The 139,837-nt window shown below is 39.1% G+C and overlaps 2 protein-coding genes across 4 annotated transcripts; both read right to left on the bottom strand.

Annotated features, from left to right (window-relative positions):
- Positions 1-1,787: 1,787 nt before the first annotated feature.
- LOC121322384 (villin-1-like) lies at positions 1,788-31,520 on the bottom strand. 3 transcript variants are annotated; one of them, XM_041262250.1, is made up of 21 exons: positions 31,351-31,520; positions 26,761-26,968; positions 21,255-21,351; positions 19,051-19,125; positions 17,954-18,150; positions 16,976-17,084; positions 16,631-16,741; positions 15,879-16,081; positions 14,833-14,911; positions 14,354-14,452; positions 13,387-13,540; positions 12,861-12,961; positions 11,825-11,962; positions 9,446-9,604; positions 7,408-7,587; positions 6,835-6,980; positions 6,083-6,227; positions 5,529-5,717; positions 5,230-5,298; positions 4,427-4,555; positions 1,788-3,007 (listed from the first exon to the last, which is right to left on the bottom strand). In XM_041262250.1, exons 3-21 carry the CDS (start codon positions 21,327-21,329, stop codon positions 2,894-2,896), a joined length of 2,472 nt encoding a protein of 823 aa, XP_041118184.1. In that variant the 5' UTR covers positions 21,330-21,351; positions 26,761-26,968; positions 31,351-31,520; the 3' UTR covers positions 1,788-2,893. The 3 variants fall into 3 exon arrangements, with proteins under 3 accessions (XP_041118184.1, XP_041118183.1, XP_041118185.1); XM_041262249.1 differs by lacking the exon at positions 31,351-31,520 and adding an exon at positions 28,540-28,666; XM_041262251.1 differs by lacking the exon at positions 31,351-31,520 and adding an exon at positions 28,287-28,506.
- A 14,830-nt stretch (positions 31,521-46,350) lies between these two features.
- Positions 46,351-121,546, bottom strand: LOC121321410 (integrin beta-2-like). The gene is made up of 16 exons (XM_041260339.1): positions 121,497-121,546; positions 108,006-108,066; positions 106,677-106,765; positions 104,764-104,956; positions 94,387-94,557; positions 93,707-93,948; positions 93,240-93,395; positions 92,114-92,209; positions 78,771-78,860; positions 77,894-78,031; positions 60,435-60,619; positions 58,977-59,215; positions 58,598-58,817; positions 56,559-56,767; positions 47,952-48,118; positions 46,351-47,339 (listed from the first exon to the last, which is right to left on the bottom strand). The coding sequence occupies exons 2-16, from the start codon at positions 108,061-108,063 to the stop codon at positions 47,268-47,270; spliced, it is 2,325 nt and encodes a 774-aa protein (XP_041116273.1). The 5' UTR covers positions 108,064-108,066; positions 121,497-121,546; the 3' UTR covers positions 46,351-47,267.
- Between the last annotated feature and the right edge of the window lie 18,291 nt (positions 121,547-139,837).

Here is a 139,837-nt window from a genome sequence, read left to right on the forward strand (position 1 = left end):
TATATATCCAGTTAACACCACATAGACCCCATGTTTATAAATATCTTGGTATCCAAAATACATATAAAAAATGTTTGTATTTATTTATTTCATGTGCATCTACCAATGCAGAATGACTAGACGGGATACCTGTCTTGCCATAACAAATATCCAACTCAGTCATTCTACATTGTTAGTAAATGGGTTGTCTTGGTAATTAAATTCTGCCTATTTTTTAAGTGGGGATTATTATATGTTCGGGCAATAAATATCCCAACCTCAGTCCCTTTTCATTCCTACTGAATGGATTTTGTGGTACCATAACTCTTGTAAGATGGCTAGCTCATTTAAATCATATTTGAAAAACAGACATTATTGATTTACTAGAATCAATATATTTGCTAAGCAAGGGTGACACACTCCCATCCTTACTATAATCAGCAGTAGTGGTCCAGCACTTCCAAAAACACACAAATCAATCCCTTCTCTTATAGCTCTGTGTCAAAAGAGATATGTAAAACATGCCTTTCCTAATATATATATATACCTAATGGTGGATCTATAAAATAAAGTGTTACCTGGTATTTATAGATAATGAGGAGAGAAATTGTTTTTAGAAGACTAGAAAATATAGCTTTAATAAAAGTAGTTGAAATGTAATAGACCCAGGAAACACGTACTGTATTAAATTTTTTAATCTGTTGCACATTTACTTATTTTATAAGAAGCAAAGACAATACATACAATATAATAGATTAACCCATTACCTCTTACAATTGATATCACTAATACAAAAAACAGAAATATCATCACCTTAATAAAAAAGGCACAATACAATTATCAAGAATATATTAATATGTCTCTGAAACTAAAGCTATATTTTTCTAATGATTTAAAACTACAGGCACTTCGGACTGATAAAGGATTGCAGTTCATTACTGATCAAGAAAAAAAAAACTATTGATTATTGCTGTTTCTATATATTTACAGCAACATTGATGATATTGATACACTGTGCTGTCACAGTAATTTCATAATTGCATGCACTGTAGCTATTATGGTATATCATAGATTATTATTCAAATACATGCAGTACAGCCCTTATATAAAAGTTTACCACAGTAAATTTGTAAGTTATTTTTATTTTTTTCTCCATGCTTTTTCCATGGTAATACTATGCATTTGCCATAGTTTACCATGGTTTGCCATGTTTTTAAATATGCTTTACCATACCTCTCTGGGCTTTACAATGCTAACCTATGCTTTACATTGCTTATTACACATTGCTATGCTTTTGCTGTGGGAAACTGTTATAAAAAAGAATTCAACCAAACTGAAAACATTGAACATAATTATTCTATTGAGCATTCCAGAGCTAGCTTCCAATCAACGCTTTATACTGTATATTTCATTCAACCTATGGGTAGCATTAGAATGGACTAAAAACCATAGTTTCAGTTGGGACTACCCTGTTTTTAATCGATTTCAGTTAAATTTAAACATGTTTGCCTGTATTTTTTTTATTTCATAAATCTATTACTTCAATTCTTCATGAACTGAAAACATTTTCAAATGTGATAGAACTTGGCACTAGCTTTATGACAGATTCCAAACTTCGTAAAATCAGTTAGTAAATGAATTTCTATATAAAATCAGTTACAGGGGCTAATAGAAGAACAAAAATGTGCTGGACTAGCAAGTGTGATAAATAACGCTCTAAAAAGAACCAGCAATGGAGAATGAGAGAGCACACATATTTTTGTGTTAATCAAGGTCACTTTAACAATTAATTTGAATAGATTATACTGTTTGTTAGATTAACTGTTATATGCAAACACTAGATGACATTGAAATTCATCCCTTTTACCTCTAATTGCACTAGCAACGTTATAACTGGGCCTTCTTTTTTTTAATTAGAACACAGCATATTTTAGTTGCTCTTGTTTCCTAGTACCTAATCACATTATGAATTTCAGTTCTGCTTTAAGAACAAAAGAATGGCCATTTGGTTAATGCTCGTCTGGTTCCTAGTAGCTGATTCATCTCAAAACAAATCAGTTCTTAAAGGATTCCATTATTTAGCATCAACAACAAGGCTAGGCAACCCATCCTATACCCTCACCACTGTCTCCTACCCTATCCTAGTTGTATATCCACTGAATTCACAACAGTGTCCTCTGGTACTGGTTTCTGTGCTGTATTTAAACCATTAGTTACAGGTTAACTTTGCCAACTCCTTTTAAGATTTTAAAGATGTCAATTAAGCCCCCCTAACCTGAATAAATGAGTTTCCTTTATTTCATTTACTCCAAAGGACCTGTATAACTAGAACCGACAGCACAAGAAATGATTAGATACCAAGACTCTACAGTGCTGTACGTACAGTACACTGAAACAGCAAGCAAACTCCTGTTCAGGAACACATTTCACACTGAATTGAGAGCTGTAATAACTAATTAGTAAAAAAGGAGTGTTCAATTCTGAGTTGTCTATTCAGCTGGCTGTGTTTAAAATGATTGTAGCGCTTATAAATGATTGTGACAGGTTACCCCTTTTTTGTTTTGAGAGTCTTTTGGTTCTTTCTTGGTTGGTTCTACTTTAATTCAGGATATTTCAAATACAAATTAAAAGTTAGTTTCTGATCAATATTCCAACGGTCCAACTCAATTAGCTGAAACACACGGGAAATAACTGAGTACCAGGAAGCACAGTCTTTTTTAACTATATTGTTGTAAAACAAAGGGGCAAAAGACTTCCATCACAATAAAGGGGGACCAAGGATATGGTTTCTAAAGGAAATCTTCCTATTCCCTACGGAGGCACTCTCTAACAGAACAATAGAGCTGGCATGGTATTGGCCTTTTAAAGACATCTGCCCTTGAATTGCAAAGACATATCTATTTATATATATTTTCTAGAAAAGGCCCTTTTCTTTCTTCAGGTTCTGTTGTTTCCAGAGAGGCAGGGAGCAGAACGAAGGATGGGACATTCCGAAAATTTCAGCAAAGTCTTCATTTGAAAGGTGTTCCTGCAAAAAAAAAAAAAAAAAAGGAAACACTCGTCATGCTTGTGACACATGTAGAAATGGCTGTTGTAGTAAAACAGACATTCACAAATAATTGGTTTCGTTTAATAATAAAACTAATGTGTGCTCCCCTGGTGGTCAATTAACAGAACTTCCTTGCATGGTCACCAGGATTAATATGAATCCCATTGAACAGCAGCTGTAGCCACTTCAAGCTTTACTGTGATGTAATTAACCACAAGTTCAGTGTTGGAAGTTACGTTTAAAAAAGAATCCATTTCAGTTACAAGTTACTTTAAACAAAATGTAACTAGCTTCTGTGACAAATAGTTACTTCTCAGGCACAATTTACATTTTACAGAGATCCTTTTTTTTCAGTTTGGTCAGGCTGCAGCTCGAAATATGCTTTGAAGATTCAGCTGTCTAACCTATTTGTTCCCTCCTCTGACACCACTTTCTAGCAAGATGGTAGAAAAAGCGTATTCGTGTGGCATGCAACATTTGACTTGCACCATTAAAGAGCTTTCTCATTTGCATGTTAAGCATTAGCCATAGTCTTTATTATAAAATGTCATGTCTTTTTTCACGTAAAATATACTGCGTTACCACATTTAGTTGACTGTCTGAAAAAGGACCCATTACAGTGACAAGTTACAGAAAAATGTCATCAGATTTCAGAAATGCGTTACATGTAATGAGTTACTCCAGGCAATGCATAAGTTTAATTAGACAAGCCTAATGGCCACAGGCTACTGCATAACCAATTAAGTTCATAGTAAATTTCAATGGGAATCTTTTCTGAAGGACTGGGCACATTCAGTTACAGACTAGGCTAACCTATTTACCCTCACGTTCCACACCCCACAGTAATATAACAAAGTCAGTGACTACTGATCTTCTATAGTTTTATAGCAACTAAATATTATTTTTGTAATTCTAGCCAGTTTGTAAGAAAGCTTGTTCACTAATATTTAAAGCCCATGTGATTAAATAATATAATCTTTTCAAAAAAGGAATGAATGCGTTGTTTTGTTCAATTACGTTTTCATGATTTTCACCATGAATATCCACTTAAGTCAGTGTTTTTCAACCTTTTTTCTCTCAAGTACCAGTGCTTTCAGCAGGGACCATCAGGTGTACCAGTAGCTATGAGCAATCTTAAGAGGCTATTGTAAAACAGAGACCTACTCCACTACAACAGGTTCTCTCGCAATGTCCCTAAAGATGTGACAGTTTCATTAATGATTTCATCAGTTTCACTAGTTTAATCCAGAAGGGTCGATGTCCGGCTGACACCACCCATTACATGTATTTGATAGCCAGTGTAGAATATAAAATACCCCCCTATATTGTCTAGCAGTGCAGGCTCAGAGAGTAGCACAGTGGCTATCCGGTGGCACTGCTTATCCCAAAGCCCTTTACCTCCTTCCTGGAAGGGTCTGCTCCTTCAGGAAGCTCCTCGGCCTGGCGGTTGACCAGCTGCTCAGCAGGGAAGATTGGCAAGGGGCCCAGCTGCACTGCCAGGGTGTCCTTTTTAGAATTATTCAGGTTCTGGGAACAAAATAGATTTAAAGTGTTATAGAACCATACTTGATTCTCTGTGTTAGATATTGGAATTTTTTTTTTTTTTTTAAATATCAAAATCTTCTATACAGGCCTTTAAAGTAATTGTAGCTAAGAACATAGTTCTGTACATTTTTGCCAGAATTAACATCCATCATTATATAGGTCTCCAATAGGTCCCACACATTTTAAGAAACATGTATTTTCATTTTTAAATATCTGGTACTACTCTAGGATAAATAAATCTGTAAGACATGCTTTTAGACTGTCTTGCACTTCTTGGGTCATTGTCCCCACCCCTTCACTGGCTTCTATCCTGCTAATAAAAGCAGTAACAGAATTCCTGGAAGGACAGGCAAGAAAAGTAGGAATTTTCATTAACCTTGTGTAGTACCAGATGTCATGTTTTAAAATTAAAATATATGTTTGCTATAAAAATGATTTTCTTTCAAAACTGCACACCAATGTAGCCAATGTAAGTGCAAAATGGGTAAGATTTATGGAATTATTTTGTTAGCTATAATGACTTTAACTTCTGTTACGGTCTAATAGCCTGCAGTGAGAAGACAAGCAGAAGACACCTTGTAGAAATAACATTTAACCTCCCCCTCTTATCCAGTGGGACAGGAATTCTCACAAGATAGCTACTGAGGCTCACATACCGCTTTGATTTCCACAATGGCACTGGCATCCCCCAGCTCCGCCTTCAACTCCTCATAGGATTTCCCGTCCTGAAATAAAAATTAAAAGGAGGTCAGATTGCCTGGGTATTGCTTCATAAAGTTATTTTGTGTTTCTCAGTATTGAACTGGGTGGAGGGGTCCCTGTAGACAAACAGGTCAATTTCATTGGTCAAAGGTGACTGAACTGAATAAGTGCATTTTTTTGTTACCAGGCAGCACTGTCTTATTGACCATGAACAGTGCTAACATGATAGTTGCATTATTTCAGTGTTACTTACACTCCACCTGTGGGGATCCCAGGTCAGGAACCAGCCAGTGAACGTAGGGGGCTCGAAGCCCTGCTTGACCAGGATGATGGGAGTTCCGGTGTCTCGGCCTCCTGGGTGAGTTCTCAGGTACTCCTGTGCTGTAGTCACAGCCTCCTTCCTCTCTGTCTCATTGGCCCCTTTGCCCAACCACAGGAACACCTGGATGAGGTACAGCACAGGAAGACATCCGCGTAGTTGATTCAGAAATGCCAGTACATTAACCCATTATCATTTTTTCACAATCAAACTATTACTGTAGGTTAGTTTAAAATATTTTTTCCAAGTGATTCACAATTGCACATAAGGGTCAGAAGTGCTTTGCTGTGCTTTTTTTTTGCCTTTTTTTGCTAGCTGTGCTTAGAGAGAAGACGTGTTTGAGAGCTCTACAGAGGTCACATGTGATGACTGCTAACAATAAACTATAAAGTGAATATAAACAAGAACAACCATACAATAGTTCCACCCCATGCTGCTTTGAATTTCCCAATGTGCTGTTGTCTTGATGCTATTTGTTCTTTGCTGACCTGGTCCCAAGTGTCAAGCAGCATCACGTCATCTTCATCCAGGTCATCCTGATTAAAGTCTGTTATCTCTGTGGCAACAAACCTCCCTGTCTGATTGGAGCACTCAAAGAGGCGGGGAGTGATGTCGAGCTGCTCCTCTTGAAGCCTTGATGGTGGAAGTTACAAATGAGAAGCTTTGAAACCACATCCTTAGTCCGGTACATTCAATTAAATTTGATATCTGTGCAGATGCTGGATTTTGTTGAAAAAGCCCCTTCATTTAAAATAAATAACAAAACTAAAGATATGCAATATATATATATATATATATATATATATATATATATATATATATATATATATATATATATATATATTATATATATTTTTATTTTATTTTTTATTTTAACTATTTTATTCCCCAATTTAGAATGTCCAGTTTGTTCCCTCACAGAAGCAACAGGAGAACTGAATGTTAATGGGTGTCCTTCAGTCCCACAGCCAAGCCTATCCCCTGCCTTCCACCCATAAGCTGTAGAGCAGATGTCGGAGTACTACCGGCCTCCAGAGGCAAGGAGTAGTTCTGCAGGTGTCCTCGAGCTCACTGGGCTCCTGGTCAGTATGTATGTTTTGCCTACCTAACCCTTGGAAGTGCAAGTATAGCTGTTATAATCCACCATGGATTACATGGATTACAACAGTTCCCAGTATTATGTTATATATTTTTTAGAATTAAGAATGAATTAGTATATGTATGTATTTTAAATAAATACCTTTTATTGTTGGCGTACTGAGCTTTTCCACCCAAGGTTACCCAGAAATCTGCAGTCTCTTGGCCTTCAGCAATAACCACCTTCTCTCTCTTGGAGATGATGTCAGCCACAGATTTTGCAATCTCTCTCTCATCCCCACTGCACCCCTGTAGAACAATAAGGTAATAAGTACAAATGATTTCTGGACTACATCCAGTGAAAGATTTAAAATTGGTCCACAGAACAGTCATACAGGTATGCACATGGGGTGCACTGTTATATTGCTTTAAAACATATCTCATGTGACAAGCTACTGACTTAACATTATTTTGGAGGCGTTCTGCCAGACCCCTCCACATGTTTTCATTAACAAATATAAAATAAAATAAATGTGATCATTTATTTTCCATTATCAATTTGCTTTTCTACCAAGTACCACTCAGAAAAAAAACTTAAAAAGCGGCTGCAGCACGTGCTCGTTAGCATACGATCATTTATGGAAATCATTGCATTGCAGCCAGACTGGGGTGCGCAGTAGCAAACGTCTCTCTCTTACTTAAGTGTTTATTGTTGGTGTGTTGATCTGCTACTTACCTTCCCATACCAGAGGTAGCAACAGGCGTCAGATTTGAGCACAAAGACGTCATTGGAGTTGAGAGAGGAGGCGCGGGCGGGTACCTCGATGGTGCGAGTGTTGTGCTCATTGGTTCCGTGGACATGGAAGAGCCTCACAGCTGGCTCTGGTTTTGTGGGTCCACTCCGCGAGGTACCGCCCTGGGGGAGGTGGGGGTGGGGGTTAGGCGAGGAAGCCAAGGAAATCCATTTCAATATTCTATGCAGGATTTACCCAACCAATCTAAAGGGAAGCCAGTACTTTCTGAATATTTCCACCGAGTGCAGTTTTTGCACAAGTTCAGAGGACTCTATTGAACACTTGTTTTACCAATGTGAGGTAAGATGGCACTTTGGAAAGACCTTTCAAGTTATCTGTCTGACAAGCTTTCCACTCAACTAACCGTTCATATTCATGATGTGATCTTCCACTTCTCCTTCTTTAAAAACAATTTGGATTACTTGATTAACTTTCTAATATTACAGGCTAAGCATCATATCTACAAATGTAAACATAAAAAATAAAGAAGTAGAATATCATATGACAGCTTTATATTTATAAATAAGAACATTTGTAAAACTGTTGAACTGTATTACTGTTTGTAATAATCTGGTTATAGATAGATAGATAGATAGATAGATAGATAGATAGATAGATAGATAAGTAATAAGGCCATACATTTTAATAATAGACTTCAGCCTTGTCAGAGGCTTTACATTTGCATTTATTTGACAATGTATACTTAATTATATGCAGGGGGTCTAGAGATCTCAAAACACTTTTGGTTGATGGTCAAAACCCCAATTAACACACTCTTATATTGGGAATACAGCACAGTAAATACGAAATATGGTACAGTCAGGAAGTGGGTTTCTCTGTGATGTGTTCTGGCATACAGCAGGCAAAAGAAGCACTCTGATTGGCTAAAAGATCATCAGCAGTCTATAACAGATTATAATACACATACACAGTCTGAGATGCTATACATGTACACACAAGCACTCATATTAGTTACAGGCAAACCCCGAAACTGGGCAATCCGTGGTTTGCCCGGGTGATTCGAGAAAGTCTGAAATGAATCGCAAAGATATTTCATTCCGGGTTTTGCCCTGGCAGATCTAGGAGTGCCCAACAATGTCCAGTCAAAGTCCTAAATTAATCTCAAAGATCTTTCATTTTATGATTTTAGGGGACAGAGACAGATCTACGACTGAAGAGCTGGTTTGACCCGTCTACCTGATTAGTATCATTCACCCACTCACTCATCTCATTCATAAAAACTACAAAGGAGGTCAGGTTTCAGAAAACAGGCATATATTTAAAAATGTATTTTTATTGACGACATGACTATATAAAATAATTAATGAGATATATAAGACTAATTTATTTATACAACAAAATCTAGCCATGTATGTACACTCTATCACTCCTCTGAGTACGCTCTCCTACTCTTAGATCGCTTGTGATAAACACTGTCAAACGTGAATCAGCTAATCATTCATGTTCCACCCAGTAACTGCATCCATCTCTCTGATTGAACAGTTCAATACAACTCCTTATTATTATTATTATTATTATTATTATTATTATTAGTTGCTATTACATTACTAATGATACTGTCCTTTTTACATGCAAGTGTCAATGGGGTTTCTCATGTTAATTTTTGTTCCAATGTTGCGGGTTTATTTTGTTCCAAGTATGACGTTGGTATATATATATATATATATATATATATATATATATATATATATATATATATATATATATATATATATCGATTCCTATCCGGTTGTTGCCGATGGTACTACGCAAGTGTCGGTCGGGTTTCTCATGTTAATTCCCGCCAAAGCCCGAAATAAGTCATTTTAATTTTTATTTTGGGCTTTGTCCGTAACATACACACTTCCTATACAAGAGTGGATGGGGAATTAAAAAAACAAAAACAGCCTGATCCAAAGGCAAAAGCCCAGTCAGATTGAAAAAAGAGCCACAAATGAATGAAAAGAAAAGAGAATTTACCTCATAAACCACCATCTTTCCCCTGAAGACAGCCATCAGGTGAGGGGGTTCCTTGCCCATTGGTACTCTGACCTGAACAGGCTGCCCATTGTATTTCTGATCAAGTATCACAGCCTGGAAGGCTGAGGCAGTGATCTCGTCCTGACTGGCGTTGCGACCCTGAAATTCACAACCAGGGATTAGTCAGGTTCTCTAACTAATCTACATTGAAAAATTGCACTTCTTAGTTTTCTATGAAGACCTGCATAACGTTGCATACACTTTGCTCCACTTCTTAGTAATATATTAAAATGAATACTAAACATTTACACATGTTAAATAAAGTACAGATTTCCAACTCATGAAAAGGGTATTTGACAAAAGAAAAATGCTGAAACAATCAATAAAACTTTGAGCGACAAAAGAAAATGTGATGCGTTAAGGTTACGGATTCTGTACCCTGTCTGTGAGATGAGATGAGGTTAAAAGCTCTATATAAACACAAATGCAGAAGAGCCAGTTACTTTCACACATTGTGCAAGGTTTCCAGTTCACAAATTGCCACCGCCCAACACACCAGCTTTATAGTATCACCAGAAACCATTGATAAAATGACAGCTTTATTATGTGCTGTTGGTTGTACTTTATTCCTTACTGTATATGGTTAGCAAACCTTGGGAGATTATCTGAGAATAATTGCAGAGCAGAGTCCAGATTAATGTTAAAAAATGATCATTGTGAGTAACAACCAGACTAAGGGCTCTATGAATTATTGATTTTTCTTTCGTATCTTGACTTTTCATAGGTTTTTGTGACTTCTAGACATACCCGCAATGTATTAAAGTCACTTTCACTCCCATAACTTAATTTCTTTCATGCTGTGGTAGTTTAGTTATGACTCTTCCTATGCAAATGAACGCATCTCATTATAATTCCAAAGTTTCGTGCTTGTCCTTGATGTATTATCATGTTTTCTTGATTTACGACTTCACTTTGTGCCAGTTATTTTACACATGCCTCTCACTGGCGCAGATTCAACTAGCTGTTCATATGTGAAACATCCTGTTTAACCTTGTCAGGGCTTTTAGTTTAAAATAAAGCACCTTAAAAAATGTATTTATTAATAGTCTTTACTAAATAACAGTGGCAATGAATAAATGTTGTTTTGGTTTCTTTTATATTTTCAGGTGCTTTATTTTAAACTTCACTATTGAGTTCTGTAAAGCACCCTTCTCCTGCACCAGAGGATGTGCTTCAGGTGAAGATGAATATGAAGATCTTGGGAACCAAGACGAAATTAATAATGGAAGGGAAACACAGAACCAAATCATTGCAGAGTTCTATAATTAAACATAAACTGAAATACTTTCTGTCAGTAATTAATTGTATAGTGCATAGACAACTGAAACACATCGAAATGTATTTATTTGTATAGCCTACAGTATGCATTGTACTTTTTTCCTTTACACAACTAAAATATACATAGACTCAAACAAAGGTTTTCTGCGATATTCTTAAATTAAAGCACTGAAAGCATAGGGAAGCATGGTTAGGGTACAGACAAGTACAAACATGGTAAACTTTTTGATTTCATTTTGCTGTTGGGTCGTTAATGGGGGATTTTACATAATGCTACAATAAGTACCAGATTTAAAAGTATATACTGTATTACAGTCCACGTATAGTCTCTTTTGGCAAGTGATATTTTCAGAATCATATCATTCTGAATTAAAGTAATTCTGTTGAAAACATAGTACTGTACCATCAAAATGGAAATAGAAGGGTACTTATTTTAAAACACTGTCCTTTCAGATATGTTTTTTTGATATTGTATCTTTTTTATGTTCCATGAAAAATGGACAAGGGTTGGAATAGGCCAAAATGAAATAATCAGATATGCGTCAAACCTGAAGTCAAGATTTTATAATGTTGGGTATTTGAGTGCTGACTGCATTTGTTTCTGTTCACTATATCACTTATTTATCTTTGGAAGTTCTAAATATTGTTATTCGACATTGCAAATCTATTTATAATCTGCAAATTCCGACCTCTCCTGTATAATGAGCAGTCATTTATGCTGTTCGTAAACTTGCAGTGATGTTACAGAAGTTCACGAAAAATAGCTGTTCAGTTGATTGAAAGCAAAAATTCTACGAAGGCTATTTATGAATACAATATTAGTACATAGAGCCCTAGGTTTATAAATGTGTTCTCCTGTGCTCTTACATTGCCCTGCTGAATGACTAAAACATGTTCCCTTAACCCTATAGGGGTTAGAAACTATAGGAGGATACTTATGCATATGGTTTAGTGCAATGTCTGAAAACTGAGAAAGCATTATCAAATAAAGTAAGCGTTATTTTTATTACTTGGAGTTTATAGGGTGACTATAATGCTAACCTGCCAGATGTAAAGAATGTAGTTCTCTTTGTTGTTGACCAGGTACTTGTATAGAATGAGGTAGCAGTCCCCTCCATAAAAATGGCCAAGCCATTTTTTCTCCACAGGGACGGGCTCCAGATTCTCTATCCTCCACACCTGAAACAGAGCCATTAAAAAACAATGTGAAGAGTAGCTGTGCTGCTGTCGGTCTTCACTTTTATTGGTGAAAATAACTCCAAACCAGACTAACGTAAAATAAGCAGTCCTGTAAGTACTGTATGTACGTGACACTTTATATGTTATCATATTCAGAATCTGGAAAACAGCTTCATCAATTGTGATGAACTTATTCCACATAGTGTAAATCAATCATGACACTAACACCTCATTTGCTTACCGAATAACATCTCAAATGACAAGTATACAATTTTCATTAAACTATGTATTGTCATTTGTACTATTAATATCATTCTATACATAGTGTTGACAGACATTTTGGTCATCCACCTCTTCGTTATACTGAAAGCTGTACATTTAAATTTGGTTGGGCACTTGTTTATCAGCAGTTGCATACAGTAGCAGGTTAGCTTCAATTCACTGAAAGAGGTCCAGTAATCAGTAGTACAAGTAACTCTGAATACATTCAGCAGTCAAAAACTAAATAATTCATTTTTGTATCACCTGGTACACATTCTGAAAGATGTCCAGCAGTGGATAAAACCAGTAGTCACTAGCAGATTTGTTATTTTAATAATCAAAAAGAAAATACATCTTTCAGCTAATTAGTCTCTCGCTAGATGATCAAAATCACAATTAACACACTCCCATATTGAGAATCAAGTGTGGTAAAAACACAGTATGATACAGTTGATGTCATAAATTTGGTTTCTATGTGATGTGTTCTAACATATACAGTAGTTGGCTGAAAGATCTATGCCATACATGTACACAGGCTCTCCTATTGGTTATATCAGCTCTCATACACAAGTCTGTCAACATATATACCCTTCAAGACCCTTCCATTAGTGAGGAGTATTACCCAAAGATAATTTACCTCAGTTTCTCCTGTTCCATCATCCACCATCCTATGTTGCGCTGCCACCTCTGGCTTTGCATGCATGGACATTGCGTCAAACTTGACCTGCTCCACTTTAGCTATTATGGAAATCAAATTCACAACAATTAAAGAAATATGTCACAATTAAACAGTGCAGCGAGTCTGCCTCTTCAAACCCGTGTTCAGTGACAGAGGGGAGCCACGAACAGGAGGTGTGATTTCAGAACCATGGTCAGCGACAGGGAGGTGTCAATGCTGGCCAGGACCAGCAGACACTGCTTATAGGAGGAAGGCCTCGGCTGGCACACTGCAGCAAACACTTAGAATGTTAATATAGGCAATTATCACCAATCAAGTCCCTGCTCTTTCAAGCAAACCATGGCTTATTATCCCCAAACAAGACCTGTTCCACGGTGGTGGCACTTTAACTGGAACAAATGGAATAGGAACGTTAGTGTAATTGATTGAATCCATCTGCATTGTTTATTCTATATCTCAGAACGAAAAAAGCTGAGATTCTCACCAATCTTTCCCACACTATGTGTTCGTCCAGTGCCCACTGTTTGCGCCTTCACTGTCCACTTTTGGAAGAGCTGTTTAAAGATAGCAGACTCTGAGCCGTCATTCACAGTTTCCACATTGGTGGAAGATGGATAGCCTTTTGCTTTTTTATAATTCTGTAATATAAAGAGAAAAAAAAGCAATACAAATGTTTTTTTTTGTTTGTTTTTTTATCAAAATACTATAGTAATATAATTATATATATATATAATATATATATATATAATATATATATATATATATAATATATGATATATATATAGATAATATATATATATATATATATAATATATAAATAATAATTACTAATCTAGATGCGACAGATATATCCGTCTCTTTGCCCAGTTTACCAGGGTTTGGACTCACATAGGACATCTATGCACCCATCAACTGAACCATGTAGCTGAATCTTTCACTTATTAATTATAAACATTTTGTGTAAATAATAGTTTTAGGGGAGAATGTGTTGAAGAATGCCATTTATTAGTTACAAAAAAGTTTTAAGAACATGCAATATGAAGTTGAAGAAATTACAAAAAAACATTGCAGAAAGTGGGATGAAAGCATCATTTTTGACCTTACAACTGTAATAAAATTATTCAGTGGAAAATAGAACCTATAGACACTTTGCAACTGCTGTATGTTGCATAAATACGCACATGTCCTGCAGGTATGGTACGTCTACAGTTAATTATTTTTTAAATAATGAAGAAAGTACATTAAAATGAATGCAAACCTTCAATTCCAGGTATACCTGGACAGCACTTCTATTGTTTGTTCTTTAATAATGTTCAAATCATTTGTCCTTTATATTTTCTTTCGGTACAGTGTTAAATTTTGCATTACCGGATCAGACCATTTTTGAATATTTTCAGTGCTAAGATGATTTATTGTCCACTGATTTGAGTCTTCAGCTTCACCTCACTCACCTCTGCCCTAACCAAGGATTCTGACCTCTCCTTCTTGGAAGCGTTCTTCCCTTTCCACATGAATATCTTGATTCCACCCTGGTCTAAGAGGTAGCAGTCCTTTAAAGAGAGTGAACATCACACTCAAACTGGACTCATGGATATCACAATGATTGGAACTTTATCTTACTTTCAAAAAAAATGAATCTACAGCACATTTTTCTAAACTATTGCTTATTGTAATGTTACATTCTTGAAATAAATTTTTAAAAAGCAGAATGCAACACTGGCTGGATATGGAAAAATACGACTAAATATAATATAAGTGACATATATGATCTATCATTGCCATTCAATGAATTATAACACGTTGAGCTTGTGTACTTTCCCTTATTGGGAAGTTTGAGGCTTCACTTTCCAGTCTGCAAATCTATCAAAACCTCTACATCTGTGCAGCTTCTCTGCTGGTTCCTGTTTACCAGTATTCTTGCACTACTCACGTCATGATTCAGAAGGTCCTGCGTTAGAGGACTCACAGCAACTTCCTGCACCACCAGATTCCCGTCTGCGTCAGAAACACTAGAGAATGGTGGGGGTGGAATTAACGTCACACACCTAACGCTATGACTAAAACAATGGTATTTACAGGTTGGGAGTACAATAACGAGAGCACAGAATGTGCTTAAGCCCTTAAAAATGCTTCAGGTATTAAACAGAATAAACACATTTTATTTGAGAGGTGAATCCTTTGCTCACATTATCCAGATAGTCTTATAATGAGCCTGCCAACCATACCTAATGGAGCTTATTACATTCTTCATTTTCGACCAGCATCACAACTGCTCATTCTGATGCTGTGTATCCTGAATGACAGCCACATTTCTCTTGAAATCAGATTTGTGATACTTTTGTCAAACGGATTTTCAGCAGTAACACTCCATTCCGCACTCTTCAGCACTTACTGGAGAACTATGTGTTGGTTGCCATGACATAAAGGACCATAGAACAAGGAGAATCTAATTGAGCATTTAATCATCATTCACACACGAATCAGGAACAAGCCTCAAAAGGACAAACAACCATATAATGGGCATATTTTTAATTATATAAAAAAATGTTCTAACCTGTTTTGCAAATAATAGTTTCCTCTTAATTATGGTTTAATTAAATCAATTTAACATCACTCACTGTTTGCATTCAGTTTGAATTAAAAATAAGCAGCTGCTTTTTTTTTACATCATCAACAAAACAGAATCATAGTCTCAATCAAGTTGCGGGAGAAAAAAGTTAACTTGTTTCACAATCAACACTTTTCCAAGAGTTCAATTGAACGCAGTTGGCTCAAAACAAAGTGAAATCACGTGATCAAAAATAAAATCTGAAGACAAAGAGTCCTGCATATTGGGTATCAAAAGTAGTTTTTTCTTTCCCTTTCCTGTATTTGACCTTTATGTGACAGCATTAAGGCGTGGTGAGGTTCTTTGCCAGTAGTACTTCACAGGTTCAAGTAATTTACAGTTATTCTCTCTGTGATGCAGGTACTCACGAGAAGAGCTTGACAGCTGTTTTCAGCTTGTTGTCTACCACCTCATCTGGGATGGCTGCTTTAATGGCCTTCCTTTCACCAAGAACTTCATTCAGGAGTTTCATCAGCTCCGGGGAGTCTCTCTCGTTCTCCCCATCCACCACTGCCACCTTCGCCCGCCCGCCGCGCTCCCGATCCCGGATATCCTTAGCCAGGTTCATCCCCTACACACACAGGAATGATGAGTGGATGGACACACTCATGATCATGAAGGAAGACCATATGTATACATAGACAGGCACATTGATAGACATAACTATATATCTTGTGAGCTGGCATACACAGATAGACAGGCAGTTCTACAGATGGACACAGTTATAATGGGATGAACAGGCAGGCAGACAGAAGGATGTTGTTGAGGGGTAGAGACAATAAACTGACAGATGAACCTAAAATATTTTATGGACTTCAGGTCAATATTATTGATGTTTTTTTTTATTTTTTATTCCTCTTTGAAAAAGTTGCCTTTTTGCCTCACGATAGGGTACTCCACAGTCAAACTTGAAGACCGCGTGCATAAAATTGACCCCTGGAGTCCCTTGACTGGACAACAAAGTTGAAAACACTGGTATTTCACAAGGAACAGACTCTATACCTCTATGGTTCATGGAGAACAGAGTATCTGCTCACTGTGCTTTACTGCACATTTACCATGGGGCATTGCTATGAAGTTAATTGGAGTTGAAGTTGGTACATGGAGAGAGTTGGGTTACCTTGATTCTCTCCATGCGGTTGCTTTCAGGTCCATTCCACTGAATGATCCCATTCCCCAGGTCGAGCAAGAACACATCGCCCTTATTGAAGCTGTTCCAGCTCACCTCAACCTTCACAGGGAACAGGCCGTGACAACGAGCAATGTTAGACATTTCAATGGACAATTTGCTCATATGGCTTATCTTGCCATATGACAACAGGAAATCAAATGAAAGTTTTAATCCAGTTCAAGTTCAAGGTGACTGAAGAGGGAGTTGTAAGTATAAACGCAATATAAAATATAAGTTTCCAATGCTAACTATAGGCAGTAATGAAAACAAATGGAATGCAAGGCTGCTGCTCACCTCTCCTGCAACCACGTGCTTTTTGCCTTTGACATGCAGCAGGCGCTTGATATTGTAGGTGTTGGTTTCCACATGCTTCATTCCAGAGGCTACCCCACCCTGTTTGTAGCTGCAGAAAGGAAGGAAGACTCGTCACACACAGAATGAGTTTGCATGGTCTCAGAAGAGATCAGGTAAATAAATTAAAATATCAAATGGAAAAGTAGATACCAAATATACCAAACAGATGATAGATCTCAACTGACAATAACATAGTCAAATATTAAAATTAAATAAGTACATGCTTTGATTTAAAATTATTAAAATAATATATCTGTATATAATTGGTTGAAATGAAAACAAATGCTTTTCATTCATTACAGGGGATAATTTATATTTAGGTGTTACCAGCTAAGTAATAATAATATTTTATTACTCCTTACAAATGTGTATCTGCATTATCAAAGTGCACATTGGATCATATGTTAATTAAACAGGCCCGTAGTGAACTCCAGTAATAACTGCCCCCACAGAGACAGACAATTACATCAATCCAAACAATAACGCTTTTAATTTAACAGACTTGCACCATTGTTGATAAGTTTGGAACACTGTGAAAATGCATATAATAGAAAGTTCAGGTGTCTGAAGAATCTGTTCTTGCATGAAAGTGTTAACATGCATTCTTTTATAAGTCCACAAATATCTTCTTTTTTGTAAAACCAAATGCATTCCACTGGCTAATTCAAGGTTAACATGTCTTTTACAGAAAATGAGGTAACTACATTATTATAGAAAAATCCCTAGTTTGAGTCGAGAAGGGGCAAAAAGATATACAGATAATATATAGAACTGGAATTGTATGACTATCCCACTTTTTCAAGTTTACTGCGCATTCTGATTGATTAAGCTTTATATCCAGGTCGACTGTGGATCTGTCTTGAGATTTCTTTATATACAGGAGTGTGTTTTACTACCCCCCCCCCCCCCCCTTCTCACATGATGCCTTGCTTGAAGTATCCCCTGAAGACCTCGCTCTCACTGCCCTGCACCTCCCGGTGCTGTACAGGCACCCCTCCCAGGTGATCGTCTATCTGGGTGGTGTAGATGGCAGCCGCTCCCTGCTCGTCCTGAGAGGAGACTTTGCCCAGCCAGTAGTGAATATCATATGTGAAATTATTGCCAGTTTTGTGAGTCTGTGAGGAGAGAGCATGAGCTTGTTAAACCCAACTGGAGAAGAGTCAAGAAAACACTGAAAAGAAGGAAAGCAAACCTGCACTACAGATCTGCTACCTATCTTACTCCTGTGTAGTATGAATGATTGCATTTAAATATATTTACACTCAATCCCAATCTTCACCTGGGGGTGGGACATTCATAGCCCTTCTTATTTACACAGACCACTCGCCTAATAATTGTTTGGGTATCTCCAAATGGTAACCGCCATTGTGTCTCATTGAATTTTCTACCAGTCTTGGCTGTCCCCATTGCAGATAACAAGGAGTTAAATGAAGAAAAAAAAATACCACCAGTTTATTGATTTATTTATTTTTTTTTAATATAGATTTTGCCAAATAAATGTCCCTCAGCCACTCTTTTGTTGAAACAGAGAAAACAGCAACATGATGGGATCTTATCTGACAGGACAGTAACACTAGCAGAAACTCTGAATCACCTCAAAGTGGTCATCTAAAATGAGTTCCAATACAGAACCAGGAATATTAACAGAAAATACTGCAAATGTTTTAACTGCAGCTTGTTATATTGTGATTGCCAAGAAACTAAGAAGAATACATACTGTGACTGTGGTATGCATTACACAGTAGCTCAATTTCCAGCCATTTAATTCAACAATGAAATTAATGGCCCACAAATAAGAAGGGTGTTTACAGAATGCACATTTCGGAACAAGCATTCACAATATTTATGGTGCAGTGCTCCCTCTTCATAGAGAGGACCTTTATACCACAGAACATGTCATGCCATTACACTAGCACTTGTGTTCTTGTTAACAAACTGATCAGCCTTATATCTATGGCTCCCGACTACAGCCATATGAAGGGGGAGCACTGCATAATGTTTTAAGAAATACCTACTGATAAAAGGATGTAGCTGTCTCCTTCAAAGAAGTTCCCATAGGATTTTGGAGGTACAGGGACCATTGCCATGTCCTGGAACATAAAAATACCTGCTTGGATTGTATGATTAACACTTGCATATACTGGATTACATTTGATTTAAAACCAAAAAACACAACATGTATTAATGTCCCTGTAACAGGGCTAGGAGCCCTGCCATAAAATGTGTATTGTTTATGTATAGTTTATTTATTTTAGAACAGGGCACCCCTCCACCCCTGTGCAGGTGTATTATTATTATATTATTATTATTATATATTATTATTATTATTATTATTATTTATTATTATTTATGTCTGTATAAATGACTGAGTTGCCGTGCGTTTGTTTTATTATTTTTATTTAAATGTGTTCTGGCAGAAACGAGGTCGGCAGCTCATCCTCTACAAGTAATAATTAAAAACCTCATGTAGAAGGTGACCATGACCCTAATTAATTAAGTGATTAACTTGTTTCTAATCGGAAGATGGTCACCTGCATAAAAGCTGGCAGTGCTCTGCAGTCTGGGTGGGTTGTTCAGAGCAGAGAATGGAGCAAGAGAAAGCAAGAAATAAAAAACAAAACAAAATGAAATGAAACGAAAGAAAGTAAATCAAATCTCGGAACAGTGGCCCAGCCGGACCTGGATCTTGTATTCGTAGTACTGTGTTCGTGATTTTTGTTTTTGTTTGAACCTTTTATTTCGCTTGGTTAGCAGAGCCTTGTTTAAATATTTATTTTATTTTTGTTATTTAAATAAATGGCGCAATCCGCATCTGTTGCCCTGCAGTACTGCATTTGTTTTTTGTTCGTGCTTCTGGCTACTCTGTCACAGTACAATGACTCAATTCTCCTTTGTGGGCCGGAAAATTCAAAACAATTGGAGATTGAAGATCTCAACAAAAGACATGTCTGTTCTCACTTCAAGGAAATATTTATAGGTCTATAGTGTAACCAGAAAAGTTTACTATCGTTGTGTGCAAGTTTTCCCTTAACCTGATGTATTTTTGATTATAGTTTGAACATTAATGATAATGCACCACCATACTCTTGCAAAGTAACAGTTTCTCAGATGACCTCTGGCATAACCACCATAGAGTAAAAAAAAAAACAAAAAAAAAAACAAGTTATAATGTAATTTCAACATTATCTTTAGCAATTGTTGCTAGGGGATTCAAAACAACCAGAAATCAACACAGAAAGAAGAAGTATGGATGTTATGCTTGTTCGTGACTGTGATTAAAAAAAATACAAATAAATAAAAATAAACGCAATGTCATGTTGTTTAAAATGAATAGCTGGGTTCAAGGAGTTGGATGATATGATTGAAATTGCTTAACACATGTTTTCATAAATCTTGTTCATATACATGGTCCTGGGGTAAAAATGTTATGTTACAGACACCCCTACTTACATACTGTACAGAAATAGCTGCCACTGTTCAATGTCAAAGGGGCTACCAGGAGGTAAAAACTGTTTTTAAAAGATAAACCAATCTAGCAGTAAGAATACTGGTGTGGTTGGATTGCTAGGGACTTGTATAATAATTTTAATGTTCAAACGGCCGAAAAGAAAGACACCTGAGAAAAGTCGAAACTTGTGCAAAACAAAGGCAAGCAAAACGTTAGTAAACTTTCATATCTGTCAAGCAAAACGTTACTAAACTTTCATATCTGTCAACATTTACTTTAAGAATTGTATTATGTATATATGTGTAAAGTGCCATAGGTTGACATTTGTAGCTGTTGAATACCATTTTTGTATTCCTGTTCTGAATAACAAATACACACATATTTGTATTAGTATTATTTGGATGCATTGTTGAGCCCTCAGCCATTGTATATTTCTGGGTTCTGAAATGTCCTTGCATTGTCAATCTAGTCCATGGACCCTGCAGCTCAGGATGCACAACTACACCCACAGTCCACACAGTACAGGCCTCCTTGGCATGAACACGTAAATGGGAACCTCAGTTTTGTAACAGTAATATTACAAACCACGAAACTGTTGAAATGTAGGTGCTTTACACTTTTGTTACAAATATATTCCTAAATATATATATGTATTTGTAACTGGTCTTTTTTTTAATAGTAGGCCTTATGTAATATTTACTAAAGATCTAACTTATTCCATTCAAGAGGTCCTTGCAGTAATTATGTCACCATCTCAAAACTACCTCTTACCTCTATCCTCCATATCTGCAAGCCGGGGGTGGTCTTGTTGAGTACTTTTGAAACCTTTGTTTTAACTCCTGGCATGTTGTCCCTTTCTGTAATGAACCTGAAAAAAAAAAAAAATAGATCATTAGGTAAGTAATCAAAAATTGACTATTGAGTTTGTCTTAATGAGTTTCCCTGAACAAATCAGCATTTCTAAATGTGTAAATGTCGTTATTATAACAACATAGCTTAAAATAATCACCAATACATTACAGGAGTCATTTATTTATAGATCACTTGTGGATAAGTTACAATGCCTCTTTTTCTCCTTTGGTCAAGTCACCCAATAAGTGTTTCTGGTTTGAATCTAGCTGAAGACCACAACCTATTCAAATACTGGTCTGTAAAGCATTGTGGGTTTGGGCCTTGTGATAACTTTGTCCAAGACTTAGATGGCTTAAGACATCCTCTTGAACACCACAAATTTATATTTTTGTCTAGGACATACGGTACAAATCAGTGCACTGTATTTCATGGTAAAAGAATAGCAAAGTGTAGTAAAGCAAAATAAAAGCACAGAAAAGTAATTGCTAAATGCACAGAATAAGCACGGGATACAGTGACTTTCAGTCTTTAAACACAGAGTAGAATATGTGTATCTGATATTGTTGTTTGTACATATGAGAATGTGTAAGCTCTGAGCCTACAGTATTTCCGAGATATTCTAATATTCTACTCGCTGGTGCTGATACATAATCATTGCCAGGGAGGTTCTTGGCTTGTCCGACTGCCTGTCTTTATGCCATTCTGTAATTGAACAGTAAGAGTAATGGAATAGATACATGTAACTTGGCTAGATCATCCCCAAGTGTCTCTATAAAAATAAGAGCTAATGCCATCTAGTGATCTGCCATTTTGTAGCAAGTTTCCTTTTATTGTGCTGGCAATACACAGCAGTTCTTTATGGTGGTTTTAACTGATAAAAATACTTCAGCTGATATATAACTGTGGCAGAGGGAACTAGAAATGAACAGCCACTCTATGGAAGGGTGTGGTGTTTCACTTAACAAACGGGGTGCCTCATCGGCATCTAATATTTATTTAAAGCACAAGGGAACACTGTTGTACCAACAATGCTCAACGCATAGTGAAAGAACCTTTACACAGAATAACTGAGTAATTGTGATGAGGTAGTACTCAGAATGATTGCAAACATCATAAAATGCTAGGGAGCAATAAGGCAGTAAAAAAGTAACAACGTGGCATTTGGAGCTAGCTTTCCTTAGCCCTTAACTTAGAATGGGTTTTTGTTAAACCTGACTGTAAAAACTAAAGCTTGCAAGTTAACTATGAGCACATAACAAAGGTGTGTACATCTGAGTGACAATCGTCACCTCACTATGACTGACTCTTCCGAGCTTTTAGCAAAAAGTTTATTTACACAGTTCTGCAAGAATAGCGACCACACCGTGAATGAAAGTATTTAAATACCAACATGAAGTTTTCAAATAAACAGTTCAACAATATCCTGAAAATATGCAGAGCTTTGTTTAAAGCTAGTGCTCATTAGGTAGTTTTTTGAGATACATCAGGTCTTTAGCTGGAGGTGACAGTGTGCCATTTATTTTATAAGACTAGTAACATATGAAACACAATGAAATGAAGATGCCCTCTGTTCAAAGTCCATGCTGCGAGCACAGTGAAGTACACCACCTGGATAGACACACACTCAGCTGCCACTCTGTCAGCAGTGCTGTATGTTATATACATACATGTATCATTGTTTAGGACACAGTGATTCAATTACCACTCAAGAAGACTTGATGCTGTACTCTGAAAAAGTCAAAATGACAAATACCATTAACTACAACATTAATAATATGAAGGTGCCCTCTGAAATCATCTGAAATAGCAGAAGTCGATTTTTTAAAACATATATGCTTCCCTCACAGGCCGGATCTAAATACAAAATTTGAGCTATCAGCTTAAGGAAAAAGCAGATCCCAGTGACTGAAGGACAGGCTCCACTACATATACCCAATTAAATATTGTCCTTTAAATGCACAAAACAAATGCAGTGTTGATTCAAATAAGAAATATACCCAATCGGACCGACTACAATTATTGAACATGCTTACAATATCCAACTTGAACATTACTGGAAAGGCATGTGATCTTTAACATTACAATATACCTACTTTTTAGAAACATGCAACAGCTTTGCTCTTGTAGATGCAACTCTTACCACTCCCGCTACACATTATCATTATTGTTATCTGTTTGTTTTCTGCCCTCTTTGAAGTGCCACCTGCTATACTGCTGTTTCAGTACATATTAAAACTTGAATAAGAACCATTACAATAATGACTGCTGTTTGTAAGGTGAGTTGCACACACTCTCTAACCCCTCCCGAGGATACACTTACTGAATATAACTTTGTTATAAAACTGTGACACCTGGTGAGTCTGTGTACTTGCACTTCAATTTAAGTTATTGCTTAATAACAGAAATAAACAATGCCAACACTTAACTTAGGGGCTTGTGAGGAAACATATATTGGTTATTATTCATTGTAGAATAGGAATTGGTTCTTTTCCCTTTTGGAAGAAATTGTGCTAATGACAGTTTGAAGTAGCTTTGTAGCTTTGAGAATCTGGGCCATTGTGTTCTTTTTATTGTAAACTCATTACTTGTTTCCACCTCCTTATATTGTTACAGTTTTAAAATAGAACTCCCCATGACCAGAGGACTTACAGTAGGACAGAGGGTAGAAAACACTTTTGTTACAAGGAGTGGTGAGGGTATGGAATGGGTTGCCTAGCCATGCTGTTGATGTTGGATCGCTGGGTTCCTTTAAGAACCAATTGACAACATTTGTAGATACACCAGCTACTAGGAACCACATGAGCATTGATGAGCTCAATGGCCTTCACACATTCGTACATTTTCTTACGTTCTTGAATGTCATCTTGCCACTCACATACAAGCCAAGGCGGACGAAAGATCAATGGCCGTCCTTTGCTTCTGCTGTCTAACCAAGTGCACAGGCTTTGACACTTGAGACCCAATTACAGTATTGCTTTGTTTCCCTTGAGAAATATGGCTTCTTTCTTCAACTGATGTGTACAAAATAACGGTTCATGACAGAACACTTGTCTACTGTACTGTAAGTTCTGATGAAGTAGAAAATGTTTTAATATATTAATAAGGATAATGAAAAAGCATATTGTTAATCTAGGTTATAGGGGTCAGTAAATGCATTCGCTGGCCCGAATTGCTTTATGAATAATGTCTTAGTTAATTTAGTTTTGGCTCTGTTTTCCTTCTGTGAAATACCTTGGTTACTGTGTTTTATGGTTGTCATATTAGTTCTTTCATGGACCTCATTAGTGATGTAATGATGCCTGGAAAATCAAGTCATACACGCCAGTGTTAATCTGGTAGACCTGCGTTCCTGGCAACCTAAATCCTTTTATGGTTTACTGCTTGTGTTTTAAACAAAGCCTTTCATGTCTGGGTTGTGGAATATTTGAAGTGAATTTATAACTACTTTCATTTTATTTGTAAAAATACCCATCTGTCTCTTCCTAACCATAATGGTACAATCATTTACAATGGGATTCATTTTTTTTTTTATTAGCTATTGCTAAGGATGCAAAGATGTAATTGTGAAATATATATCTTTTCTGATAAGTAACAAAAGGAATTTTTTTTGCTGTTTTACAACTATCCCAGAGAGATTAGCACAGCTACCTTTGGAGTGTCTTTATCTAATTGTAAGTTATCCTTCAACATTTGACCAACTCTTATCTCCAGTAGAGAATCAAACAATGACTTGCTGGTCATCCGTATGCAAGTTGCTTAGCTTGTATTAAACCAGCTGGATCTACTCTTATCTCTGAAGCACGGTTAAGACTGCTGGTTTGTGCTTGGATGGGGTGCCTACATAGGAAATCCGCCGCTATAGAAAGTGGTATTTGTGGCTCATCCAATGAAGCCTGGTGTTGGAGGACCCTGACCTGCCGTCTACTCAGTAGATAATAAAGACTCAGTGACCTCTTTTGAGGTTAATCCAAGTGCCATAGACACATTCCAATAGGTCAATTAACAAGGCTTAGTTTAAACATGGTTAGGACATCCGTTAAAAAAGATGTATCTGAGTGATATCGTTTGGTAATATGTACCTCCATAAGGAGTAATAAATGTGTTTACTTATATATTTTCAATTTTTTATGATCATAGGGTATGTAGTAATACTAACGGTGACACAAGATTTGACTGTAGGGCTTTAAAAAATGATTTTTTTCAGAAAAATCCTTTAAAAATGATAATTGTTTGCATAATTTTTGTGTTATTACCAGAAATAATGTTTTGAAATCTCATTCCAATTTGGTCCTGAATTTGCTAATAACCCAGGGAAATACCCCATAAAGCTTATATGTGCTGAAGCGCTTAATTCAGTTTGTTCTTTTTTTCAGACAACTTGCAACATTTATTTGAACAAAGGAAATTCTAAAACGCTATTTTAGCTTATACAACTTTATAGTTTACTTTTGACTTCATTCTTATCTGTGAGAACATTAACTTCAAAGTACTATGTAAGAAACAACTAGCATTTTCCTTTATTGCTCCACTGTTATCTTATTAGAGATACGTATTTAGCAATTACAACTTTCCGTCCTTTCAGTGACAACCTAGTGCCTTAAAATTGAGTCCTACTGAAGTCCATGCTGCTTTGCATTCTCTGCACGTTGTGGTTGCTTTATCATTACTAAAAAGCTACATCAAGTGGAGTAGGAGTAACCATTTGATAAGTGTGATTTTATCTGTGGCAGGTAGTACTCCAAATAGGAGTGGAGTCAAATCCTTAGAAGAGGAACTATAGAATACAGCCATAGAAACATCTCTTTTGTTACTGTGTAATAAATCTGCACTGCTTGGTACAGTATCTTTTTTTCATATCAAGCTCAGTAAGAGGTGCTAATCTTTTTATTACTACTGTACATGCAGAACTCTGAGTTAAAACATAACTACCATAACAGCTTTTCTTTAACCAATAACACTAATAGCAATATCTATTTTAAAGGAACTTATTTTGTATTGCTATTACCATCACACCAAAGAAGCAGCTTTGAAGTACTGGCAGGCCTTGCTTTTTTAAATGAGTTTTGTTATATCTCTAACTCCATTTTCAGTCTCTTACTTGTATAAAGTATATTTGTTGTGTTGGAGTGTATCCTTTAGTGGTACATAGAAGAGAAGAATGCAATAATTTGTACTGTCTCAGTGTTTTACAAAAAAAAGTGCATTTTTATCTACATTTTGCTGACATACAGGATCACTCCATTCTCCAGCATTTTGATCCTCTTAATCACTAAATGATTAACAGCTTTCTCAAATCAACCCTCCAGCACCATATAGAGCTCAGAATCACCAACAGCACAAATACGCTCCCATACAACACTTAGTATAATTAATAATATATTAGATAACGTTTCTGAATGTTTAAACCAAGAAATGCAACCCTTACCTGGTGTTGATTGGTTAAATGGTGGCCAGTAGATCTGTCTGTGAGAAGGTGCAGCAGGAGGCAGGGAGGGAGCTGCTTACTGCAAAGGTCTTTTTTTTTTTTTACTCTTTACAGAAGATGAACTTTGCCTTGTGCCTTAGCTATAATCCGCTTCTCCGCTTTCCATATATGGCTGCACAGGAGGGATCTGCATACAGGTGTTTGTCATCTGTACAGGCGACAGAGAGATTGTCACGCATCTCACATTGGGCTATACAAATTTAATTACAATTCATAAGGGAAATGCAGGTGACACTGGCTGTCCCATTCTTTTATGTACTGCATACAGATTTTAACCCCGTTTTAAATGTGCTTGTTTTTACATTTACAACTGTATTTTAAAGGTGTAGTGCATGTTATAGTTTGATATATACAGTAATCCATGCGCATCTGACTGTGGTGGGACCAGAGTAAGGGTGCATATGTAAAAAGTCAGTGAAATGAATTATTTTTTAAATACCACTATATACAGCTGTAACAATTACTATATTCACACAATTATTGTTTTGAGATTCAGCTTTTATTAGGGAGCTCCCCTAAATCCCTTGTTTAGAAAGATACACAATATAAATGCGTAGCTGTCTGCTGAATGACAGGCAGGAGATCGAGGCAGAGGTTGAAGTTGATACGCCTCACAGGCGAACAGAATTTATTTACATATCAACACAATGAGCAGCTCACGTGACACTACCAGCAATGGCAGCGCACGCACCACATTCTCAGTTCAATAGTAAACTAATGTTGCTGAAGAGCTTGATCATGGTAGATAAACGGTTAGGGCGGATATGTGAAGGGCAGATATGTGACTATATATATATATATATATATATATATATATATATATATATATATATATATATATATATATATATATATATATATATATACACACACACACACACACACACTGTATGTATATATATTATATATAGATGCAATACTATGAAACTTGCAGACTTTTACACCTACTACTATGCTACTATGAACCATCTAAAACATATTTAGTTATTATGAGATATTATAAATATAAAACAGAAGGCGTATGTTCTGCATACCAGGCACGTCTACAGATGTGCAATGTCTCTAAAACCCTACAGTTCAGTTAATTCCTAGAAACAGCAAATGGTATATATATATATATATATATATATATATATATATATATATTATATATATATATATATATATATATATATAATATATATAATATCCTTCAAGGCATGTTTTGTTCAGGCTGTTTAAAAAGAAATCTATTTTGCAGTTTAGAAAGAAAATGAAAAGTTTTCTCAGTCTTTAAGAGAGGGTTAAAAGTTACTTTTTTCTTTCCAAGGCACTGTGAGATAAGATCATGTTTATAAATAAAAAAAGGTCTTTAATGTTATATAAATAGGGCCATTTATAATCTTTAAAATAAGATTAACTTTGTAACACACTTTACTACTATCAAATATAATTCGACATGCATGTCATTTGTTTAGGAGAATGACCTGAAAAGAAGTACTTTGGCTGAATTGTAAACTTGGTTGCGTTTCTGGAAGGATAATCTGCCCCTAACCAAGCCGTCATCAGCAAGCACATAAAAGCTCTGTGTGTTATTCTTTTTTGTCACTTCTTTTTGTTTCGGCTGCTTAGTCAAGTGCTGGGAAGCCGAAACAGGAGTTGACCGTTGTCCTCAGCCACGGATTTCCTGAGGTTTCCCCCTAAAAAATAAAAATATGTGAGTAGGGGGTTTTTCCTTACCGGAGTGCTGTGCGGTTCGTATTTCGTAGTTCTGCAGGGTGCCAGGTCGAGTTTGAGAGGCTGGGCTCTCTCCCTCGGTGCAGTCATGCTCTGGGGGACGGGCCGTGTCTCAGCTGCTGATTTTCATTAAATTCAATATTTCGGGGATAGATGACAGAGTGCCACTGTGGAGCAGGTTAATTATTTATTATTATTCACTCATAGTTTGGTCGCCTAGTCTTTTGGGGGAGAGGTGGCCACAGCCACTTTCTATCTGCGGCACTGGGATGCTGTAACTGTTCACATTTTTATAGCCGGCCTCATGCTGGTAGCTGTCGGGCACACACGGATGAGACCTCCGGACAATTTTATATCGCTATTGTGGGGTGCGTTAATTATTTATTATTCTCCATTCATGGTTTGGCAGCCTCATCTTTTTGGGAGGAGGTGGCCCATAGCCACTTCCTATCTGCGGCACTGGTATGCATGTAACTGTTTATGTATTTCCAGCCGGCCTCGTGAAGATAGCCTTCCGACACTCATGGACGAGACCTCCGGCCAAATTTATCTTTATCTTTTTTGACTGTGAAAACAGCAGTAAAACAATTAAATACAACTAGCTACTGATTATATTGTGGAAATTTGACATGTTATTTGCTTTTACTTTCACTATGGAAATCATAATCTCAGATGTCAGACTGGGGTTGTTTATTATTAGGCCTGTGCAAACAGGAACGAGAAAGATCTTGCTAAAAGAGAAAGTGAATCTTTCAAGGTTTTTGTGGCTCTAGTAATAGCAAATGTCCCTTAAAAGGTCAGATCTATTCAGAACAAAGACAAAAAAAGGAGCAGATTGCTAAAACAGACCAAATGTGGAGTAAAGCAGCGTGCCTACTGTCTGCAGCCAGTAGCTGGCAAGAAAAAGTGAGGTTGCAACCTAGTCCTGGTTTTAGACTCCTTTAATTAGCATCCTTCCACTCTGCCAGCCTTAATCTTTTGTATGCCTCTGTAAATACTGTGTCTCATGATGACAATACTGACATTTTGTTACATAATCAATAATGAGATACATGACCAACAGCTCTTCCTTGCAAACTGTAGCCCACCAAATGGTGTGGATGCATGCTGCCCCTATTTCATTTAAATTTTGCCTTTGTTGTGTTTCGTCAGTTGAGGGTATGATTTACAGGCAGATCATTACAGGTCTTCAAACACATTTAAAAAGGTATAGATCTTGAAACACAGCTTCAGTGCTGAGCCTGTGGTTTGTGTAATGATTGATGTACAGTGTGAATGGTTTAACCTTCCAGGGCAACAAACATTCAGGAATCTCAGGGGTCACGGGGCTTAACGTTATGCAGCTGATAGGATACAAGGAAATCCCGGGCCCCACCGTGGAATTCTGAGTTAGGTGTAAAATATAGGAAGGATTTAAAAAAAAAAAATTTTAATAGCAGGAACAGGCTGTAAAGTTTGAAACACCTTAGCTCTGTCACAAAGACCTATTTTGATCATTTGGGGCACATTGTACAATTAAGGCCCATGTTAACTAGGAAAGATGGTGAACTGTTATTTCATACTTGTATTGCTTCCTGGAAAGATACCTGTGAAGCGGTTACATTAAATAACCTTGTAATGCTGCTGCCAGAATGCTTGCTTGTACTGGCAGCTACACAAGCAAACTAAGTATCTGCTTCTGCACTCCTGCAGAACAAATTTAAAAGCTATTCTTACTACCTATAAGGTACTTTATGATCTTGGGCCATCTTCTCATCAAAACTTGCTAGCTCCCTATCTTCCAAACAGCTTTCTGAGATAAGCAACTGATCGACTGGTGATTCCAATCCAATCCCCACTGAGATCAGGACAGCCAACACAATTTAATTTTTTTATTCTAGATTGAAGACATATGTTTGCGTGTGTTTTTTGTAGTTGGATCTGATTCTACTATTACTGTGAAGCACTCTGTAATGAAGCATGCAATTCAAGTGTACATTTGTGGTGTATTTGTATGAAAGAGAACAATCCAAAGCAAAAGTAATCTATTTAAAGAGTTTAAAATTCACACCAGATGAGATACTGAAAGAGGCTCATATTGTAGAACTTTGCTAATTTATTTCAAGTTGTAATAATTATGTTATTACAGTAATGGGACACATCAGAATATTTGAACAAACATTTCTTGACATGTATTCGAAGGGTACAATTCATGTCCATGTCTGCCAGAAATGGCGTAAGTGTTAGAAATTAAAAACACGTACAGTATCAGTGTGCACCGATTAATCATCTTGCCAGAATTTGCGCACCAGTTTCTAAAATGGCAGCGAAAAGAGCTCAGCTTGATGTGTGGGGTTAATATATTTAAAGCAGAAGCGCAGCACTGCCGTTGACCCTCATCTTAAAAGTAAACAGACCAGATTAGGATGCACACGCATGGTGATCTCTACCTAAACTGCAGAAAATAAAATGCTAGGTCTACTTTATGTAAAATGCAGAGCAATTTACTGTACACAAGGTGCTACATGATGCTAAAATAATTAAGGTCAGCTTATCTGTGGCTGCAAATAGATTAAAAAAATAAATCAGGTTGTCACTCACCTCTGTGGGATTAGTTGAGTTTAGCTTTGCTGTAACAGAGAATGTTCCCTTGGGAACCTTTCAAATACTGCTTGCCTACCGTTTTGAGTCTGCGCGCTTGGGAAGTTAAACTTAGGATTCAGTCTATTCCTTTTACAGTGGTCAGGTGATGCAGGGCACAGAAAAGGTGGGAATGAAAGTAACCAAGTCTAAAAAGAACAAAACAAATGGTTGTTTCCTTAAAGTTCATCTTACCTGTTGCAGAAGATGTCCTCTAGGCTGTACAAGCAAACCACCAGTCTCTCCACCTTGCTCTGAATAAACTTCAGCCTCTTCACAGCTCTTGCTCGCTCTCAGCAAACATTAACTAGCAAGGCAGCCGTCGCAGCCTAGAGACGGATTACACTCGCTCTGCTGCCTGCTTGTTGTGCCAGCTTAGTCAAAGAATCTCAGTGGAGAGAACCGCTATGTTACATAACGAGAAAGGCATGCATTCGCTGGCTTTTTTATTCAGCTTCATGTTTCTTTTGTGGAAAAGTGGAAGTTGCCAGAAAAATGGCAGTGAAGACTAAAGCACTTTGTCTATACATCAAGGGTAGGTTATGTTACTTAGTTTGTTTGTTTATTCAGAAAAGGTTTAAAACCCAGATGTTAAAAATAGGATAATAAAATAATGTAAATGAAAAGTGTTAAATAAACATTAAATATAAAGTAACAGTATGAGACTATTTAAAATCATTTTTTAACTGAGTTTAAAAACTATCAGTCGTGAAAGTTTCAAGATATGAATCCAGAACTGTTATAAAAATTAAAATAAATCTGTGACTAAATCTTAACCTCTTTCATAGACTGCCAATAGAATATAGCAGAGTAGTATGTGGTATTCCCATTACCTTACCAACAGTATGAAATGTTAACAAATTGCACAATGAAATACCAGCTTGTTTCTTACAGCAGTCGACGCTCCTTCGTGTAACATGCATTCTGTTTCTTATGACTGTAGGAGCCATGAAGTAAGTTCTGTTGTCAGAAATGCAGCCCTATATTGAGAACGTGCAAGACTGAAACTAAATGGAAAGTAAGTTTCTTCAACTCTTTCTGACTCACTGGTCGAATGAGTCAGTCTGTCTGTCCAACAGCAAGCTGGAAAGGAAACCAGGTTGGCACCAAGGCTGCCATGTTTATATATAAACTGTCTGCAGTAAATTGAACAGCACTTGGACGCAGCCTGTTCAAGAAAAATAATATTGTATAAACTATATAAAAAAACTAAAACATTACATTTCAATTTGGTATTAATCCATATTTCACATTTACTACAGTATTAAGCAGCTGTCATGTTCCAACATACTTTTATGCTCTGAGCACACTCTTAAACTCGGGAGACAAGAAGTAAAGACAAGAGCGGTCTTCGAAGGTAGAGGCTTTTGAATACAACCAAAAAGCAACCAGCTTTTTCAGATATTCTCAGAGAATGGACTAAACAGCTTGTGTCAGCAAGTTGAATGATACTTGACTGGGTTCTTGCCTCAACTTTAATAGAACGTTTCCTCAGCTACGTGTGTCAGAAGACTTAATTAAAGCTAAACATTTGGTCTATTTTGGCAGCTCTTATTTTTAAGTGAATAATTTAAAAAGTCCTGGCAACTCCTTTAAAATTAATTGGCCATGATCTCATGTCCTCTACCCTCCTAATCTCTAAAATATAGGAGGTCATCTTCAGACTGATAACATATTTTCTGGTACACAAAGTTCTTATTACTTATTAAAATACAAGTACATATAAGAGAGATGTTTTTACTATATAACACCAGCTTTGTTTAATTATTCCAGCCTTGATCTAAAATACATTTCTTTCTCAACAGTAAAACGTACCTTAGTGTTTTCTCAATAGACTGGTTTCTCTTTATGCATAAATGTGTTTAACAAATCTAGCTTTTCTCTAGACAAAAATATCTCCTGCTTCCTGTAGTCCTTGACAATTTATAAAGAAGAATTTGAGGGGCCCACTAACTGGAGTTTACTTTCAATTAATAAAAAACTCAACTGTAAGCACTTTCCCAAATTCATTGTATTAGATCATACTTCTGTTAGATTCAAGAGACGCTCGGACCAGTATCTCCACAGATAAGACAAGCTTACATTCTAATTTCAAGCAACTAAGCGCTCATTATTTTTATGGATAATATAATGAGGCAGTGAGAATAAGACCATTAATTTTGTTTTCTTGTACCATAAAGTACCTTCCGTTAGTTAATATAAAAGATTATACACAGCAAAGGAACCTTGAATTAGAAACAACATTTAACCAGCAAAATCCCTCTTTGGACACTAAAATTCTCTTATCTTTGAAGGTCTAATGTTGCATCACTCATGCTTCTTGTTAGTAAAATGTAAGTTTATACATAGCCAAGGGCTTTGAATGGGAGACAAAGCAAACCAGCTTTGAGTGTTAAATACTGCTTTACTCAAACAAGCAGAGTAAATCTACTGATAAGGGCTCATAGCCCCATGCATGTGTCGAAGTTTATTAAATCTGGTCACAGCTTTGCATTAAATTGTTTCACTTTTAAACTTAAGTTTTCCTGTAATAAATACTACCGTTTTCTATTACAGTAAAACTTAAATAAGTGCAACACTTCTTTTTTCGTTTCAAATTTAATTTGGTCTAAAGGTTGCTTTTATTTCTTTGCAATACCTAAGAGGCTCCGTATGTGGCTTACAAATGTCTTCCCAATTAAAATGTACTGCTTTTCTGATAAGAACTTTCACGGTGAACACTTTTCTAATTTATGAAATGAAATGCTCACTTCTGCTTTTCTCTCAAGGTTAACATAGGCTTCCGTGCCAGTAGCTCTCAGAAAAGGGAAGTTAGTTCATTTCACAAGTTTTACTGGCTAGCATGACCCCCATTCAACTCCCTTTTTACTCAGACTTACAAAGATTCCATAATAATAATTTCTACTGTTAGACTAGAATAAACATAAAGGAATATAAACTCCTAAGCTAATAGAGTATATAATAACATTATCCTAAACAGTGTGTTTCAAATTTTGTTTACAACATCCAGTTCATGTGAAGCAGCCCAGATTCACATTCCCTGAGATGAGGGTGACAGTCTTTAAAAGCGTGATACCTGAAAAAAAAAAAAAAAAACGTAACCCTTGTTAGCAGGGCTCCCATCTTTGCATTCTCATTCCCATCATCAGTGAGCAAACATCAAAGAAATTAAGCTGGTTCTATCAAAGAGCCATGCATCACTGCCTCATACACCTTTCACTCAAAAAAGGTGCTTGCACCTTATACAAGGGAAGAAAGGTTTTCAGGGTCACACATGACCCAGTACACTTTCCTATGAAGGTAGAAACATATATTAGATAGATGCAGAAGGAGAAGTTATTTGCACACTTGTGTTTATGTGTTGGAAAACAGAGCATTGTGAAAATCTCATGGCTAATTAATATTAAGCAGGCTCTTAAACACACACCAATGCTAGACAAGTCTCAGTTTTATCAAACACTCTGCAACACTACACAAGCAAACAATAAAACTGCTTTAAATTTACAAAAATGTACTTTTATATATATATATATATATATATATATATATATATATATATATATATATATATATATATATATTTTATTTACAATAATAAAAGAAAACAGAAACAAAACAAAGTCTAAGACAACCACCACCATATAGGTACGAGGCTCCCTTGAAAAGGGCCTAAGATGTAGCCAACCCTCTAGTGGAGTACCGGATGGGGCAAGCCAGCACCATCATACGCAGTCGAGACTGTGTCCACAATCCACTGTGATAGATGCTGCTTAGAGAGGGGCTGTCCTAGGCTCCGTGTCTCGTGACAGACAAAGAGCTGGTCAGATTGATGCAGAGCTCTTGTCCTATGCATATAGCATCTCAATACCTGCACTGGGCAGAGGAAATTTAATCTCTCATCCTCCGCAGAAGCAAATGGTGGGGGATGAAAAGACTCCAGTTCCACAGATTGGTTGATGTGGAAGGCTATAATCACCTTGGGGAGGAAAGTGGGGTTGGTGCGCAGCGACACCATACTGCCATCTTCCCAAATATGCATGCAAGAGCTGTGTATAGACAGAGCCTGCAGCTCACTGATCCGCTTAGCAGAGGTGATAGCAAGGAGGAAGGCTGTCTTCATAGACAGATACTTCAGCTCTATGGAGTGTAAGGGCTCAAAAAGGGGCCTTCGTGACAGCCTTTAGTACAATATTAAGGCTCCATTTGGGGAGAACAGTCTTCCTAGGAGGGCTAATCACCGTGAGCCTTTAAGGAAACGGGTAACCAAAAAATGTGCACCTGGAGACATAGACTCTACGGGGGCATTGCAACCAGAGATAGCCACTAAATACACCTTCAAGGTGGAAGGTGATCTTCCAGCATTGAGCAGTTCTTGCAGAAACTGCAAAATGACTGACATAGGGCAAGCAATGGGGTCATGGTTCCCAGCCAGACATCAAGTTTGAAAATGCTTCCACTTACAGCTATACAATGACCTAGTGGAGTCTGCCCTAGCACTCTGCATAGTTTCCACAACTGCATTTGATAGCCCTAGGGCTAGCCAGCGATCCCTTTCAGGTGCCAGACCCATACCTGGAACCTGCCTGGTTCCAGATGCCAAAGAGAGCCTTTCGTCTGACTGAGGAGATTCAAACGAAGTGGAATCTCCCAGGGCTGGCCGTGCAACAGCTGGCACAGGGTCGAAACTATATTCTCCTGGGCCACTTGGGAGTCACTAGGCGAACTGACTTTTTCGAGAAAAGCCGGGAGCAGCGGCATGGGCAGGAAAGCATATAAAATCACTTTGGGCCATTTGTGCGCTAGGACGTCTACGCCGAGTGGACCGCCTAAGCGGTGGAGGGAGTACCACAGGAGTCAATGCATCGTCTCTGCCGAAGCAATGAGATCGATCTGCGCCTTCCCAAACCATTCCCAAATGCGCTCCATCACCTGAGGGTGGAGTTGTTACTCCGACGGATGCGGGCCGCTCCTGGAGAGGAGGTCCGCTGCCCAATTCACTGAGCCGGGAATGTGCATCACCCATAGGGACAGCAAATTCCTTTGAGCCCATATCAGTAGTTTGAAAGCTATGCGATGCAACCCCCAGACCGCTCCCCAACCCAGGTTGGACGTGTCTGTCGTCACCACTTGGCGGTTCAATACTACTCCCATTTGCACACCTTCGCGCAGATGAGAGGGAACCCTCCACCAGTGTAGGGCTGCTGAGCATATGTAAGGCACAGTCAGTCTACGGTGTCTGTCGCATTTGGCATTGAGGTGAAATGCACTGAGCCACTCTTGTAGCGGGCGCATGCGAAGCAAACCCAGCTGAATGGCTGAAATGGCTACGGCCATCAGACCCAGTAGTTTCTGGCACAATCTCAGGGTGACCTTCGATCCCTGTTGAAACAGGGAGAGGCAACCCCGGATAGCTGCAACTCTGTCGTCCTACAGGTATGCGCGTATCGTAGTGGGGTCCAGCCGAAGCCCCACTGCACTGGTGTAAGCCGACTCTTTGCAACATTTATGGTGAGGCCCAGCCTGTCAGAACCATGTGGGCCAGTGCTCCATCTCGCGACTGGGAACAGATCAACCAGTAATCGAGATAGTTTATCACTCTGATACCCTGCAGCCGCAGGGGAGCCAGGATAGCATCCACGCACTTTGAAAACGCACACAGAGCCAGGGAGAGCCGAATGGCAGCACAACAAACTCTTACACGCTTCCTAGAAAGGAAAAGTGCAGGTACTTTCTGTGCTCTGGATGAATGGGAACATAAAAGTATGCGTACCATAAGTCCACGGTGGTGAACCAGTCACCTGGTCGGACAGTATTCGGAACCTCCTTTCTTTTAAAAGCCCGTTCAGGAGCCTCAAGTCTAAGATGGAGACAAAAGCCGGCAACTTTCTTGGTTACCAGAATGTACCTCAAGTAGTAACCCTTTCAGTGGGAGATGGGGTCTACGAGACAAATGGCTCGCTTGCACAGCAATGCAGCCACTTCTTTCTGAAGTACCGAGGCTTGTAGAGGGTCTGACACTAAAGTATTTGTGACGTCTTGCAAGGGAGGAGGTACCAAGCGGAACTGTAGCTCATAGCCGCTTTGCATAGTGACGAGCACCCATGAGTGCCAGTACTGCAGCTGTTGTGCCAAAAATGGGGTCTAAGGCCGTCAGCCGTCAGGGGGACTGGCCGGGCTGATGAGGCTGGGGCTGGGTAGTTTGGAGTGAGTGTTTAGGGCGCTGGCCCTGAAAAAGCCTCCTCTGACGCGGTTTTGTGGACTGACCACAACCTGCGTTCCCTCTGCCTGCCAGTTGGGCTTGGTTACGGAGATGTGGGGACTGGGACTGTTCTAGTGACAGTTCGAGTCTGGGGAGCTCATCAGCGGCTCGACCGACCCCATGCAGACGCATAGGGAGGGAGCAACGCAGCCACCTGATGGGACAGTTTGCGTTCCTGGTGAGACCTTTGCAGTATCTCCTCCACAGCTGGCCCAAAAGTGTGCCCTGGGGATATGGGCGTGTCAAGTAGCGCAGCCTCATCAGCATCAGGGACTGTGGATTGTGTCAGCCACGGCTGTCTACGAACCACCACCAAGCCAGCTAGGCTCCAGTCAAGGGCTCACCCTTTGAGACCAGAGACCTGCAGCAGCGTACTGGACAGGAAACGTAACTCGGAGGCCATTGGCTTAGGGAGCTGGGCTCACGCAGTACACCGTCCAAATATGTACACTTGCCGTATTTGTTAATCAAGTTGCCTGCGCTTTTGCTGCATAAGCTTGCTTCAGATGCATCTCCGTCACCCTACATTGAGGGTTTGGGCACGCTGGAGCTCTAGCCAGACCACTCACTGGCGGGGCCTTAACCAGGGCCGCGATGGTGGAGTCTACTGGGGGAAACCCCACCAGGCCAAGCTTATCCACGCCTTCTAAGGAGGAGAGCGGTGTGGTCTGTTGAAGTAAACTAGGACCCAAAGCCGGGCGACCCCAGGAGCGTACTTCCTCCATAAAATCTCAGAAGGCCAGGAAAATCTGAGGGCGAGGAGCCAGCGCCTGTGCCCGAAAAAAGGACAGGCATGGTTCTGGCACTGGCGTCCAGGGGACCTGCAGAAAGGCTGCAGCGCATCCCATGAGAGCAGAGATTGAGTTGGACAACGGGTTGAAACCGGTCTCTGAGACACTATTGGATCTGGGCTCTTCCTCAGCAAGGGTCTCACCCACTTGCATATCAGAGGAGAAAGAAGCTCTATCCCCAAAGGCCGCTATGGAAAGCATATCCTCCTGTTCCAGCTGAGGCAGTTCTCCCCAATCACCCTGCACTCCCAAAGGGGGGGGGGGGGGGGGGTATGGAAATTGGGGCTGCGGCGGACCCTAGACAGGGGCCTGAGCCGCCGGCACCTGCTTGGTCAAGAGCTCTAGGACTTGTCTCGACTGAGGAGATGGGGAGCGCCTGCGGGAGGCCTGCACAACACCACACGCAGAGGTTATGTTTATCCTCCTGCAGGATAACAGCGTTACAGACCATACCGACATGGGCCTGACTTTGTGCATAGCACCAAAGCACTGCTCGCACTGCGTTAAACACTGGAAGCGTTAACTTAGTGTAAAAATCACTAGTGTTACAGCAGTAATACTGCATTTCGTGCGCCGAGTACCGTGGGCACCTTTTGCACCGCGCCGTACGTTAGGTATATGCTAGGAGAGCAGCAACTACGCAACAAGTGCAACATGCAGCTCATGCAGCTCATGCACTGCTTGTATTGTACACTACGTGCACTGTGTACCGTGGTGCACCATGCGTAATCGCACTACGTGATAGAGGTACTAGCATGTCTACATTTGGTGCAATGTGCGTACCTAGCACTGTGTACACAGAATACTGAGGGCACTAAATGCACCACGTACAGTGTAGCGTTATTGTGCTCTACCGTAGAGGTGCTGGCACCATGTGTTACTACTGTAAGCACCTGAGCACCAAGATAGAGGAGGGAGAGAAGTAACTTCTCTGTACAAGGCCCGACTCACCACAGTGGTGGGCCTGTAGCCAGCAGAACTACTTGACAACAGGGATACGTCAAGGCTTAGCCCCGTGGAGGAGAAAGTGGCTGGAAGGTCACTTGACAGCGGGGATATGGCAAGGCCTAGCCCCGAGGAGGACACGTGTACTCTCAGAAAAAATAGACAATCATTCGCGGATGACTGCACAGACAGTCACTCACATACGACAGACAGATAAAAGAAGCGGCCTATCACGCAGGTGGGGAGGCCACTGAAAGACAGAAAGGCAATAAAGGACTCTGTCTTTTTTAAGTCGTTGATTTAATGCTCTTTTCTATCAATACGCTCAGCTAAACACAGAGGTCTTATCGTACCGTCTTGAGAGGGTAAAAAGAGAAGGATCTTGTGACGGTGACAGTTTCATTCCCTCAGTAGGCAGGACCGAGTGCATCATCACGGGAAGGGGCCTATCGGCAGCTGTGGTATAGAGAGCTCAGTGATACTTACCCGAAGGGCAGGAATATCCCATACCTATCTGGTGGTGGTCGTCTTCGAATTGAAAGGGAACCCATTGTCGGGACCTACCTAACAGGTGTTGATATAATCTACACGCAAGGAAGACTAAGCCTGTTCCCTCATCATCCAAACCAAACCACAATCCAAAGCCATAATATAATACCTCTTTCAGTGTGTTCGTTTCCCAGTAAATCAATAACAAATAATTTCCTCTGTTTACTCTCCCAATCGCAACCCAAACTCCTCAAGTTCTCTCTCGCCCAACACTCATGAACACAGGGCTTTTAAATAGTACTCAATTACATCTTTAACACAATTGACAAGATATAAGATTGATTAATTCATTTGAACTGGAGACATCCCTGACTCCAGTAGTTTCCTCATGGACCTAAAGCCCCCATGAATTCTCTTTGTACTATAGTAAGTATTTATTTTAGATTGTACTTATTTACTTTTTAGTTTTCCTTTATTTAGCAAAGTTCGTATTTATTTGTTTACCATCCAGTTTGTTTATATTGTCTTGTCCACCTTCTATGAGTTTTTATTGACCAACCCCATAAAAAAAATATATAGTTCAAATAGAGAAGGATGGGAGCTGTTTCTTTAGATGTTTAGGTGTGGTTTTATATGGTTCACAAAATGATCATCGAACAATTAGACATAATGTAATAGGACTAATGGAAAACAATATAAAACGATATGAAATGTACATCGACTCAGTGACCCATATTGAAAAAATTAAATTAAGTGACGGCAGTATAGATTCTTGGGCTACAGAGGCAGAAGTTCTGGCAGCTGCAGGCCTACTAAATAGGCCCATACACGTATACACAGACTTAAAGAATAAAGATTGTTTTAAATATAAAGGCACAATAGAAACTATTAAAAATAAGAACGATCCAATTAATCTTTTATACAACAATAACCATTTTTCAGTTATTGTATTTAAAGACACTGAAACCAGAGGAACGTCTGAAAACTGTGCCATCATTAAGAAAGACAATCAAAATACATCTAAAACAGTAAAAATAAACCAGTTTAAAGTAAACAATAAAATACAAAATAGAGAATTAAACAGGACTAGGACAGAGAATTCAAAACAGAAAGATAGGAGACCCAGAAATGGAAATGGTACCAAATACACTAAAGATAAGACAGAAGACACAGTATTTAATTTATCAAGGAAAACTTTAGCCACATCCCAGAAAGCAGTATTGAGTAAAGGACTTAAGTTTATACCGACTAAAAAATACATTGATAAAGATAAACTGGCCACCGAATTAAAGGAGTGGGAGAGACGCATGAGATTAGCAGAATATTTTTTCAACGAAGAGATCTCCGATTCAGAGGGTAATTATGAGCATGGGATTGCTCATAAATCACTCCTCCGGATGGAAGAGACAAGTGGTTAGACATGTATATTGAAGTAGTTAAACAAGAAATTATAGTAGGATTAAAGAAAAAATGTAAACTTAATTTAACCAATATTGAAGAACAAGCTATGACTGAGTTGTTAAATGATGATGATATAAGTATAAGACCGGTAGATAAAGGATTGGGAATAGTAATAATGAACACAGAGGACTATATGAAATCTGTAAAATGTGAATTAAAGAATACGGATACATATGAAGAAGTTAAAAGCAATAGGATCAATAAATCTGTAAAAGAGGTTAAAGACATTGCAGAGAGACTATACAATAATGGCATTATATCAAAAGAATTTAAAAAATACATGCAGCCACATAATGCAAGAGCAGGCCTAGCAAGAGGAAATCCTAAAATGCACAAAGAAAATCATCCTATGCGAATGATAGTCAGCACGATTGATAATCCAACACACTTAATAGCTGAAATAGCAGAAAAACAACTTAGGTCACACATTGAGAAATTACCAAGCTATGTTAAGGATACAACACAATTTTTAAAAAGACTTGAATCACTAAAACACAACCTTCCAGAGAATACAATTTTATTTTGCATGGATGTAAAATCCTTGTATCCAAGTGTCCCTCGTAAAGAAACTTTAGAAGCTTGTCAAAAAGCATTAGATAATAGACTAGATAAATCAATACCAACAGCAGAGGTGCTGAACATGATCAATGTAGTTTTAGAAAACAGTTATTTTACATTTGTTGATAAAAAATTACAAACAAAATGATAGTACAGCAATAGGATCTAAATTGGGAATGCATTTTGCCAGTACATACATGGGGAAATGGGAAGAACAATTACTTAGAAAATCAGAAAAAGAACCTTTAGAATACATTTGGTTTGTAGATTATATTTTTGGGGTTTGGACACATGGAGAAGAATCTCTTTTAAAGTTTAATATAATGGCAAACGAAATACACAGTAATATTAAGGTGGACCTTCGATGGACAAGAAAAGAAATAGAATTATTAGATACCGTAGTAAAACTTGAAGAAGGTTCAATTGAGACTGGCCTGTTCTGTAAACCTACTGACATGCACCAGTATTTACACATGTCCTCTGCACATCCAATACACACTAAAAGGGCAACCCCAAAAGGGCTAGGAAAAAGAATATGAAGAATATGCTCTCAGGAAAGTGACTATGTAAAACAAAGACAGATATTAAAAACAAATTTAAAAAAAAGAGGATACAAAGAAAGAATTATAGAAACAGAGTTAAGAAAAGTGGATAAACTAAAGAGATGATCTACTAGATTATAAAAATAGAGATAAAAAGGTCAAGAGAGTCCCATTAGTAATGACTTACTCTAAACTTTTGCCCAGTATTTCTAAGATCGTTTGGAAACACTTGCGTAGTCTACATAATTCAGAAAAATTGTTGTCAAGTACAAGTAGTTGTCATGCCGAAAAACACCTATAAATACCTCCAATGCTTTGATTCAAACACAGGCTCCCTTGAGAAAGATATGTACAACATATCGAAACGATGGGCAGCTGGCTTTCAATATATATATATATATATATATAATATAATATATATATGATATATAATATATATATATATATAGATATATATATATATATATACGAATGTTTTATATTTTACTTTGTGGTCAGAGTTTGATTTACAGCAGATGGGACTTGGTGCAACAATTTCCCTGATAAAAGCAGCACTTTTAAAAAATTTGTATCCGATGGTTTGTATAATAAGATGTAAATAACATCACATTAAGATTAGCTATACCATTAAATGACTGTAATGTAACTAATAGGAAGGATATTGTTTTGAATCGTACAGCACCTCCCAGTGTTCTACATGTACTGTATACTGGTATATGCAATGATTTTAACTCAGTTACTGTGTCAAAAACTTTTTTTTTATCTTGTATATATCTATTAGTATGTATAATATTCTTATCTATTATTTGTTAATACATTACTTATTTTGTTTTATTTAAACAAACAAAAAATAGAAGAGATGGCATGCACCAAGTTTCAGTGCACACAGCACAGTTGTGAATGTCATTCACTCGCACACTGGTCTTAATTATTCATGATGCCTCATATAATTTTGTACAGGTAAAACTGCACAGCTACTGTGCTCCTGATTTCTTTTCCTTTCTGTAAAGGATAGCAGCATGTCAGACAAATCAGTGTTCATAGCACCCACAGCTTAACTAAACTATATACCAGTAATGGAAACCCAGAGGAGATATTTAAAAGCAAGTTCTTTTGTCCAAATACATGTGTGCTGTTGGCCTTTATGGAGTAGAGCAACTCATAACCATCGATGTGCCTGATTTCAACCTATTGAGCCACCCAAGCCAAAAACATCACATGTTCTTTCTTATTTCTGCCGACGGTGGGATTCCTCTGCCTGCTCCAAAACTTTCCTGCTGCTTGTCAAGACATTGTTAGTAGACTGAACTAAAGTTAGCTCTTATTGTGAAATCTAGGTCAGGATTTCATTTCAGCACTCATTAAAAAGCTGACGCACAGTGCTGGAGTTGTTTCGCTCTCACTGAACTGCAGGAGCACTGTTCTTGAGTGAACAGAATGTTTACATCCTCACCGAAGTGTAGTTTGAGAATAAGCCTCGCATTCAACCACATTGTATGAGGACAGTGCTTACAAGATTTTCATGATCGTCTTTTTTATAGAAATCCATTGGCTTACATGATCCTGCCAGTCAACTCTGCCACCCAATTGATTAATTATATTAAAAGGCCTCCCCCCCATTATTTCTTTCACAAAAATATTATTTTAATGCTGGTTTTACAGCCCATGATTAGCACTAATCTTGGACTACCTTAGTTAACACTGGGTAGTTCAAATTAACTGGGTAAGCCATTGCTAATTGTGGGCTGCGAAACCAGTTCTAAGTGTTTAGACATCGGGCCCGATTCATAGAGCTAGTGTCTGTCCATCCATACCTGAACACAGGTTACCAAACATTTTTACCTGTTGTCCACCTGTTCAGCTGCATTAGGCAATGTGGCCCACAATTAGCACTTCTTAATAAAAATGACAAATTAAAAAAAAAAAATGAACTTGTAAGACTGTAAATAAGTAATCTAAATTGTTGTTTTTTTTTTTCAGTTTTCTTCAGCTGTAGCTTAATAGTTATTATAATCAAACTTTAAAGAAATGAAATACTTTTACTTAATGTCAAACATGCAAGTATATTTTTAACATGTATAACATTTTATACAAACCTTACTTTGTTTTGTTACATTGTGAATTTTATTTACAAAAAACTTACCACTGTAGACAAATTATATACCGTGAAATATGTTAATTGATGCATTTTAATATAGCTTGTTTTATGTAAAAAAAAAAAAAAAAAGATACTGTTAATCACATCTTCCTATTTTTACAATGATACACGGGGAATCCATTATAAATAAAAAATGTGTCATTGATTACGGGCAGGGAACTGTGCGCACAACACGTGCATGCACTCGTGGGTTTGTTGTACGTCCACGAGAAACGCACCGAATTTGAAGAACAGATCAGATAAAAACTTTAATGCGTTCGGTGAATTCCTCTGCATCATCCTCAATAACATGTAAATGAGCGTGCATGTTATACTCTGCGCATTTGTAAATAAAACACAAGCATACAAGTTTGTTAACAATTCTCTTTTTTTATTGTACTGCTTGCATTCAGGTATAGTATTGCATTACAGCATGCCTAAATGTAGGAGAAAAAGCATTTTAAAAATATATTTATATATATTTCACAGTAATTCATATGTACTGCAATACAGATGCATCTGAATAACATATGGATGCAAAAAGCAAACAGTCAAACCTATCAATAAGGAGTGACCTGGAAAATAGATAACATTTTGTGAATTGCCACTCTAACGGTTTATAAATAGTATTTTGCAATACAATTTGGGGGTGGGGGTGCAACTGGAAACCGCACTTATACATCGCCTAGGTCTGGAAATCTGAAACTTTTGGGGTGCAACAAATGAAACAAATAAGCGCCTAAAACCAGTACAGGCTCCTTGTACAGGTCTGACTGTATGTGTCAATATGAATTTCACAGTAGTAGGTTTGATGGTCCAGTGGATAAAGGAAATGGCTTGATCCCAAAAGATTCACAGTTCAAATCCTAGTTTAACCAGTTAGGATAAAAGTGTCTGCTAATTAATGATTATAAAAGTAGATATTTTGTTAGTTAGATGGTTAGGTTAGGTTAGGTTCCCTTAAGACTAATGTGCATATGTGCAGCCATTGTTTTCTTATGCATTAAATGTGCTGTGCCCAATCGCATTACCATTTATTCAAACATGTTATGACAATCTTGGCATGTGTTTAGAAAAGCATGTACATGCCAGTAATCATATTAAACAATAGAGGCACAATATTTTTACATTTATCATCGGAGTTCTGACCAAACTTTGTGTGCCATTTTTTTTACTTTTGGGTTTCTTAAATAATTAGATTACTCTTGTCAAACAAAACAAATAAAGTGTATGTCAATTGTCCTTTGCATGTGGAAACCTTAGTTATTTGGGTTTCCGAAAAAATTAAGAAATGTGACAAACAAGGTTACGAGGAATATATATAAACAATAAGGCACGACAGGGTGTGGGATATACTCTAATATCCACACGCCTCGGGTGCGTTATAAGTCACAAGGCGAAGCTGGGTGGCTTTAACCGCCCAGGGCGTGTGGATATTAGAGTATATCCCACACCCTGTCGTGCCTTACTGCGCTTATGAAATGGATCAACCAACATTACAAAAAAAAAAAAAAAAAAATGATATTTTTATTAAATATCTTTCCACCTCTGCCTGACCTTAGAAAAAAGTCCCTTAAAAAATAAAGAAGTAAAACCAAAAATGCATTAATTAAAATAATTTCAGATGTTGAATTGAACACTGCCTTTGAAAGTGCAGTTTTGATTCATTACACTTCTTGTAATTCTTGGTTTATTCATTACATTTTAAAGACAACCCAAAGTCTTTTTTAAGAGGGACCCAAATCTTTTAGAAAAGCTAAAAGTTTAAGAGAGATTTAAGAAAATATTTATTTTCAAAATGGGATAGGGAAACGTCATAGTTCAGGGAGATCAGAATGGCGAGTTTTGAATTTATTTGAATACTTTTGCTTTTTTTTCACTACTTTAATTAATCATTTGTATCCGATTCAGATTCATTCAATATCTCTTGTACACTTCGTTTTCCCAAAAGTTCAACATTTACATAAATCTCGTCGGTCATGTTTATTGCGATAAATTCCAATATGTCTGCTGTTTTTGTTTTTAAATTCTAGTGTATGGATATCTGCAAGACATTTGCCCGTTTTTGAAAAAAAGTGCTGACCAATGGTGATATGTTGCAATATCAACACCCCCACGCAACCTATATAATTCCAAAACCTAAAATTCCAAAAACATGAGAAAGTCAGACAATCATTTACATAACATTTTAGGACAATTTATTATGTCCAGCTATACTAGTCTAGGTGAACATATTGGATATAATATTGCTCTATCTATAGAGCATGTCAGAGATTTACTTAGCTGCTGCAGCAGTAATACAGGGGAGAAGAGGTCTGTGATATAACAAGTTTACAAACGTACTCTGGTACCACAACTGTTTTAAATCAATAAAACCGAATACATTGTTGCTGTGGGGTTGAATTGACTGTGGATATGCTCTGTCTCAGAAAATGAGGATGTCACTGGAACAGGTACTAACAGACACTGCAAAAAAAATGATATTAAATACTACTTTAGTGGTTGGTTTTTGAAGGTATGTATGAATATAACAGTTTAATATTAGTAATTTGTTTTTCCAAATGTTCTTTGTATCGGATCTTTTAAATGTGTACCACAGCCTCCAAGGTAGTGAAGTAGACTTTCTGTACCTCCTTGATATGTTCACATGGGCATCAGTGAAAATCAACAATACATTAAGAGCCATTGTACTTGGAGCTTTTATCCTGTTATTGTTTGCATAATTTATTCTCCATATAGTGATTATAGATTCTCTGTTTAGTAGCCAATCTGGTTGAGAAGCATCTTCTGAAAGACCATTTGAAGGCACAGGCAAGGTTTACAATTTCTTCAAAAGCTGTTAGCATTAGCGGGTACCAATTTTATAGCACATGTTAACCAAACAAAAAAAGGGGAACAAATTGTTACAGGTGTTACTGTCTGTCATACATTTAGCTTTCGTCGCCTAAGAAGTTGGGGTTCATGATAGTAGTAGTTGCTCCCTTAAAAAGTGGATTATCAGCCTGTTAGGAAAAGAAATTAGAGATAATATTAAATTAAATCTCCAGATGTTTATACTATACTATATACTGATTTTTAAGTTTGTTTCCTTTTTATTTAGAAGATCATATTCCATTGAATGAAGGTAATGCTAAATGTATTATCAAAGGTATAACATTTAAAATAGTCAAAATACACACACTAGTTGATACTGATCTTGCTTTTGTTGTGCAGGAGGTGTCTGCGAGGCACAATGTTTAGGCTATGTGTTGAATTTATGAAGGTTATTGTTATATTTGTATAGCTTCCAAAAACTTGGACTATAGCAAATAATATGGCATTTGAAACTTCTTTAAATTGTAGCTTTGTCATTTGCACCCCTTGACTCAATAAATACTGTTGTGTTTCATACCACAAATAATGTTTGTAATTTTCAGAAGCAATTAATTAATTGTTGATGGTTGGTTGTAAATACTACTTCAAAGTGCTATGGACATACATTTCATGACAATGCCAGCCCAAAATCAATCAATGTACTTCAGATATGTTCTAGAATCTAAATTTAATTCAGATAACCACTTTAGCCACTCACAGAATTACTAACAAACAGTGTGCTTGTATGTAAAGCCACTTACTTGATTCCACTTTGCGTTTGCCTTTTCCTTTTCAAATTTGTGAAACTCCCGACGGTCTTTCAGTAAGGTGAGGAATTTCCAGATTAGCAGGATGACCAAGCCAATGAGAGCTACACCCGCGATTGTACCTGCCACAATGGCAATGATGTTGGGGGGCTCAGGGCATTCTAAAACACAAGTGGTGAATTAGCAAATAGGGCAGTGCATTGGTAGTGTCTTCACAATACAGTTACTAAGTGTGAAACATACAAATTACACAATTATTGTCCCATTTGATAGTGCAAGTGTTTGTAATACAATTTGGTCAAATAAGATTTACAATCTGCTTTGCTTTTATTTCCTGATTAATGTTTTATTTAAAACAAAATGACTGTACAGTCAGTGTAAATAATAATTACACTTACAAAATCTATACCATTGCACACGTTTTGGAAACACATGTTTTAGAAAACAGTATTCAGTTGAAAAAATATCTGATGCCAACAGGCTTAAAGTGAGTTCTGTAATTGGAGATTCATTTTAAATGAAATACTTTATGTGAATATTAATTATAATTCAGGAAATCCGGTAGCTGGTTCAATAACACAAGGACTGCTAAGAAATGTGTACCTTGGCTCCAATGTATGTATAAATGAGTTTTCCATGATACTGTAGGGACGTAAATGAAATGAACTTGGGACTGGTAATGTTTTGGTTTTTTTAGCACTTATAGATGCTTAACCTTGTCTCTGCCACAAGGTGTAATCACGTTATTAGGCTTCCAAGCTGAAGTAACTTAAAAAAAATGGATGGTGAGTAAGTAGATTTAAAAAAATGCACAGAGTACTTTTCTTCAATCAGTTGTTAGGTTTATTGAAATATGCAGGGAGTCTGGTCCCAGGTACAGGACAAACAGAATACTCGTCCTACAATGTTTGCATGACATTAAATACCCTTCTGTATAGATGGTCCACCTCCTCTTTCTCTAACATTTAACCTCGGGAAACTGGTTTTCAGTTGTTACAAAACGTACAACACCATTATCCAATCTGTTACAATTGGTATTATTTAAAGTTGTGTGTGTGTGTGTGTGTGTGTGTGTGTGTGTGTGTGTGTGTGTGTGTGTGTGTGTGTGTGTGTCTGTGTGACGACCTCTGAACTCATTCTAGTGCATTCTTCAGATCCCTGGTGCCCAAAAGGTCCATACATCTGGTTTTTGTCATCTTCTTGAGACCCTTTGATTCCAGTGGCATTATCTCTTTGGATCTCTCTGAGAACCTTTGGGTCCAACACCAGTCCCTGGGAGCCTTTTATCCCCTTTATGCTTTGTATTCCAAAAGTCTTAGAGCCTGGCTGATAACAGCATTGTTATCTTGTTAGCTTGCAGTCAATGCTGGGCAAGAAGCTTGTAGACGCAACGTCTCTATCAATTGTTAGCAGTACATGCAATTTGAACCAAACAGTCTGCTATCTGCAATATTAGTCTCTTTTCAGAAAAGAACACCAGTATAGCTCTGCCAGTCTACATGCTTAGCAAACTGCTAATCAATTCTCGATCCATGTTTTCCAACATAAGCCAAAAGTTAAGATTTTTTTTTTTTTACATTTTTTTTTTTCTTCTTCCCAAAACTTTGAACTACTGCTGCTTCTAAGCTGTGTGACTGATCAGGTTCTGACTTGGCAGTTAACAAGCTGGATACATTGGCTGTCAGATCCTTCAATTGACACCGTGACGCATTTTTCAATAAAACCTTTTGAAATCTTCTTCTTGGGAACCGGTGAAGCCATAGATCTGACACTTGGCATATATCATCAGCATCCAAACCCGCATCAAGTTTGCGAAGCAGAAGTTGCTGTGATATATTTTTATGTCAAAATGGCTGCCACAAATCTTATTGAAATGCGCCCCTAACAACAAACTGCAGCTGTAGTTATCATCCCAGTAACAACGGGATACAAAAATGTGAAAATGGTTTTGTTTTATAAAACAAGATGGCCACCATGTGTACGTTTATGTCTGAAATTTAAAACTGCCTCTGTTGACAAACGGTTTACTTGACTAACTCGAAACTTCACAAGCATCCTCCTTGACACTGTAGCAATACAACTGACTTTTAAAAAACTCACGTTAAACATGGCTGCCTGATGCATTTTTGAAAACTTTCAAAATCTTCTGTGGAACAGTTGAAGTTGTTGATTTTAAACTTGGCACATTGAGAACTAAACACGCAGATGGGTACTGATACTGGGGCTTGGGAGCTGTAAAACTGCCTGGCAGTTCTAGTTATTATTATTATTATTATTATTATTATTATTATTATTATATTATTATTATTATTATTATTATTATTATTATTAACACTAGTATTTGTCTTCACCTATGTTATTTAAAAAATTGTTTGCACTGATTATTATTTTTCGCACTGCAGTTTAAATTGATAAGGACTGACTGCCTTTTGTTTTGGTTTGTTTGTTAGTTTTGGAAACTTGCTACTTATACAGGCCTGGAGAGGTCTGCGGAGAAAATGAATTAACAGAGCAGTTATTACTGAAGTATTGGACTAGGGGTCTGAACTGTTTGAATATTTGCTCAATTAAGTGGACTCTTGCATTACTGCAAATTGAAACTATTGGTCACTTTAGCATAGGTTTATTTCAATTAATTTATTCCCTAATTTTACTGTGTTATTTTAAGTGAGGCTGTGAGGTATTCCAAGATGGGTATAGGGGTTTGCCCTGTGACGTCCCGAGGGGAGGATTGAAATTGGACAGTTTTTGTTTGTTTTCAATTGTGGGAACATGGTGTACTGTCATTTGGTTGCCTACGTCATCCAGATGGTAATTCTCAGTCCATTTATTTTAAATGTTTTTAGCATTACCCTGTTTTTAGAAATGTTTTAGTAACCAAACAACAGTCCTATTTTTCTCTTCTCTCCAATTAATAGGTTAAACATTTGCATTACTTTAAACCACAGACAGACTATAGAAACTTATATTAATAATAAAGTGCATTTATAACAAGAAAATACACAAGACAAATAAGAGAGCCAAAAACATTAAACACACAGTTTACATGTGACAGCCCATCTCTAGTGTGTAAAGAATGGGAGAGAAGGAGAAAACAGAATTAAAATAGCAACTACTAATTTGTGCTGGAGGACCAGCATTATACTTGTAGAGTGTTTGTCCCTGTTTGTTTAGTTGGTGTCAGATTTGTGCTTATGATTTGATTTGGGTTAAACCTTTGTTTTTGTCAAACCTTTGTGTTTTCTGTTTAATAAACCGGCGCAAGCAAGCGCATTCACATTTCACCCTCAGTACTGTGTGTTCTTCCGGGTCACCGCTCAAGCCATCCTGTGACAGCCACTTATTTCAAAGTTGATCCTCACAGGGGGAGACCCCTCTGTGTCACCTATATGTATTTATCCCAGCCCAAAACAGAATTTTAAGCACTACTACTACTTAGTTACCAACTTTCTGAAGCCTAAATCTGGGAGTCATAATTTGCAGAGACTGTAATTCAGTAAGAGTTTCCGCGCTTATACAGTCTGCAGTAACAAGGTGTGAACTCAAAACATGTCGTATAGTAAGAAAACAACCCCACGTGTACTTTTATTTAATATATAAGGCATTCTAAAACAGTGACAACAGTGTAAGGTAGTGCACACAGGCAATACAAATGTGCATTATAAAAACCATATGGGAGATACTGAAATTGAAGAAGGAATCTCTGAAAAAGACCTACAAGTTTACGTTGACTCAGAAATGTCTTCATCTAGACAATGTGGGGAAGCTATAAAAAAAACTTTACAATGCAATAGTAAGACCTCATCTAGAATATTGTGTTCAATTTTGGTCCCCTCGCTACAAAAAGGATATTGCTGCTCTAGAACGAGTGCAAAGAAGAGTGACCAGAATTATTCCGGGTTTAAAAGGTATTACATAAGCACAGTGTTTGCTCCAGGACTTACAGGCTGAGGATCTATGTGGCCCCCTCTCAGATTTTTAGGGGGACATTTTCTTCAGTAAGGAGGTTTATATGTTTGATTCAGCGACGGAAACGGAAGTTGGGGTGGGAAAATTTGTACAGGGGGCACGGGCACAGCTGTATATATAGATGCACGAATCACTCATTCGTGGTTGGGTGGTCAGGGAGAAAGAATGGGAGGAGTGTAAAAATTAAAACTAAGCGCAATTGCTACTCGTGCTGACTTACATTAGCACGATATTTGTGTGTTTATTGTTCACCGCGTTTTGTCTATTTGTTTGGCCAACATGCCGTTTTGTTATGTTCAACTGTTTTATTTGTTTAATTATTAAACTGGCACATCAGCTGTCACTCCTGGCACAAAAATTCAAGCAGCTCAGCTTTGTTTGATGGCTTGTGACCATCCATCTTCCTCTTGATCACATTCTAGAGGTTTTCAATGGGGTTCAGGTCTGAAGATTGGGCTGGCCATGACAGGGTCTTGATATGGTGGTCCTCTATCCACACCTTGATTGACCTGGCTGTGTGGCATAGAGCATTGTCCTGCTGGAAAAACCAATCCTCAGAGTTGGGGAACATTGTCAGAGCAGAAGGAAGCAAGTTTTCTTCCAGGACAACCTTGTACAACAAAGCTGAGCTGCTTGAATTTTTGTGCCAGGAGTGGCATAAAGTCACCCAACATCAATGTGAAAGACTGGTGGAGAGCATGCCAAGATGCATGAAAGCTGTGCTTGAAAATCAGGGTTATTCCACCAAATATTGATTTCTCAACTCTTCCTAAGTTAAAACATTAGTATTGTGTTGGTTAAAAATGAATCTGAACTTATTTTCTTTGCATTATTTGAGGTCTGACAACACTGCATCTTTTTTGTTATTTTGACCAGTTGTCATTTTCTGCAAATAAATGCTCTAAATGACAATATTTTTATTTGGAATTTGGGAGAAATGTTGTCATTAGTTTATAGAATAAAACAAAAATGTTCATTTTACCCAAACACATACCTAGTAAAACCAGAGAAACTGATCATTTTGCAGTGGTCCCTTAATTTTTTCCAGAGCTGTATATATATACATACATACACACACACACACACACACACACACACACACACACACACACACACACATACATTTCATATTGTAGCTAAGATTGTAAATCTCAATATTGATAAATAATGCATATGATGATGTCACTGTTTACATTCCCGACAAGCACCTTGCCGCAATTTAGGCTTCCTTTTGAGCCACATATGTGAACACACTTAGGCCCCCTAAAACCTTAACTGTGAACGGAAATTTGACGGCCCAAGGCCGGCTCACTAAGTGTGAACGGGGTCTATGGTATGGAGAGTAAAGAGATTTGTTGTTATACAGATATTTTCCCTCACTCTGAAGTTCCCTCCCCTGCACAGGGAACATGTCATATGTTTTGTGTTTTTTTTTCTAATGGTTTGTTTTATCCTGAATTTTAAGCCTGGTTAACGAACCGTACCTTTCCTAAATGCACCAAGCACTTTTAAAAAGCCCAATATTGCAGTTCGATAAATATGAATTATATAAATCTTAATTATGATAGAGAGTCTGTAATTGACCGCTTGTATATTTTAACAATGTGTTGCTGCTCCTTTTAACCATGCTGTTCAATAAAAAAACGTTCTCCTTGCTTTTATATGTATCTTTTCTTGATGACATTGTTTCCCGTATTTTAATTCTGTATCAGAATAAAAAGAACCACATCATCTATCTAATATTCTGTTCTTTATTGCACTGAACTGGTATAGTCGCGCTACATATTAAATATATAACCCTGTGTTTTGTAGCCCCTCTGACCTAGCGGGTGTTACATAAGGACAGGAAGGCAGGGGCTTAAGCCAGTCACTTATTCAACTTACGTTATTAGCAAACTTGATAACTGCCATGTTTGCCCACTGTTTTTTCTACCAAAATCAATTTTGGGCCAGAATAAGAACATATGAGTGACAGAGTGGTTCCCCCTCTGTGAGAATCAATTTTGAAAAAAAGTGTCCCAAAGCGATTTGACCAATGAAATAACCCAGTTACTTATTAAATTTGTGTTATATTTGCTGTATACAAATAAGAAGCTGGCCGAATAAGAAGCCAACTTCAGCATCACGTTGAACATTGTCAAAGATATTATAATACCAAGTGCAATAAGAAAGTTCAGCACAATGCAACCAGTTAATTCCAAAAAATATGTAGAATAATAAAAAGAACAGCATTCTTTCTAAACCCGTTTCAAACTTTCTTCATTTCAACTACCGCCCGCAACTCATCCACAGGTAACTCCAACGTGGCAAGGAAATCCATATACTCCCAAAAAACACTGGTGCTTATCCAATTTGCTAATTTTAAATTCTGCACTATTAAAAAATGGATCGCAAAAAAAAAAAAAAAAAAAAAAAAAAAATCTGCTTGTCTCCCCGTGCACACCACCATGACAGTTAAAGTTTTCTCCGCCTCTCTCACTCTCTCGATCTGTGACGCACTGTATTGGTGTCTTACTCTCTTGCTTGCCCCTGCTGCTCACATTTAAATGCAAGCCACTATAAAAAATATAAAGGGACAGAACGTACTGGGCACAATTGTCGATTATCACAAGGTGAATAAACTAAATTGAACAAACTAAACCTACTACTCTGTCTAGTGGTAATATACTGGATACTGAAAAACATTGTACTTGGCAGGAAAATGTTAGTGGATTATCAACCTGTTAACAAAGGAAAAGCATTTAGAGATAACTGTAGCTTTGATAATTCTTGTTTTCTTGAATCACATTGCAATAATTTCACTGAGGCAGGGCAAGAAATGTTTTGTAAGTGTCATAACAAAGGATTATGTTTCTCTTCTCTTTTTTTGGTCCATATTTTTTTATGTTTTGCTTTTATAGAAGCTTAGGTCCCCTCTCTACACACAAAGGCATGGTTTGTCAAAAGTTACTGTGACAGAGAGAGTGAATCCAAGTCATAAATCTCCTTCCTGATCTGTGAGGGCATTGTGTAACATGGACAGTGTTCCAGGACTGGATGGGTTAGCAATTAATTCCAGAGAGTCAAGAACAAGAATTGTTTCTGTCTATTAATTGTCACATTTGTCATTCATAGACGACTAAAATCCGGCACCTGTCACAATCAGCCTGCATCAAAGCCGGACTACACTGCACTACTGTTTCACCACTGCTGTATAATTCACCACTTGCACTAGGAGCACTCACTGTAGGAACTGGTGATTGTGTATGTGTAGAGTGTGTGTTATTATTTCTGGACTGAATCCCATGGGTTTGAACTATGCCATACAGATCATTGTGTTTGGCCAGTTATTTTTTGCAGCACAAATAAAGAGCTGTTTTTCACTGTGAACTGTGTTGGGGTTGTTATTACTGAGCACTGCATCACCTCTACACCTGCGCAGTGCAAAACACTATTGCCACAGTTATATACACTGAACAAAGATATATACGCAACACATAAATTGTTGGTCCCATGTTTCATGAGCTGAAATAAAAGATCCCAGAAATTTTCCATACACACAAAAAGATTATTTCTCTCAAATTTTGTGCACAAATTTGTTTACGTCCCTGTTAGTGAGCATTTCTCCTTTGCCAAGATAATCCATCTATCTGACAGGTGTGGCATATCAAGAAGCTGATTGAACAGCATGATCATTACACAGGTGCACCTTGTGCTGGGGACAATAAAAGGTCACTCTAAAATGTGCAGTTTTGTGGCACAACACAATGTCACAGATGTCTCAGGTTTTGAGGGAGCGTGCAATTGGCATGCTGACTGCAGGAATGTCCACCAGAGCTGTTGCCAGAGAATTGAATGTTCATTTCTCTGCCATAAGCCGCCAACAATGTCGTTTTAGAGAATTTGGCAGTACGTCCAACCAGCCTCACAACCGCAGACCACGTGTAACCACTCCAGCCCAGGACCTCCACATCCAGCCTCACCTGTGGGATAGTCTCAGACCAGCCACCTGGACAGCTGATGAAACTGTGGGTTTGCACAACCGAACAATTTCTGCACAGACTGTCAGAAACCGTCTCAGGGAAGCTCAGCTGCTTGCTTATCGTCCTCACCAGGGTCTTGACCTGACTGTTGTTCTTCCATGGCCTGACATGTCACCCATTGAGCATGTTTGGGATGCTCTGGATCAACGTGTACGACAGCGTGTTACAGTTCCCACCAATATCCAGCAACTTCACACAGCCATTGAAGACGAGTGGGACAACATTCCACAGGCCACAGTCAACAGCCTGATCAACTCTATGCAAAGGAGATGTGTCGCACTGTATGAGGCAAATGGTGGTCACACCAGATACTGACTGGTTTCCTGATCCACGCCCCTACCTTTTTTTTAAGGTATCTGTGACCAACAGATGCTTATCTGTATTCCCAGTCATGTAAAATCCACAGATTAGGGCCTAATGAATTTATTTCAATTGACCGATTTCCTTATATGAATTGTAACTCAGTCAAATCTTAGAAATTGTTGCATGTTGCATTTATATTTTTGTTCAGTGTATTTCATAGTTATACAATAAAGCTGAACAGCAGAGAAACTGAAAAAAATAACGTGCTTTTTGAAGTGCTGTTAATGACAACAATACAGTCACCTACCTCGTTTGCTCCTTATAATAGCTTTATACTGATTCTCTCCATCCAATTCCTCCATGGTGAAGATCATCCAGCAGTTCTCAGAGTCCTTTTCTTTACAGAACTTTCTATTAACTTCCTTGTCCACATTTGTATGTGTGATATGTGAGCATGATTCTGAGCAATTTTTACTGTATGGGCCTCTTTGAAATCCCAGACACTCAATGCATGCCCTAAAACAGAAACAAAAAAAATGGGTAAAAAGAACAAGTATTCCACCTGTCATTCTGCTTTGGTAATAAAAGCAACTGTGGTATATCTCACAGATTAGAAAGCATTTATTATCTCTTAAACCATTCCAAAGGCTGACAATGTAATATTTTCATCTCCTAAATTAAGTCCAGAATAAACAAACTCGTGAAATGGAGAAAAAAAAGACAATAGCACATCAAAGCAAAGAGTACAAGTAAGTGCTTGCACAGGTAAACAAAATAGGATATACACTGGAATTGAACAGTAAAAAAAAAGAGCCAGGGGGGGTTATGTGAAAAATGTAGTAGAGGAGGATAAAGCAATACAAATTGTAAGGTTTTCAAATAACCTGGACTGGCTGCCTTATACCCAAAAGTGCAGATGAACCAATCAAAACACAGAATTCGCCTGCCACTGTGAATGTTCCTGATTAAAGTTTATATGAACCAGCAGACTCAGTGACTTTTAGACAGCCAGGGTTATTCATACACCCAGTATCATACAACAATAAGAACATAAGAACATAAGAAAGTTTACAAACGAGAGGAGACCATTCGGCCCATCTTGCTCGTTTGGTTGTTAGTAGCTTTTTGATCCCAGAATCTCATCAAGCAGCTTCTTGAAAGATCCCAGGGTGTCAGCTTCAACAACATTACTGGGGAGTTGATTCCAGACCCTCACAATTCTCTGTGTAAAAAAGTGCCTCCTATTTTCTGTTCTGAATGCCCCTTTGTCTAATCTCCATTTGTGACCCCTGGTCCTTGTTTCTTTTTTCAGGTTAAAAAAGTCCCTTGGGTCGACACTGTCAATACCTTTTAGAATTTTGAATGCTTGAATTAGGTCGCCACGTAGTCTTCTTTGTTCAAGACTGAACAGATTCAGTTATTTTAGCTTGTCTGCATATGACATGCCTTTTAAGCCCGGAATAATTCTGGTCGCTCTTCTTTGCACTCTTTCTAGAGCAGCAATATCTTTTTTATAGCGAGGTAACCAGAACTGCACACAGTATTGTACAGTTTTAACATTACTTCCCTTGATTTAAATTCAACACTTTTCATAGTGTATCCGAGCATCTTGTTAGCCTTTTTTATAGCTTCCCCACATTGTCTAGATGAAGACATTTCTGAGTCAACAAAAACTCCTAGGTCTTTTTCATAGATTCCTTCTCCAATTTCAGTATCTCCCATATGATATTTATAATGTACATTTTTATTTCCTGCGTGTAGTACCTTACACTTTTCTCTATTAAATGTCATTTGCCATGTGTCTGCCCATAAGTGATCAACTCTGTTACACAACAGTCCCAAAAATATAGGTTTCAAATCCAAAATGACCGACATTTTAATAACAGGAGACACGATAACGTCTGTTACAACACCAAATGAAAAACCTTTGTATTTAATAGACACATTGCTATTGCTGTCAGTGGCCGGACAGTGTGGGGTAGTCATTAAAAAGAACAGAATGCTTTAAGTGCATTATAGAAACCAGGACAAGAGAAATTAAGAGGACACAGGCAGGACAGAGGGTAGGAAACACACAAAGTGATGAGGATATGGACAGAGTTACCTAGCCATGTTACTGATACTGAGTCACTGGGATCCTTTAGGACCTGAGCTAGACCAAGTTTTGGGATTAACTAGCTACTAGGAACCAGACGAGCACTGATGGACTGGATGGTCTCCTCTGGTTTTATACATTTTCTTATGTTCTATGTGCTGTATATAATTTATTTTCAACGGTTGGTTTAGCAAGATATAACAAGAATGCCATTACTTCCTGTAAAATAAACTGTGTAATGACCAGCTTACACATATTTTGGACAAGGCGTTGGGCAGGCTGGGCACTCTTCACAGAAAGGCGGCTGATAGCCAGACTTGCACTTGCACACGTTGCACTCACAGTGGCCCCTCCCACTGCACACACTTCCATTGGAGTTCTTACAGCCCTCAACTGACTTCAAGCACTGGCATGCACTGCCCTGGTGCTGTTCATCGCAGAAACACTTCCCACAGTCACATTTCCCATGTCCTGAAATAAAATTATTCACAATTATTCGCTTAAACTGAATCAATAAAACTGACAATAAATCTTCCTTACAAATACTTACAGTATACTGGGTCATCTATTTAAATTGCTGGTTTTCGGGGGTGTGAGGGTTGGGTTGCTGAATGTGAAAATCTGCCTCACCTCCACAGAGCTTGCCGTTGTTCAGTTCACAGTTCGTGTTGTCACATTCACAGTATTTCCCATAAATCTGTTTTCCGGGTGTTTCACTGGCGTGACACTGGCACACACCACACACACAGTCTCCGAGGTTTGAACAAATGCTGGTGCCATTGTCTCTTCTGCAGCCCTGGGTCAGTTCCTTTTCGGTCTTATCCCCGACACGACACTCACAGTTCTGGCCAACGTGACCCAAGTTACAGCTGTTAGATAAAAGAACAAGCTGGTAAGGCTAGTCTGACACGGGCAGTAAAACAAATCCTGCTCCCTGAGAATATTCCTCATTGTATTGTTTTATAAGTTATACATGGAGTTTCAATCTCTAGTTTGTTTTTTTTCAATAGTTGCGTGCTTTTTATTGAACAGGCTACAGCTTAGCATGAAACAACTGTCAAACTTCCTGTTGAAGGGACCATGAAGCAACCAATTTAAAGTACATAGCTAACAAAATAATTCCATTAAATCTTATGGCTAATTAACATATAGCATGATTTTCATCAAACATACTGAATACATATAGATAACTGCTGTGACAAAAAGACAATGATTCTTGGTGGTAAATCTCTTTCCCGACCTGTGAAGGTGCTAAGTAATGGGAACAGAGTACCCTGGACTAGTTGGCCTGACACTTCATTCTTATGGTTAAAAGGAAGTCGGTCATTTAGAAAGGAGGCAGAGCTTCGTTGCATTAACTCATTTTACCCGGAAGGGAAATGATGTGGCAGCCGCCGAATGGTGGAATGGCTGCAATCATTTACCAAGGAGTCATGTGTGACAGTATAAATAGGGGACTCACTAACGGACATGTGTATGTGTTTTGTGTTTCGTGTGGGGGTCTAAAGAACGGGACTATTATTTCTGGACAAACTCGAGGATTACAAATTAAGTAGTACATCTGCTGTATTACTTAGCATTGTTTGTTGTTTACTGTTTGTTTTGCCTTTTGCACCTGGATTATAATTGCTTGTCTGTTCATTGATCACCTGCACACTGTTAACTACTTTACCACACAGCAAACTGAGAAAAAAATAAAAACAAACTTTAATATTATTTTGATAATAAAACTATTAAGATGTTTGTAGGGTACAGATATATTTAAATGATGACAAATATGCCTAAGTAGGTTTTTATTTTATATTATCAATCAAAATAAACACCAGGTCTATAGAAATGAGTGTTGCCTCACTGAATTACAGTATTGACTGTGCAGAGAGAACTGAATTCAGGATTAAATAATAGTAAAAATAATATATATATATATATATATATATATATATATATATATATATATATATATATATATATATATATATATATATATTCAATAAATGAAAACTATATACTGTATAAGAAAATACATTTGCACCCCAAAGACATTAAGGTTCTTTGTTTTCAGTTTCTCTGGTCATTTTTGTAGATTACCTGCAGATTCCACACTCAATACGTCCACTGTGGGTGCAGTCGGCAGCATCTCTCTGGTCATCACATTCACACTGGCAGGGAGTTGCTATTTGCACAGTTAGCTTCTCTGTGAACCCCAGGGGTCTGATTTCAAAGGACTGAGGTCCCATGCACCTTTCTGCCGTTACAGTTACATCAAAAGAAATCTAAAAGTTCCAAAAGAGAAAGTCAGATCCCAACAATGGTATACTTTCCAGAAACATCTAATTATTACTGTATATCTAACAAGTGTTTCAGGAAAACCCTTTTTTTATTACAGAAGTGAGGCTTGTGCTGAAATTATGGGTAACGCACACTTTGTGACGCCAATGGACTGAAGAAAGAATAAAAAACAAAAACGAAAAATAAATAGGAGTTTATTACTTTTGTCTCTATATTCATTTGTGTTTATTATTTTTTCTTCTCTCCCCTTCTCTCTTTTCTGCTTATTTCAGCCTACATGTTCAAAGCAAGGACATTTCTTCACTTGATGTCCTTCGATACCATGCACTTTCGCGTGTGTATTTCGATCACCTTGAGTGAAAGCTGGATGTATGGTTGAAAGTCATTGATCATTTTTAATTAAGTGCTTGTTTGTTTCATTGAGACAGTGGCACTGAGTAAATCCTACACGAGTATCAAACGAATGCAACCTCAAACATCTGAAACAAATCACAACAGATTTTCAACTGAATATCCTTCTGGATCAGACTTGAGGAGCAGATCCTAATTTCTGCGTTCAGTAAAGAAGCTGACGTAAGACTCAAGTGAGTGTTGCTATGGCATGGAGTATCGCTTGTGCCAAATGTCCTTATTCAGATTAATGCATTTTTTTTATAAAATTGGACTGGGCACTAGGCTGGATAATGCATGTTTAACTGTTGTATTGCAGGTCTAAAATTTAGATTATATTGACGTATCTTACATCTTGGCAGGCGCAGGTACTGTAATCCCTTTCAAAATACAGTGCATGTGTCACCCACAAAGCTCTCAAAAGTACACAGCAGTCATAAAAACATTAGGTTATTATCCTGAAATAGAAATGTATCCATTACAGAGCAAAGCGCATGGAGCTTACGCCCTATCCTACTGGAAAAGAGGAGGATGGAAAGACACCAGTTCCACCAGTTGGTTGACGTGGAAGGTCGACATACATTTGAGCAAGAAAGCCGGGTTCGTACAGAGTGTGACCTTAGTCCTAGACTCCATGAAAAACAGACAAGCTTTCGCCACAGAAAAGGCTTGCATCTCACTCACGTGCTTGCCGATGGTGATGGCAAGCAAAAATGCTGTCTTAAAAAACAGATGCTTCAGCTTAGCTGAATGCAGGGGCTCAAAGGGCGGATTCACAAGTGCATTAAGCACTACATTCAGCCGTCACTGAGGAATATTGTCCTTATGGGGAGGGTGCAACTTTGTGCCCCTTTCAAAAATTGCCCCAGTGAGTCCATTTTAACAGGGCAAACTGAAATAGTTGTGAAATAGACCTTTAAAATGTACCACCACGTCTGAAAAAATGCCCCACTTGTACCCATACTCGGATTGAGTGGACGCTGCTCTGGCATTCTGCAGGATGTCAATAACCCTGTTGGAAAACCCCAGAGGCTCAAATGTTGCCATTCAGGGGCCAAACCCAAAGGCGCAGGCTCAATGGGTGGGGAGCATTGGATCAGCCTTCACGTGGCGCTTCCTCAGTACCTTGGTACTGCTAATTGATCCAACCCTGCTGACAGAATCCAATCAGTTTTTTATGGATCCTGGTCACTTGCGACATGTAAGCCACAACTTGGCAGGATCCTTTGACTTTCAAGCCGTTGGATTCGCACTCCGAGTTTATCAACTCAACGTCGAAGGCTTATCACCAGCCAAGCGTACACTGATCAGCAGTCTTGCCCATCAGCTCAAGATTGACATTGTCTGTCTACAAGAGACGCACATTGCAGTTGAAGAGGCCGGTCGCTATGCCATTGATGGCTTTGACCTGCTGTGTCATGCAACCCACCCTAAGCACAGCCGTGCAACGTACATCCGCAGCGACGTCGCCAATGCTCGGTTCATTTTGTCGACCACTTTTTGTGATGTCATCGAAGTCGGAGGTTTTAAAATTGTTAATGTTTACAAGCCTCCGAGTGCCAACTGGGACAGTCAAGTTCTACCGGTGCTTCATCATCCCGCTATCTACGTGGGAGATTTCAACAGCCACCATTCAGACTGGGGATATGAGGATGTAATCAATGACGGTGACAGCCTTGTTACTTGGGCTGCCAGAAATGACATTATCCTGTCATATGACCCAAAACAACCAGGTTCCTTCCACTGGCCCGCTGGTCCAAAGACTACTCACAGGACTTATGTTGGGCAAGCACTATGAATGGTCGCTCCCAACCTATTGCCAGAACGATCCACAGTGACTTTCCACATTCCCAGCACAGACTATCACTGATACATATTGGTCTGTGCCCACCAACAATCCGTAGTTCAAACAAGCTTCATTGGAACTTCAGAAAGGCAGACTGGGAGAAGTTTAGTGAGATAGCCGACCGCAGCATTCCAACATTTCCACTTCGCATCATTCCGGTTGAAGAGGTGTACAACTGCTTCCGTCAAGCAATCTTCAGCAGCAACTTCATCAGTTCCAAGAGGCCGAAGACCGGTGTACATCCCGTGCCTGGACGGTGAATGTGTGGCTCTGTTGAAAGAGTATAAAGATTCAGGAGAACCAGAGATTGCGGACCAACTGCTGGAATCATTGGATGCAGCCAGAACAGCGCGCTGGGAGGAATCGACAAGTAACCTCGATTTCACCCACTCAAGCAGGAAGACATGGAACTTGATCCGCCGACTTGGTGCATCCCAGAAACCTCCTTCATGTAGCCAGCCGCCCAGGAGTGACGGCAAACCAGGTGGCCACTCACCTGATAGAGGTTGGCAAAGCACCTCTCGAGAAACAATGGAAGAGACATGTAAGAGATGAGTGGCGCCAACTCCACCGAAGGAATAGTGGTCAGGTCACAGTTAATCCAGTCAGACCTGCTGAAAATTGGCAGAAGCTCTGAAGAGAATGAAATCTGGAACCACCATGGGCTATGACAACATCCCCCCAGAATTCCTGAATTTACAGCCCAATTTACCTCGGTGTTACCCTGGATCGTACATTTACATTCCACGACCACCTGATAAAGACAGCCGCGAAAGTCTGCGCACGACACAACTTGCTGAGTACAGTGGCTAGCGAAAGTATTGACCCCCCTTGGCATTTTTCCTATTTTGTTGCCTTACAACCTGGAATTAAAATGGATTTTCATTTGGATTTCATGTAATGGACATACACAAAATAGTCCAAATTGGTGAAGTGAAATGAAAAAAATAACTTGTTTAAAAAAATTCTAAAAAATAAATAACGGAAAAGTGGTGCGTGCATATGTATTCACCCCCTTTGCTATTAAGCCTCTAAATAAGATCTGATGCAACCAATTACCTTCAGAAGTCACATAATTAGTTAAATAAAGTCCACCTGTGTGCAATCTAAGTGTCACATGATCTCAGTATATATACACCTGTTCTGAAAGGCCCCAGAGTCTGCAACACCACTAAACAAGGGGCACCACCAAGCAAGCGGCACCATGAAGACCAAGGAGTTCTCCAAACAGGTCAGGGACAAAGTTGTGGAGAAGTACAGATCAGGGCTGGGTTATAAAAAAATATCCGAAACTTTGAACATCTCACGGAGCACCATGAACACCATTATTAAAAAATGGAAAAAATATGGCACCACAACAAACCTGGCAAGAGAGGGTCTCCCACCAAAACTCACAGACCAGGCAAGGAGGGCATTAATCAGAGAGGCAACAAAGAGACCAAAGATAACCCTGAAGGAGCTGCAAAGCTCCACAGCGGAGATTGGGGTATCTGTCCATAGGACCACTTTAAGCCGTACACTCCACAGAGCTGGGCTTTATGGAAGAGTGGCCAGAAAAAAGCCATTGCTTAAAGAAAAAAATGAGCAAACACGTTTGGTGTTCGCCAAAAGGCATGTGGGAGACTCCCCAAACATATGGAAGAAGGTACTCTGGTCAGATGAGACTAAAATTGAGCTTTTTGGCCATCAAGGAAAACGCTATGTCTGGCGTAAACCCAACACCTCTCATCACCCCGAGAACACCATCCCCACAGTGAAGCATGGTGGTGGCAGCATCATGCTGTGGGGATGTTTTACATCGGCAGGGACTGGGAAACTGGTCAGAATTTAAGGAATGATGGATGGCGCTAAATAAAGGGAAATTCTTGAGGGAAACCTGTTTCAGTCTTCCAGAGATTTGAGACTAGGACGGAGGTTCACCTTCCAGCAGGACAATGACCCTAAGCATACTGCTAAAGCAACACTTGAGTGGTTTAAGGGGAAACATTTAAATGTCTTGGAATGGCCTAGTCAAAGCCCAATCCAATTGAGAATCTGTGGTATGACTTAAAGATTGCTGTACACCAGCGGAACCCATCCAACTTGAAGGAGCTGGAGCAGTTTTGCCTTGAAGAATGGGCAAAAATCCCAGTGGCTAGATGTGCCAAGCTTATAGATACATACCCCAAGGGACTTGCAGCTGTAATTGCTGCAAAAGGTGGCTCTACAAAGTATTGACTTTGGGGGGGTGAATACCGATGCACGCTCAAGTTTTCTGTTTTTTTGTCTTATTTCTTGTTTGTTTAAAAAATATTTTGCATCTTCAAAGTGGTAGGCATGTTGTGTAAATCAAATGATACAAACCCCCAAAAAATCTATTTTAATTCCAGGTTGTAAGGCAACAAAATAGGAAAAATGCCAAGGGGGGTCAATAATTTCGCAAGCCACTGTATGTTGGCCAGCATATCATGGGGAGCACGAACACCGGTCCTCCGGTCCACAGCCCTTGCTCTCTGCTACTCAACAGCTGAGTACTGTGCCCCAGTCTGGTGTCGCAGTTCGCATGCAAAGAAAATTGACACTCAGCGGAACTCTGCAATGCGGACCATCTCCGGCACTTTTCACTCAACTCTGGTCCACGTTCGTGGTGACAGCCTCCCTTTTGGTGAAATGCCCAATGCAATGCCGAGGGCAGGCTGTTTGCACCAAGAGAGTGCCTTTAAACAGTGATGAACACCGTCAATGGGTAGTTGCGGTTCAATGTGGGATGAAAAAGCCCTGCTAATTGAACCAGACTTGCACAGGGCGCATGCGCAGGGGACTCAAAGATATGGTCTGAGAAGCTGCTGCCCTCAAGCCCAAAAGTTCTGGAAAATCATACCACGAGCACTCGGCTGAGCTGAATAGCTCTAAACAGGAAGCTGTTCTCTGCACTCTGCCGTCTGACAGAGTGGACAGCATGGACCCGGAGTCCAAGCACACTCTTAGATAGGAGCCTGTCTGAGAAAGTGTGTGCTGGGTCTTGCATGATTCAACATCAGCCCCAACCATAGAAGTTGGCTAACGAACAGTTACGTGTATAAACCACTGATCTGGAGGCTGGGCACGATGAACCAGTCATCCAAATAATAGAGTACTCTGATACGTTTGAGTAAAGCTTCCCTGTACTACAGAATGGTATGGGAAGAGGGCTTCCAAGTGGCACATCCAGATGCGCCCTATAGCCTGGACGTCACCAATTCGAGTCCAGCATATTCCACTGCCGACTGTGGACGGGAGCTCCCAATGGGGCACCACACAAGCGGTCAACTGATGGCACACAGTTTGGAGGGCAGCATGTGTTCGTCTTCGCTGCTCCCGAGTCAGCATGGGGGTGGTAGTGGTGAGCTGAGCCTAAAAATAATTGGGCATTCTAAATTGGGAGAAAATACAAAAAATAATTTGCTACTAAATTTAGACTACTAAATTTAAATAAAAAAAAAGACATGGGGAGCTAGAGAGCCAAACGGCAAGACCCTGAACTTGTACACTGTTCCCTGAAAGGCAAACCGCAAGTACTTAAGTGCGCCGCTTTTTATGGGGATACGGAAATAGGCATCTTTCAGGTACACTGTGAGGAACCAATCACCTGGCCTGAATGACTGCAACAGCTGTTCACATTTTGACCTCCTTTGGCTCAGAACAGATTGACTTGCCTGAAGTCGAGGATTGGTCTGAGGCCACCATCCTGCTTGAGCATGGAGTAGAACACATCCACCAACTGGAGGGTGTGTACCATATGAATGTCCATTTTTGCAGCAGAACTGCTACCGCCTGAGACAGTCATGTGGATCCATGACTGATGCAGTCATACCCCAAAAGCGAGGGGGGCTGTGCTTAAACTGCAGTGAGCAGTCGGTCTGAATGGTATTAAGTACCGGATGTCTGTGGTGAACTGACGCCAATACTCCAGATGGCTCTCTAAAAAGGGGACCTGGACCTATGGCAGCAAACCCCTAGGACCGTGGTTCACCTTGTGGCTTGGCCTGAGGCTCTTGACTCTGCGCCGGGAGACAGTCTGGCCACAAGCGCAGGTGAATGTGCTGTTCTCCAAGGCTGCTAGCACAAGGATAAAAACCCAGGCCTTATGGAATAGCAAGCAATGTACAGTAAGAATGTGGTCAATGCGGAAAACAGCTGACGTCATCTCAACATGGCTTATGTCAGGAATACAGTCTAAAATGACTGCATAGTACTTGGCCATTGTGATCCTGTTGATAATTTCCTCAACCACTTTGCTGCTCATCAGCTGTAAAAACAAATTTTGAAAGTCCTTTCCAAGGTAGTGATAGTGCAGTTCTTTGCTTCTGATCTGGCGTACATACGCTTGATTGAAAGGGTCAAATTGAATCAAAGGGTCAAATTTCGCTAGAAACTCAACCTGAGCTAGAAAGTTGCCATTATCATGTTCATACCATTTTTCGTGTGTACCACGAAATGCCATTCAATGCTGTGCCAAGAATGAAACAATAACAATCAGGCATTCTAAAATTTTACGCCACTACTGTTGTTCATTCTGTAATTGGGCTTGCACTTCTTGGTCAATGGTCTTGTTATATTTAACTCTAGTTTCAAGCTCCTTCTACTTCTGCATGCATTTCATGCGCTCCAAAGATATCTCATGAGATTTCAAGTGTTTTTCCATGTCATGCCATGCTCTAAGCCCTGCTGAAGTCAAATGATGCTCTGAGCTACTAAACAACCTGCAACAAAAACAGAATAAAACATCTTTTCTGATAGAATACAACAGCCAGGTGCACCATACTCTTTCTCCATTAGGCATTTTTTCATAATAGTTCTCAGGTATTAAACAATGATTGTACTGGGAGGAATCAACTGGAAAACTGAAGTTTTCTACTTGATGTGGGCCCTGCCTAACCAGGTCTACTTGTGTCTTGTCATCAATTTTTGCTGGCCACATTCCAGAATCTGTATCTAATGTGGCTATTATTAGATCATGTTTTCTTTGTAAGTTGTAGTTTATCTGTTATCAGTAGAAAACTTAATAAAAATGGAAAACCAGCTGATGTTTCTAACAATATGGTAATATATTATATGCATACAGCTTGCAACTTTTATAGCCTTTAAAATATTGAAATAAAGTGATTAGGTTTCATTAATTAGGCTTTAAAATCATTAAAAAAAACTGTTCTTACTTTGCCCTTTTTGAAAATCATGCTAATACTGTACACATATAAGCACCCAGACACAAATACCCCATTAATACAAAATTCATAAAGCACACTAGTTCAAAATGTACTGTGCTGCAGGGTGCATGAAAAGATAACTCTTGTGTAGTGATCCTAACACACTTAATAACTTGAATACAATAATTAAGCTTTTAGAGACACTGATAAGCAGTAAGCTTGGACTACTTAATGTTAATTTAGATAGCTAGGACTAATGCAAATCACGTTATGTGGAACCAGCCCTGTAAGTTTTAATCACAAAACAAATATACTGTGTGTACTATGTGTGTGTATATTTATATATATATATATATATATATATATATATATATATATATATATATATATAATATATATATATATATTGCATAATTTCAAAACGTTAGGTTATTATCATAACCCTGGTTCCATGAAAGAGTATGACAACCATTACTGAATGGGAAGAGCCCTCTCTGACCATCAATCACTGAGCATATATAAAAAAGCTGCCCTATCAGGGCCCCGCTGTGAGGGGGAAGTCCCTCCACCTCCTGTTGAAGAGGGACGTCATCCCAGTAGCACATTGCCAATTTCTTTGGAAAACAGAGGTCAGCTGGGTACACGACCTCGAAGGGTAATGGTTGTCATTCTCTTTCAGGGAACCAAGGTTATGGTAATACACTGACGTTCCCCACTTTCAATTCGAATGACAAAGGGGAAGCTGTACCAAAGCTGTCGTGGCTCCAGATTACCGACAGTACAGCCCCATGGCGATAGCCTCAGAGCCCACATGACGCATAAGGGCATGCCGACTGCAACACTCTAGAGCCCAGAGTGGGACTCATTCAGTTTCTAACATCAAGGCGGTAAAAACGCACAAATGTCTGACTACCTGTGCATGTAGCAGCATTGCATAACTCATCTAAGGAGGCACCATGAAGGAAAGCCTACGAAATTGCCTGGCCGCTGGTAGAATGGGCCGTAATGTCCACCAGTAATGGGGAGTCCGTCTGTTCATACGCCAAGCGTATTGCATCTGTCACCCAGTGCACTAGACGTTGCTTCGATAGGGCTTCAAGACCTATAAAGCGGGACCCGTAGCTCCAGGATGTCGTCCTATCCAAATAACAGCGCAGAGCCCGAACTGGGCATAGCATGTGTCCTCCTCTGACTCATGAGGGGGGAGGTCTGAAAGTTTCCATAACCATTGATTGGCTAATATGGAATGAGGATACCACCTTTGGCAAAAAGGATGGATTTGTTCTTAATGTTACCTGTGTCATATCCAGTGAAAGGTCACTTACTCTTCTGGCTGACATTGGTGCTGAGTCAATCAGGGCTGGGTAAGCACTGTTTTTCCAAGCCTGACGGTAGGCGGAAAACCACAGTCGATGCCGGGGTATGCAGCGAATTCAGTCGGCGTGGTCACCAAGGGTAAGCCAGAGAACTGGTTACCCCTGGCTGGCGGTGGTCCCTTACCGCTGGCTCTGCTTCTGCCTGCTTCTCTGTTTGGGGTGGCAGGCAGCATTCAGGCCCTGTTGCCCCAGCAGGCTGTGAATGCGACCTTGGGCAAGAACTTCTAAGCAACCTCCGTGGCCTTGTGGGACCTTTCAAGGCTCACATCAGTGGTTGCTCCGAACGTCTGCCCCAGTGTAATGGAGACATCTAGTAGTGCTGCCTTCTCGGTCTCGACAACCTTGGCCTGTGTTAGCTAGAGGTGTCTGCAGGCTACTAACAGCGCCGCTAGAGACCTGCCTGATGCCTGACCTAACTCACCCATTAGGTCGATCATTGCTCTTGTTACAGCCAGTAACTCCACAGTGTCCGCCTCCGTTGCCCGCTCCTACAGCCTCTCAGCCAGCTGTGTCTGGTACAGGACCAGTATAGCCATTGCATTGGCCGTCCTAGCTGATAGTGTCACTGACGCATACGCCTTTTTTAGCATGGTGTCAGTTGTTCTGCACAGCTTGGATGGGCAAGTAGGGTCTTTGTCCCCTCTGGTGAAGGTGGATCCCTGCACCAGTACTGTGACCGTGTCCCCGATGGTGGGAAACATGCCTAAGCCTGCTTCTTGGGCTCCTGCAGTGTGTAGAAGGGCCTCTGCTATTCTAGAGGCTGAGAGGGTGGAGGTTGGGTTACTCCAAGATGAGCGAAATAGCTCGAGGAAATCATTGCGCAAGGGGAGGGCATGCTGTGGGTACCCTTCTGCAGGAAGCTGTTCCCCTTTTCCTCTTGTTCGGCTGAATGAGTGCCAGAAACTCTTCCCTTTGTGGCACATGTGGCAGGGGCGGTAAGGAGCCCTCCACTGTGGCTTGCTCGATGGATGTGGCTGGGTCAGACACATCTGACCTCGGTGCTGTAAAAGACAGCTAGCCTGGGCTAGGTGGTCTATGCATTTGAGATGAGGAGCGAGACTGGGGAAGTTGGGGCTGCCCAGTGGTAGGGGGCAATCTGCACTGTCTGCTGAGCCCTCACAGTCTCTGCCTGCTCCCGAAAACGCCACTCAGCCAAGCTTGGGTGTCTCTGAGGCAACTCTAACAGCGAGCATCTTCTTCTGCGTGTGGAAGGAGAGCAGCACCTGCGTGGTGACTGCCTGTCCCCTGGTGAACGCCCCCTCGAGTGGTACCGCCTTGGCGATGACCATCTATGACTGAGGTTGGTGCTGATGTGTAGCATGGTCGGTGCCGGGCTGTAGATGCCTCTGAACCTAGTCACCGGTGCCGTGTCAATAGGTGCCGGGATCCGCGCCGAGAAAAGCGCTGTAGGGCTGTACGTGGCACCAAATATGGTTACACCGGTGCTGAGTCAATCAGGGCTGGGTAGGCACTGTTTTACCAAGCCTGAGGGTAGGCGGGAAAACCACAGTCGATGCCGGGGTATGCAGCAAATTCAGTCGGCGTGGTCACCGAGGGTAAGTGTAGTCGCGTTAGGTGAGCCTGAGGCTTGAGAGTGGCGCTAGGCCCGAGCTGTTTTTTTTTTGGTGGTCGCTGTGGCAGATTAAATCACATAGAGGACAACACCTTGAGCCTGCAGGGTCTCCTTACAACACCAGAACAGCTCTCCACATGGTATCTGAAAACTACACGAACGCTGGTGCAGTGAAAGAGAGTAATGGCCGATTACCAATCTCAAGAAGAGGGGTCAAAACCAGCTCTAGTTAGTAAACTGACGCGAGAATTAGGTAGGAACACTCTCAAAAACACTCGAAAGCGTGATTCTACCTGTGGTAGGAAAATTACATCTCATCAATTTCTGTACTAACCTCTGAGTTGTTTATTCATGTGTTTGCTTAGCCTGTGTGTCTTAAAAAGGAATCATACCAATGTAATAAAAAGTTTGAAGTTTATTTTTTATTAAGTTTAGCATTAAAAAATAAGCTTTTATAGTCTAGACGTTTCTCTTCCTCTTTCAACCTTCACCACACATCTTGTTATTGCTAAGTGAAGAGGGTTTAAGGTAGACTGAAAATGCCCATATATAGTCATGCTTTAAAATAACTGCAAGAAAGCCTACGTGACAAGACAGAGATTGAGGAACAAGACGTGCTCACTAAAGCCATAATAAGTTAATTATAAGTAGTTATAATATTAGTTATATGATGTGTTGTTATTGTATAATTTGATAGGCCACTTTAATGTTGCTACTGCTATGATTGTTTAGGGTTTCCATGCTCAGGTTTAAATGCTATTACGGGTTATAAGATTTAGGTATAATATAATAATAATGTGTTATTATCGGTAGTTGTTTGTGAACATACTTCTTCTTTCTTTCTAAAAGACAGGTGGCCCTTATAAGGGATGGAAAGGTATTGACTACTAGCTAGAAAGAGGAAGTTCAATTTCTTTAGCAACCGCAAGCTGCTTCAGTGACACTTCACAGAAATGTCACCGACTGACTTTTTATTTTAGGGTGCTTGCAATTTAAATAAGTTATTATGATTGGTCTCATCTTAATCTTCTAAGTTGTTGCTATCCGCGAATATTGAGTTGAGCTTCTGTGATTGGCTCGCGATAACTGTAGGTTACAAGGTATATATAATGATTACCGGCTCTATGTAGTCAGAACATTGCTCGGTTTCCTAACACCTGTGTGTGTTGAGAGTGTTCTTGGGTTTGGAAACCATTAAACTTGTTTGGTCAAATTTGCTTGTCCTACTAAATCTCTGTCTTATGGAGTTTGAATTATAAAACTTCCATCACACACCATGGACAAATACAGTATGGGTAAATATAGTATAATCGAAAATCTCGAAAAACTACTCACTTCTAAATCTTTTGTAGTAATTTTTGTATTACTTTAGTATAAATACATGTTAATTTGGATTCATTCATTCAATTTGGATGTTGTTTTTTTCTGACTTTATGTGAACGAAAAGACACACATTTGCCCGTTTTCCCATTGGAAATAGAGAAATTGAAATATCACTGTCCTGGTCACAAAAGCAAAGTTTGTGGGGAATAATAGCCATTTTCTATACTTTTGAGGCATAAGCAATTAGGAAATAACACTTACTACCTAGGAACAAAAAAAAAAAAAAAATGTTACACGGTGTTATCAATGTATAACTATCAGGCAAAGCAAACAACTTCTATAAATATATTTATAAAAACAGGATACATGTAAAGTAAAAGCAAAATTGTCTCAACCTCTTATTTCTATGACTTCTGTTCTAGTTGTTAGCAATGAATAAAACACAATCATCTCTGGACGACGTGAGGACACGTCTATCGACAGGACAGTGCCCAGCAGACTTGGACAGGAATAAGAAGCATGCTTTGCGGAATTATGCCAAAAAGGTTGAATATTTTATATTATATGTTGGTTTATAAAAAATTATTTCTATTTTTCTAGAGTAGTGTCATACATCTTTTTTAAAAGTCTGCAGATTTAATTCCGGTTTAGTTCTTAATGTCTTATTGCAACAATATTTTAATCTCTACATATTTGTAGACTCTGATCTATTTTTAAAGCTTTCCCATGATTTTAAATACAAATACTTGTATTTCAGAATATACAAATACCAAGTCAAATGCAAATAGTTCAGCAGATTGCATTTAAATGCAGATCCCAAGTCTGGATTTAACACATTTTCCCAGGTGAAAAAAATCCAGATACTAATAAAAGGAAAGCAAAATTAAAGAAAATAATAATATAATAAATTATTTGTCTTCCACACATACAGTGCCTTGCAAAAGTATTCAGACCCCTGACTAATTCTTTCATATTACTGAATTACAAATGGTACATTGAATTATATTAATTATATCAGCCCCTACACATTAATATTTGGTAGAGCCACTTTTCGCTGCAATAACAGCTTTAAGTCTTTTAGGGTAAATATGTACCAGCTTTGCACACAATGTCGGAGTGATTTTGGCCCATTCTTCTTGACAGATTTGCTCCAGGTTGTTCAGGTTGGTTGGACGACGCTTGTGGACCACAATTTTCAAATAGTGCCACAGATTCTCAATGGGATTGAGATCAGGACTTTGACTGGGCCACTGTACGACATTCACCTTTTTGTTCTTGAGCCACTCCAATGTTGCTTTGGCCTTGTGCTTGGGATCATTGTCCTGCTGAAAGATGAATTTCCGCCCAAGCTTCAGTTTTTTAGCGGACTGAAGCAGATTCTCTTGCAGTATTTTCCTGTATTTTGCTCTATCCATTCTTCCTTCAATTGTAACAAGATGCCCAGTCCCTGCTGATGAGAAGCATCCCCACAGCATGATGGTGCCCTCACCATACTTCACTGTAGGGATGGTGTGTCTTGAGGCATGGGCAGTGTTAGGTTTGCGCCACACATAGCGTTTTGAGTTTTGGCCAAAAAGCTCTATCTTGGTCTCATCTGACCACAGAACCTTTTCCCACGTCGCAGCTAGGTCACTCTTATGCTTTCTGGCAAACTCCAGACGTGCTTTCAGATGGTACTTTTTGAGTAACGGCTTCTTTCTTGCCACCCTCCCATACAGGCCAGTGTTATGCAGAGCTCTTGATATGGTGGACTGATGCACCATTACTCCACTCCCAGCCACTGAACTCTGTAGCTCCTTCAAAGTGATTGTTGGCCTCTGTGGTTTCTCTCACAAGTCTCCTTCTTGTTTGAGCACTGAGTTTTGAGGGACGGACTTTTCTTGGCAGTGCCTGGGTTGTGTGATGCAGCTTCCACTTCCTGATTATTGATCCAACTGTGCTCACTGGGATAGCCAAACACTTGGATATTATTTTGTACCCTTTCCCTAATCTATGCATTTGTATTATTTTATCTCTAACTTCTGTAGAATGCTCTTTGGTCTTAATTTTCCTTCAGATTCACAGCCCTACCAATGATTCTTCAACAGTGGGGTTTTTATCCAGAAAATGTGACAGCAACTTTAATGGTTCACAGGTGGAAGCCAATGGTAAGGTAATTGTGTCCTTATTAGGTCAATTTCTTTCATCGGTGCAAACTGAGAGCTTCCACAGCACAGGGGTTAAATACTTATGTAAGCAAGATATTTCAGTTTTTTATTTTTATTTTTTATATTTTCCAATATAAAACTAATGTCACTTTACAATAAGTGATTCTGAGTTTCAGTGTTTAAAAATAAAATATCAAACAGAACAAAATTTCATGTACCATTTTGTAATTCGGTAATATGAGAGAATTGGTCAGGGGTCTGAATACTTTTACAAGCCACTGTATATATTACCGACAGAACATGATGGAATTCGTTACATCACAGATACAAGGGTGTGTCAGCATATGGAATTTGATAAATTTGAAATGCTTTATATTGTAAAAAAAAAACAACAATATAATAGCTTTAAAAACATAATAGGAGTGATGCAACAAGTTTTCCAAGTATATGTAACCATTATTTTTTGTACATCTATGGTAGTAGGTGGAATATGTGTTGCACTCAATTTCTCAGACAAATCATTAGATTTATTCTCATAATAACAAAAAAATTCAGATTCTCTGTAACAGGGGTCTCTCTGTAAGTCTCACCCTTGCTGTCTCTCTGCAAACTCACAGACACCCCCTCTCTAGTACAGCATTCCACCCATTTTAAACACTGTTCTATTTGAAATAATAATAATTAAAGGAAGAATTCAGATTTTCTGCAATATGGGTCTGGAGACACTACAGCCCCCTCCCCTTCCCTTCCTTGGGCTTGCCCCCATGATAATTCCCCTGGAATAGTGGACACAGGGAAAGGGTTCCGAATTCTTGAATACATATATATTCTTTAAAGGTACTGTAGTTGCGTCTGAAAGAGTTGTGTATTTTGCATTGTTTCACTCTTTCTCCTCCAACAAAGTAAAAACATTGCAATAAAAAAGAAAACTAGAGTTTCAAGCAACTTTACGGCTTTCAAGCAGTTATTGCCAAACCATGTGACCAATCAGCTTCATTACATTCCTGACATTACTTCTCATAGTCCTCTACTATTATACAAAGTTTCATACGTTTCCCTGCATTGTACCACTGACATATACTGCAATATGTGCAAATCTCATTGGCCAACAGTAGCCATATTTTTTACTGTAGCAACTTCCCTTGAACAAGAGTAAAAGATACTTAGATCATGTATGCTCATTTTTGCTTCAATCGGATAAGCAGTTTCTGAGAAGATGTTTGTTATTGATGTTACGCAACATGGTTGCCATGTGTAAAAAAGATTACTACAACCAGATTATCTAATGCTGACTACATACTGTGTTGTAAATTTAACAAATGATAAGCATAAAATACACATTGATGCATTTTAGTGAATTTACTGTTGGTTTCATGTAATAAGTACACTTTGCCTAATAAGTGTGCTGTGTTTTGTTTTAGTATGTAATTGTTGCAATCAACCTACTGTAAATAACATCTTATTTCTTTGCAGAAACATCAGTCTGGATTGTTGGGCACAGTTATGTGAACGGGGGAACGCCGTGCCAGACAAACGCTTGGGCTGGGCCTGCAGCTGACAAACTCCTCTGTCCACTGGTTCAGTGGATTTTTTTTTTAGTTTTGTTTCTGATTTATTTTTTAATTCCCCCTCTTCCACACCAGATATCCTGGTGATTAATGCTGGAGGCAATGATTCAGGTCAATTGAAAAGTGTGGAATTAGTTAGAAAAATGAAAAAAGATTTAACAAATTTGCATGAGCTATTTCCAAATACAAAAAGAATTCTCGTGCATCTCCCAGTGACGTCTTCGGAAAGATGTGAAGGCATCTCCAAAAATAAACAAAGCATGTAACTGGGTGAACAATGTCATTACGCATTTTGTAAGGGGTTTAGGGGGGGATTCAATTCGGCACCCCGAAATTAAATATGATCAGGTTGGGCTTTTTTGGGGGGGGGGGGGGGGGGGGTCCATATAAATGACACTGGTAACGATATATTCCTAAAAACCTCCAGCATGGAATTAAACCACACCTGTAAATATATCCTTCCTTTCTATATATATTTTGTATATTTTGAATTGTGTACATGTATTGTGTATATTGTTTTATTTTAATAAAAGTGTATTTTTTAAATATCTTTGTTATTGAGAAATGTATATAGACATAAGTATTACTGTATGGTATGCAATGAATGCTGTATGATATCTTTTATATAATATTCATGATATCCTTATATTTGATTCATGAGATCTGGTGTTAAACATAATAATTAAAACAAATCAGATAACGTTAAGAGCAAGTTCTCACACAGAGTTTCACATAAAAATCTAAAGTAAAAAGTATAACCTGGGATATGACATTTGATCTTTCATGAAATACAACGACTGGTGAGTGGGGACTTTTATTGTAAAAGTGAGGATCAGAGATTTGCACAGGGTACTACATTAAATTGGAGAGCTATCTGAATTATTATAAAATGTATTTATAATAAAATTTAAACATAAATATACATTACGATAAATGTCACCGTTTTTAAACAAAAAAAACTGTCTGCAGTACACGTCGATAAATAAGATGACAACATATTTAAATAAAAATTACTGTCTGCAATGCAATACCTGTTTTCGTTTCTCAAAACAATACAAATGGTGTCCTGTAATTTTGAATGAATCTCCACAGAGTACCTTGCCTTACAGTTCTATGATTCACTGATACGTAGAAAGGCTCAAAAAGCCAAATCCTAACTTATTTCCCAGCTAACTTATTTCCTGTGAGACTGAAAAATTGGTATTTTCAACTTGTCTTTTTGCTTTTTGAGAGTAGAGTTTGGATAAGAGGCTTCTAGAAGGTTGTTAAATTATTGTTATTATTCTGCCTCTCAGGACTAAGTTGACAGAAGTTTCAATATGGTTTCCATGCTTACAGTTAATGGGAAAAGGACCTAATTCAATAACTGGAAGAGATTTAAATAACCAAAACATTCACGTTTCTAATCTGATTTAATGACCACCCCATGGTCCCAATTTGGACCATTTTGAATAATGCAGGTTTTACTTATCTCTTGGTATACACAATATGGATTGTGCCACTTATAAACATAATTGTAAGATTTAATATGTGTTGTATACATGAAAGCTATAGACTGGCAAGGCAACATCCCGGGCTGTCCTAGCCAGGATACCTGTAACTGACATCTGCTCAATATTAAAGGCTTAATGTGGGTGACTCATAATAACATCTTATGTACTTTAAAATATTGATATAGTTCATACATAATTAAAGGAAAGTTATACAGTACTCTGTTTTAAAATATGTTTTAATGCTTCTGATGATCTACAAAGTCAAATAGAGAGGTTACTTTGTTTATTATCATATATGTTATGATTACATGATGCTCCCCATACTGATTTTTGGAAATACAATGTGCTTGAGTGTCCCAGGCTTAATGCCAGTTTACCTCATTGTTAATTTTCACATTGCTGCATGATCCCTTGGGTTCATTCTTCCTTTTCTCATCAGCACAGTTTGAGTTATACGAGATGGAAACCCCATCTGGAAGCCGACTGTGTTCAATAATCACCGTCGAGGACAGGTTCTGGGTTAGACAGTACAATAAATTATTTCACCACAAAATGTACTGTACTGAATAATAACAGTGAACATTACTGCAACTAAAAAAAATGATGGTACAGGTTACAGAACCTGTACAAGATGAACTGGCTCTGTCACAGCCTTCATTGATACCTCTGTTTGTAGAATGAAAAGTAGCTATTGTTCCACACAATTAAACATTTGCAATGCCACACTAAAGCTGTGTAGGGCAGCATGGAAAGCAGAAGCAATCAAACGTTTTTCTGAACCGATTCAATTTACAAGTCACATCTGCATTTATTTTAAATTTATTGCACTAACACATAACTGGGATACATTATTCCTCATGATGACACCTAGTGCATCAGTACATTTTGACAGTTCACAAATTCCATTGACAAAAAATGGAAACTGACTATTCTGTTCAATAGTGTTCTCTAGTTAAATAAATTGATGTGACTCATTTTCAAGTGCAAAAGTAAAGATTTTAACTTAAACGACTATTCTTTTGCTTAGTAAGTTATCTTGAGAAGTAAGACTTTTGCGTCTTATTCTTCTGCAATATTTTTCTACATTAATACAATGTTACACATAATAGCTTTGATTATATTTACAAACTATAGAATATTAAAATGCTAAATTTTGAACATGAAAATTCCATGTTTGTCCCAGCACTATATACTCTAATGACATCAATTAGAAGCATTCAGGAAAGCTGTAAGACAATCATATAAAAGACTTACACTATACGCATCTTTGATGAGAGTCACTACGTTACTGGAGTCTGCTGAGAGCTCCCCTACAGCAGACTTGGGTATCATGTCACTCAGTTCCTGTGAAAATAAAGATGTGCATTACTCCATTTGTAAATTGTCATGTTGCATGTTGTGTGGCTTTTTTGATTTTACCGATGATGGAGACCAAATGCTTTAGGTAGCTCTGTGTCAAATATAATTATGGGTATCTTTCAAGGAACTGCACAATTTACAGCAGTTATATGACAAAGCTACCTCAACAAGGGACATTTTCAGAGAACAATGATGTGATTTTATCTATAGAAAACAGCAAAAACAAGTCAAAAAAGGTGCTCTAAATAAGTTAGTTACAAGGTAGGCAGTATCACAGCGCAATAGCGCTCTTCTGTGGCTACTGTTTGTTGTTTCATGTGTCCCCCAACCTAAGCCCGATCCTCACCAGTATATGACACCTAATTACTCAATGCAGGTTTCAGTTTTTTTTTTTGTAACAGTGAAATATACAATTTGACGTCTAATAAAAGGTTCTGTACTACTGTACATGCAACATATCTTCATCACTAGTGATCTTAATGGATTTTTCCTCCTTAACATTTTTTAAGGAGTTAGCTTGCTAGTAATTCTTAAACATTTGATTTACTGGGCAATGTGCCTGTGGCAGGAAGAGCCCTGTCGCTGGTTACTTGTACAAGTTTCTGGTTTTAGCACGGGGATGCTGCGCAGAGTTAAAAAAGCGTCTGCGCCACAGTTCGAGGCTACTGCACAGCCATTGCCACACAGATGGGCACCAAGGGAAAGCTTGCTCTGTTTACATCCAGGAGGAGATCGGAACCAACGGAACCCATCGACTGCAAGACGGTGCCTGTGAAGGCTGCTGAGCCAGGACCATCACAATGACCCGGAATCGCAGGGAGGCCGGGATTTATGGCGCATCAGTAGGTTAGATTAGGATGTTGATCCCAATGTATAGGGAGTATTTAAGTAGGTTCCAGGGCTGGAGTGCACCAACAAGACGTAAGTCCAAGTCTTAAAAGTCGACTGTAAACCCTAAGTTTGAGGTTAGTACGTCTTTTTTTTTTTTTGAATGTGTCTGGTGCACCAATACACAATTAACTGAGACGTAACTACGTCGAAAGTTAATGCTTTTAAGTCTGGCGTATGTAATGCGCATTCATGTGAATATTTAAATAAATATGCTAGTTATGTTTTAATTAAATAATAAATGATTGCACTGATTGAAAAGTATGACCCGATATTTCAGCCTTGATGTTAAGCACTTGGAAACAACTCCAACACCTGTGAGCCTTTAAAATTATAAATTATCATCAAAACAATGGAAGTACCAAGTGCAAAAAAGATTAAAACTAATTTTACCGACACTGAAATTGAAAAAATGGTAGAACTATATCATAAATATATTCTTACTGCCAAGCAAAACAATACAAAACAATCAAAACAAGAAAAAGCAAGGAATTTTGAAAGAAATAAAAGTGCGCAAGGGGTGGCGCTCTTCAGCACACACTGCTGGAGGAAGAGATAATAAAAGTAGAGACCAAAACTAATTGTAGAAAGAGAAGATAGAACTTAAGAAAAAAGTATGGAAATTGAAACTGTAAAACAATATGAAGTGTGATGGAATCTGTGGTGACAGACAGGATGTAGATTTTGTGTCTGAGGATGGAGCAATCCTTAGCTTTGGATTCTCTGTATATAGTAATTCATTTTTCTCTCTGTTTATTTAAAATTGTGTTTTCTGTTTATTATCCCCCCCCCCCCCCCCCCCCCCCCCACACTTACATAAATAAACATTTAAAAAATTGCTATACTCGTTTTCACTTGACAGAAAGATGATATTTATTTATTTCAGCCAAATATTTTTAAATATGATCAAATAATAATTATAAGGTTTATATTTAAAACAAAAAATAATTATGCAACAATTGTATTTGATATAAACTATATATTTATATAATTATATATATTTAATTTAATTAAACGTAAATTTGACTTGACTTGAACTGAACTGTCCAAGTGTCTATCACAGAATTAGTATATAAATATTTAATTATATATTATATATACTATATATATATATAATATATATCTTATATCTATATATATTATATATATATTATATACGACGTGCTGCATAAAAGTCACATTTAAAAATAAGTGATTATGATGCGACTGCGAGCCAAGTGTCCATTCATGTCATCTCTGATCCCACCAGGGAGGTGCAGAATGTTTCCCTCATCTGCTGCCACAGCTTGCGTAACATCTTCCTGAGGCAGTGGTACCCCTTTCTGGATGCACGTGCTATGAAGCACAATTACAGCAGCGATCACAGTACATCCTCTCTCAGGGTGCATTCTTAATTCCCCATGTAAGCAGTGAAACCTTCTCTTCAACACACCAATAGCATTCAGTTACGTTTCGTGTGGCTGGATAAGCATTGTTGTAACAGCATTCTCCTTCAGTTTGGGGTGCTAACAATGGCATCATTAGCCGAAGGGCAGCTGGGAAGTTTACCTCAGCGCTCTTGAGGCCATGAACTGGTGCACTGCCTGAGGGGAGTGGGGCCACTTCGTGGTTAACTGCCCCATTCTCCAGGAAGAGGAGGAGAAGGAGAAGCACCAGTTTGCAGAGGGAGAGGAGCCATCGCTGCCATCTCCACAGCCAGGAGCAGAGCAGCAGGAGCTTCCTCTGTCTCCACCTTATCCACTGCCATGGGAGGACTGCTTGCAGCTCCCACCTCCACCAGCAGAGGGTGATTCCTGCTGGTTCCGCCTTCAGTGGCATGGGTGGACTACCTGCCGCTCCTACCTTGGGAGGGACTGCTCCTGATCTGCCTAGCTCTACCCAAGGATGCTTGCCTCACTCCGTCAAAGGATGCCTGTCTCGCTCCACCCAAGGATGCCTGCCTTGCTTCATCCAAGGATGCCTGCCATGCATCTCCTCTGGTTGCCTGGTGCTCCGCATCTCCTGGGGTTGCCTGGTGCTCCACATCGCCTGGGGTTGCCTGGTGCTCCGCATCGCCTGGGGTTGCCTGGTGCTCACCATCGCCTGGGGTTGCCTGGTGCTCACCATCGCCTGGGGTTGCCTGCTGCTCCGCATCGCCTGGGGAGCTACCAGTTACAGGGTACGAGGGAGAAGCGGAGCTCCCGCTGCCGCCTCTATGTCCAGGGCCTCCCCTCCCGAGTTCGCTTCCCAAGGGTCTTCTGCTGCCGTTGCCTCCCAAAGTATTGTTACAGTTTTGTCCCGCCCTTCACTTGTTTTGAGTCTGTTTCTGGTCTGACGTCACCCCTCTAAAGCCATCCTGTTCACACTGCATCACAGACAAGTTGGGCATTTAGGGAGTGATAACTAAGGCTACAATTTTGGCACATTTCATGTGCGAGGTGCAGCAAAAAAATAAGAACTCATGGAAATACAGTGCTCCCTCACTATAATATGGGTTTCAAGGAACACAGAATATGAGCATTATAACCGAAGCGCATTATAAACAGGCGAGGGGGTGGGGCATGCCATGGGACACATAACACACATCTGACAAAAATACTAAATAAAATAACTCCCTCTCTATAATGCACATATAGTGAAGCAAAATGTAACTTTCCGTAAATTAACCATGCATAAAGCACCATGTAATCAACACTATTTTTTACAACAACAAAAAAAAAAGGTAACATTCCAACCTGTGGATTATTTTAATTAACAGTTTTTAAGCTTTGAAGCTTGACTGTCTAGAGTGTGTTTTGTGAACTTCACACAACATTGGCAGTCTGCCCCATCCTCTAGAACTGCCTTGGAGTGCTCTGGGCCAAGATAAGTAGTGCACTGGTCATGACCGTCTGGGCTACTCAGCTTAGCCCCGCAAATAGTTCAGTGATGAAATGGCATGGCTGTGCACTTGGTGCTGAGGATTGAGCTCAGTGCCGACGACAGCGTTCAATTTAAATGTTATTTATTAAATTTTTTCCCGTGCCGACGCTCGGTGCTGAGCAAAACTCACTGTCGAGGTGGAAAGCCACAGTGCAAGCACAGGACCAAACCAAGTGGCAATCACCTCCAAAAAACGGCAGATCGAACCATTAGTGTCAATATCTGAGAGGCTACTGGAACGCTCAGAGCAAGCCTGAAGCAGAACCAAATGATGATCTACATCTGAACCCAGGAGATCGAATCACTAGTCGCATTCAACAAGCAATTGACTAGACCAAACAACCAGGACAAAACAAGGTTTTAGGTATTCTGCTTAGTCAAGCCTTCACAGTAGCGAAGCAATTAAATCAACACTACTGTGGCATCAAACAACTGTTGCAAGCTACAGTAATGGCTTGGTCCTGTGCAGTAGCAGCAGAGTGCTAAAGCATGTGGAGTTGTAACAAAAGAAGTAAAAAAAAAAAACAGCACAAAAATACAAACCGAATATAATATATAATTCGGTCAAAAAACAGTAGCAGTAATAATAATAATATACTCAAAACAAGAAGAGAATATATAATATATAACAGTACTGCTAAAATATATGCTCAAAAGAGCAAAAAACAGAAGATACACTACAGCCGACTAAAGTGCTAGGTCCTAATGTATATATCGCTTCAATTTAAAAATATTTTTACAATTTCTTTCAGTGATTTAGTCAATAATGTATCAGAGAGGAAAAATATATCGAAATATATTGAAAAAGATAAAGTATATTTCAGTTATCTGGAGTTGGGAATACAGGCTCAGGAACTTCTTGAAGAAAAAAATGGCGTCTTTTGTCCTGTGACTCGGCTTCTTATAGGCTCGGGGGCGGGCCCACAGCAGTGTCACAGGCTCTGATGAATAGTATTGATATAGTTATCAGGTTTGGGTGCTCTGAAAGAGACATCACCCATTTGTAATGGTTAATATTTGCCATTTCAAAGTGAACCACGTAATTTAAAAGTGTTTTACATCCATTTTCAAGATTACACTGCCATTTGTTCATATTCACGATTTCCATGACCTACATGACAAAATCATAGCCTTAGTGATAACCCTTCCAATCTATGTACAAATATTCATCCTCGGCTGGAACTTGAATTCGGATTTTGTCATAAACAACTACTTTATATTGACAATTTCTCTTTCATGTGGAAACTCTGCGAATTGCATGACAGGAAGTTGTTTGGTGTATGTTCACCATGGAGAATTTCAAAACTGTATTTTGAAATGCGCCATTGGCATAAAATCTAAGGGCAATAAGTGTTTGCATGACTGGTGGAAATGCAGTATTCCTGTCAGACCTGTGTTGTAAATCGGCTGAGAGTTCAATTAATTCCGTTAATTGATGTCGGTGAAAACAAAACCTTTCAAACAATTAATTGTCAACATATCTTGAATATTGTGTTCAGTTCTGGTCACCTCGCTATAAAAAAGATATTGCTGCTCTAGAAAGAGTGCAAAGAAGAGCGACCAGAATTATTCCAGGCTTAAAAGGCATGTCATATGCAGACAGGCTAAAAGAATCTATTCAGTCTTGAACAAAGAAGACTACGCGGCGACCTAATTCAAGCATTCAAAATTCTAAAAGGTATTGACAATGTCGATCCAAGGGACTTTTTTGACCTGAAAAAAGAAACAAGGACCAGGGGTCACAAATGGAGATTAGACAAAGGGGCATTCAGAACAGAAAATAGGAGGCACTTTTTTACACAGAGAATTGTGAGGGTCTGGAATCAACTCCCCAGTAATGCTGTTGAAGCTGACACCCTGGGATCCTTCAAGAAGCTGCTTGATGAGATTCTGGGATCAATAAGCTACTAACAACCAAACGAGCAAGATGGACCGAATAGCCTCCTCTCGTTTGTAAACTTTCTTATGTTCTTATTTGTCCAAAAGATTACTTCAGTCCCTCAGCACACATTCATGCATCAATGCTGGCTGGTACTGGAATCTATGCACTAAACGTAGCATACGTTTTACTTTTTTTATTTAGATTGTATATACGTTGCTCCAATTATTTAAAAAAGTTACATCCAAGACACATTTCTTACACCTACTCTTTATGAGGCGTAGGAGTTAAGCCCAGGTGTAACTCAAAGACATACTCATGTCCTGATGGTGCACTAGGGGCCTCATTTACAAAAGGGCACTAAATTTGGGCTAAAGGGGCTTCTGAGTGGTGCATCAAGTAAAGGCGCTCCGCTGAGAGTGCAGGATGCGCCCTGTAGCTGGGAGATCGCCAGTTCAAATCCAGTCTATGCCACTGCCGTGGCCGGGGGCACACAATTGGCCAAGCTCTGTCTGGGTGGGGAGGGTTTAGGTTGGCTGGGGAATCCTTGGCTCGCCACACACCAGCGACCCCTGTGGCTAGCCGGGTGCCTGCAGACCTGCCTTTGTGCAATTAAGAACAGCGTGGTCTTCCAATGCTGTAGTTCTGTAGTGGTTTCACAGCGGGCTTGCAGTATGAAAAAAATGCAGATGGCTGATGGCTCTCATTTCAGAGGACGCAAGTGCTCGTCCTCGTCTCTCCCGAGTTAGTGCAGGGGTTGCAGCGGTGACCCAGGTTAATTAGGCATTCCAAATTAATAACAGAAAATGCATTAAAATGCGTTCACAGTATGTGGCTAATTTACATACCATACCGTGCACACAACATGTATTTAATGTGCACAATTGTAGAAGGCAAGTAGACAAAAAGGAGTTTGGTGCAAACTCACATTCTTATTAAGAACAAGAACAAAACAAGAAACCAAACCAGAAAAAAATAAACTATATACACTACAAATAATACAACTATTGGCATCTAAAGTAACAGACATAAATAATAAAAAAAAGAAAACAGCAACAGTTAGGCTCAGCAAGGCTTCCAGCTAATCCTCTCTGTCTCCGACTGACCAGAAATGCCAGCATGTATACATGAACAGGTATAGGTTAGAATAAATAAATACTTCCAATATATTTAATAAATCTAACATACAAACATGGATGTGTATCAAATAAATAATACTTTAAGCAAGCACAAGATAAACAATTAATTAAAATATATATATATATATATATATATATATATATATATATATATATATATATATATATATGTGTGTGTGTATATATATATATATATATATATATATATATATATATATATATATATATATATATATATATATATATATATATATACATACAGTGCCGTGAAAAAGTATTTGCTCCATGTCTGATTTTCTGCATTTTTGCATATTTTTCACACTGAATGTATCAGATCTTCAACCAAAATCTAATATTAGATAAAAGGGACCCTGAGTGAACAAATAACACAAAATTTTGATACTTAATTTATTTATTAAAGAAAGTTATGCAACACCCATTCCCCCTTGTGAAAAAGTAATCACCCCTTAGACTCAATAACTGGTTACGCCACCTTTAGAAGCAATAACTGCAACCCTTCCTGTAGTTATTGATCAGTCTCTCACAGCGCCGTGGAGGAATTTCAGGTCCTGCCACAACATCTCAATGGGGTTTAGGTCTGGACTTTGACTAGGCCATTCCAAAACTTAAAATTTCTTGTTCTTCGACCATTCTGATGTAGACTTGCTTGTGTGTTTCGGATCAATGACTTGCTGCATGACCCAGCTGCGCTTCAGCTTTAGCTCACGGACGGATGGCCTAACATTCTCCTGTAGAATTCTCTGATACAGAGCAGAATTCATGGTTCCTTCAATGATGGCAAGTCATCCAGGTCCTGATGCAACAAAGCATCCCCAAATCATGACACTACCACCACCATGCTTGACCGTTGGTATGAGGTTCTTACTGTGGAATGCAGTGTTTGGTTTTCGCCAGACATAACAGAGCCCATGTTAGCCAAAAAGTTCCACTTTTGACTCATCTGCCCATAGAGCATTATTCCAGCACTCTTGAGGGTCATCTAGGTGCTTTTTAGCAAATTTGACACGAGCATTCATATTTTGGCTCAAATGGCCTGTTCTGTTTTGTTCTGCAGCTTTATTTTCTGTTTGTTCATTTATTAAATGCTGAGCGCAAGCAAGCCCTCGGCTTCACCAAAACTCCACGTTTCTGTCCTGTGTGTTATTGGAACTGGCCCAGGAGAGTAAGGTGCGGAGAAGGAGGCAGACGGGAAAAGGTGAGGAGGAAGCAGGAGCCAAAGTGGTGCACCATGTGCATTTCCTATGAGGACATGAGGACGAGGACTACCCAGAGCAGGAGCCAGATGATGAAGATCCCAGTCATTCTACGTCTGAGTGGGAGGAGCCTGAGCACCCAGCGCCCAGAAGGGGGGAGCACAGGCGTCTACAGCCCACTAAGGGGGAGTCGGTGCGCCCACAGCTCCAGAAGGGGAAGGCAGAGCGTCCACAGCCCAAGTCTCCACCAGCAGAGGAAGAATATCTGCTTTTCCCACCTCCACCAGCAGAGGGAGAATGCCTGTTGGTTTCACCTCCACCACTGTGGGAGGAGTACCTGCCATTGCCTTTCCAGGGTCCCCTCCTGCCGTCAGCTCCCAAGTGTCCAGCGTCAGTGGGAGAAACCCTGCCAGAGGAAGAGCTGCACCAGTCCCCTACAAGTGAGGGAGAGCCGCACCAGTCCCCTGCAAGTGAGGGAGAGCCACACCAGTCCTCTGCAAGTGAGGGAGAGCCGCACCAGTCCCCTGCAAGTGAGGGAGAGCTGCACCAGTCCCCTACAAGTAAGGGAGAGCCGCACCACTCCCCTGCCCCTCCACCAACAGGAGAAGAGCAGCAGGAGCTGCCTCTGCCTCCACCACCTCCACTGCCAGGAGCAGAGCAGCAGGAGCTGCCTCTGCCGCCTCCACCGACAGCAGCAGGAGCTGCCTCTGCCTCCGCCAACTCCACCGGCAGGAGCAGAGCAGCAGGAGCTGCCTCTGCCTCCACCATCTCCACCAGCAGAGGGTTATGCCTGCTGGGTCCACTTCCACCAGCAGAGGGAGAATGCCTGCTGGTATCACTTTCCCCACCATCACTATCACGAGGAGAGGAGCTGGAGCTGCCTCTCCCTTCACCAGAAGAAGGACCAGGACGTGATGCTGGCATTACTCAGCAGCCACTGCATAGTCTGCTGAGGGGAGCATGGCGGAAAACAACATGGCCACAGCGGCCACGAAGAGGGCTTGCACTGCAGCAGCCACAACCACAGTGGCCAACCATAGCACCACGACTGGTCCTGACTCCATCATTGCTTGGGGATGCCTGCACGACACCGCCCAAGGATGCCTTCACATCATCGCTCGGGGGTGCCTGCCTCGCTTTGCCCAAGGATGTCTGCCTCGCTTCGCCCAAGGATGCCAGCGGCTTCGCATTGCCTGTATCTGCATTTTATGAGTGACATTCTCATTAAGCCAATCACAGTTCTCAGAGGTAGTAAAGTAGCCAATCAAATAGCACACAGGATCTGTTTCCTCACACATGTGTAACCGCACAGAACTCATCATTTTGATTAGGATAACGAAGTGGAGTCTTGTTTAAACTATTTATTTTATTTTGTGTAAAATTTAAAATCAGTTACCAAAAAGTAGTTTATGTCACAGAAGCAAATGGTGGAGGTAGAACACAAAATATTCCAAAATTGTTAGCAAGATGATTATTTGTTCAATTAATAATTTTGATGGCAAGGCAATAGGCCTGATTTGCAATGCAACAGTTGCAGTTATGAAAGGTTGTAACATACACCGTCACTATGACACGCTGCACAAAGCAACGTATTTGAGTTTACTGGAAATAAAAGAAGCTACGGAGTCTCAAAGGTTTTTCTGAAAATGAGAAGAAAAAAATAAAGAGCTGTGGAACAATGAACAACACAACCACAGGAAATGACTTTTTTTTTTTTACTTCAAAAAGCCATGGAAAGTGTAGAAACACCTTGGATGAAACTAACTGGGATTTCAACAGAGGGTGCACCATATGCCGGACGAAAGAGTGGACTGGCTAGGGGAGTGCTGGAAAAAAAAAGAAAGAAGGAAATGCAGAAGTACCAATTTTCTTACACTGGATTCTGCATCAACGGAAATTATGTGGAAAAGCTGCAGTTATAACATGTAATGAACATTGTTATCAAGTGTGCGAGAAAAGAAATCAAGTGTCCTGACAGAAGTCGTAAAAAGGCACATTTCACAGTGGTACTGTTTACTATTTTGCATTTTCACAGCTTGTCAGTATCTTTTTTTTTTCAGGGCTGTTAACATTATATTTTGGAGTATAAGTTAAACATTGAGACTCACATTATATACTCTGACATTTTTTATTTATTTATTTTTTAATTTCCATTGAAAGTAAAATACTCTTCTATTCCCTCCATTACATTACATTTGTGATGTTGAGTTTTTTTGTCAGTGTTCTTGGAAAGCTGTTTCTAGTTATATCTGCCTATTTCTGTTCTATGAAATACATTCAGTAATATGTTGATTAATTGATTGAAACAGTGCCTGCATACTTATTGACTAGGAATCGTGCAGTGGGGGGTAATGTGATTTGTGTAGAGTAGTATATTGGCATACATAGAATTGATATAGACATTTTCACATACATTATGATTATATATATATATATATATATATATATATATATATATATATATATATATATATATATATATATATATATATATATATATATATCATAATGTATGTGAAAATGTCTATATCAGTTCTTGCAAAAGTATTTAGATCCTTGACCAATTCTTTCATATTACTGAATTACAAATTTCATTGTGTTAAATATTTTTTTTAAAAACACTTAAACTCAAAATCAATTATTGTAAGGTGACATTGGTTTTATGTTGATAAATATTTTTAAGAAAAATAAAATACTGAAATATCTTGCTTGCATAAGTATTCAACCCCCACGCATTAATATTTGACAGCGCCACCTTTCGCTGCAATATCAGCTTTAAGTCTTTTGGGGTAAGTATGTACCAGCTTTGCACACAGTGTCGGAGTGATTTTGGCCCATTCTTCTTGGCAGATTTGCTCCAGGTTGTTCAGGTTGGTTGGACGACGCTTGTGGACCACAATTTTCAAATAGTGCCACAGATTCTCAATGGGATTGAGATCAGGACTTTGACTGGGCCACTGTAGGACATTCACCTTTTTGTTCTTGAGCCACTCCAGTGTTGCTTTGGCCTTGTGCTTGGGATCATTGTCCTGCTGAAAGATAAATTTCCTCCCAAGCTTCAGTTTTTTAGCGGACTGAAGCAGATTCTCTTGCAGTATTTTCCTGTATTTTGCTCCATCCATTCTTCCTTCAGTTGTAACAAGATGCCCAGTCCCTGCTGATGAGAAGCATTTCCACAGCATGATGTTGCCACCACCATACTTCACTGTAGGGATGGTGTGTCTTGAGGCATGGGCAGTGTTAGGTTTGCGCCACACATAGCGCTTTGAGTTTTGGCCAAAAAGCTCTATCTTGGTCTCATCTGACCACAAAACCTTTTCCCACATCGCAGCTGGGTCACTCTCATGCTTTCTGGCAAACTCCAGACGTGCTTTCAGATGGTACTTTTTGAGTAACGGCTTCTTTCTTGCCACCCTCCCATACAGGCCAGTGTTATGCAGAGCTCTTGATATGGTTGACTGGTGCACCATTACTCCACTCCCAGCCACTGAACTCTGTAGCTCCTTCAAAGTGATTGTTGGCCTCTCTGTGGCTTCTCTCACAAGTCTCCTTCTTGTTTGAGCGCTGAGTTTTGAGGGATGGCCTTTTCTTGGCAGTGCCTGGGTGGTGTGATGCAGCTTCCACTTCCTGATTATTGATCCAACTGTGCTCACTGGGATATCCAAACACTTGGGTATTATTTTGTACCCTTTCCCTAATCTATGCATTTGTATTACTTTATCTCTAACTTCTGTAGAATGCTCTTTGGTCTTCATTTTCCTTCATATTCACAGCCTTACCGATGATCCTTCAACAGTTGGGTTTTTATCCAGAAAATGTGACAGCAACTTTAATGGTTCACAGGTGGAGGCCAATGGTAAGGTAATTCTGTCCTCGTTAGGGCAATTTCTTTCATCAGTGCAAACTGGGAGCTTCCACAGCACAGGGGTTGAATACTTATGCAAGCAAGATATTTCAGTTTTTTATTTTTCTTAAAATATTTCCCAACATAAAACCAATGTCACCTTACAATAATTGATTCTGAGTTTAAGTGTTTAAAAATAAAATATCAAACAGAACGAAATTTCAATGTACCATTTGTAATTCGGTAATATGAGAGTAATAGTCAGTGGTCTGAATACTTTTGCAAGGCACTGTAATATATATATATATATATATATATATATATATATATATATATATATATATATATATATATATTTTTTTTTTTTTTTTTACATTGCAGCCCACCAAGTGAACAGTCTTAACTTCAATGGCCCTTGCTGCCAGATTTTTCCGTTCAGACTAATTTTCATAACCGAGTAATTCAACAAGATGTATTTATTTCACGTTGGTGAATCAGGGTATCAAAACAAACAAATCTGTTGAACTGATTCACTAAACTGAATGAATCCAAAGAATCAAGTCAGTAAAAAGAATCGGCTGAAAATCACTACTTTTCAAGCCAGAAAAAGGTTTCAATAGTGCACCTATCAGTGGTTAAAGCCTGCTTTCTATATGCTCAAAATAAATGATCACTTTAACGCACCCACTAAAATTAACATCTTTTAGTAAATACCATGTGACTGCATCTCATCTCATTATTCTGAGCTGGTTGCTCATTTAAAGCATGCATTACAATAAAAATCACATATTCATGCTGATTACCATAGTGTGAAGCACTACATTTAGTGCGCGCCATAATATACCAAGTATCGCACACGAGAATGTATAAAATTGCAATAGTAAATATGGAAATCATGAACCTGCACACTAGTTGCAATTATTACGCACCATAAAGTTAAGCTCCCTTTCGTAGATAAGGCCCTAAGTCTGGTTTATTTCTGTTTTTAAGTCTGACGTAGCTAAAAGTCAGGCGTACGTCGTATTGGTGTGCTCCAGCCCTGGAGTGGGGCGTTTCTTTTAGTGGGACTAACGCTCGCCTTGCGTGGCAAACTTAGTTTTAGCTTTGTTTTGTTTTCTTTATTAAATGTGACACTAGGGCTACCATTGCTAGTACTCTAGTGTCAGCACTTGTGTTAATTAAATCTGTGCGCTGGTGCATCGTGTCAACACTCAATGCTCTGTATCTGCCTGATGATTATTCAGTAACGACACACACCCAAAAAATCTACTTCATTTATTTTTGTTAGTTGGGAAAAATTGCTAAAAAAAGGTTGCTGGTTTGTAATTTTTTTAAAATGCCTCTACAGTTTTTTGTTCAATTTTAAATGTTACCTTGTACACAGATTGCATGTTTCTGGTAACGGCAAAGATCGGCTGGATGTTGTTTTCATCTAGCTTCAGTGCCAACTGACCCACAGATGGATAGTCCTGTTCAAAAAAAAAAAAAAGGTAATTAAATGTGCTTGTTCATCATATCCCCTCTCAGGTGCCTGCTGTATTCAGAATTTGGATAATCCAAAAGTCATTTTTTTAAATATTATATATTAACAAAATAAATAAATAAAATTGGATTGGAAATATTTTCTTTGAATGTGAAATGGAGACACTGAAGCTGCTGTCTGGCTAATTTGAGTCTGCTGCAGGGACTCTCTGTTAGAGCGGGGTCAGACAAACAGGGTGAGAATACAAAGAGTGTGACCTGATTCCTGTACTCCTGTTAGTGGCACTCCTCATCAGAGATGCCCGGTTGTTAAATTGAATAATTATTATGTATAAGGGGATCCTTTAATAAGTTAATTTACCAGGTTGAGTCACTGGGGAAAAGCTGAGTGGCTTTTTAAAATCTTTAGTCCTTGATGATTCAGTGGTCAGGATTAGTAGGCTATGTACAATTGGTTACATTTTTTTCTGCACTTTAAAGAATAGGATAGTTGACAAGACAACCAAATGGCATGCCCCTGAAATGGTAAATAAACACTGGCACCAGTGCTTGCATTTAAAAAAAAAACTTTGTCCCTCACAACATCTTTGTAAGGATCTGACCCCTTTTACATGAGGTTGTCTGACTTCAGGACAACTTTTAACCAAAATATCAGATTGGATTTCAAAATACGGTTGGGTGATTTTCTGTATAATAATGGTCTACTCTAAACTCAATGAAACACCAGTTTGATCCTTTACCTACACGTTCTGTATAGAGTATTTGTCACATATTTTACTTTAATCTTTTACAGTGGTTGAATGCAGATCTCCAAATTGTATTAATACTGAAAGCTTTGTAAAGCATCTTCATGCTGTATTTCTGACTTCCCACTCTTGCTTAGGGAAGCTTCAAGTGCAGGTTTCACTTCTCAATGCCATCAGATGACAAGACTTTTACATAAAAGCATATGCAAGGGTAAACTCTGCATGGCTGGTGTTTCTGCAAGTCACATCAAGTGCTTGGTGGTATACGCACCAGTTCATTGCTTTTGGTGTACCGATTTCCCTCCAAATGGCACTTGCCATCATTGGGAGTCAAAATGGAACCAAGTTTGCCATCTCCTGCAAAATGAAACCCGTCATCAGATGTGTAGACCAGCAGACGGGTGTTGTTGCCCCAGCCAATCTTGTCCTGTGGAAGACATCAAGGAATTATTTTAATTTATCCAGAAAATTGATGTATTTAATTTTTTTTCTTGTGCAAATAAAAATGCACTAAATTAGCTTATTGATTTGCATAGGAATACACTGATAAGCTTTTCAATACATTTGTTTGCCAAAAAATAAAAGCATAAAGGCAGAGGGTGTGATTAAAATTAATGAAAACAGATTTAGGGCTGTGATTATCTTATGTTACTCACAGTCCCTTAATGCTTAATTAAGGCCTGATTATGAGCATGCTATTACACCACAGGACTTATGTCAACAACCCCCCTCCTGTACCCCACAGACTGCAGCCTGCATCATGGCATCTAGTCCTCCCTCTGGTGAGTCCAGGTTTCCTGAGATGAACTGAGCCGAGACCTCCCGCTGAAATTTGGCCCCATCATCCGTCAGGCTCAGTACATGCTGGTACCCAAACGCTTTCTGGCAGTGTTCTTCAGCATCTGGACATGGCTTCTTCAGCTTGTCTGAGTGCGTGTTTGTGTACGGCAAAACTGTTTTGTCCACAAAAGAGCCAAACCCTAGGAAAGAAGAAGTTAATTAATTAGGTTTGGGTGAGCCTAGAAGTATACTGTGGAGTAGACTTACATAGCAGATATGTACTGTGAAGACAATGTCATACAAGCTTACCTTTCTCACCCATTTCTGGTAAACAGTCTTGCATTTTATACAGAGAGTTGTCAATTGAGGACTGGCTACTGCCTTCCCCAAGCTGTCTCTGTGGAAACCAGTTTGGATAGCTGATTGACTAGCCCTGTAGGGTATTAGCCTTATCAATACCACAAAATAAAAATGTATATTTACATATACTTTATATGTGCCACCTGTATTGGTCCATTATACTGTGGGCGACCCTTTCCTGTATGCAGGGTACCTCCTCCCTGACACAACCCTTTATAAGCAGTAAGGTCTGTTAGGTGTCTACTGAGCATTCACATATGTATATATGTAGACAGTACCTATTCGTGCATAAGGGGTGATCTCTTTAAGAGCCTTTAGTATATCTGTCCCCAGGTCTTTCACTTTTTTCAGATCATCATTCATGGAGTAGGAGAGGTCCATAAGGTAGTAGAGGTCCACAGGGTATCCCTCAGCACGCTTGAACCTCACAGGGAAAGTTGTGGGCTTGCCTGAAATAACGATAGGAAGTTTTTTGTTGGGTTATTTTTTTACATTGGTATGTACAGAACCATTACAAAAACATTAGTATTCATTATTCAAACACTAATAAACATCAAATAGAATACTGTAAGTATAATAATGTTAATATATTTATTATATTGCTGGCTATTAATAGAGATATGAACAAAACATCATTTTCAGGGTGTAACGTGGCCATTTACATATCTGAGGATGATGAGGTGAGATGTGTCGTCAGTGATTTTGTTTTTCAAACTTGTTTTTTTTTTCTGATTTTCCATGCACTGTATGTGCAGCTCACACAGTAGTGCACAGCAATCACAAAGCTGTGCACAAATTATATGATTGACTATAAAATACCACTGAAACTACCAGGAAAGCAGCCAAAAAAGAAATAAAAGAAATATGGAGTGTGCACTGGATTTCTAAGCGGCCAGACAAAGAGAGAGGAGGAGGAGACGTCCCCCAATATTCAGAAGACATCTGTCTTAGCCTGTCTGATACAGAATGTATGCAGCAATTTCGTCTCAACAGACAAACAATCACTGACATCTGCAAACTGCTTCAGGCTGACCTGCAAGGAGACATGCAGAGATCACAGTGTTTGCCTGTAGCACTAAGGGTACCCGCTGAAGTAACATTTTATGCCACTGGCTCATTTCAGCGTATTGTGGGTTGTACTGCAGGCATGAGCCAGTCAGCTGTCTCGTGCAGTGTACCTGCAGCTTTAGTAAAGTGGGCAGGAGAATTCATCCATTTACCTGTCTCTCACGAGCTACAACAAAATACAAAGCAGGGTTTTCTTGGGAGGTATGGGTTTCCTGGTGTCCTGGGAACCTTCGACTGCATACGTGTGCACCTACAGGCACCAAAACAGAATAGGCACCTCCACATAAATCATAAGGGGACCTATACTGTCAACGTGCAAGTAACGTAAGATCTGTGATGCCAACAACTACTACGCAAATGTGTATGTAAACTATCCTTGCTCCATTCATGACTTGTTTATCTAATTAGCTGATGGCAGCTACATTTCAGTGTGATGAGAGCCCAAGAGGCTGGCTGATAGGGAACAATGAGTAACACTGAAGCAGTGGCTACTGAGACCGCTGCTCAACCCCACGACCCCTGCAGAACAGAGGTATAACTGTACCTTTAAATTACTATACTGTAATTCAGCAAACATTTGGAATCCTAATAATCAATCAATCAATCTTTATTTTATGTAACGCCTTTCATAGTGGACCACCATTGCAAATTGCTTTACAAGATGCAGTAAATACATAATACTTCAAATACAGAGAAATACATAATACAAGATATACAGTAAAAAAAACATTGCATAATACATTAAATACAGTGGAATGTGCATAATACATGATAGTAAAAAAATACATGAAATAGTAGCAGCAGCTAATAGCAGATATCAGGTTTAAACAGCATGGAAAGCAAAAGAGAACAGGTGGATCTTGAGAGTTAATTTAAAGCGAGCGGCAGTGGGAGCATCACGCACCAAAGCTGGAAGAGAGTTCCAAAGAGTCTGAGCCATGAAGCTAAATGAGCGTTGTCCAAGTGTGGTGCACTTTTGCTTGGGGGTAACAAGCAGGCAAGTGTCAGAAGACCTCAGCTTGCGGGCAGGAACATAGAGAGTTAGCAGGTTGAGAAGGTACTCAGGACCTGTGTGATGTTTTGAAGATGGTAGAAGGAAGATTTGACCATGAAGGAGATGTGGGCATTAAAGGAGAGGTTGCTGTCAAGAAGTACACCAAGGCTTCATACTGTGGAGGAAGGCAGCAGCAGACAGTTTATGAGGTTCAGGGCAGCTATATTGAGATTCTTAAGTTGAGTTTTAGATCATACTAGGAGGAGTTCAGATTTGTTAGTGTTCAGTTGAAGAAAATTGGCAGACATCCAGGCTGCGATTCACATGTTTGGATGTCTCTGGGGGAAGACTACAGTACACTCCTCAGAAGGTTAGCATTATCATCCTGGCTCTCTGTAATGGATGTTGAACTTAAGAGGAAAGATTACAGGGTTTGAGGGAAGCAGATGCTGAACTTGAAGCCCAAGACAGGTCAGACAAAGCCTTATAGATATATATTTTTTTAATTTCATAAGTATTCACTCTCTCAGCTCCAGGCTGAAAAATTGTAGCCTTGCTTGAGGGGCTTAGTCATACTCCTCACATGGTTTGGTTTCAAAATACCCTCTGTTTGCTATCGCAGATGCATAGGTACTCTTAAAGGGAATGTTGAATCCTTATTGGTTGTGACCTTACTCACCCCACTGTGCTTTGATTAGCTAAGCACATGATTCGCTATTTGATGTGCATTAGCCCACACATGAGACCCAACTTCTAAATCATGTTTTCGTGCGCTATCATGGCAGTTCACTAACACTGTCATTTTTCCCTGCGCGGAAGCGGCTGTACGCATATTTGCTAAATAAGGGGCTCCTGAGTGGCACATGTGGTAAAGGCACACCGTGTGGAGTGCAGGATGCACTTTATAGACTGGAGATTGCCGATTTAAGTCCAGGCTATTCCACTGCCACTGTTGACTGGAGTTCCCAGGGGGCAGAGCACAATTGGCCACGCGCAGCCCGGGTGGGGAGGGCTTAGGTCGGCCATGGTGTCCTCGACTCACTGCGCACCAGCAACCCCTATAGAATGGCTGGGCGCCTACAGGCCTGCCTGTTAGTTGCCCAGAGCTGCATGGTCCTCTGACGCTGTAGCTCTGAGGTCAGCAGCGGTGTGGCAACGGTGAGCCGAGTTGAAATAAAAATAATTGGGCTTTCCAAATTGGGGAGAAAATGAGAAAATAATTCGCAAAAATAAATAAATAAATATTTGCTAAATAGGGCCCAAAATGATTAAGGTACCGGGATGTAACTGCTTCATCTTCACGATTGTCTGTCAAATACGCTAATTACAAACTGAAGTATAAAGTGCAAGCAGAATCAGAAGAAATGGGGGACTAGTCCAAGAGGTAAGAAAAGGGATTTTAAGAGGTGAAGCCCAGTATGGCAAAGTGTATTTAATTTGTCATGTTAAATGTGTGTGTAAAAAGCACACTGTCATTAAAAAATGTGTATTGCTGTAGTCCCTTTCTAATACAGATACTGTTATGCTGTACACAATGTATGTCCCCCAGTAATATCCAATTAAGTGTGAAACAGGACGAAGATAAACGATACGGATACAAGTAGCCTACTAAAATTGTTAAGATTTACATGATTAAAAGAGGGCTGATAAACTCTGTACAGCTATGGCATCACCTAGAATTTTCAGATTGAGACAATTAAAAATAAACTATATGAGCATGCGGCAAAGTGGCTGCTGATAATGAACACGTGAAGAGGTGATGCAGTGCAGGAATAATCACAGGCAGATAATTATAATCCAGTTTAGGAAAGGTTTCTTTAATTTCTTTCCCGGTTTGGCAACCAAACAATAAACCTCATGCAATACACACCAATGTGTAAAGCACGGAGAGAAATGATTATAAATGGCTGTGAAGACCAAATAATGGCACACGGTATCCGCCCCAAAACAATACAAAACACGGTCACCAGTCCGGGTGCGTGCTGTAGTGCTTGTGGTGGGTAATAACTAAATACAGTCATGACTATAGTGTAGTATTGTTCCGGGTAGTGCTGGCCCAAGGCAACAGCTCTGGAGATGTGTTAGCCGTCTAGTGAATTTACAAAAACAAAAGACAATTATTAACAGCGACAAAAACAAACAAAACACTCACAAACTCTTTTCTCTCTTTTTATTTGGGAACTCTCCCTGTCCTTCCAGTTCTTTGTATCTCTGAACCAAGCGAAGGAAAAGATTTACGATTCTCCGTCCCCTTTATGCTATCACGCATGACCCCTTGGTAAAGGATTGCAGCTGTCTTTATTGGCAGCTGCTGCTACTTTGTTTACTTTCCGGGTCAATACGTTCCTGCAACGGAATCTCGCCGCCTTCTAGGCTGACCGACTTCCCCTTTCGCTACTTAGCACCCTCACATGTTGGGAGAAAGATTTACAACAAGTACTCATTTTATTTCTGTCACAGAGCATAATTTAGATCTTTTATTTACATCATGTTTTGTTTTGGTGGTTTCCTTTAAGACACCCCAACCTGAACACTTATACCAAAGAATTCTAAACAGAGCATTGTGACGTGGCCGTTGCTCTGCCCCCGAGAGCGTAAAGAAGCGATGTACTCTGACAACGCTGTAATTTTCCTTCAAGATCTGCGACCATGAATGTCACAACCTTAGATTTAATGGTTAATATTCCTATTTCAGGGAACTAGGGTTATGATAATAAACTAACATTCCCTTTAAAGTAGGGAATATTAACCATTACAAATGGGTGAGTATTCCCAAGCTGTCGCAAGGGCATGATTGTAGAATACTTTGTGGTGGAGGCAGATTGGCCAGTTCATCAGCAGTTTTAACTGTGCCTGTCAGCTATTTAGAAAGACGCTGCTTAGACAGAGCCTATCCCTGGGACTTAGCTCCGTCACAGACAAAAATTGTTCAGATTGCCTCCAACCTTTAGTCTTGTCAACATAATACGCTAATGCCCGCACTGGGCAAATCGTATGGAGCTAGTGCTCCTTCTCAGACTGGAAAGGGGGTAGGGGGGGGTGGAAAACCTCCCATTCCACTGACTAGTTGACATGAAAAACCGAGATGGCAAAGCATGGTTAGTATGAAGGGTAACATTCGTCCTGGCCTCTGAAAAAATTTGACAGACTTTCGATATTGATAATGTTTGTATTTCACTCACCCACTTAGAGTATGTGAATGCAAGCAAGAAAACCGCCTTGAAAGACAGAAATCTTAGCTCAGTTGTGCATGGGCTGAAATGGAGGTTTCATCAGTGCGTTAAGCCCTACATTCAACTTCCAACGAGGAACTATGTCCTTCACCGGTAGCCTAAGCCGCCAAGTGCCTAAATCGATTTTAACATGGCAAACTGAAATGGCTACCAAATAGACCTTTAAAATAGAGGATTTCCCCTCATCCTGTAAAAGTTGCAGTATCTGTCATAGGGCATTTCATGGTTTCAAAACTACGAGACAAGCACCAGGCTTGGAACATGCCCCACTTGTACCCATATTAGGAAGGTGTAGAAGCTGCCCTAACGTTTTGTAGGATGTCAGTCACCCTGTCCGATAACCCCAGACGGCTCAGAGCCAGAGCAGCGGGCTCGACAGGTTGGTGTGCCACAAAGTGCCTTTAGCATGGCTATTCCCTTGGCTGGTCGCTCAGAAGCTGCATCAAGGTGGAGAACCAGACTATCCCGGGCCAGTATGGGGCTACTAGAAACACTCTGGAGGTCTCCTCTTATGGAGAACCACAGGTGTGTTGACTCCAAAGAGGCAAAGAGGTCTCTTCCAAATTATTAGGTTCATGACTTTGAGAGGGTCTCCACTCTGCACTGCAGGAGACCCTCCTCGAGAGCAGAACACCAGCTTGGTTGATCACCCCCAGGCAGGTAAAAGGAGGTTCTCTTGTGCCCACAGCAGAAGCTTGTGGGCCACAAGGTGGAGATCTGGTGACCGCAAACCACCTTGGTGTTTGATGCAAGACACCACAGACGTGTTGTCCGTATGGATGAGCACATGTCTCCCCTGAACCTGCTCCAAAAAAGGACAGGTACGCTGCCTGCAGTTCCAAAATATTGATGTGGTGACCCTTCCAACGGGGCTGCCACACACCCTGCGTGCCTTGGCTATTCCACACCCCGCCCCAATCCACGTTGGACACGTCCGCGGTGACGACCTGTCATCTGGCAACGCTGCCCAGTGCCACACCTAGACGCAGATGGGCCGGCTGTCTCCACCAAGAGAGCGCCTTTAGACAGTGACAAGACACTGTCAACATGAGCTTTTGATTCAACATGGGCTGACAAACCTAGCATTTGAACCATACCTGCAGGGGGCGAATATGCAGGAGACCGGGTGTTGGATGCTGCTTCCATCAGGCCCAGAAGGCTCTGGAAAGTCACTACTGTTAATGTCCTGCTGATCTGGAACAGGTCTAGACAGGCGGTTACTGTCCTTACTCTGTCGTCCGACAGAATGGCCAACATGGACTTTGAGTCCAGCCACACCCCTAGATAGGTGACTATCTGAGTTGGCGCTAACTGGCTCTTTGCATAAGTTAGCATTTGTTAAGCAAAGCTAAAAAAATGCAAACAAGTTATTTAGAAATAGAAGATAAAATGTTATCAACGCTCTGATGTATTCAGGCTCAGTTGAAAAGGAAAATGGCAGCGTATGCTCTCGGCGGTGAAGCGACAGCCACATCACACTGCTCTGTCGAGAATTCTTTGGTATCAGTGTTCAGGTTCAGGTGTCTTAAAGGGAAACACCCATTTGTAATGGTTAATGTTCCTTACTTGAAAGGGAACTACAAAATAATATCACAAAAGTCTACTAGAATCCATAATAGTAGTACAGTATGTCAGGTTAGATTTTGAAATGTCACATTTTTCAATTTTTGTCAGTTTCGTTAAGTACAGTACATGGAAAACTACAAAGCGGTATGTAATTCAATATGTTAACGTAACATTATGCAGCAGGTTTCATTCGACTTTATGAAGCAATATTATAATGTCTCAATGCAGCAATATAAATAAATCTTATTTAATTGTAATTCTATTCCTGCACAATGAACAGCATCTCTGATTCCACTGATTGATTGTACTGTGGTGACTCCATCCATACGTTTGGTAATGAAGATGTATGAGGTAAAGTATAGGCTTGGTGTTATTTTGTTTAGGTTTGATGCAGTATTTTGAATACAGCAGTGTTTTGGTTCTGCGGCTCTTATGATTTGGTACAATATCCAAAAAGTAGGGTTGGCCGTGCTCCGGCTCCAGTAGCTCAGCTCCAGGTCTAGGCTGGCTCCAGGAGCCCCTACTCCAGCACCAGAGCCACTGCAGTGCAGCTCCACACTGCTGCTCCACCTCCAGCTCTGGCTCTGGCTCCAGAGCTACTAATGTATGTCAGTAATGTATGTTCTTGACTATCATAGTAACATCCTATTAAAATTGTTTTTTAAATTGTTCAATCAGGTTAAAATAGTTTTTGAGAGACAAGAATGTGAAATCTGGGGCCATTCAAAATTAAACATTTTCTGAAAGCCTACAAAGCATGCGCTGGGATGGTCAAAATAGCATTATTTGATTTTTTTTTCTAATTGATTGCTTAAGTATGTTTACATAATAATTCTAGGAGGGTTGAGGGCTTGAGACCTGTAGTCATTATTATTATTTTTTATGATACTTTTTCTCAGTCTTGGTGTAATAATAATATGCAATTAACTGTACGTAAAATACATTTCAATAAGGAAAAATGTATAATATGTATAATAATTGACTACTGGAACTAATGTATGAAAACATTCTAATTTACATGTATTTGAAGGAGGAAAAAAGTTCTGTCAATCAGAAATGGCACAGTTGACAGTAACAAGAACTACGTATCATGATCTACTTTGTCTTGCACCAATTTATCACCTTGCCCGAAGTTGGCAACAGTTTCTAAATTAACAATAGGAAAAATGCACAGTGTGGGATTTCTACAATGGCTCTCAAAAGTATTCACCCCCCTTGGGCTTTTCCACATTTTATTGTGTCACAACATGGAATCAAAATGGATTTAATTAGGAGTTTTTGCCACTGATCAACACAAAAAAAAGTCCATAATGTCAAAGTGAAAAATAAAATCTACAAATTGTTCTAAATTAATTACAAATACAAAACAGAAAATAATTGATTGCATAAGTATTCACCCCCTTGAGTCAATATTTGGTAGAGGCACCATTGGCAGCAATTACAGCCATGAGTCTATCTGGATAAGTCTCTACCAGCTTTGCACATCTGGACACTGCAGTTTTTGCCCATCATTCTTTGCAAAATTGCTCAAGCTCCATCAGGTTGGATTGGGACCTTTGGTGAACAGAAATTTTCAACTCTTTCCACATATTCTCAATTGGATTGAGGTCCAGGCTTTGATTGGGCAACTCCAGAACATTGACCTTTTTGTTTTTAAGCCACTCCAGTGTGGCTTTGTCTGTATGTTTGGGGTCATTGTCCTGCTGGAAGATGACTCTTCTCCCAAGTCCCAGGTCTCTTGCAGGTTTTCCTCCAGGATTTCTCTGTACTTTGCTGCATCCATTTTGCCCTCTATCTTCACGAGCTTTCCAGGCCCTGACACAGAATAGCATCCCCATAGCATGATGCTGCCAACACCATGCTTCACGGTAGGGATGGTGTTCTCAGGATGATGTGCAGTGTTAGGCTTGTGCCAAACATAGCACTTAGCATTGAGGCTCATCAGACCATAGAATCTTCTTCGTGAGTTTTTTTCAACAATGGCTTTCTTTTTGCCACTCTCCCATAAAGGCCAGTTTTGTGAAGCACCCGGGCTATTGTTGCCATATGCACAGTGTCGCCCAGCTCAGCCATGGAAGACTGTAACGCCTTTAGATTTGCCATAGGTCTCTTGGTGGCCTCCCTGACTAATGCCCTTCTCACCCAGATACTCAGTTTTTGAGGATGGCCTGTTCTAGATAGATTCACAGTTGTGCCATATTCTCTCCATTTCTTAATAATGGACTTTACTGTGCTTTGGGGGATATTCAATGCCTTGGAAATGTTCTACCCCTGCCCCTGATTGGTGCTTTTGAAGAACCTTATTCTGGATTTGCTTTGAATGTTCCTTCGTCTTCATGATGTAGTTTTTGTTAGGAAATGTACTAACCAACTGTGGGACCTCTCAGAGATCATGTGAAACACCTTAATTGCACACAAGTGGACTCCATTCAACTAATTATGTGACTTCTAAAGACAATTGGTTGCACCAGAGCTTACTTAGGTGTGTCATAGGAAAGGGGGTGAATACTTGAGCAACCAGTTGTTTTCTGTTTTATATTTGTAATTAATTTAGAACAATTTGTAGATTTTATTTTTCACTTTGACATTTTGGACTTTTTTGTGTTGATTAGTGGCAAAAACTCCTAATTAAATCCATTATGATTCCATGTTGTAACACAGTAAAATGTGGAAAAGTCCAAGGAGGATGAATATTTTTGAGAGCCACTGTATATATATTAAAAACAGAATCTCAACACAGCCAGTCTTGGTCCCTTATTTACTTCTGGCTGTCAATAAAAGAAGTCGAGATTAGTCTGTGCATGCAGCACTAGCTGCCAAATAGTGATCTCTACACACACGTGAAGTTGCAATGACAGGGATTATTAAAAAATATGTGTTGTCTACTTTATGTTTTTCCCTGAAATGCACACTTATTTTTTTGAACTGTAACTGCTTTATGGCATCTTTTGTTTTGTAATTAATTCACAAGGGTAAAGTCAGGCCTTTCTTAATTCTGGTATATTTTTCGACTTTGATAGTGTTACATATAATGACTTTAATAACGTTTTGCAAATTAACAAATATTTTCTCTCTACACCCACTCCTTAGGTCCCCTCATCTCCTCCCATGGCTTCTCATATCACTTCTGTGTTGATGATGCCCAGAACTTCTTCTCCTTTCACCCCTCTGACTCTGAAATTTCCTCCCATATATCTCTCTCGGCCATCTTCTCCTGGATGCACTTACGTCATCTCAAACTCAGCCTCTTCAAATCAGACCTCCTTTTCTTCTCCCCTCTTCCTCCCTCACTGCTGATCTCTCTATCTCTTCCTCTTGAATCCACCACCCTGTCTCCCTCCTCATCCACCAAGAACATTGATGTCACCCTCAACCCCTCCCTCTCCTACTCTCAGCACCTCTACTCTGGTACTGTCCCACCTTTCCTGCCTCTGCTACCCATCCACTCCAGCTCATCCAAAACTCTGCTGCTCACCTTGTCTACATACATAATTCTAGTTCATCATTTTGGATGACTCATTATATATTATCAACAGAATTATTATGTACATTAACTGCTGCAGAACCTCAGCTCCGGCTCCATGCTCCGGAGCGCTCCAGTAACCCAGCTCCAGCTCTGCTCCAGCTCCAGCATCCCCAGCTCCAGCATTGCTCCAGCTCCGGAACTCAGATAAAAAAACTGGCAAGCTCCGCTCCGGCTCCAGGCCGCACAGCTGGCTCCAGAGCATGGCCAACCATACCAAAAAGTATACTTTCCTTTTCTAAATTGGTTTAATGGAAAAATAATGACATACCAGGCCTAAGATCCAGATTTATTTGCTGCGGTGCCAACTGAATTGGTTGACTGATACTTCTAAGGGGGGTATCCAGAGTTGGAGTAAAAACACTGTCAGGATTGATAATGTTGGTCTCTGTGCATCCTCTTTTCTCCAGTTGTTCCTTGGTGTCACAGCGGACTGAGTCTGGCTCCCCTTTGTTTGTAAAATTCTGTTCAGAAGACAAGCACATACATGTTACTGAGTCTCTCTTCCAAGTGGCCCAAATACCCAGGGCTGCCAGAACACTATGACATCTGGTGGCACCTGTCCTACAAAAAATGGTGAGGTCCTGCCTTGAGTTTGTAGCACCCCTTACAAAAATAGTTCTGCAGTAAGTTACCAACAACATTGTAGTTTAGTCTAAAGTGGTGGCCATTTGTGTGAATGTGGCCTAATATGACCGCATTCAAACTTTACTGAAGTGCAGTGTTATATTGACACTCCACTGTATAGTTGGTTTAAGGGTTCAAATGAAACTTTTTCATTTTTGCAGACGAAAATTGTATTTTTTTTTTTATACTAAGGCCAAAAGTGCAAGATTACAATTGAGGAGTGTCCTGGAAAAACATACCCACATTTCATTTGATTTATCATTGCTTCCCATTATCATGCAAATACCATTTGTTTTAAATTTGATGTTTTTGGGGGTTTCTCAAAACAGCAGTATGTGCAATGAAGTTAGGATAATCTGAAATTGGGGGTACTGATTTTCAGGTTTTACTTTTTCACTTTTACAGATTGTCATTGATGACTTTTCAAACTTACCCTTACATTGGACACTTTAGTTCAATTTTAAACATAATGGCCCTGAATATCAAAGCTTTTCCGACTGTTGGGGAGGGCTTTTGTGGCGGTGTTCCGAAAAATACAAAATGGTCAGGAAGGATGAGAGACAGTATGAGGAATGTTATGCAAATTAAGTGGGTACCTAATTAACATACCCCCATGCAAAAATCTAAAGGGCTGAGGTGGACAGATTGAGTATTTTCCATCTGAAATGGTTCTGCCTGTTTCAGAGTCCTAAGGAGGGGAGAACATATTTCAAACAGGCATCATGCTAAAATAAATTCCAGTATAAATTGCAGCATGGAATCACAGATGACACCGAAGGTGTACCCCACAGGGGGGTATATCATCAAAGGGCCACCTGTTTGAACCTTACAGAAGAGCAAGTGCTATGGGTATATTGAATGGCTAAAGCTACAATATTGTATTTATGTTATGAATTTAGAGGATTTAGGTCTTGCATTGCCAGTATTACAGATTTGTTAATTTTTTAAAAGTGCAACCGGGTTCATAAAACTATAATTTAATTAATACATTATTAATATTATGAATACCAAAACATACTTCAAGAAAATTACATTGGAATGAGCTCTCTAACTTTACTTTATTTTTCTCTTTCTTTGTCCTGGTGTACTGGCTTTATTATTCTGTTCTATGAAATGTATTTTCTTTCTCTCTAGCTCCTGAAACAAACGCCTGTTTTGTTTTTCTCTGCCTTTACTACCTTTTAATCCCACCTGTCCATTCATTGAAATCCTGAAATGAAGTAAAAACTATAATTTGCATCATCGACATGTAGGATTCTCATTTAAATACTGAACAGTTATCCCGCCACCTTTATGTAAATTGCACCATATTCCACCTGTCGGAAAACATCAGAAAAATGTTTCATTTTGTGATGGAAACAACATTCGGGATAAGTCGGGTTAAGACAGATGGAGACAGCGAGTTTCAGGCTGTTGGAAGACACTTGATATTCAGGACCAGTGAGCCATATTGTGGAGCTCAGCGAGCCATATGAGGCGAGAGCCGCGTGTTGGACAGACCTGCTTTAAATAGTGGTCTTGCCTTTACACAGGTCTAGGTAAGTAGATTGTCCTTACCTTTTGTTTACACCAGGCACAGAATGCACCAGAGGTGATGCAGTCTTTACAGGTGTTCACATTGATTTTGGTGCACTCCTGGGAAAGAACTGAAAGCAGAAACAGAATGGTAAAAAAAGTGTACATATAATGAAACACAAGTCACACTTCCCTTTCCGCTTGTCATGATTGTCGACTATTGGGCAGGGAATCTCAGTTCTCTTTATTATTGTTCTTGTTGCCGCAGTGTAGCCTTTGAATTGGATATTATTTATGTATGCAGTGTAACACATTGAGCTCTTACCATCTTCCACAGTCTTGCACAATTTAGGCTGACCAAGGTTTTTAGTTTTTAAAATCCATTTCTTACTTCATTAGTAACACTGGTCTCTAATTATTTTTCAAGTTCAGAAATCTGCAATTTTCTGTTAAACTTGTTGAATTTGAGATGTAAAAGATGTTAATAGAATTGAATCTGTATAAATTGGAGTTTGGATTCAGTAACATCTAATTATAACATTTACATAAATATGTACCTCTAATTTTACTTGACTCTTGATTAAAGAATTCTCATTATTTAAAAGGTGGTAAATATATTGGATCATGTTTCAAATATAGACATCAGACTCTTCATTGTCAATGTCACCACTTTGCTTTATATTTTAGTGATGTCTTTAGGTGTACCCATCCTTTTAGGTGTACAGTATTCTGGGGCAAACCTGAAAATATGCTTTTTATGCACAAAGAAATCCATAAGATTAAAATAAGAATCTCTTCGTAGACTATACGGTATATTGACGCCTTGTGATAATGTAATACTGTCATAAAAAAATTAAAAAATGTAAACTTTTTTACCATTTTAAGATGGTTTTTAGTGGTTTGGTTATTATTATTATTATTATTATTATTATTATTATTATTATTATTATTAAGTAAAACCACTGGCAGTACCTATATCGTCATTGCCTCATAGTTCTAAGAAATAATTATTGTATGTGGTCACTGTACTCATTCACTACAGCTATTTCCCACAATAGCTCAGGAGACCTGAAGGTCAGTGGGTGTCGTCACGAACCCAAGAGCAAGCCAATTGCTTCTTTACAATTAGGATCTCAAGAATGGATGTCAGCGAGCTACCAGCCCATGGAGGACAATGGACAGACCTGCAGGTGTCTGCTTGAGCACGCTGGGCGCATGGCCAGTAGGGGGATTCCCTCTCCCTAACTACAGGAGCATCCAGGCCAGTGGGTCGCTCCACGTGGAATCCCAAACAAAGACTTTGCACTCCCTGCACACCACATGGATGTGCCCTCAGTGATTTTAAATGATCATTTAAGTTTTTATACTCACCTAATTCCCTGTCCAGTAGCACCAAACTCAACAATAGGAAGCTAAGGTATGGACTCATTTCCTATCAAAAAAACACAAGGCAATGTATCATTCTTATTTCTTTCAAAGAGTATTAACTGGAATATATAGATAACCACTATAACCGCATCCCAATCAAAATTCTAAAAAAGGGCTGTCAATCACAGTTAACCTCAGGGATTAATGGGCAGTTCACATTAGCATTTATTGCTGCGTTTTCTATCGAACCTATGAGCGTAATCAATGCAAAAAAAAAAAAAAAAAAAAAAAGTTAAATTCGTTGTGAAACAGGTTCGATTTTTGGATGAAAAATGCTGCGTTCACCATCCTGTCCTGCTAAATTTGGATATAACCTGAAGGTAATATGGATTGGGTGCGCGCTGCTGCATAGTTATTGCTCTGAAGAGGAGAAAGAAATAGAAGAATGTGGATTCACCATATTGTGAAATGGAAAACCCTAGGGGAGCACCAGCGTCTTGTGCAAGAGCTTAGTATACTGTATATATGTATATAATATTATTATATATTAATAAAATAAATTATTTTATTGGTAACTGTCACAGAGACGGCCGAAGTGGGCGGCGTCAGAACCAGGAAAAGTAATGAAATACACAAAACACAGGACAGATGAAATGAAATGATGAAGACGCCTGTTGGCGCCGGTTTAATACAAAATAAAAGGTTTAAACAAACACGAAAAACACAGGACACGGCACTCTACGCCAAAATAAATAGACAAACAAAAACAGACTAAACTTAACAAAACGGTGCACGGACAGACACTGACAAACACGGTGAGCAGATACTTTCTCTTATTATTATTATTACTACTAATTTCCTCCGTCTCCAATCCCGTTCTCCGCTCACCGAACACCCAACCCCAGTATGTGACAACGTGCATCTATATATACTATTGTGCTGGGATTCAATTACCAATTAATTATTCACTTGAATCCCAGCACGTGAATTAATAAAGTGCAATTCCCCGTGCTCACATATTACTACATTTTACTTGCACGTGAAGTGCTGTGCAATCCTCGTGCCTAAATACACATATACATTTTTAAACACTCGTGTTACACAGACCCGTTTATATCCAGTGTACCAATGTCTATACACCAACATTTAAACACACCACACGCAACACATAACAGATAATATACACAGGGGCGGGCACTTTGTTACAGTAACAAATAATCTCAACAATGTTATTGGAAACAAAAACATTGTTAAACAAAATTAGAAGTGCACAGGTATATGGTACTATCAATGCAGATGTAATGTCAAACAACACAGCGTTTTACATTATTGGGAGAAAAAATACATGTATACTAACATATATGACAGACATAAAACTGTTTTAGACAGTTTAATTTGCTGAAAATACAATACCACTTACCTGCGTATCTCAATATTTGATGTTTAAAAAATAATAATAACCTGTACACATAGTTTATAAAATATTTCCATGCACATTCCGTGAAATACGTTACTTTACTCGTGACACTGCAATGAATTTTAAAGAAAATTTCTGTACTTTTCACAGGGCCTTAATCATAAAGATTTTCTGCACTGCTATAATCAGTCATTCCCCTATCTTGCCTGTGATATTTGACATGCAATTCTGAATATAAAAATAGCAGCAAAACGTCCGGCTTAAAACACACAGTGAATAAACGATGTAGTGTTTCCAATCAATTCCACTGCAGGACTTTGTTCCAACCAGACGTTTAATTATTTAATTAACCTCCAACAGGGTCAATTAAATAATTAAAGGTCTGGTTGGAACAAAGTCCTGCAGTGGAATGGATTGAAAAAGCCGTGGTTGTCTACCCCTGCACCAGGCTTATCAGCATCTAGTTTGTTTGTGTGCTGCATCGATTTCTTTCTAATCTTGACTTCCCTGTTAAAGAGAGGCGGTGATGGGGAAGTGCATGCTGACATGAGGCACTAATCTGTACTGTGGCCCTGAAGTGCAAAACACAAATACAAGTCAAAAAACACAAATATAAATCGAATAACACAAATACAACAACAAAAATACAAATACATATGAGGTTTCAATTTATATTTGTGTTTTTAGATTTGTATTTTTGTATTTGTATTTGTGTTTTTTGTTTTTTTTTTGTTTTTTGTATTTGTGTTTTGCTCTTCAGGGCCACCGTAGATGTGCAATATCATACTGAACATAACATCTCCTGTTTAGTAGAAAATATTCTTCTCGTTAGTGAAATTCGACTCCTATTGCAGACCTTACTTTTTTTTTTTTTTATATATATATATATATATATATATATATATATATATATATATATATATATATATATATATATATATATATATATATATTTACATATCAGTGAATATTGGTATATTAATGCCGACAGTCTCTACATTACCAGGGCCTGACATCAGGTTGACATTTCAACCTGAGAAATACTATGTCATCAAAATAAATAATATAGTCAATCACGTGTGTGTTTTTATATAAAGGTAATGTGGTTTAAAACCTGACCGTAAAAAGCCGCATAATGTACATGTTCAGTACGGCCGCACTCATCGTCAAAATAGTGAACTACTTTATAAGACTAATTAGATCCTGTAGGGGAGGGGTCAGGGGCCCTGTAAGATCCATCTGTCGATCATGGCGATGACACAGAGAGGTTGAGTAAGGGTGTGTTCTCTCCCTCTCTCTGAGTGGTCGGAGGCAGACCTTGGGGGGTGCCTGACCTATAAAAACTGTGCTTTGTTATTCCTCAGCCCTGCCCATCTAGGAAGAACATCTGAGACAGCTCTAGTCGTGAGGGACTGGAGAAACAAAAAGGGACAGGCAAACATGACTGAGGAAGACAGCCAAACTGGAGAAAAGAAACAAAGAAAAATAATTGTGTACCTGAACCGGGATGTGTGTAGCTAGTGGGGAAACCCTGGGCAATCCCATAGAGTATAGTAGGGGAATAGCAAAGCGCAGGCTGAAGACCAAGCTGTGCAGCTTCGACAGTAGGGGAACGCTGCAAGAGCAGCACCTTTTATTTGTAGTTTTGTTATTGTGTTTTATTTTCCTTTTTACTTTCGCCCTTTTGTTTGTAATATTATTTTGAGCACCTGCATGTGCACCACGATTGAACCTTTTACCATTGCTGGTATTGGGTTGTGCTCTGGGAACAGTGATACAAAATTCTGTCTTGTGTACAGTGAATTCCCACACCCTCCCACACACATCTTTCACAATAAATAACGGGTTTGGGGCAACCCTGCGTGTGTAGGCTACACATTCCAAAAGAAAATGAATAGCATACAAAGACCTCAGCCTGGCACTAACCATGGTGATGAGGATGCTCGAAAGCGAAAACCGGTATAGAATAATTACAGGCTGTGAAAGAAAATACAATGAACCTTGGTTGTAAATCTCCCTCCTGACCTGTGAGGGCGCTAAGCAATGAGTTCTCTGGACGGGCTGGCTTGACAGTTCTTTCCCTGGATTGGGAAGCTGGTCAGTCGCCAGACCTGCAAAGATAATAAAACATTTCTAAACCGGATTATAATTATCTCTGTCTGCTTCTTTCACGCACTGCATCACCCCTGCACCTGTCTATAATAAACCACTTGCCACACAGGCATATAGACTTTTCAAACTTTAGAAACAATATGTTTTATTTATTTACATCAATGGCAGTCAAACTGGTGGAAAATCCTTCCATTGTTGTAGAGCAATATGTTCAGCAACAATAACTCCATACAGTCTTCAGTTTAAGTATTTAAGTCTCATGCAGTTACAACTCTCCTATTTCTTATGTTTGTCTGTATTTCTTACTCTATGTTTGATTTAAAAGCATATTTGTATGGTATATATGGTCGAAAAACTGTACTTGCTCCAGCTACAAACTAACTGTATCATCTGTCCCTCTGTCCTTTTTTTTTTTTTTTTTTACCGTTTTCTTTCAAACTCGAATTTAACAATACTGTGTGAATCAGTATTGTTAAATACCAGAATGCCATATTCCGAAAAATACATTCTGTAGGTATTACTGAAATAATGGTGGAGGATGAGTCCTCATTGTATATGAGACTTTTTATTTCATGCACCTCAGACTCTCTTTAGAACCTTGTTTTGCCATCTGGGAAGATCTTTTTGGGTGCTTCTAAGAACCTTTTTTTACATGGATTCTATATTCTATATTTGCAGACTTTCTGTTTTGTCTTGTAAGCTATGAAACATGTATTGATAATTAGAGTTTGCAAAACAATATGGTACCGGTATTATAAACCGCAATTTGCAAACTGACTTGATCAGAAGGGTTAAAAAGTGAGTTCTTTGCCAAATGTTATTAAATGTTTCTTTGTCCTTGAAAACAATGTCTCCTTCTTGCTACAGACAAGTCTCCCACATCGCCTTGCCTTGTTTATAGCCTACTGTCTGACTGGCAAATTAACGCCTGCTTTTGAGAGTTCTTAAAATAGTCACGCAAATACGAGGCCTGCAATATTTAATAGACCTCATTTGCAAAATCCCCTCCCAATTTTAGCAGTTTCATTCAGAAACGTCCCAGAATTACATATGCATCAAGGGCTAAAGCGCACAGAGACATTGCCCCCACAAATCACATATTAATTGTGTGTTTATGCCATTTTATAAATCCCTTCCAAAAATTCAGAACCCTCAGCGCCTGTAAAACATTCACAATCCTTTTATAAATCTGGGCCTGAATGCTCATACCTACAGATTGATTACAGATTGATATAAAACATTTATGGATTTTTCAAAGAAAGTGCTATAATATGCCAGAAAGCCATATATGCTGGGTTGTTTTTTTAATAATAATAATAATAATAATAATAATAATAATAATAATAATACAATGACAATGCAATACAAATTTCACTTATATAATGCTCTTCATGCTCTTCAAGGGCTCTAATATATAATCCAGCTGCAAACAGACTCAAATATGTTTTCAAACAGGATTTAAAAGACTAAATTGTGCTAGCATTGCTGATATGAATCGCGAATAAGTTCCAAAGATGAGGAGCATTATAACTAAATGTCCTGGCTCCGACAGAGTTCAAGTGAATTTTAGGGACTGTCAGAAGATTAGCATTTTCCGATCTCAGGGAATGACGAGGGACATACGGGTTCAACAGATCTTGAAGATAATAAGAACTTTAAAATAATAATAATAATAATAATAATAATAATAATAATAATAATAATAATAATAATAATGAGATGGATGCAGTAATTGTAATAATTAAATATGCAATTTAAACCAAGATTGACTAAGATTTTTTTATTAATCGCTTGACAGTCCTAGAAAAAGTCTAAGCAATGTCATGTCAAACAGCGTTAGCAAAAAGCCACTACTAAAGATTGTTTGCACGCATGGTATGCACAGGCCTACAAAGAAGAAGGTCCCCACTTTTGCATAACTCTACCTAATGTCCAGGTAAGATAAATACAATCTTAATGAGGCTTCTCCTTTAAAAAATTAAGAATGAGTATTGATAATATTGTAAAAATACATAATTAACAAGAAAATACAAACCAAAAACGTTAACAGGTGAGTCCACAGAACACCCCTAACCAATCAGATTCTTAGACATAATTTTCTTTAAAGACTTTCATCCATATTATAATGCCCCTACCAATAATGTACCATATTTTTTTTTTTTATTGAGGCATCCTACAGACCATATAAACAGACTAGTCACAAAACCAGTCTGGTTCCCAGATGTCCTCCATACGTGTTGTGTGTATGTACACCTGTGGCTGATTGTTCAGTGTTAATAGCAAATCAATTTTGTTAACAATTCTGGTACTTTTCAACCAGTCTTAATATGTGGTAAACTATAATTAGGGCTTCTGTTTTTCGGTGCTTATTTTTTTGGCAATTTTTGAGTTATAAGTAAATAGTTTTTTTTTTTTTTTCAAGGCTTTCATTTTTCATATATTGTATGAAATTAATGTTTTCGGTTACTTTCCAAAATGCTTGAACTTTATTTTTTTCTCTCAAAATATGTATAGTAGTAACTCAACAGTACTTGTACACTTAAGTTGTACCTTCATTCCTTGGTTGTCTTCCGCAACTAAATCCTTATGGTCACAGGACATTCTTCTGGGGTTTTTGTGTGTAGTCATGTTTATCCATTTTGCCACAATTTGCAATTTTGTTTTAAATCCTCTGTATCTTAACTGCAATACAGCTTTGAATCCAGCAAACAAGCTTCCATTCCTGATTGTAATCTCCTTTTAAATCTCACAAGAGGAGACTCCAATAGAAATCTACAAATGTGCTGTCACTCAGCAGTTGGGGTGGGTTTAAAGCATTCCGAATGAATCAATGATAGATACAAGTCACGAAGGCGGGACATTGCACAGCATCACTGGGAAATGCATTTTTTGTAGTGGTAGTAGTCGTAGTAGTTTTTTTTTTTCAATGGGGAAGGGGTGAAATCAACATGAATTGATTAACCATTTCCAGTGTTTTTGCTGTGCTTTCCGGTGTTTATTGGCTATACACCAATTTCATTTTTGTTGTATTGCGGGTGTTTTATCGTTTATCGGTTAAAACCGAAATTCAGAAGTCGTAAACTATAGGGTACTCCCTGTTCCTGTGCGTATTTTATGTTTTGTGTTATTTTGTATTTGTTGTGTTTTAAATGTGCTGTTGTGCATTTACTCAAAAATCAACCATTTTATTATTATTGTTGTTTGACAGCATGGATGGCGTTAAAATGCTCAATCCAGATAAAATCTTGAGAATGCGTGGTCAACAGCAAATGCTTATTGATAAACTGGCTGTTGACCACACATATGATAAAACCTGTGCTGAACGTGGTCGAGGGGTAAACTAGGTAATTGATAGCATGTTAATCCCTCGGCCACAATATGAAAACCGTAAGCTTTGGCTGAACAGGGTTGTGTGTTCAGTGAGGAGAGAAAGAGTCCAGAGGTGAATTAAAGAAAACGAAGAATTACAATTGCTACTCGTGATAAATCAGCACGTTACTTGTTTTTGGGTGTCTGTCCGTTTTGGCCACAGTGCCATTTTGTTTTGTGAAAGTCTTTTGTTTTGTATGAACTTTTTATTTATAATTAAACGTGCAGCAGCGTTTTCATATCGTGCAGTACTGCTTGTGTGTGTGTCCCTCTTCTTCCAGTTCTGACATCACCACCAGCCAGCCTGGTCACAGTGACACATAAATAGCAGGGCCCTTTTTGTTGATTTAAATAATGTCAACAAAATGTCATAGCTCTTAATGTCAAAACTCATTCTTAAAACAAATCCATTGTGTTCTTTGTGGCCTTTAGGGATGTTAATATTTGGGTTGATAAAACCCCTGATAGAAAACCCCAACTGGATTAGAAGGGTCATCATAGTACAGCAGCATCTACAAGGCAGAAAGCATGCGAGAAAACAAGGAAGCAGCTGTGCTTGTGTAACAGCAGGAACAATGGCATTGAAGGGTTTGGGACTATTGACCAGAAGACATGCAAGACTTCCAAACAAAAATTTCTTTATCCTTGTGCAGTACCATATTTTTGTTTTAAAATGAAAGTACAGCATGCTGGAAACTGAACTCTCTCTAACGTGAAGATGTATTGCATTATTTTTTTAGCTGCAACCAGCTTAATACAGTTACCATTTAAAGAGTGGGCAGGCTGTGAATTAAAATAGACCACAAGCCAGCTGCAGGTTTAAAATATCATTATGAGCGTCACATAATGTATGTGACAGAATAAGAGGAATAAGTGAATAAGAGGAGGTGTGAATTGTGATGCATGTGTTAGAGCACTTTTTGCTTTATTTTCCATTGGTGCATTTCTATATAATATAGCTCTTCCAATCAGGTATTGCTGCTTTGAAAGGAGATGTAACTCGGGCACGGTTAACTGACTCTCATCATAGCTATAATGGACAACAGAAATTGACAAGAAATAGAAACAATTGCTGGAAAAAATATGAACCGAGATCGAAATCTGAAGCACATGGGCTCAAAAGTAAAAAAATTATTCAAGTAATTTTGCCTAACAAAATAATTCCACAAATCTCACCTATTCTGCACTTCTATTAACTACATAGGCTTTAAATGTGCAGGTTTGAAAGAAACTCATGTTCTAGCCAAGACCCTGTGAAAATCACAATTTCACAGACTGCGCAGAATTCATGTAATTAGCCCAGATGCTGCAATTTTTTCAATATTCTTAAGAAATAAAAATAAATTCTCATAATTATGTTGTATTTCATTAAAAAAAAAACACATTAATAAAACTGTACAGCTCTGCTGTGTGCCTGTGTGTACTATACGCCATGCACACAGTGCTGTGCGGTGATTATGTCATGTCATGGGGGGGATGCTGTGTGATTTTTTTATAACAATAATAATACCAAAAAAAAAAAAAAAAAAAAAAAACGTTTGCACAGTGGACTGGCTCAGAGAGAACGGAAATACCCAAACAGCAATGAACACTGAGTAAGAAAGATTCACAAAAACCGCCCTTCCAGTATGATTGACGCTCAGTGAAAAATACTAGAGTGAGAAGAGTGTGCCCAAATTAAATAAAGCAATTAAACAAATAAATATAATGTATTTCTATTTGTATTTATTTATTTATTTATTAATTTTGATACAAATTATCCTCCATAGTAGAGCTCCCACAGAAACTAATGCTAGGGATGCATGTGCTATAGTAGGACTTGCAGGATCTTTCAAAAGGCTGCAAAACACATGACCCAATACCAGTACCAGCTTACCTGCTGAAAACTGGGAATGTGGTGGCGTGTGCAGCCACATAGTTATCCAGTTTAAGACTTGTGTCACAACTTATCTAGCTTCACCACACTGATCAATCTACTGTATGGCACAGTAAACCTTTTTAGGGTTGCAAAAGTAGAAACAGGGACTTCTCTAAAAGCTTCTTAACACTGATCGTAATGACAAGTCCTTGTAGAAATAGATGCAGAAATACTATGATTTCACACCTGAACAACAAGTGACAATTAAATGCACTATAAAGTATTGTACTGTAGTGGGGCAATTCTGCAAATACAGTGCATTTGGGGTCAGCACATTTTTTACAAATATACTTCAGAGACCAAGCTACAAAAAAGGTTTGCACATGTTGATTGGTCATCGTTATAACCAGTTAGCATGCTAATGGCCTTGGGTTCATTGTTATACTTTATATATTGTACAGTAGTGTTAAACAAACTGTTAATGCTTTCCTCGTGGACTGGCCTATAAAAATAAGGCATCTCAACACTTTTCAGTGTATAAATTAGGGCTTTATGTCTGGGCACTAACATTTAAAGATACTGGTTGATTGCTGTTCTTAAGTGTGAAAAAGTTACACATAAGAAAGCTCAGATAAAACTCCCTCACTGGAGTTTGTATGCATGTAAATGATACTTTCTATTGATATCCAAGTGCTCTAGTAAGCTATTTATTTAATTCTCATATTATGGAGAATACTAAAATGTAACACTAGATCACATAGGTTTTTAATTTTTAATGTATGCCTACACCTTGAATACAAGTCAGGGAGAGGTTTGGTCGTTTTCTTGTTGCAGTTATATGAACAATTAAAATCCCTACCATTTGAAGTAATGAATGGTACTATGTTGGTTATCAAGCCAGAATGAACTGGAAGCTCTTCTGGTAATACCTTGTATTATCAAACACTTCAAAAAATATGAAGTGTGTGACAACATAGCGCACCGTGGAATGAGACTACTGGTTTAGCTTGCTAAAAGTCGTTGTGGTAAACATCCCCTGAACTGCTTTTATGCTTTTCTTTTTTTTCTTTCTGTCAACTGATTGATACATTTCCTTTTGTTCATTTCCAGATCACAAGATAGGTTTGCTGGCTTTTCATTCAGAAACATAAATTGAAAATTTGCCTGTACTTTTCTGCCCCACTCATTTGGCAATACATAGATTTAAAAACACATACAAATATAGTTCTCACATCAATTTTTAACAAAACATGTTATTACTTTTGATACCCCCCCCCTTAAAACTCTAAATAAAATCGAAAACAGTGATTGTGTTATTGATTGGTAACACCAATTTTTACCATTACTGTCAATAAAATGGGCTGTACTGCACTCTCTGGTGTATGACAATGGCCTATAAAATGTTTAGCTAGCAAAATAGCATTTTAAACATAGTTATTCACTCCACAGCTTCTAGGCTATTTTATTGTTATTAAATTGGCTTTTTGCGAATAAAAGCACAATATTGAAAAGGAAATCATCATTGCCTTTAATTGGGCAAATAAGAGACAATGCTGTTTGGAGTGCAGTTACTGTATTTATGCAATTATATTGGACTATGGGGTCTATTCAGTTGATCTAAACTGTGAATGAGCTCAATGTCGTTGTCATTCAGTGTTTCCAGTTTGTGAGAGACTCCTTACCAGTCCACGGATTAGACTAAAAAAACAACTGACACTAAATATTTAAATGTACAGTATATGTGTGTGCTGTGCTTTTCTGCCCTATTGTCATTGAACAGTACATCCCTCAAACTCTGGTACTTACTGTACAGTACAGCACTTTATGTTGGATATATACCCCCAATATCTTTATAGAAAGCCCTCATTCCAGTGTAAGGTCACGAAAGAGTATTTTTCTATAAAAGATTTTCCTTTGAATGTAGACAGCTTATATGTCAGACATCTGTGTGGAGACACTTTTACTATGATAAAATGATCAATTTACGAAACTTTTCATTTGGCTATATGAGGTTCTCCAAGTGTAACGACACCGGAAACAATTGTTCACTAGACTGTCGAACAACCTTCTGAGTCCTGGACTCAAGGACCAAAGTTTTACCGGCTCTTTTTAAGTAAAATTAGTATTTTTCGTAGACATACGATAATCTGTCTTTATTTGACGTTGAGACCTCATTTTAACAGCGAACTCCTGGACTAATTTATTTTCGCTTGAGGAAATATTAAATAACATGTAAAGACTATTTTTATTCCTGTAAGGACACCTTTAAAGACTATCAAATAGTTTAAGTACAAATTCAAGTTACCCCTGTAGAAAACCAAACAAATGAAATTGTTTACTTTAATGTGGAAATGTGTTCATGTTGAGTCTACTAGTTACACATTTCAGATTTATGATGTATCTTTGATTTTAGGTCAGAACTTTATCCAGTGGAAAAATTAAGTCAGGGTACTCCCAAATTGATTGTTAATCACCTTAATACAAATATTAGTTGTATATAGCATATCTTATATCAGTCCCCTTAATATATATATAATAATTATATATATATATATATATAATATATATATTATATATATATAATACCCGCATCAAAAGAAACTTATCACTATTATAACACATGTATTTTCTTAAAAGATTAAGGTTTATAAATGATGGACATTGACAAAATGTTTTTAGTTTCTTTTTAATCACTCAATCATTCATCCTTGACCATGACACGTTTGAGTGACTATGACTGAAGCATATGCACTTAATCACCTAATTAGTGAGACAGTTGAATGGACACTGGATATGGAGTGATTTCAGCTGTTGAATTGCAAGCTTGAATAAAAGCAACAAAGACAATCACAGAAATCAGCGCCTTCATGCAATCAGCACGTTGGAGGCTCGACTAGGGCAGTGTACTGTGGCTCACCGTCTTCTTGGGTGCTCACAGCTAGCAATTTCAAACCTGGCTAGACCATATAGCAAGACACACTCTGTCAATGACAGGCCACGAATTGGGAGACCAAGAGTCACAACAACTGCCCAAGATCAGTTGATCATTTTGCAGCATCTTCGTAATGTCAGTTGTTAATCAGCACAATAAAAAGTCACTGCACCTGCGACGAGGGTTGGACGATAGTTGTTGTCTCCAACTCAAACAGTAAAAGTGTGTAGATCGTAAAATAGTGTTTAAAATATTAACTATTCAAAGAAAAATACTCAAATTTATATTCAATATAATTAAAAATATACGATATTATATATATATATATATATAGATAGTATATATATAATATATATATAAATACTTATCCTATTTTTAAAAACTGAAACTCGGATGAATATTTTTTAAATGGTGCCGCTATCCTTTAATACTAGAAAACAAAAACAAAAAAATGTTTTGCTATTATTCACAGTTAAAATGTAATCCTAGTGCTGTTTTCAAGGACTCGTGTTCGTTTACTAGTATGTTTTACACAATGTTTTTTGATTATGAACCTAAAGATATATGTCCATATAGAAAATTGCGATTTAACTCTTCCTTGGTCATTAGATAATTAACTTCTTTTAGACATTGTAAACAGTCACGTACATGTTCCCTTTTATGAAAATACCTTTAGGCTGGAAATATTACACGTTTGCCAATATTGATTTCCGGCTTACCGGCTTCGTAGGGCAAACGAGGTATTACGGTAATGTGACCGTGATCCAATTTATTCCGTATAGTCAAAGAAGTTTTATTTCAATAAATAGTCTCGACCCAAAGGACAAACAAACAAACAAACAAAAAAACAGACTGATGTCTTGTTAGAGTTAATAGGCGTGCGGACTGAAGAGACTTGTGGGTAACCATAAGGATTCCTCACGACACGACAAGACGTTGACAACAGTGTCCTTTACATTGCTTAGCCCTCAATCTGTTATTTACAAAACTTTATGTTGATAAAGTTGTTGTATTTTTAAAGAGGTTTCTTGACTGAGGCACGTCTATAGCTGTAACTTAATTTTTCAAAAATGTGAGTATCTGAGCAACTAATTGTAACTAGTTCATATAACAGAGGTTTTACTTTTGTGATAAACAACAACATAGATGGACTTCAGTGAAGCTTCAAAACCTTACCTCCACTTTCTATTTTAAACCATTTTAGTAAAAGTATGTTGAAAAACAAGTCCATGCAGTAAAGTTTCATAAACACCAATCCTTATTTAATTCAAACATCAAGCTTTACTCTTGCACTCTTTACATTTCCACTAATTCAGTTTGTTATTTAGAATACAGTAGAAAAATATATTTCATAGGAATAAGGAAATCAAGTTATCTGCCCAACGTTGTTTAAAGAGAATTCCTGAGAAGGCTCTATTCTTACTACTGCAGTGGCTTACAACTATAGTATTATGAACTATAACTGTACTACAAATGAGACCATGCATTTTTAACATGTCTGACTGTGAGTTTAAAATTGTGCATTTCTTCTCAATATTATACAGGCTGATGCAATAGACATGATGTAGAGTGCTTGTTTCTGTGGCTTTCTAAAACACAACTACTGCAGTCTTCACATGTTCTATACACATGCTGTAAGGGGGTTAAAGTAGTTTTGTGAAAAGGAAATTAAACTATTAATGAAACTACAGTGACCAAATTGTGGACAAAAAAGTTAATATGTTGTTTGTACATCAAAACCATCAACATATAAAAGACAACAATAACAACTAAAGCCAAATAATTGTATTAAAGTGTTATACTCACAGAACCCCCTTTCCTACTCGTGAAGCTGCTCTGAATGTGAACTTTCACAATGTGTGCAGACTTCCTCTACTGAGCAGAAAGCTTATGTACCTGTTTACAAAATGGCAAAGCAAGAAGCCAGCCACGAACACCCCACCGGAAACTACTGCATGATAATACATAAAAGGAAATAGGTTCCTTCAGCACTTAAATCATCACTTTTGTACTGTAGCTAAATATTATACTTGTACTTCCCTCACCTGTTGTGTTTGCAATGTTGGTTTTAAAAGAAGCATATTCATAGCAAACATGTATATTCATTTTTAAAGTACTGTGTAAAGGGTATGGTAAAACTGCAAAATGACTGTGAAAATATATTGTGGTAAATGTTTGTGGAGGTATACTAAATTTATGGGACTGATTGCTCCTTAAAGTAGTTGTATATTGTGTTTGATAAGGGATCTGAGTGGGGTGAAAAGAGAGCGGTTCTGCATTATTCTAACTTAGTATCTTAAAGTGGTTTCTTGAGCTACTATAGATGTAGGTGCCTAAATCTACAGTTATGGCCAAAGGTTTTGCCACACTTAGAACTGAAGGATTGAGACATAAAAAATAAAAAAAAAAACTATATGAACATCATTTATTTAACAGTATGTAATCAAAGAAGCCACAAAATGATATCACAAAAGTCTACTGGAAGCCATTATAGTAGTACAGTATTTCAAGTTAGATTTTGAAATGTCACATTTTTCTATTTGTCAGTTTTTCGTTAAGTATATGGAAAGCTACAAAGCGGTATGCAATTCAATATGTTAACGTAACATTATTCAGCAGGTTTCATTCGACTTTAGCAAAATGTGTTAATTCTATTAGCTGATGCAGAATTTTTGGCCATAGGTGTATGTCTAAAATGTTGTATTTATTAAAAAAAAAAAAAAAAAAAAAAAAAACATGATATTGTATCTGGTACACACACTTGCACTCAGATGCAAGTTCCCCTGTGGAATGAAAACATCCTCACCCCTCCAGTGTCCTGTCATTAACCAACCACCTGCTTTCCCTATTAATTGACCCACATTCAGACAGAAATATCAGAAGACAGAAGTAGACTCAAAATACCAGATGTCATATGAAATGTGTATTTAAAAAAAACATTTCAAAACTACACATTTGAGACCAATGTAGCTAATAGAAGGGATTTATGTTTAATAAATATGGCCCCGAATAACTAGAAAACTGTGACAAATGCAATAAGGATCAAGGTCAGACAAGGATATAGCAAAAAATAATCTTTATATAAGGGACTACATTAAAAACAACAGAAAATATCACGTTAAAAGTGGATACACAATGTCATTAAAAAGTGCATTGATACACAATAATACTTTAGCACTCGTATACAATAACACACTTCCCTGTTATTAGTATAAATAAACCAATAAAACAAACCAATACTAAAAGTGCTCCTAATCCAAACCAAACTACGAATCATATAAGGGTAATTCCAGCGTAACTGATGTGGAATTTAGAGAACCTTTTCAAACAAATGTAGACACAATTATCCTTTTAACAGTTTTTATTAATGCAAACTGCTCATAACTTTTGCAAAACGACACATTTTACCAGTCGATATTAGAAAAATAATAAAAGATGATTATTAAGTCTTGTATCTTGAACCAAAAAAAAAAAAAAAAAAAATGGAACTGACGTGGCACATAATATCGTTTTCCAACAAAGAATAAGAACACTTTCAAATGTAAGAGAGTAGCAATAAAAATAATTGTTTTCATCTTATTTCCAAGGTAGACATTGAAAGGTCATGTAACTGATCATAATACATGCTGATATCTTACAGTGATTCGAATTGCTGCTGTATCGCCTTGAGTTCTGAAACATTGAAATCCTCACACTCTTCCAGTGTGATTGGCCCATAGAAAATGTTTCTTTCATATACTTCATCAGTGTCATCAGTTTTTGGCCAGGAGAAGCGAAGTTGTCCAACTTGGGAAGTTTGATGTAGAAACTTCATTGAAAAGAAACCTGTTTTCTTTCCTTGCCCAAGTACTCTTTCAATGTAAAAGCATCCACTGTATAGTAGAGTTCAGGCTGTATTTCTCGCAACTAGGGATTTTAATCTTGCACACACACAGTGACTGATGCTTAGAATGTATCCAACGTGTACAGCATTCATGTGTTGGATTCATGTTCTCCAATTATGTTGTCAACAGGGTCCCTCACAACAGTAATTAGCATCTTGAGCATTCTGGTATATCCCACAGTAATGTGGTCTGCATTTGTACCATCTTTGCATAGATCAGCAAGATAGACATGAAAGGATTTATCGGGCATGTAATTTTATAGGGCATCTTTCCTGACTTCCTCAACTTTCTTTGAATCAACATACAGAATGTTGATATTTGGGCAAACAGATTTTGCAAAACAAAGGCAAACTCCTCTGGAGAATTCACCACGCTTTTCCCTGCAGAATCTGCCACCAGACAGTGCATTTCACTGTTTGCAAAAAAAGCTCCAATCTGCTTTGACAACATCTTTGTGCAATAATTCAGGCTTCACAAGTGTGGATAATGTAAAAGAGTTCTTAAATTGTGCCCCAGCACCATTAGAGAGGAAATTAACATTTGTGATACTTGTCCCTGAGTTCACAGTATGATAAAGAATTGCTCTATTTTGTGTCTAATGTTCCATTGAAGAAAGGAAAAAGTAGTTTCATCATCTTCATCAAACATAAGAGATGTTGGGTTCTCTTCGATATCAGAGTAGAGTTCGCATTCGCCGAGATGACACCGAACATTGTGAGTCACCCGAATCAGTCTTTTTGGCAGTTCAGGTTTGATTTTTCGCATTCCTTCCAGCAGAAGTTTTCATGGTAAACACAACAGCAGACATTGTGATCTAGAAGCTCTAGAAGCTTTTGATCCAGCTACAATGAATTTTGTGGCTTAAAATTAACTGAACGGTACTTAATAAATTAAATTTAGTGCTTAAATTCATGCAACAATATATTACAGATTAAAATAATTGCATTTTTAGCTGCAGATGCCACATCAGTCACATAATTAAGTATGAATAAAATTATTCTGTTAATAATTTGCCATGACATTAGTCATGAGAAAAGCTGTGATTATTCAGTTTAAATGGTCAAAAAAATAAAAAAAATCTATAGAAAATAAAACTTTGACATCACAAACATAACTGACATGGAAATTCAGCTGGGAGGAAGATGTCTCAGTGATTATAACACAAAGTTGTTGTTTGATTATAACACAAAGTTGTTGGTAGTTTGCCATTTATACAATAATCTTTTATGTATTCTAAGTAAAAAGGAATAATTACCTGAATCAAATGTGGTAAAATGTAGGGCACACTGCAAGCACTGGACCACATGACATGAAAAACAAGATGGCTGCTGGTCACATGATTTGCATTAGCAGCAACTATCATGTGATTTCTGATACTGTAGATATCTGCAAAAATAATTAATAACCGATTCAATTTCATTTAACCTCAAATGATCATTTTTTGTGGAACTACCCATAAGTGATAAAGCTGCAATGGAAAATAGCACAACCCAAACAGGGGGATCAAATCTCAAGTAATTACTAATCACACACAACACTTGGCAAACTCCCGTAGGCTGTGCCAACCTCCCAAGGTCCGCCATCTTATCCTCTCCTCTTCTTAGCCAGGGGCCTAGCTAGGAATAGATTTTTACTAAGACAAAAATCTAACATCCTGTATATGTTACAGTAGGTGAAAGTTACCATCTTATAAAGCCTGGAGACTATTAATGCAAACTGCAAAGCAATATAAGTGACCCACCTTTCATGGCCCATATTATTTTAAATTGGGACTGTCTCCCAGCAAAACCACATCAACCTAAAATTACCCAATTCACACTGTCAGAAGTATGTGATATTAAGATGACAAGAAGTCTAGAACTTATAAACATAAATAAGTAGATGGGTTTATACCTTCATTGATAGACATGTGTTTGGTTCATTGCTACTGAAGTTAATGCCGACACTATTGATACTGATGCTACAGAGGTGGCAAAACCAGGCTAGCAATGTAATTTGACCTTTAAAATGTGAGCTAATATGCAATAAAGTGGCAACTATTGACAGAGGGGTGGGTTATATTTCATGGCATAGCCTACGAATGCCTGCTTGTGGCACTCTGCAATCTACTTTAGTTTGAAGAGAAATGCCCAAGCTTTAAAATGAAGCCCTACTTGAGGTGGCATATGCATAGAATGTGAGCTAATATTCAATAAATAACTGTGTAAATAATTAACTATCTTTAGCCTTGAATTGGGAATAACTAACAGCCAGGTAAATAACTCAAGTGAATAGTCATTTCCTCACATTATGTTTCTTTGAAATGGACCGTATGAAATTGTTGTTCTAATATTTTACACTAAGGGCCTCATTTATGAAAGGGCACTAAATTTGGAGTCAGAATGCAAGTAAAGCAGTGAGCCTAACGTGTGTGATAAATCTAAATTTAGTGCCCCATTTACTAACAGAGAACTTATTAATTTACGTGCACAGTATTTGGCTAATTTACATACCATACTATGCACGCTACATGTATTGTGAACAATAATTTAATGTGCACGATAATTTCAGAGACTTGCTTGTGACCACCATGATATCAAAAGCCCCAGCAGTCCAGGCATATCTTTTGGTCAGCAGCTTATTGTGAAGGTGGAGGTGGCTTAACGGGACGCTGCACGAGTAATGACCAACAGCAGTAGTCGCGTTGTTTGTTGTTTGTCCTACTGTCGGTATGTTTGTATGAATGAATGGCGATCTGTTTGACCTGTTTGATTTCACTGTTATTGGACACTATTATGGAGGTGGCGACTTATTTAAGAGTGGCAAGCTGTTTTCTGGTTTTACTGATCTTTATTTAGATTGTGTGGGGTCTGAGTGATTACGACCAACCCTACAGGCTGAAGTACAGCCGGGACTTCCTCATTCAATGTCGTAACTCTGGCATTGGGACACTGGAGCCAGATATTGTCCTGCCGCCACCAATTCTGAAAGATTCTAATTTCAATGCCAACTCCGCAAACTCCAGGACTGCTCACGTGAGGAAAAGAGGTAAGAGGGGAGGAGCGCACCAGAGACTACAGAGACAGCAATTGCGCCATATACCTTTACCCTCTATCATCCTCGTTAACATGCAGTCCCTAAGGAATAAAATAGACGAACTGCAAGCTAGTGTCAAGTTTCTGTCTGAGTACAGGAATGCCTGCATTATCGCCCTCACCGAAACCTGGCTTAAGGAGCAGGACTTGGACTCTGATGTCGAGAGCGAAGGATTTGGACAACCAGTGAGCTTTGACCGTGATGCACCGGGAAGGTACTGGGAGGGGGTGTGTGCCTGTATGTTAACACACGCTGGTGCAACACTACGATTGTGAGAGAAACTTTGTGCAGTTCCAAACAAAGACAAGGTGAAGGGTGAGCTGAGCAAGGAAAACTCACGCTTAGCCTGGGAAGGAATCAAGTCCATGGTTGGGATACAAAATAAAAGGAGGAATGTGGTGTGTCCAGATAAGTCAGATGTTGAATTAGCAGAGAAATTAAACATATTTTATTCTAGGTTTGACGTTTATGATTTCAATGCTGAGCTCTCTGAGTTCAGAGACAGAGTCTCAGATTGTAAGATTAAGATTGATGATGTCAAGGTGTGCAATTTTCTAGGCCATATCAATGAAAGGAAATACTGAAGAATTGTGCTAGACAACTCAGTGGTATTTTTTCATTTATTTTCCAGTTGTCATTGATTCAGCAGAAAGTCCCTGTGATATGGAAGGAATCTATTGTGGTCCCAGTAGCTAAAGTAAAAACACCTAAGGCATTAAATGGCTATCGCCCTGTGGCGCTTACTTCATTAGTCATGAAGACTTTTGAACGTATTGTCAAAAGTGAGATTTTATCCATGACTCAGGACAAGTTAGACCCTCTCCAGTTTGCCTATAGGGCTAGGAGGGGGGTGGAGGACGCCACTATCACCCTACTAAACCTAGTCCTGAGGCATCTAGAGGGGAATAAGAATCATGCAAGACTGCTTTTTATTTGATTTCTCTTCAGCTTTTAATTGTATACAGCCTCATGTCCTTGCACATAGGCTCATGTCTAATTTCAACATGGATTTTAACACTGTCTGTTGGCTAATAGACTTTTTAACTGATAGATCACAGAGAGTTCGAGTTAATGGATCACTGTCCGGTAAGCTCTCCTCCTCTATAGGCTCCCCACAAGGTTGTGTACTTTCTCCACTTTTGTTTGTCTTGTACACTAATGACTGCCACAGTAACTACAAATTGAGACATGTGAAGTTTGCTGATAACTCGGTAATTATGAGCCTCCTACATAGAGAGGAACAGAGTCATGGCCCAGTTGTAGAAGACTTTGTCAGATGGTGTGACCAGTCTTTTCTACAACTGAATGTATCTAAGACAAAAGAATTGTTTATTGATTTTCGTACGAGGACTTCTCCCCCAGTTCTCATCTGTTTCAAGTGAGAGTTTCTCGAAAGGCCCAGTTCATTTTACTGGACTCCCCCCACCCTCTCTATGGTGAGTTCCAGTTGCTACCTTCGGGGTGCAGGTTTCGCCTTCCCCGGTGTGGAACTATTAGGTTCAGGAAATCTTTCATTCCATCAGCTATCAATTTTTTCATTTTTTTAAATAAATGTGTACATATTGATGCTTAGCCACAGACAGTTGATTGCGATTACCTGTTGTGAACCGACTTTGGGCAGGCCCCTTGCTTATTTGCACTTCCCTGATGGTCATGTGACTGGGTTGTTGTTATTGTTGTTATTGCTATGCATGTATTTATTGTTGCTGTATTATATTGTACTGTTGATATATGTTGTATGTTTTCTCTTGACTCCTGGCTGTAAAGCAAATTGCCTCTTGGGAATATTAAAGACTTACTCTGCTCTTATATTGACCAAAAATGAGCGAGAGGTATATGGCACAATGAGCGACCAACTGCACTGCTTACCTTTTAATTTTAACATGTATTCCTTATCTGATGTCAAATAAAATTTAAAAAGTTATTTTCCTTTCTCCTTTAATGCATATACAATTTTAACATGTCTGATTTGCAGTGTATTGGTTTCAGAAAGATTATAGTATACAAAGTCACATATTATGATATGCTGCACAAAGCAAAGTATTTTGAGTTTACTAGAAATATGCTATGGAGTGGGTAATGAAAGGAAAATACTTTTAACTTCAAGAAGCCATGGCAAGTGCAGAATTACCTTGGAAGAAACTAAGTAGTGGGATAATTTACAGAGCGTGCACCATCTATGACTGAGTGGATTTTCTTGCATTGGATTGTGCATCAACAGGCACATAATGAGTATTGTTATCAAGTGTGCGAGAAAATAAGTCATCAAAAGGCATAAAAAATACAAAACAATCACAGTTATTTTACAGTAGGTGCTCCTATACAGGTCCTTTTGTACTCATAAAAAAGGAACAGATTGATTCGCCACATCTCTTGATATACCCTCAGCCATGCCCCCTTCGGTAACAAGTGCAATTGCTTTTCCTCCAGTCCGCGGTTTCCACATCGCCTCTGCTCCCTTTCTGGATGGCCGACTTCCAACTTGAATGAATGAATTACCAACCCATACAGTCTGGGGCACACTGTTGGTGTTATACAGCAGTCTCACAGATCAGGAAGGAGATTTATGACTTGGATTCATACTCTCTGTCACAGGATAATATCCTGTTTTAAGCCACTTACTGCATCAGTTATATGCTTCTCCAATTTCACTGCAAATGTGAAGCTTTCTGATGAAAACCTCTGCCCGATTATAACTTTACATGCACCAATTATCCCGACATATATTTGATGAAAAAAGTCTTTGGGGTTACTGAAGGTGTGAGGAGAACTTCCATCGTCGAGCTGCCTCGGTGCCTTGCGTTTTCTCAGAAGTTTAGGATCTTCTAAATACAGACTTTTTGCCTTATCTACTGTCATTTCCCAAAAGTGATTGTGTGATGAGTCAGCATGCATCCCACTCAACCCCTCTTGCAGCAGGTCCACTTTCTTGAGAACAGTGGACAACAACACATTTGGGTTCTGAATTTTTGCATTAGCTTCTGCTAACAAACCCATGGCTTTTACAAGAACTGTTAATGTAAAGAAGGTTGAGAAAGATTGAAGTTGCTTTGAGAATCCACTGCATTTTAAGCTAAATTCATCAACAGTGACTAAATTCATCCAGACAGTTCATCATGGCTTCCTAGTTGTTGAGCAACAGTTTTATGCTGCTGATCATCAGTCTCCATCTTGTTGGGCACAGTGGGCGTAAAGGAAGCTCCCTTTCACTCTGAAACTCTTTGAATGCTGCCATATGCTTTGGTGACTCCCTGATGGCATTAATGAGACCTTTCACCATTGAAAAACAATCACAACGTCATGGGATATTTTGCACAGGGAATAAATCCTGCTCTCTGCTTTTGTACTTTCACTCTGTTTTGGAATTTAATAATTCCCTTATAACACTGCCCCCGGCAAGCATAAAAAGGCAAATCAAACCTGAGAAGCATATCTTCCACAATTTGAAAAGAGAAAGAGCATCAGTTGTGTTAGTTTGGTAAAAACCAATAAACTCTTCATAAATCTCCTGTCTTCACTTGAAAAGAATGTTAAAAAAAAAAAAAAACTTACTTGTTCTTTTCTAGACAAATCCAGTCTCACCCATCACAATGGCATAAAACTTAGAGGCCTTTATCTTTTGCACAATTTTTCGTAACACTGACATTGTCATCATTTTGAATATCTTATTAACAAAATCATGTTACAGGCACTGTTTGTGTAACTAAACCATTGTCTTAATTTCTCTGAATCTGCACTGCTGATAGAGCTGCATCAAATTCGAATCACTGTCATTATGTCCACGCAATGCTATTCCTTGTGAGTTATGTATTGAACACTGGGAAAAATGTTGTGCAGGGCACTCCTAGCTGATTAGGATTCTTTTTTGTAACTGGCCGACATTAATGCAGAAACATTTACCTGAGATTGTACAGGCGCATACTTCATTACAGCTTTCTTGTGACATGATGATTTTTCATGTGATGTAAAACCATGTGATGCATGTCTCCAATCTTGAAATCCAGACGAAATAAAAATTAATTCAGCCATTGTAGAAAATGTTAAGAGCTTCTTTTCTGAGCAGTTTTTGCACACCGAACAAAAAGCTTTGTCTGATTCATTACTGTATTCCAGCCACGTAAATTCTGATAACCACGACCTTTGAAAACTCATTTTCTTATCTTGTACGTTCACTGCATCTTTCTTTTGTATTACTTCAGTTTGCAAGGCAGGTGTTGAACTCTTTACTTAATGAATGACCTTTTTCTACTTATTTTTCTTTCAATAACTTTATTTCTTAACTGTATTTATCTATTTTTTGTTATTATTGGTCTCATGAATCAAGAATAAGCATGGATAAAACAATGCAGCTGGTTCATGCCACAAGACTACAGGGCCAGTTAAAAAAAACAAGATGGGGAGTGAAAAGCAGTGCTTGCTTGTTTTAATACATCATATTTAGTTGTACTCTTATACATATTCTATATTAAACCCTTTATTTTTAAAGACTAGAAAATAATCAAGTATAGTCACACCTCAAACTACCCGCTAAATGGAGGTTGCGTGATTTCTTTCCTCAGGCACTCATATGGACGCCTTTCAAATAAAGCCAGATCAGGGCCTCATTTTTAAGAGAGATGCAACGGTGCAGTGATTTTTTCAACTTTTTTTCGCACCATGGTCACATCTCCTTTAAAAATGAGGTGAACTTGAATGAGAAACTGCGTGCGACTGAGGGAGCATATGAGCTGTGACCGGAGAGAATATGCAGTGAAAGTGCCAAGACTAAAATGTAGGGTTATTATTTTGGTGCTGTGAACTCCTGACCTCGACAGGAATACTCTGTAGTTTCAAATAAATCAAACATTTTGTGAATTCAACACCATCTCCCTGAGTACTACTTCCTAAACATGAAAACGTTACAATATCTGTGCTTGAGTCCACTCAAAAAAGTGTTGGAATGCACTGTATCATTTCAACAACAGTTAAAAATTAAATAAGAATAACATACAGTAGAAGCCTGTTCATCTGAACAGCTGGGGAACATAGCAATGGTTTGTTTTAACGAGCGTTCAGATGTTTACAAAAACAGCAATGCACATACATATATTGCCCTCTAAAGGTTTATTTAAAAAATAGTATTTTTCTGATAGCCCCAAACCTGAGTTTTACACTGTATATAACGTCACTCTGCAAAGCACATCTGACAATGGGTTTGAAGCGTTATATACAAGTACATTACAGGTAAAATTGATTCAAACATATCAGTTCATTGTTTTCATTCATGGTATTGTTTAAAATTGAAGATTATAGAAACATGGCTAGGAAAAGATCTGCATGCAACTATGTGGCAAAGTGGCTTGCAGTGCACAGGTGTAGTGCTCAGGAGTAACACACACAATACAGTGAAAGTTCCATAAAACAGCTCCTTTATTTGACTGAGTTGCATGTCAACAACACTTAAATAATAAGCACAGGCTCTACACAGCCATGTTTATCACTCCATGCAAAACAAATGTTTCAGTCCAGAAATAATATGACACTTTATAACAACACCAAACACAGACACAGTCACTTCTCCAGACAGTGAGTGCTCGAGTCCAGGTGGGGTGAAAGACAACAGTTTGTGAAACAGTGATGCCGTGTAGTCCGGGTTTTGTTGCTGGCTAGTTGCGACAGCTCCCGGTTTGTATTAGGCATCTAACAGTGACAAAAGACAAACAGTTAGCACAATCAAACAAACCAAACACGAAACACTCATGATAATTAATTACTTCCTTTTCCTAAATAGGTCCTTTCAGTAACCACATTGAAAGAAACAGATTACATCGTCACATCCTCAATTATTCCCTTTTTCACGTCCCCTGCGAAAGCTAGTTCAGTCACGTCTCCTCCAATCCATGACTGACACATCGTGTACCGCTTTAGGATGATGACTTTGGGCATTGTGACTCCACCCCCTTCCTGGATGGCTGGCTTCCAACTGACCCTGGAATGAACTGACAGATCAACCAGTACGTGGCACTCTGTTCCTGTTATACAGCGTCCTCACAGATCGGGAGGGGGATTGCTGACTAGAATTCATTCGCTCTCTGTCACAAGCGACCAACAATTACTAGGCAGGAAATCCCGGACCCAGCACAAGCAGACAACTAAGCATTTGAACTTGAAGCATATGTGGAAGCGACTGTAAGAGTAAATCAGGGTCAGCACATATTAGGATAGAAGCAAAAAACATATCCCTCTTCCCATAGTATGTAATGAGTAAAAGTTAATAAATATGTTTTTTTTTTTACATTTGCTTTTGTAATTTCTAAATATTGTGTATATAAATCAGTTGTCATGGAACCAAAATAAATGTTACTTTTCTTAACTTTAATATATGGTAAGACTATTGTTTCAAACATAAATTAACTAAAAATAAAAGCTATTCATGAATTTATATAACAAACATGTACATACCGTACAGCTCTATTGTGTACATACTGTAATGGTTACACCCCTGCTGTTTTAATGTATTTACTGTTATTAAATACAGTATTGTACACTGTTGTGGAAATATGGAAATTTAGCTTACCAGTCACAGTTGTTTTTATGCTTCTTGTTAGATAGAAAAGTAGGACAGTTTCCCATTACACTTTTTATCAAACATTACTATCATAGATGTAGTGGTAAATGAAAGTTTGGTGGAGTTGAATGGATAGATTTAACAAATAAACAAATAAACAATAACAGATTGATTTTTATTGCCCACCCACCATTGTCTTTTCCAATGACACGCAGTCAGGGTGACGTGAGTCCATGACCACACTCAGACAGCGCAAGTTTGCTGTCTCAAAGTCCAGAATAAGGCAACGGCAATATTGTGCGTGGTCAAATTCGAACATAGTTTGCTGGAAAAGATTTCTATTTATTTTCAAAAAGGTTACACAAAAAGTGGCGGAACTCCGTTCCGGCTACCAAAAAAATTGCAGGAACGCCATTCCGGTGCATTCCGCCAGGACTTGAGCAGTGTACAATATACTAAATGAACAGATCAAGCTTATTATGATAGTTTGCAAAATCAGATGAAAGCTTTCGATACAATCGGGACAATACATAATCATTATTTACAAAATCTTGTTTGTCTCGTTACTTGTTAAGTACTTGCTACTTGCTAATGTTGTAAAATGGAAGGAACCTTGTGGCGTGAAAGTACCTTCACTGTTTTTTTTCAGGCACACTTTCCCTTGACAAAGGTATGTAAATGTCAGGTTCGAGTCGTAGGAAGGTAAAACTCAGGAGGGAGGTACTCCTAGTGGGTAAATTTTCATGCACTGGGCCCGAGTGAAATGAATACACTGAATCAACTAAACATTATGAGAGACAGACACGATACGTGTATTTAGGATAACAGTCTCCTTTTGAGAGACTATATTTAATGGCGCACAATAGTGATAATATTACAACATTTTTAACAAAAAATCCGAAAGTCTTCCTAATTAGAAATATTACTGCCACAATAATACAAGTGTTTCATGACTTAAGTTTCTAACAAAGTTTTATCACGTTTGTAAAATCCAGTTATTGCTTTCAGTCAGGCATACTAATCTAACTAAACTACCTTATATCATGACTGTATTCATTCTACTCATACTTAAGACATATATAATTCAGGCAATGAATATATGCTGGCCCTCCTCTGAGGTGCAATTGATTCAGAGTGGCTTGGTGATGTCAATCAGTAGGTAAAGACTTTTCAGGCAGAGTCGATAATCACGATTACACTACAGAGGCTGGATTCAAATTCTCACAAGCTCAGTTGAAGATCAGAGGTCAGAAAAAGAATGCTTTGGTATTGTTTGATTAATGTTTTTATGTTCAGTATTTCAGCTGCCTACCCACCACTCATGACATCACCACAACCGCCCTGCTCATGCAGAATGTGGTTACAATGTGTCTGCTAGCTATCAAGCTTACCTAAATGTTTAGATTCATACTACAAAATATTTAGCACATTCAAGCAAAAATGCACATACTACTCCAAAGAAATATAATTATAATGCATTAGTTTAAGTAAATATAAATCATAAGCTTATCACATTTAATGAATACGTTCAGCATGTTAATTGTACATCTTGACTTAACACCTTCACAGAAAATAGACCTCAGCCTACTTCCTTAAAAACCCGCCTCTACCGAGCTATACTGCAAGACCAAATAACACCCTGACTTTTTGACTGATAAAAATACACTCGTTAGAAAAAGTCCCTAGCTCTGGCCTTGTATATAAATACTTGAGGTATTGCTGCTTTGCTGAAAAGGTGTTAAAACAAAAGACAACTATAATTAATCTTTTAGAGAAAAACTGGTGCTAGTGACCAGAAAGCATAGGTTTATTTTTAATTGTAAAAAATGCAGTATGCAAGTATACTCTATGATAAAAACTATTTAGCTGCAAGCAAACAAGCTCTTCTCTTCAGGTCAAGAGGGACCCCATCTTTTTCTGTTCTCCTCTTCAACCTCAAACAGCAAGGCTGGTCCCGGGCATCTAGTATCTTGCATCACAGGTATGATGATCTCTCTCTGGTTGGCACCTGTAATGTACTGCAACTCCCTCAGTAAGCTCCCTACACTGCAGGCATACCATGCTTCCCATGGCTCTCCAGTCTACTGGCTGTTACACTTAAGGCAGTTTGCTCTTATTATTTCTTTTCCATTAAAATTGACCACTCATTCTCCTGAATTAACCTCAGTATAAACACAACATCTTCCAGGGGAGCAAACTGTACAAACTCTCTTTTTAAATGGCCCTGTCTTAGCTGACACTCATCACAATGACAATCGGGGGTGTCTTGGAGACGCTTGTTTATTCCTGGAATTTATCACTCTCAAACCAAATCTTGTGGAATCCCCTGCAGGACAGTTATGGAAAGTCCTGTACTTATTCATCTCAATCTGGTCACATAAATACACCAATCTAGGCACACCATGGGCCATTTTAATGTCTCTAATATAATATGGACTTGCCTCCGTATCTGCCACTTTCCACTCCTCAGTGCTGTAGTCACAGTCAATGGGTATTTGCAACAATAGATTAGACAAGGATATATATATTCATATTCACATATATATAATATATATATATATATATATATATATATATATATATATATATATATATATATATATATATATATATAATGACAGACTAGGGGAGGATTTCTATTACATGAGAGTAGATGTTAAACTTCATGCTGATTTGAACTCGGCTCTCGCCAAGATAAGCACCAAATAACACGTAGCTTTGCAGTAAACTAATGTGATCCATCTGCATCTCCATCCATTTGCGTTGTTTTCCATCTGATGATGTAGATATCCTTCTGGCTGGTGTTCATGGCTGAAGTGTAATGCTGGCTCCAGGGATCAGCTCATTTTGCCTCCCCAGTGCATCAGCACACACAACGGCTGCGATGCTGGCTTTGGGGATCAACCCAGTGCGGTCTCCCCAGCGCATCAGCATGACAACCATCTGGATTGAGCTAAGTAGGGTACAACTCTGGGGTCTTCAAGTGGGCACCTTCCATCCTCTGTGTTTCGTAGACTAGCCTACGACACCTCAAGAGGGCTGAACAGTGATTCTGGAGTCACCCCCCTCCTTCCCCCACTCAGCTCAGCCCAGCTTACTTACCTGTACATCAGCGTTGCTTTCTTTCTTTTGTGCCTGAGATCCCCATCCTGAATTTTTCCGTCTCAACCACAGCCAGTTGCTACTCCTTTCTGCTGCTTCATATAAGTTCTTCACTGTGCGATGCAACTCTTGACCACTGAACCCGACATTGTACTGTGTTGTAGAGTGGGCCACAAATTCTCGACAACCCACCTCCACTGGGTAAACTCGGACTCTCAATCCTCGCTGTTCTGCTTCAGCAGCTAGTTGAGCATACCGAAGTTTCTTCCTCTCATATGCGTCATCCACAGCATCCTCCCATGGCACTGTTAACTCTATCAGATGAACAAGGCGTGCTGATCAAGACCACAAGACAATGTCTGGTCGAAGGTTAGTGGTGGCAATCTCAGGTGGAGAAATAAGCCGTTGACCAACATCTGCCAGCATCTTCCAGTCTCTAGCACCTTCCAGCTGTCCAGGACGAGGCTTGGTTTTAACACCTTTTCCTGGTGGTTGCTCTCCTGGATAGAGGAATATTGTCTTTTGTGTGCAATGCTTTGATGGAACTGGTGGCAACTTATTGGTCAGGTAACGCTTGTCTTCCAATGCTAAGGCCAAACATCACAGCACCTGGTCATGTCGCCAAGTAAACTGTCCTTGGCTAAGACCCACCTTACATTTTGTCAAAATGTGACTTAATGTTGCAGGTGATGAACACAAAGGACATGAGGGATCCTGTTCCACCCAGAGGTTTAGGTTCTGTGGTGATGGGAGAACATCATATGCTGATCTGTTCCATTGTCCATAGGTTTTGCCAGTCGATCTTGCATTGTTCCACACTCTCCCATCTCATCCATTCTCCCTGCTTGGCCTGGGAAACTGCCTTTACACACCTGATCCTCTCCTCCTGATTTTGCACCTCATTGACTACCAGCTTCCTTCATTGAGCTGCGGTTGCCTTGTGCCATGTAGGAGGAGCTAAACTGAGACCAAAACCTCCTTTTCCATGCTGAACTTTTCCCTCTCCGATTTGAAGGGCAGCCTTAGCATCTTCCACAGCTTTCTTTGCCACCCATTTTCTTCCAGTTTTCAACACAGGTGCTGTCTCCCTTATGCATTTGTCACATGAATCTACTAATGTCATTTCCAGTCAGACTTTGGCGCACTTAAACTCCTTGGTTAGGCAGAGATTGGTAGCTGCAGTATTCCTTCACCATAAAGTCCCACTCTGCTGAGGCAGCGTGGACCTCTCAACCATTTCCTGACGTATCAACCCCGATTGACTCGGCACCAGTGAGAACATCTTCGTCACCGACTACAGCTTAGCACCAACCGCACTCCTTCTAGGCACCGACAACGGCGCCGATTGACTCTGCACCGACTGCTCGACACCGACCATGCTCTCCCTCGGCACTGACCTTGGCGCTGATAGACACGGCACTGACTACTCTGCACTGACCACGTGTTCTCGAAGCCAATACACTCGGTGCCTATTATCAGCCCGGCTTCATCCACACTGTCTGGGCACCGACAGCGATCGGTGAGCCATCGACACCGACGCCGATTACTCGGCACCAGTTAACACACTCGGCACAGACGCGTCGCTCGACATCCCGCGCCATGTCAGTATGCTCCACTGGGTCCTCAACTAGATTCCACCAGTGTGACCAGTGTACTGCAAAGCTCCCCAGGCAGGACGAGCATTCATCCGGTGCCAGATGCCTAGGGTCAGACCACGCGACCAGGGTGCTGGCGGGCAAGTTCTCCAGAAGAACTAAATGCAGGAGGGCAGCTCTCTCCCCAGCAGAGTCTCTCTCCACAGAGCAGGGGAGAATGAGATCAGTGATTCAGGTCCCCACCCAAAGGTCCTCAAGAACCTCACCTGTCACTCACACTCCTGGATCACCTTTACCCTCTCTGCCACCGGTGCAGAGGATGAGACGAGCCTAGGCGAGCTATCAGGAACAGCATCTAGGTCGGATGTTTCTGACCCTGCCACCTCAACTGGGCAAACCACAGTGGGGGGCTCCATACCACCCCTGCCGCATGTGTCACAGAGGGAGGAGTTCCGGGCCTTGATGCAGCATGCAGCTGCTGCCATGGACGTTCCCTGGCCGCAGAACAGGAAGGAAAGGGGAACCACTTCCTGAAACAAAATCCACTGTGCCAGGACGTCCTGTAGCTGGTTCACGCCTCTTGAGGCAACCCGGCATCCGCTCCCTCAAGCTCCAGAATGGCAGAATCCCTGCTTCACACCGCAGGAGCCCAGGAAGCTGGCCTGGGTATGTTCCCTACCATTGGGCACACAGTCACGGTACTGGTGCAAGGCTCCACCTTTACCAGAGGGGACAAAGACCCCACTTGCCCATCCAAGCCCTGTAAGACTACAGACGCTATGCTTAAGAAGGCATACGCATCATACTGGTCTTGTACCAGTCACAGCTGGCTGAGAGGCTGCAGGAACGGGCAACTGAGGCAGACACGGGGGAGCTACAGGTGGTAACAAAGGCAATGACCGACCTAAAGGGGGAGTTAGGTCAGGCATCAGGCGCTGGTAGCCGCTTGCAGACACATATAGCTGACACAAGCCAAGGTTGTGAAGACCGAAAAGGTGGCATTATTAGATGCCCCAATTACCCTGGGGCAGAATATTGGAGCGACCAATGATATGAGCCTTGAGAGGTCTCACAAGGCCACGGAGGTCGCTTCGAAGTTTTCTCGCCACACTGCCTACCGCCAGTGCCCAAGGTGGCTTTCACAGCCTGCAGGGGCAACGAGGCCTGCATGCCGCCCTCCACCCCAGAACAAGCAAGCAGGCAGAGGAAGAGCCGGCGGTAAGGGACTATCGCCGGCCAGGGGGAATCAGTTCTCCAGCTGGAGCCCGAGGCCAGGGCTAAAGAAAGACATGCCCTCTCCCAAGCCCAAGGGTGCCACCTCCCTCCCCCAAAACCGAACTGACCACTGGACACAACCCATAGCAAGGCTGCACCGAGGACTCCTGGGTGCTATCAATAATGCTCTACAGTTTCACTTAGGTCCGCCACCCTTCAAGGGTGTGCTCCTTACTACCATTGAACCAGCAAGTGTGATACTCTTTCAACAGGAGATCACCAATATTCAACAGAAGAATGCTGAGTGCTTGGTAAACCCAAGCAATGTCCTCAGTGGCTTCTACTCCAGGTACTTCCTGGTGCCCAAGAGGGATGGCGGTTTCAGACCTATTCTGGACCTCAGGGTCCTCAACATGTTCCTCAAACAAAGGAAGTTCAACATGTTGACAACACAGCGTATCCTCCAGTCCATCCAGCCTGGGCGACTGGTTCACATCGATCGACCTGCAAGACGCCTACTTCCATGTCCCGATCCATCCCGCACACAGAAAATACCTATGCTTCACCTTTCAAGGCAACACGTATGAATTCTGCGTGCTGCTGTTTGGCCTCTCGCTGGCGCACCGCACATTTACAAAGTGCATGGATGCATTGGCTCCACTCAGGCTGCCGGCTATTCAGATCCTGAACTATCTGGATGATTGGCTAGTTTGCGTGCATTCCAAAGCA

The sequence above is a fragment of the Polyodon spathula genome, chromosome 10 (assembly GCF_017654505.1).
Source record: "Polyodon spathula isolate WHYD16114869_AA chromosome 10, ASM1765450v1, whole genome shotgun sequence".
Classification (NCBI taxonomy): domain Eukaryota; kingdom Metazoa; phylum Chordata; class Actinopteri; order Acipenseriformes; family Polyodontidae; genus Polyodon; species Polyodon spathula.

Coding starts and splice junctions, on each gene's coding strand:
- LOC121322384 (XM_041262250.1), bottom strand. CDS start 21,329: ATGCCAGGAGTTAAAACAAAGGTTTCAAAAGTACTCAACAAGACCACC. Junction 19,126..21,254: donor TGCAGATATGGAGGATAGAG/GTAAGAGGTAGT, acceptor TTTATGTTCCAG/GACATGGCAATGGTCCCTGT. Junction 7,588..9,445: donor GAAAGATGGTGGTTTATGAG/GTAAATTCTCTT, acceptor CACCTCCCCCAG/GGCGGTACCTCGCGGAGTGG.
- LOC121321410 (XM_041260339.1), bottom strand. CDS start 108,063: ATGAGTCCATACCTTAGCTTCCTATTGTTGAGTTTGGTGCTACTGGAC. Junction 93,396..93,706: donor TGCAGGCTGCAGTCTGTGGG/GTACAGGAGGGG, acceptor TGTCTTCCACAG/GACAAGATTGGCTGGGGCAA. Junction 47,340..47,951: donor CAAACGCAAAGTGGAATCAA/GTAAGTGGCTTT, acceptor TTTTCCTAACAG/GCTGATAATCCACTTTTTAA.